Here is a 144179-nt window from a genome sequence, read left to right as displayed (position 1 = left end):
CATCCTGCAGTCTCGGAGAAGGAGGGCATCTATTGCAAGCCCAGGGACGAACTCTCTGTGGGTGGTTTTTACCCAGAGGGGGTACCCCTCCTTCAGAAGAGCCCAGAGGAACTGGCCCAGGAGCCAGTTCACACAGCCACTGGTGTCCCCGTCAGCTTTCAGGGAGAAGTGGGGAAGTGGGCAGCCGTTTTCATCAGGGTGACCACAGCCTTTCCCGGGGCCCCTGGCGGACACCCCACGCTTGCTCCTCCAACCGCCTTCCCCTCCTCTTAAAAGTTTCACACAGCTCAGACGCAGCCAGCTCCACGGGCACCTTCCTGGGACCCTGCCCACGCTGGCTCTCAGGACATCGTCTCTGGCTTGTGGGGAAAGAGAGTATTGATCCTCGCCCCTGCCACCTCTAGGTCTTGGCTCCGATGTTACCTTCTCTGGGCAGAGAGGACTGTTCGGGCCACAGACGTAGTCCCTGTCCCATAACTCCAATCCTACCCTCTTCTCTGCCTTTGTCACCTCCTCACATGCTTTGTGCATGCATGCCTTACAGTGTACTTCTGTGTTTTCTTCTTTATCTTCTGCAACCAACCCCACCCCATGCACAGGATAAGAAATGTAAGGCTCAGGAATTTGAGCTAGTGTATCCACGGCTGTACCCCTAACATCTGGGACATCCTAGATGCTCAATGAGTGTTTGTCGAATGGTGGATGAATATGAGAAATTTCTGAAACCGGAAAATAGATGTGGGAAGGTATAGTTTTTGATGCAGGCGAATCTTTCTAAAGGGCCAGAACTGGAGGTGGGAGATTAGAATGCATGGAGGGAGATAACATGGAAGTGATGGGGGGCTGGCCACTTGTCATTCAACGTTTACAGTGCACTGGTGAGTTAAGTATCATTGTTGATATTTCCTAAATGAAGAAAGGGAGTCATGGAAAGTTCACAGGCTAACACAAGGTCAGACCCAAGGTTACACAGAGAGAAGGTGGCAGACAGCTCAAGGTGTCTGACTCTTCAGCTGTGTTCTTCCCACTGTGCTGTCGTGGGTTCCCTGATTTCTGTTAGGGACAGAGCCTGGCAACCTGGCATCCTGAGCGGATTCAGTGAAACATGTACAGACCTGGATTCAGATCCCAGCTCTGCCACTCATTGGTTCAGTAGCTGTGACTCCGGGCCAGACTCTGACTCCCTGTGGGGGCCCGTTTCCCTCTGAAGAAAATGAAAAGGTAGGACCTAGCAATCTATGCTTCTACTTACTCCTCCCAAAGGCCAGGTGAGGTAGGAAAGGAATACGTATCAAAAACCCCGGAAGGAGAAATTAAAACCAGAGAGTCTACATGACTCATGTGTGGTTAAGCAACATGTCAAGTCAGTGGTCCGGAGAAAAAGCACCCGGGCAGGAGGTGTTTCAACGTATCACCATTGTCACCTCTTCTCCAAACCACATCGTTTTTTATGGCTCAGAGGAGATGTGAAGATAGTATGCTAACTTTGAGCTGTTGGAGAGGTAAAGTGTCTATTTTTAACGTGTCTGGTTTAAAACGCGTTCTGGAAGTTGACTAATACACAGGCTTAGAACTTGTGGCATGTTAGGTGAGCCCTGGGGAGGTAAGGGTTTTGCTCGGGCCATGCTGGCTGGACTTGAGGATGAATGTTGCATGTTCTGGTGACATGGGCCCCTGACATGATGCAACCCACAGACGTCTATCAAAATACAATCTACAGGAAATCTAGATTCATCTTGGGCTCTAGGCTTGTCCTTGCTCTGTCGTCACACATTGGAATGCTGTCTCTGATGATCACTTGTCTGTTTATTGGTTTGCTGGCTCAATACTGTAAGTGAAACACTTAGAATTGCTTAAATTCGTGAGAGAATGGCAAGTCTTTGCTTCACCAGGACATCCGTCCTGCAGTAGTGGCTTTGAGTGTTTGATGCACCTACTGTGTTAAGAAATATCTTTAAATAAGCAAACTTAAAGTTAGGTTTAGCGTCCCTCTATCTTCAGAGAAATGTTATTTTAGGGGGGGAAAAAATCCTTCTGTTTTCCTTGCAGCAACAACAGAATGAAATAACATCCTCCTTCTTCAGCCTATGAAATCAGCTATGAATTTTTCCCCCTTTTGGCAAGATAGTATTTTTTTTTTATCTTTGCTGGCACAGAATCACCAGACCACATAGTTTTCTATAAGTGAAAAAGCCAAGCTTGTGAAAATCGGACTCTGATCCCTCTCTGTCAAACTAGCACTTATGGAAAACCCAACATTGATGGAATTCCTTAGCTTATGTTTAGGAAACTCCGCTCCACCCCCTGCACCACCCGACAAGCGCTTCTCTCCTTTCCGTTTGGGGATTAGGTTGTAAGACGGAGGGCCATGGCCTCTGGGTTCTCCAATGCATGGCCCCTGGGGGCCAACCTGACCCAGGAAGGAAGTTGGGGCAGCCAGATGGAAAGTCAGAACTGTGTGGAGGAAGGTGTGGAGGTTACACGCCCTACAAGGTTAGAGGGGGGCTGTCCATCTCTTGGGGGGAATAAAAAACTATCTTGGACAGCAGCAGAGATGGAGGAAAAGATGGCAAGTGTTAGCAGAAGGGAGAGACAGTATGTACTTAGGGGCTCATATTTTTCACTGAGAGAAATGCCCTCCCAACCTTCTTTAGCCCCCAAAGCCCAGAGGTAGGGTTTTGCTGGCATGTTTAGTGTTTTTGAATGTATTACTTTTCCCCATAGGTTTCCGTCATGCTTTTAAAAATTGGATTCAGCATCTTTGCAAGTTATTTGTGCATGATATCTTCATATTCTTTTTCCTAGTTGCTGGTTATTTTATCTATCTATTTATCTATCTATCTACTTTTTGTTTTCCTAGCTACTAGGTCCTATGACAAATATTTATTAAGTATCTACTATGTACTAAGCACTGTAGATATATGGTATTGTGATTGGGAATGCCAAGGCATTGACATTCTAATTAGGAATAATTCTTCAATAATTCTGCCTCCAACCTTTCCCTCTGCTGCCTTTGCTTTCTAGTTACTTTATCATGGATACTTCGTGTTCATTTTCAATTTTTCATCTAAAGACAAGGTGTTAAAATATAATTTTCAAAAAGGTAAAGTCTTGACCCTTGAACAAATATAACATAACCACGGGCTCAGGACTATAACTCATTCATTCATGAGGGAAACATGTTAAAAGCAGTTCAGAGGACAATGTGAAGAACAAATACATCTGTAGGTAATGTGCACTGCTGAAAGAATTTACTAATACATAGACATGAAGTTGCCTGGCACATAGTAGGTACATTCAATACGTCTTAGCTATTTATTTGTGTAAATGTCTGTCGTACCTGGCAGTTCTTCATACACATCACTGAATTACACCCTATTCGACAGAAGTGTGCTAAGGCGAAAGGGGATGGTGAGTCACGCCTTCCCATAAACATGGAGGGACCTCAAAGAGAAGAAGACAGGCCATTCTTCAAATGATATTCGGAATGTTCACACCAATTCCTGTAGTTGCTTAGACTTGCTTTTAATGTAGGGTGAATCGAAGACCAGACTAGACAAGCGATGATGAATTTCAGTAGAACCTCCCAAGAAGGCAGCAGGTTTTTGCATGCCGCCTTCTAACGTCTCATTTCAGGCAGAGAGAGGTGGAAGTGTCTTTGTGAGTGAAGTTGAAATTGTCTCTAAGGCTTAGAACCATGAAGAGACGTTGGTACCTCAGATGCCAGGGTCGAAAAGAAGAAAGCTGTCTGGTGGCCAGGAAAGTCCCCTTTCTTCCCTAGTCTAACTATAGGGCGTGGCACTTGACCAGGTCGGTTCATTCTCTCTGCCTCAGGTAACCAAGCATACCACACTTTTTCAACTGCTCTAGGAGGTGCTTTAGGAGCTTTGCAAACATTTGACTCAAATTTTATGTTTTTACTGTTTAAAAATTGGTTATTAAAAGCAAATAGGTTGATGGATGCCAGACAGAGCATTTTTCAGAGGCTCCCCTTACTATTCCATTCTCTCTCTAGTTAGCAGAGAGCAGCATGAGAGTGGTCTCCCCAGTCAAGGTAGAGTCCTCCTGGGGAGTCCTGCCCTGGATGAGCTGTCATACACAGAAGGGGGGGCAGGAGTGCGATGAATAACCATGTGATGGTTTTCCAATACTCTGTGGACACTGTGGATTAGGCGCTGATGATTGTCCTTCCTTTCTCTTGTGAATCTTCCTAAAGGAGGGCAATAAAATAATTTAATAATTGGTCTGGAAAACCTTTCTTTTTCTTTTTTTAAAAATATATTTTATTGACTTTTTACAGAGAGGAAGGGAGAGAGATAGAAAGCCAGAAACGTCGATGAGAGAGAAACATCGGCCAGCCGCCTCTTGCACACCTCCTACCGGGGATGTGCCTGCAACCAATGTACATGCCCTTGCCCGGAATCGAACCTGGGACCTTTCAGTCCGCAGACAGACGCTCTACCACTGAGCCAAACCTGCTTCGGCAAAAACCTTTCTTTAAAAAAAAAAAGCATATGGTTTGGAATAATAGGAAAGTTCTGGAAGTGGATCCTGGTAATGGTTGTACAAAGTTGTGAATGTACTGAATGCCACAGAATTCTACACTTAATGATGAAAATGGCAACTTTTATGTGATGTATATTTTATCACAGTAAAATAATTTCAAGCAGATGTATACCCTGCTTAAAGAATTTTATATTAATTCTTAATATAACATTAATTGGACACTTCCCACGTGCTATCCTGTGTCTATGTAGATTTTGAATAAAACATTTCCTCCCATTTCTATGTATTTAAACTGTATCCTGAGATTGAAAGGTGACTTTTTAAAAATTGTTACCATATGCAGCTACTTTTATTCCCAAATTGATATTTTGTTAATGTTTACTGAGTAACCAAAACTAAATACAAAAACCCATTAGATGATGAGGCCATCAGTATTTTCCATTGGGTTCTATTTCTAAATGTTTGTATTAAACAAAAACAGCCCCTTGGAATGACATTATAATAAGGAGCTGTTTTAATTTTAACATATACAAAACAATTTATGCTAAAGATGCCATTTTAATCTGTTGTATTTTACGGTAGTGTTGAGATTCCCATTGCTTAGGGGAAAAAGCTTGAAACCACTCTACTGCATCATCTTAAAATTCTCTCTGACTTGTTTATTATAATTTTAAAATATTTAGTGTTTGAAAAAGATTTATATTCTGTGGGTTGCTTTTAGCAGCCAATGAAAACAAAATATAAGAAAAATGTGTATTTATCTTCAGAATAGGCAAATCAAAAGGATGGAATTATTCAATGCGCTTACCCCCTATCTTCAATTGGCTACATGTAAACAATCATAGACACTGGAGTTCTAATTTCTTGATGTCTGGGCAGAAGAGTTATGCTAATTTAACATTCTTTGTCTTGGGCTTGTGAAGTTATTTCTGAAAACTCTTTTGTTCTAATGTAATCCCCCTTTTCTATCTGAGTTGTACAGTCCTTTCAAAGAAAGTGCTTCATCCTTTCCAAATTATCTAGATCACGAAGGACCTCCCACCACAAATTTTCATGCAAACGCTATGTGAGTTTATCTAGGGAGACCTCATAGTTTTATGCAATTCTCAAGGGATTCTACGAGATGTAAATAATTGCCTTCACCCTTAATCCTCCTTTTCTTTTTGCTAATGTAAATTTTGCCTATGAATCATCTAAGAAGGGAATTTTGCTATGACCAGTAGGATCAGGTCACCAAGAGAAACAAATGAACATGACCATGTCTGGTGCATTTATTTCTTCTGGGATAAATTGCCAACACCATTTAAAATTCTCACACTGCGATGAGATGGCACTTGAATGTTAATTTCCAGTTTAGTATTAAATATGAGAACATGGAAAATAATCTGAGGGGGGAATAAACTGGTGAAAGAGAGTTTAGTGATACATTTCATATTCAATTCAAATAAAGTCTTAAGAAATTTAAATGATGACCTAACAAATGAGCTTGATCTATTTCATAATAGTTTAATATTATAATAGAGCCCTGGCCAGGTGGCTCAGTTGGTTGGAGCATTATCCCAATCTGCCAGGGTTGCAAGTTCTGTCCCAGGGCAGGGCACATGCAGCAATCAACCAATGAATGCATAAATAAGTGGAACAACAATTCAATTTCTCTCTCTCTCTCTCTCTCTCTCTCTCTCTCTCTCTCTCTCTCTCTCTCCCTACCCACCCCTCTAGAAATCAATCAATAAAAAAAAATTTTTTTTTTGGAAATATTATAATAGAAGGACATATTTAGTTGAGTTCAGGGAAATACTGTTCCTTTGTTTTTTAAGTGTAGACTCTTTTTTCTAAAGTTTATCTTATTATTGAAAGTATTACAGATGTCCCCTCCCCCCTCCCCCCACCTCCTCTTTCCCACTCCTGCTCCCTCCCCAGGCCTTAGAGCACTATTGTATGGATTATGCATATATGCATATAAATTTGGCTAATCTCTTCCCAGCCCCTGCCCCCTTTCCTCTGAGAATTGTCAGTCTGTTGCATGCTTCCCTGTCTCTAGACCTATTTTGTTTGTCAGTTCCTTTTGTTCATTAGATTCCACATATAAGTGAGATCATGTGATATTTGTCTTTCTCTGACTGGCTTATTTCACTTAGCATAATACTCTTACCCTTTGAGATAACATGGAGGAACCTAGACTCTTATTTTTAAATTAAAGATATGTCATAAAATTTTCTAAAGCAAAAAAGGTCATAAGTTACTGATTTTCTTTTCTTTCCTATTGAATACATTCGAATAAGCTTTTAACACAGTGATTTTTGTGGTTTTTGCACCCAGAAGATTAAGTTAGAGGTGAAGGATGTTGGACAGGTCACCTAATCTTCAAGTCCCCATTTTCTCAAGTTGAGAGTAGTTCAAAGAATCTTATCTGGTCCATGTCATCTCTATATTTTCCCTCTTTTGCTTGGGATGGGAAAGCTGTATCCCCAGAACAAGTTAAGCTTTGATGCTCCTTTAAACATGTATCTCAGTGTCCAGACTCTGGAAGGCATTTCTGCATAGCAGCTCCATCCCCAGACAAGTGTCCTAAAACTCCACACATCCACCACTGCCACGGTGGTACCCAGGCACTAGTGAGTTGGAATGGATAGCACCTGCCCCCTTCTTTCAGTTTACTATTGTTTGGTAAAAAATTACCCCCCATCCCTTGCCCAGCCAGGTGTAGCTCAGCGGTTGAGCATCAACCCAGGAACCAAGAAGTCACTGGTTCAATTCCCAGTCAGGGCATATGCCCAGGTTGCAGGCTCGATCCACAGTGGGGGTCGTACAGGAGGTAGCCAATCAATGACTCTTTCTCATTATTGATGATTCTATTTCTCTCTCCCTCTCCCTTCCTCTCTAAAATCAACGATATATATACATATATATATATATATATATATATATATGTATATATATATATATATATATAAAATTACCCCCCAACTTAGCCATTTAAACTATGAACATTTATTATCCCTACTAGAGGCCTGATGCATGAAGATTCATGCAAGAATGGGCCTTCCTTTCCCTGGCTGCAGGCACTGCATTTGCTCTAGCCTGGAGCCATCTTTCTGCCTTCCCACACTGCCCAGAGGCCTGGAGCAACTGGAGTGGTGCGGAATGCCTGCATTGTCACTATGGCGAGGACACAAGCATCTCACCCCTGGCCGCTCAGCACCTGTGTATGCAAATTAGCCCACCAGCTTTGTTGTGTTAATTTGCATACTCAGGCCTAATTGGCTGGTGGGCATCATGAAGGTACGGCCAATTTACATCTTTCTCTTTTATTAGTTTAGATGCCACTCCATGTTGCCCATCCCCAGTATAGAAACAGCAGTATCTCCACCTGTGCTGGTAAAACCCTCACAGTCATTTTTCAGTGTCTGCTCCAAGATCTCCCTGCCTTGACATTTTAGCAAATAAATATTATAGCCTGGTTCTTTCCACAGTTTGAAAAGAGAGAATAGAACGAAAGGAAAGGATAAGGGCATGATTTGGTACCAAAGATAAGCACAGTTCCCATATTTAATACATATATTGTAATGGCGCCTAAGGTCATGATTGCCATCAACTCTTGAGACCCTCACTGAAACCTCTATGTAAAAATGGCAGGTCACCAATGCAGAGTCCAGACAAGTCCTCAGTCCCATCTTCCAAATAGTTGGCTACCTTCTTAAGCCTATCTTACATAGAAGTTCTCAAGCCATCTCTGTCTGAATGTAAATTATTATGTGTTAAGGTTATCGAATGAAGAACGCATGAGGCCAAAAGGGGTAAAGAATTATGAATTTATTAGGTCTTCTGGAAATCCAGATGGCCTGAGACCCCAAATGGCATTCACACCCAGGGATGGAGAGTCAGAGATTTTAAATGACTCTGGGTGGGCTTTTTCTGGGTGGAGAATTCTCTGGGCAGGTCCCGAAGGGAAAGAGAAGGGTCTTAGCAAGTGGAATGTGGTCTTAGCAAGTGCTAAGAGAAAGGGACTTTTTATTGTGAAGTGGTCTAAGGGTCAGTTCCCAGGGGAGAGGGTGTCCATTCAATTATTGAATCAGACCTAACAGGATGTATTTGCCTGGAGTCGAGCATAGTGCCTGATGCTCTAGAGTAGTTGGCTGACTACATAAATAAAATTACCCACTGAGAGCACATTTAAGAGGTTCACCTAAAAGTCTTTTAAAATATTTTTTTTATTCTAACTTATTAATTTAAAAGACTGGCTTTAGACATCACTCTGAGAGAATGATTGCAGAACATATGCTGTAGTCTCTTGGCCAAATATGTTTTTCTATCCCACATCTGATCTCATTGCCCTTCAATATCCCATAAGTCATTGTTCTATTCACTTAGAACATCCTGTTCTATCAGACTGTGAGAACCGTAAGGGCCAGAATTTAGACTTAGTTAATCTTCTTGGATCCTGTATAGTATCTTACAAACAGCAGGTGTTCACATCAACATTATTCATTTTGTGCAATTTCCTTATCTGAAGAACTCCTTTCTTTTGTAAAATGATATCATAAACTAAAAACTATTGGATGTCATATTTTCAGGTAAAAAAAAAATAGCATGGTATAGAAGAAAGAGAGTATCAATTTTGAACAATACTATTGTTAGGTCTGTGCTAAAAAATAAATGGAGCTTTTCAGATCATTAGAAGAAGAAGAAGAAGAAGAAGAAGAAGAAGAAGAAGAAGAAGAAGAACAACAACAACAACAACAACAACAACAACAACAAAGGAAAGATGACAACAAATAGGAGAAGATGAGGAAAGGGTCTAGCCTAAATTTTGTTATTCATTTGAGCTTCTCATTTAACCTCTTTACATCTCAGTTTTTCCATCTGTAAGAAGAGGGAACTGTCACCACTTACTGGGGTGATTTCCAATGCAATGATTCTAAGATATTTGAATTTCTTTTAAGCAGAACAGCTGATAAGAGTAAGTTTTGCTACTTGTCCTTAGTAGTGTTCTCCAAGAGGATGGATAGATCACACAGATATTTTAATAGTTTTCTATTGCTATGTATCCATTACCCCCAAATTTAGGCACTTTAATCAAGAATTCACATCTAGCCAAAACCGGTTTCGCTCAGTGGTAGAGTGTCAGTTTGTGGACTGAAGGGTCCCAGGTTCGATTCCGGTCAAGGGCATGTACATTGGTTGCGGGCACATCCCCAGTAGCGGGTGTGCAAGAGGCAACTGGTCGATGTTTTTCTCTCATTGACGTTTCTAGCTCTCTATCTCTCTCCCTTTCTCTTTGTAAAATATCAATAAAATATATTTTTTTTAAAAGTAAAAAAGAATTCACATCTATTCACTTGCAGAGTTTCTGAGGGTCAGGAACTCAGGAGTGGCTTAGCCAGGTGGTTCCAGCTTGGGGTGTTTCAGGAGTTAGTAGTCACACAGTTGGCTGAGGGTGCAGTCTTCTGAAAAGTTGTTGGGGATGAAGAGTCTGCTTCCAAGATGACACACTCACATGATGAGGGCAAGAGGCTTCAGTTGTTCATCACAGGGACCTCCCTGGAGGGTGCTCGGGCAGCCTCACAACATGACAGGTGGCTTCACCTACAAAGAGTGATGGGAGAGCAAGAGCAAGAAGCCACATACTTTTCACCACCGAGTCACACACTGTCACTTCTGTCACATTCTATCCACTAGAAACAAGTTACTACGGTAAATACACCCCTCACTCTAGGGGAGAGAAATGAGGCTCCATCTCTTAAAAGCAGGAACTTAAAGAATGTGTGGACTTCTCTGTGAATTTGTCAACTTATTTTAAACCCCCTACAAATATCATGTATTGTTTAGACTAGAGTGGCTTGGCACTGCAAGACAGTGTGGACGTTGTAACAATGAGCATTTCTACAGTGACTCACCGTTCAGAAAGCATCACCCCATGTTTTCTCATTTGGTTGTCACAACAACCCAGTGGATCAACGGCATTAATGTCCCTATTTATAAATGAGACCATAGAGGTTAGGTGACTTTTATAAGCTTATTCAGCAAGGAAGTTATGTAGCTAAGGATTGAGTTCAGATTTTTCTGACACAAAGCACAAGATCTCTTCCCTGATCCAGAGATGGAAGCATTGTCAGAAACGCCTTTGCATATGGACAAATGTCAATGGCACATCTGACTGTTTTCTTCATTCATTTAAATTATTGTCCACTCTTACGTACTTCAGAAATTGTTTCAGGCGGTTTAGAAATAAAATATTTAAGAAGGAATCAGGAGAAGTAAATTCTTCTAGGCACCAGAGTTGATCAGATTACAATACTTGGCAATAAATTTGGTGCACATTTTTCTGGCAGCGAAGAAAGTGAAAAAGAGAAACGTGATAGGCTGTAGGGGTTTCGCTCTCTGACAAAAGTAACTCTACATGTTATCATTGCCTGAAACTAAATTCAAGAAGGAATTTATCACGCGGATCTGCGCTAAGATAATACCACTTGACACCACTTGACATTGTGGTCAGTATCTTTTCATCATGCATGTGTGAAAGATACTCTCATACTAGCCCTGTGAGTAGACAAGAGGACATATCTCACCTTTAACGTGGTGAATGTATTTGAGCAAGAGGCTAAGGAAAATGTGGCCCAGGCATATTGCTCTCTAATTTCTTTGCCAAATTAAGGATGAAACTTGGAGAAAAATACCTGAATGGATGGTTGTTCTGTCTGCTGGACTCTCTTTCTCTTAAATGTCAGGAGTAGAAGTGGGAGTCCTTGAATGAGCTGCTAAATCTTATTTCTTTTGTCTTAACATCTTCTAACAGGCACCTATAGAACTATAGGTTTTCTATATTGTTAATTAAATCAGGGGTTGTGGATATTGAGCAAAAAATGCTAATATACTAGTAATGTCATAGAAAAATGTAAAATTGTAAGTTGGACCATATGAACTCTGAAGCCCCTTTGGGGGCCAAAATACAACGATTCTGTGACTTTGAGGGTGAGATGCCCATGTGCATTCTTATTCCTACAGAGAGTCAGTCCTCTTGGGCCTGGGTGCGAGAAGTAATCCTGTCAAAAGCTTTGGCCAATTTTTTCCCCTGAAAGGAATTTCAGATAGATCCAAGTTCCTGTGTTAGTGACTGACTGGCACCAAATATTTATTTATACTGCATGATATAGGATCCTGGAATAGATAACTTTCGCCTGAAAAAAAAGTGAAGGCAGGTGCAAGCAGCTGTCCAGTCCTGCCATAAAGGAACTCAAGTGTAGCTCTTGTAATAATGTGCCTTTTTCCGGTAATGTGGTCCTGCCAGGATCTCTCTGGATAGCTGAAAAATACACCCTAAATACAAGCTTCTCCACCCCCCTACCCCCCCGCAGGCAGATGACCTGGTTTTCTTCTACTTAGGCATTATAGTTCTTATTGATGTTTCCATTTATTAATTAGAATCCTCCTTCCAGAATAGAATTGCCAATAAAATAAATAAAAACTAATTGCCTTTATTTCTATTTAAACTAGGAAGTAGGTAGATACAAAAGTAAATAATCTTTCATTTTAAAAGTTAAAAGTATTCTCCTTGGACACTTTCTGTGCTCTGAGAAAATAGGTGTTCACTTATAAATGTGTTATCTATAGATATTTCTATGATATCTGGGAGGAGTGAGGAGTGAGAATGAGCAGTTAGGGGTCCTTCTACTGCTCAGCCCTCCTCAAGCCCAAGTCGGCTCTTAGCACTCTCCTCTCTTCCTCGACTGTAGCCCCCAGAACTCTGCTAGCTTTCCTCTCTTGGATAACTGTCATTGCCCACCTTTTCTCCTGAGTCTGGGAGGTGGTGCCTTCAGGCTCCTAACATCTTTGTTTCCTGTAGACAGCACACAGCCTTTGTGTTAAAGAATTTTCAATGCTAATTATCACGGCAAAATGCTCGAGGAATAACAGAAATATTATACATCAGAGACATATACAGTATGTGGAAAATTTTAATTTGAGATTGACACATGATTTACATATATATTTGGTTTCATAGACTGTTTGAATAGTTTTATTTTATCTTATTTTTTAAAAAATTTTTATTATTGAGAGTATTACAGAGATCCCCTTTTTTCCCCCCATTGCCCTCTTCAACCCAGTGTCTGCCCCACCCCAAAGCCCTCACCACCCTATTATCTGTGTCCATAGGTAGTGCATAAATGCATATAAGATCTATGGTTAATCTCTTCCTGCTCTTCCCACCCCTTTCCAATTGAGATTCATCAGTATGTTCCATGTTTCCATGCCTCTATTTCTATATTATTCATCAGTTCACTTTGATATTAGATTCTTGTTTGTTTTGATTCAATTGTTGATAGATATGTATTTATTGTCATTTTATTGTTCATATTTTTTACTTCTCTCTCCTCCTCCTCCTCCTCCTCCTCCTTTTTTTTCTTTCTTTCCTTAAAGAATATGTTTCAACTTTTCATATAATATCAGTTTGGTGGTAATGAAATCCTTTAGCTTTTCCTTGTCTTTGAAGTTCTTTATATGACCTTCAATTCTAAATGATAGTTTTTTTGGGGTAGAGTAATCTTGGTTGTAGGGCCTTGCTAGTCATCACTTTGAATATTTCTTGCCCACTCCTTTCTGGCCTGCAAAATTTTTGTTGAGAAATCAGCTGGCAGTTGTATGGGTACTCCCTTGTAGGTAACTGTTTTTTTCTTGCTGCTTTTAAGATTCTCTCTTTGTCTTTAACTCTTGGCATCATTTATATTTTTAAGAGATCACTCAAGGTTGTTCTGTAGAGATAGATTGTAGGGGTTAGGGATAGAGAAGTAGGAATAAGTTAGAAAGGTCAGGCAGGTACCTAGGGAGAGGTGATGGTACCATGGACAATGATTTAATGAGGAGATGATAAAACTTATTACATGTGGGGCAGAGTTGGAGAATTGAACCAATAGGACTTGTCAATGGATTGGTGGATAGGGTTGATGAGGAAAAGAGAAGAATCAGGATGAACCATTGGGCAGCTGAGTGTTACCCTATTTATTAGGCTTCTTGTCCTTCCTACACATGATCTCTTCTGCACATTTCCTCTGGATTAACTAGCTTTGGGCTTTGGAATGAATCACTGTAAATAATTGAACATATTTAAGTAGGAAAATGATAAGATAATTTTTCTCGTCTCCCATTAGGCTTACATTTACTCCATCAGAATGACTTTGTTACATAATGCCAGGATGGCTGCTGTCCAAGAAGAGGTTGTTAGTGTGTGTGTGTGTGTGTGTGTGTGTGTGTGTGTATGCACATACAAGCGCACACACGTGCATGTGTACATGTACAGGGAAGAGGAGTGCTTTTCTCCCATTCACAATATGAATTGCTTTATGTAGTTGTCTTTTTAGAAAGCAGAGAGTTGGCTTTGATGTGATGGAGTATGGGACTGGAATACTGATGAGATGGGAGAGGAGAATGCTGATGTCAACTGTGATTGAAAAATAAAAAATGACATAAAAATATTAAATTTAAAAATAAACAAAAATTCTGATAGTGGTAGAAGAGGCAAAAGAATGTGTAGGGATTCCTAAAGCACACTTTACCCTACCTCACCCAATTCTTTTTCCCAAAGAATTGGTTCTGTGAAAAAAACAAGTCTACTAGAGGTCCCTTCTATCCCTCCTGGATTTCTCCTCAAAATGTTTCAGTTTACATTCTCTCTATAAATCACACACATGTGTGTGCACACACACCAGGGAATTGATCACAGAGCTGAGGTGGGGCTTGGAAGAGAGGCGATGGTTGTGGATCTTCAGCAGCTTGGCTCCTGTCCATCCTATCTCCTATACTTATTTGATTCGAGGATGTTTGAAGGAAAAGAAGGAGCCACCTGAGGGAGTCCCTCCCTTCACAATCTGGCCCCTCCGCTGGGTTCACATTCAGATTCTAATACTGTAGACTTACCCCAAGGGTGATGTAGAAAGAATTATAGGACCATCATAAATCACTTCACTCCTGCAATGCTCATTTGACATCAGTAATTGAGAGAACACATTATTCCCATTTAGAACTGCTGTAATAGCATCTGAATAAACGAGCCCAAGTGAGTCCATAAGTGTACAATGGAGAGAACGTATTCTCTCTGCCTCCATGGAAGATCCTTGCTTTGGATCCATCTTAAGTAGAGTTTAGAGGGATTAATGTGACTCCTTGAATTAGCAGTTTCTATAATCACCAGTAGTAGTAGTAGTAGTAGTAGTAGTAGCATAGCTTCTTGATATCATTGCTTCTGTAGAATAGAAAAGTTGCTAATATTTAGCATGGTGATTTCCCACTGTAATTTCAAGGACATAAGGCTGTAGTCATACCCCTACCCACTCCTCCTCTAACAATGTTGTTTGTTTGTTTTTCCCCCAACACTGGGTGGCTGAGAGTAGAGTTCCTAAAGCTGTGAACGGTGTCACTTTTTGGGGGCAATATTAATCAGGCTCACTCTCAGTGACTTAGTGAAGAAGGGAAATACTTAGGGCATTTATTATTATTTTATTATTTTTAAATCCTCACCTAAGGTTATTTTTCCATTGATTTTAGAGAGCATGGAAAGAGAAAGGGAAAAACAGAGAGAAACATCGATGCGAGAGAAACACATCAATTGGTTGCCTCCTGCACCAGGGCTCAGGACTGGAAGGAGCTTGCAACCCTTGACCAGAATCAAACCTGGGACCCTTTGGTCCGCAAGTCAACAGTCTGTCCATCGAGCCAAACTGTCTAAGGTAGGGGTGTCGAACTCAATCAGAGAAGGGGCCAAAATCTAAAATCCAGCCTAAATCACGGGCCGAATGGTTTACTGAACAGTCATAAACTGTCATTGTGATGGAAACGCAACGGAGTGCAGTGATGACAGCACGGTGCGGGCCACATTGCAAGGCCTGGCGGGACGGATTTGGCCCGCGGGCCTTGTGTTTGACACATGTGGTCTAGGGCCTTAGGGCATTTCTTTACTCATTTCTTCTTCACTCCACTTAAAAAATAGTTTTAAGAATGCTGCCATAAATTACCTATTCATATCTTATTCTTTACCTTAGTGTATAACACCTGATCTTTTAAACCAGTGACATTATTTTATGTTGCATTTTTTTCTAAATACAACATTTTCCTTTATGCCTAATGTAAGGTTTACATGTGCAGTTAGCTACCCATCATACTCTCTTTCTCTCTGAAGACCAGTATCAACAACAAAAGAAAGAGCTTAATGCAAAGGCCATAATTCACTGTGCACTCTGTTAACAAGCAGAGCTTCCCTTTGAAATTTCAGTCATGCTTTCAAGGTCCTGCTATTACTCAGGCAGGGACTCAAAACGATCGCTCTGTTGGATCACTCTCTTGGCAAACATGAAAACCCAATGTAAGATGTGTTCTGTGGGCAACTGTCTGCTTAATTTCTTTCCTAGACAAGTGGTTAACCCGTGTTTCATATCCTGTGTTTATAGAATTCCAGAAAGGTTATGTCATAGAAATCACTGGTGCGTGCATGCATGTGTGTGAGTGTGTGTGTGTGTACATGCACACACATGTGTGTGATTTATAGAGAGAATGTAAACTGAAACATTTTGAGGAGAAATCCATCAGTTTATGGTGACTGAGAATGTCAATGGCCTTTGCTTACATGTGTTGTCTATTGTGTTCACTGTTTTCTGTTTTATAAGCAGAGTGAAAAAATACATCCAAGTGGCAACTGGTGAAAGACCCAGAGCCTGAAACAACTGAAGTCAGACACACTGGTTATTAAGTCTATCATTAAGTCTCTTATTGTGTCCTAAAATCTAAAAGGGCTCTTTAATTAGCACCAGTTTCTAAAATAATCAAAGGGTATGGGGGGGGGGGAGAGAAAGTAGAGTTTCTTAGAAGGAAAGAGTCCTAAGGGAGCTTTTATATTTTTAATGTTGCCTTCAGAAAAAAAGTTGCTATTACACTGTTTGTCCCCAGGAGCATAACGACTTTTCGGGTGGAGTGAGGGGGCTATTTTAAATCCAGGATTTTGTTTCTGATTTTAAAATCACAATGATCACAATCCCTAAAGAAAACGGTCTTTCTAATATCCATAATACAGCTCAATGTTTGAATCCACCTAAATACCCACTGAATGCTATAGGTCATGTAGAGAACAGTCCCTGGTTCTTGGAAATGGCATGTTTTCACTTACTTTCTTCCAGACACTAATCCTTGGGGAAAAAACATACCTTCTCTATTCAATGTTTGCTATTGTGATTGAAGTGGGGCCTTTAAAAAAAAAAATGCAAAATTAAGTTTAATCCACAATTGAGTCATACATCCTGTGGTCTTGGAATTTTTAAATTTCATTCAAAACACACATTATAAACAAAGTCTCCCAGATGACCATCTAGAGAGGAATGTGGCTAAAATCCAGAAACTATTGTAATATTTGGAACTAGCATAAGCACAAACAATCAGTGTTTTTTCAAGAGGGGATTATGGGTTGCCGTTTTACAAACCCTACGGGGATTCACACGAGATGGACAGAGTTGAATTCCATCCAGTTGTGTGCCTCCAGCAGGTAGAAAGAAGAAGAAGACGTATTAAAAGGACCTCCTTTGATAACTAATATCTGTTTAATATAACCATAATTTGAGGACACATTCTGGCTTAGGAATTCTTATAAAACTCAAGTTCAAAGCCGTGTGCTTGACAAGCCTGGTCTTTAGCGCATCGGTTTGGTATTATTAACAGCTAACAGCGCAGAGTGATTTAGGGTGGGAGGGGCCTATGGAGAGGTCAACAATGGACAGCACCAAAAATGACATCACCAGGTCAGGAAAGTCCACATTGTAGAGGCAGGAAGACCAGTGTCATTATTGAAATACAAAGTAATATTCTGAAAAAGCACTTTCAAGAAGAAACTAGATCTGTAAAATGAATTTGGGTGGAAGTAAGACTAGCCGCTTTAGACGCATCTGAAATCTAGATTTCCAAGAGAAAACATAGGACAGAGAAAGCAGAATTAGGACTTCAAACCATGCACCCTGTCCTACAGCAACATCACATTCCCTCCCTTCCCCTCCCCCTTCAAAAGTGTGAAAGGACACCGAACAAGAAATGAGGCATTAAAATAAATACTTTTGTACCTCACAAGAGAAAAATTTAGGGACAGGACGAGGGAACTAAGAAGCTCCATACACACAGCAACATTTCAAAATGATTCTTCTTGGCAAAGTTTAATATTTTTATATCTTCTGTGTTTCTCTCTTTATATCTCACTTAATTTTCAGTCTGCCAAGTTCATTAACTCTCCCAAACCTGTTTAGAATAGCATCCTCATCAAGACGATTCACCCTTCATTTTATACTTATTTTTTAAATTTTATTTGAAAAAATTATTAACATTGTGTAGATCTGCAGAAACTGATGATATCTACTATTTTTCTGCCCATAAATAATTGAATCGGAGTAGATTTTATCAGTTCCGTACTGTTTCAGTTTCAGTTTTAATGTACCATTCTGAGAAATTTTTTTTGAGCGAATATAGCAACTTGGGCTGTTTTGCTCTTAATCATCATGATTTTCATCATTTCACTGGATGGAACAAAAGAAAAAGACTTTCTTCATCTAAATTGTAGTAAATTTAGTAAACATACAAACAGGAATTGGGCTATTCTGGCAACCAAGCAGCTTCTCAGAAAAGATAGTTAGGACTGCTTTTAAAATAATTTAGTATTCCCATTGCAAATATATAATTAGTTCGGATAATATGTGACCTTGCAGGCAAAATGAAGTGGGAAGTTATAAATTTTGTAACGATGCTGAAACATTTATGCAAAAACTTTTCAACATATTCTGACTCCCTTCACAGTTTTTTCTTTGTTTTGTTTTGTTTTGTTTTAATAAATCCTCTTAATGAAGAAGCAAGGTTTCTGAAGGAATAGGCATGCATGAAATTATAGGTTAACTGAGATGGAAGTAAAAAAGTGCTTGACTTGGGGGTACAAAGATGGTTGGCTTCCGATCTGGTTGGTTCACTTCTGACCTCTGTGTCCCTGAGCAAATTGCTTAAACTTTGGGAGTCTCACCTCCAACACCCATAAAATAGGGATAAACACCCAACACCCATGGGTGTGCCTGTATGTCTAGGTGGGAGGTGGGGGTTGGAAATGTGAATAACTGGTGTGAGGCTTTGCCCTTTTATAATTGGTTCTCAGAATTTGAATGCTCCTAGCTTTCCTTTCTCATGTAGATTTTACCCAAGAAAAGTAGAAATATCCAAGTCTGGACTTTTGAAAGAACTTGGTATCGACGTCCTGCTGGTCTAAAGAATAAATTTAATATTGATTGTAAAGGTCATTGCTCTCTATTTGTACAGTCACAAAAACCTTGTTAAGAGAATTACACAAAGCACCAGTACTTGGAACAGCTTAAGTACCATGAAGAGGATTTACTATTGAGAGGGCAGTGGATCTAAATAAAGTCAGCTCACATTTTTCACTCCTGTTTAAGTTTTTATCATTACTAAAAATGATCTAATTTTTTTAATCTGTGTCTCCATCCTTGAATACAGGTCCCCTGAAGGTAGTGATCCTACCTTACTTTCTCAAACCTGTCTCCCCAGGGCCTAGCACAGCGCCTGGCTCATGGTGGGCACTCAGTAAATATTCCTTTTTGTCTCGGGGGACTAGAGAGGAACAGATTCAATACCGTGAAAGTAGGAGAGGGTAAACTGAGGCATCAGGGCCCTGAATGGTTTAAGTATATGGTGTAGTAGAGGCTATCGGGAGACAACTGAGTTACCCGAGGGCAAATTTCGATGGTGATACGGAGATAGATTTAGTTTATCTGGCCTGTGCTTCCCAGCAGGGGCCTTCACTTCCTGATGGAATCGTAGTCCTTACAGCCATGAAGGTGATACTTCAACCAGGGATCTTGGGACTGAGTCAGGAGAGGAAGAAATAGTTACGTGAATACCAGGGTACCTTCAGCTCCTTTAAGGTAGAGCCTTAAAGTGACTTATCTTTAGAGCTGGAAGGTTCCTTTGGGGTTTTCTCCTTTCCCTTGGGGTGTTCTCCTTTCTTTCACATTGGAAAACAAGGATATCCCACTTCCAACTCCACCCCACCCCCCAGCGCCTGCTCTCTAGAGTGTATAGGGTGATGTCCTGATTGTTGGGGTCCTCAAAGTAACATTTGCATATCCATTAGGTAATTTCCCTTACAAGCCCCAGGTCTTTGGGTTCTTAATTCACCAATGGTAATGAAAGGATAAAGTGACTCAGCAGGTGAGCACAGGTCAGGTTAGAGGAAACGGTAGCATTCACTTTCTAGCTATTTCAGTAGCTGTATGAGCTAAGGAAAGTTACGTAATTTTTCTGGGCCATAGTTTCCTTATCTTTTAAAAGGCGAGTAGGAGTTCTGGAGGATCAAATAAAATCATGAAGTCCCTTGGATTAAGTTGGCCCTCAATAATTTCAGCTATTCCGCCGAAACCGGTTTGGCTCAGCAGCAGAGCATCGGTCTGCGGACTGAAAGGTCCCAGGTTTGATTCCGGTCAAGGGCATGTACATTGGTTGCGGGCACATCCCCGGTAGGGGGTGTGCAAGAGGCAGCTGGTCGCTGTTTCTCTGTCATCAATGTTTCTGGCTCTCTATCTCTCTCCCTTTCTCTCTGTAAAAAATCAATAAAATATATATTTTAAAAAAATAATAATAATTTCAGCTATTCCTTTATCTTAAAATAATATCAGTTCACTTACTTGGGGTAGGAACACATAATACAATATATGGATGATGTGTTATAAAACCTATATAATTACATTAATCAATGTCACCTGGAACCTATATAATTTTATTAACCAATGTCAACCCAATAAATAAAAAATATACCTACCTAAGTATATCTGGGAGATACATTTTACTTATGTATTAAAAAATATTTTTTTCAGGTTCTTAAATTATGGCTTTTCTCTAGTAGGATGGTTTGCATTTCAGAGAAAAGTTTTCTTTTCAAATCCAAACCTTTAAAAAAAAATGCTCACCTTTTCATTTGACAGTTTTCTGGTTTCTAATCTTAGGAAATCCAGAATAGCATTTGACAAAAACAATTTTATGAATTTATCTTTGACACCTGTTTCACTCTATTTTGTTTTGTGACTTCTTAATTTAAGATATATATATATATGTGTGTGTGTGTGTGTGTGTGTGTGTGTGTGTGTGTGTGTATTAAAAGGCTAATATGCAAATCGATCAAATGGCGGAACAACTGGTCACTATGACGGCTTCCAGACTGTGAGAGGGTGCAGGCTGGGCTGAGGGATTCCCGCCCCCACCCCCCCACCCCCAAAATGCTCAAATTTTGTGCACCAGGCCTCTAATATATATATAATCTCAAACTTACTATGAAACTAGTGGGTAAATAAACTATTCCCTGATTTTCTGTGGAGTTTATTACTTACTTGCTTGCACTTGAACATTTATATCAGCCTGTAACCAAAATAAGGGCTATGATCACAATGATTTTTAAAGCATCTAATTGAATGAAGTTAAATTTAACTTTTTCTGCTTTTCTTGTGACCAGCTTTATTGAAACATACTATACATACTATATAATTCATCCATTTAAAGTGTACATTCAATGGTTTTTAGTATATTCACAGAGTTGTACAATCACTACCACAATCAATTTCAAACATTTTCATCATTCACCCTTTATCAGTCACTCACAACACCCTTCAGTCCCAAACTCCCTAGCTCTAAGCAACCATTAATCTACTTTCTATAGATGTGTCTATTCTGGACATTTCATATAAACAGAATCATATAATTTGGGATTTTTTGTGACTTGCTTCTTTCACTTAACATTTTTTCAAGGTTTACCTATATTGAAGCATGTATCAGTACTTCATTTCTTTTTATGGCCTAACATCCCATTCTATAGATGTACCACATTTTTTTATCCATTCTTCAGCTAATGGATATTTGGGTTGTTTCTACTTTTTGCTATTATGATAAATGTTGCCATGAATATTCATGTAAAAGTTTTTGCATGAACATGTGTTTTCAGTTCTCTTGGGTGTATATTTAGGAGTGGGATTCCTGGGTCATATGCTAACTCTTATCTTTAACCTTTTCAGGTTACATTCCCACAAGCAATATGGAATGAGTGTTGATTTTCTACATCCTTGCTAACATTGTTATTATCTGTCTTTTTTATTATTGCTATCATACTAATTCATTGGGATTCTGCTTTGCAATTCCCACATGGCTAATGATGTTGAATATTTTTTCCCTGTACTTACTGGCCATTTGCATATCTTCTTAGAAGAAACATCTCTTTAGATTCTTTGTCCACTTTGCAATTGAGTTATTTATCTTTCTATTATTCAGTCTTAAGAATTCTTATATATTTATGTATTCTGGACCCTAGATCTTTATCAGATGTATGATTTGCAAATATCTTCTCTGATAGGGTGTCTTTTTCACTTTCTTAACAGTGTGCTTTGAAGCACAAAAGTTTGGTTTCGATGAAGTTAAACTTATCTATTTTTTTTTCTTTTGTTACTTATACTTTTGGTGTCATATCTAAGAAACCATTGCTAGTCCAAGGTCATGAAGATTTACTCCTATGTGAGAAATGCTCACCTGACCAAATTCAAATAATGGACTCGGAGACAGAAGTATGGAAAAATGAGACTTTTAATACATTCTTGAGAGCAAGTGTGCATCTGATTGTACAGGCACAAATATAGGCACACCTAGGGCAGTGAACACAGTCCCTTTATTCAGTCCTTCCTTCAGTTCCTCATTGGCTGAGTACTTTGGAGTCACCTGTTTCCTAATATGTCACCTTGGTGTTGCTGTTTCCCATTGGGCATTTTAAAAAATATATATTTTTAATAGATTTCAGAGAGGAAGGGAGAGGGATAGAGAGATAGAAACATCAATGATGACAGAGAATCATTGATTGGCTGCCTTCTGCATGCCCCCTACTGGGGATCAAGCCCGCAACCCAGGCATGTGCCCTTGGCCAGAATGGAACCTGGGACCCTTCAGTCCGCAGGCAGATGTTCTATCCACTGAGCCAAACCGGCTAGGTCCCCATTGGGCATTTAAAGAAATTGGGCAAAGGCCTTTTCTGGTTGCTTCCACCTCCCCATCTAGCTGAAGCAGGCACCTTGGAGGTTTCCATCAGAATGCTGGCCCACTCTCTGGGTTCCTTGCTCTTATATCCTCTTCCCTCCTCCCTACATTCTGCTTGCCCTGGGGAAATTCAGCAACTATTTCCATCAAAAGCCGACCACACTGGACGTGGATCACTGGGGTCCATTTCCTACACCCTATGCTTTCTTCTAAGAATTTTACAGTTTCTGTTTTTACATTTAGGTCCATGATGCAGTTTAAGGTCAACTTATATATGTTGGAAGTTCAGGCCCAACTTTACCCTTTTGCATGTGGTTATCTAGTTGTCCCAGCACTATTTCTTGAAGACTATTCCCCCACCCACACCCCCACTCAACTGTTTTAGGACTCTTGTTGAAAACCAATTGACCATAAATGTGAGGTTTATGTCTAGACTCTTAATTTTATTCCATTGATCTATATGTTTACCTTATGCCAATACCACAGTCTTGATTACTGAAGCTTTGTAGTAAATTTAAATCCTCCAACTTTGGTGTGTTTTCTTTTCATAATTGTTTTGGCTGTTCTGGTTCCATATGAATTTTAGTTTGTTAATTAAAAAAAAAATAAATGGACAGTTGGGATTTTATGGTGATTATGTTGAATCTATAGATGAATTTAAGGAAGGTTGCCATCTTAATAATAGTATTTTTCAACCCATGAATATGGAAGGGCTTTTCATTTATTTAGATCTTTCAGAATTCCTTTCAAGAATGTTTTATCATTTCCAGAGTATAAGAATTGCACTTCTGCCCTAGCCAATTTGGCTCAGTGGATAGAGTGTCTGCCTGTTGACTGAAGAGTCCTGGGTTCCATTCTAGCCAAGGGCACAAGCTGGGATTGCAGACTTGATCCCCACTAGGCAGCCAATCAATGATTCTTTGTCATCATTGATGTTTCTATCTCTTCCTCCCTCTCCCTTCCTTTCTTAAATCAATAAAGAAATATATATTTAAAAAAAAAAAAGAAATTGCACTTCTTTTGTTAAATTTATTTCCAAGTATTTTATTGGTTTTGTTATTATAATGAGATTGTTTTTATAATTTTATTTCTGAAATGCTTATTGCAAACATATATAAATACAATTGATTTTTGTACATTGACATTGTACCCTGTAACTTTGCTGAATTTGAATCTTAGCTCTCATAATTTTTAGTTTAGAGTCCTTACAATTTTCTATTTGTAAGATCATGTCACCTGCAGACAGAGATAGTTTTACATCTTCTTTTCCAGTCTGGATGCATTTTATTTCATTTTGTTGCTAAACTACCAGGTTAAAATTCAATACAATGTTGAATAGAAGTGATGCTAATTAAAATTCTTGTCTTTTTCCTGATGTTAGTTGAAAAGCAACAGTCTTTTACCTTTAAATATGATGCTAATTCTGAATTTCTCATTAACAGGTTGAGAAAATTACTTTCTATTCCTAGTTTGTTTGATGGTTGCTAGTCTTTTGTTGGAGACTTTTGTGTCTATATTTATTGGTCTGCAATTTTCTTTTATTGAGATGTCTTTGGTGAATTATTTATTAAAATAATAAACATGGCAAAAAAAAATCCGCAGGAGTATTTTTTTGTGGTTTCTCCTGCCTTGGCCACCCATCTTTAGCTACCCACTGTTACTAATTCATATATATGTAATATATAATTATAATATATATCTAATTACCAGCTATTTAAAAATAGATTTTTGCATTGTAAATAATGTATTAAAATTATAATTTGATACTCTGCATATTTGACACAAAATATTACCTATCAGGTCATAATAATAAAATAATAAAATAACTTAAATTTTTATAGCAAAAAATAAAGGACTTACTGAATATCATAACTTCCACTTTTAGAAGTATAACTTATGCAAGTCATGCTCTCTGAGCCTCATCTGTAAAAGCAGGGATAAAGTTACTTACCTGTAGCTTTGTCTGGAGGACTGACTGAATGTTTGTAGGAAGGTTTAGGATAGTGTAGAATCATTCATATTTATTGTCACTTATCAAATTATGTATTACAATATCCCTTTAAATAGAAAGCGGATCTGCTGTGTGTTAGATTGGAATACAACGTTTTGAAAACCCTCTATGCATAAAACGAAATATTTCTGTTATAATCTGTTTTTCAGAAGTTCTTAAGTTCTTCATTTTTGCCTAGGTTATGTGATTCAGTGCCTATTTTGGAATCTTGGAAAGTACCATGCAAATACAGATATAGCTGTGCTATTTAAAAATAAAATACTTAGTGTTTGCTGGTGAAGGAAAATATGATGCTATGTAGGTAAAACTATGTGATGAAAATCAGATTCACATTTCCTAAGAACATTTCTGGAGAAGTTTAGACTTGAAAAGTAGAAGCCAAATGCTTCTCTCAGATGATCGTTTATAACTCTCACTGAAGTCAGAAATAATTCTGAGGATAACATTTAAGCCAAGTGTTTGGAAAGCTCGGAGGAAAAAAAAAAGCATGCATAAATTTCCAAATTTTTCCAAAGCACTTAATGGGAGGTGATTTATAGTTGAGATCTTGAGAAATATTTTTCCACTAGTGGATATTTATAACATCTTAATATAATTTATTTCACCTTTCACAGGATGCTAGTCATGAGAGAATTTAGTTAAATAATCACTTAAGTAGCAAAAAAGTACACATAAGGACTATATAAGTTATAATAACTAACTCAGAGTCTTTAAACATTCCTTTAGAGTTTCTCAAATGCATTTTACAAGTTAAATACATCATTATGAGATTGAGATGAAACTTTTCAGACATATGTACTGTATAAAACCAAGTCTGTCCTCAATAATTGGTAATAGCTTAATTAAAAAGTATTTTTTTCCTGCAGTAATTTCACAAGGTATTTTAAATTCACATATATTGACATGACAAACAAAACTTTAAACATTGATTAAAATGAAAAAAATTATTAAAATGAGAAATATTGACATGATAGTAATATTAAAAGTTACAGGGTGCAAGTCAATTATGATATTCAAGGGGATTCTCGTTAGTCAGCTCTCTTGGACAGAGTTAAGTATTGCACAAGATGGGAATTGTTTATTCTCTCTCTCTTAGTATTTGTCAGTGCTTGAATAGAATGGTTCCAAAGTTGATCTTAATCTTTAGTCTATTTTGGACAATGGTGCTAACCACAAAGATCATCTACAAGTTGATGCTTATCATTACACTATCTGTGACACAAAATAGAACAGATGCAGACAGAAACCTTTCTGGTAGGTTTTGTTTAAAAAGTTGATAAAGGCCATCAGTGCCCAAGGTCCATAGTAACACGGGCCAGAGGAGAAAACTGTTCCATTGGTTTGCTATATAACCATAGTTAAATTTTTACAAATAAATGTGCCAACCAAAAATAAATGCAATGAACTTACTTGAAGACAATTCCATTCAATTATTTGTAAACTATCTAATTTGATCTGTACAATAAATCTCTAAGGCAAGGAGTAGTAGTCCATCAAATAGAAAATAATAGAATTAGTCCATTGGTATTCTCAAAATGATCCTAAGCAATAGGTCTTGCATTTCCTATTTGCAGATGAGGAAAAATTAGCTAGCCCAAAGTTAGTCAGCTGGGTAGTGGAGAAGGTAGGACTCAGTGGTAGAGCTAGTCTAATGTTCTTTCCTTCATACCCAAGCTATTTGTTTGTTTTTAACTATGAGTGTGCAACATTGCCTCAATCCAGAAACCCAAGCTATTACAATCTATGATACATGGCAAAGGGTAAAGTTTAGGAAATCAAAGTCTAGATATTGTCCTTTATAAACAGATCACTGGAATTTTATGATTCATATGATGTTAAGATTCATATGATGTTGTCATTTTCTGTATAGTTAGTGCTAACTGGGTTTATCTTGCTCATGCCATATAAAGAACAAGATAATATCAATCACACATGGTAACGTTTTCTTCCAGTCACATTGGCTATGAAAACTTCTGACAAATTGTTAAATTTGTACACATTCTTCTCATGAAATGTGCATTTGATTCTATTCTTGTTTCACATCACTAGAGTAAATGGCCCGTGCTTTTTATTGCTTCACCTCTTTGAACTGCTGCATATGTTAGCAAGTTAAGCAAAGCTTAACTTGGGGCTGCTCCTCACTGCCCCTTCACTCCTCAAATAATCCCAGGGCCAAAGAATTCTGTGAAAATCAAACACAATTGAGAAAAGAAAAGGATGAATATTTATTTTTCAAGTTCTCCTGAAGCCCATTCCATGAGTCATTTTCAGTGTTCTCATCATTTTTTTTGGAATCTAGAGTTAGAGCTTATTTTCCTTACAGAATTACATAGTCTGATGAAATCCTTCTTGCCACTCTTTCCATCTTTTGTACATTTTATTAACCTTAATTAACACATAGTAGAAAACAATAGGGGTACTGTTATTTAAAAAGGGGAGACATATAGATTAAAAAAAAACTTCTATGGACTGAAAGGCTCCTAATTTCTAACGTTATCATTTGGTGTTCTTAGGCACATAGCCACATCACAATCTGATCACATCTTTACATCCTCCCAGGCTCTCATTGGCCATCTTCAACATGTTTCCCAACCTTTTTGGATAAGAGAATCTCTTAGAAATTAAACAACAGTAATAATATTGACATGTTTGTAGGATATGATAAAGAAATGAATGAGCCCTAACCAGTTTGGGCTCAGTGGATAGTGTTGGCCTGTGGACTGAATGGTCCCAGGTTTGATTCTGGTCAAGGGCACATGCCTGGTTGTGGGTTTGAACCCCAGTGGGGGTTGTGCAAGAGGCAGGCAATCAATGATTTTCTCTCATCATTGATGTTTCAATCTCTCTCTCCTTCTCCCTTCCTCTTTGAAATCAATAAAAATATATATTTAAATAAGGAAATGAACACTGACCTAGATAAAATCATCACTATAGTTGACCAATTTAACATAGATTTTTTTTTTAAGTTTTAAAGACATTTTGAGATGTTTTGCAAGAATTTTCATCAGATGAATGCATTATGAATGTATTAAATAAAATGCTAAAAACGAACACTACTATAACCATTATGTTACAGGCATGTGCTTTAGACATAATAAACACTTTGAATACTCATGGCAATCCTATGAATTAGGTGCCATTATCTCCATTTTACAGGTGAGGAAACTGAGGCAATGACAGGTTAAATATCTTGTCTAAGGTCTTACAGCCTGAACCATGCAACGTGGCACTAGTGCCCATCCATGTTCTCCATCATGAAGCTGCATAGTAATATTTGGAATGTTTTAGCATGTCCCATTAAGATGAGACGGGATAACTTAATCTTAGAATGAAGGCAATGTTGAAATGTGTCACTGTGTTTTAACAAACACAGCAAAATGTGACCCCCTCCAGGGTTGTTTATCTGACGGCCACTAACTGCTTCACATACCCATTGGATATACACTCAGGGGCTCACAAACTCATTCCTAATATTTACATATTTCATTTATTGTGTCTTAAAAAATAAACCATACGTCAAAACTCCCTTTAATGTGAAACTCCTGAAGAAAGATCTCGCCTAACTTCAAAGCTTGGTTGGTGGACAATTTGCATCATAATCCCTGACCAGGCTGCTAGAAATAAACACCTGTTCTTGGGTTCAGTCCTGATTTTCTCATTTAGTTTTAGGGAGGGGGACCCTGATGATTCTGATGCCCATCCCACTAACTTTTGAGCACCACCTTACTACCAGGTCCTTCTTGAGACCCTGCTTAGGAAGCCTGCCCACCTCACTCCCCCTCCCCCCCAGCTTCTACATGCACCCCCTGGAGTTCCCCTGAATACAAGATGCTCTTTCACACCTCAGAGCCTGAACAAGCTGTTTCCTGTGCTTCTCAAGCTTCTTTCTTTTCTTATTGTCTTCCGAACTGAACTCCCACCCCATGAAGAGTCAGTTCAAAAGCCACTTCTGCAAGGTTTCCCTGGGCCCATCAGGCAAGGGTTCTGTGCTTTTTCCATGGCATCCCAATGCCATTAAACTTATTCATCTATCCTGCAATTATGGATTGTCTATGTATTCTGTTAGCCAGGAAGTCCCCTGAGTTCTCTGCATTATCCATCTTTGTAAGCCACCAAAAATCAAGACTCTAAACTTGCTGTTTGAATAGATCGTGAATTCAGTGTTTACACATGACTGGAGTGAAGTACTGACAGTTCTATAGTTCTTAAACTCTACTGAGATGTTATATCATGTTCAGAACTTCTATTAGAAAATAGTTTTCTAGCAAGTGGGAGAAAGAAAACAATTTTATTTGGTCAATTTTTTTCCTCCTTGCACACTTATTCCTTTTCTTTCCTTACCCCGTTTTTTGTTTTATATTTTGAATAGGCAATATATGGACTTGGCACAAAATTAAAAGGATCCAAGATAGCAGGCTTCGAGGCAAGTCACCACCTCACCTATGTCCTCCAACTTTTGAGTTCCTTAGAGCTAAGCAGTCGCTTTTATAGTGTCTAGTATGTCCTCCTGAGCCATTTTAGATATATATATAAGCAAATAAGGACATATTAATCCTATTTTTCACCTTGTTTTTTAGTTTGTGATCCCTTCACATAAGCACATGAAAAGCAGCCTCCGCTTATTAACAGATGCATACTAGTCAAGTCTATAAATACAGCATTAAAAAAAAAAGTATGACATCTCTTGATTGACATTTAGGTTGTTACCAGTATTTTCTTTCATCAGTGAATGCTGTGATATAAGTAATTTCACACATGTGTAAGTATCTTTGGGAGATAGATTTGTAGACATGAACTTGTAGGATTAATGAATAGTGGCAAGTTTTATCAAAATGATTTTCATAAGGATTACAACCATTTTCACTCCCACTAGCAAGACATGAAATTACCTGTCTTGTTTTTTAATACCCTGCGAATAGCATTTTCTTCTCTGATGTTCTAAAATGGAGATTAATGGAAACCCTTTGAGAAAGTGTAGACTTATCTACTGATGTAATCCAGGAGTAGTAACTTTTTTGTCAGAAAGTCAACACAAGTGGTTGCTCCATTGGCTCCTTTCTCTTCTGTGGGCAGGCTAGCACTGGAAGGTATTCATTGCTGGTCAAAGTCCAATATTGTTTTGAATCTTGGAAGGCATAGGGAGCCTTCAGAATCGTTTCCATTCCATTCAAAAGTGGAAGACATATAAGGCCTGGCCCGGTAGCTCAGTTGGTTAGAGCATCATCCCGATATGCCAATGTTTCGGATTGGATCCCTGATTAGGGCGCATACAAGAAGCAACCAATGAATGAATAAATAAGCAGAACAACGAATCAGTGTTTCTCATTTCTTTCTCTCTCTCAAATCAATTAAGAAATATTTAAAGTGGAAGACATCCCATTCATTCTACAAATGCTTACTGAGTTTGTTCTAATGCCTAACGTTTGAACCATGAAAAAAATAGGAAAAAAAATCCCTGCCCTCATTTAGACTACAGTATAATGGGAAAAGACAGAGAGTAAACACAATACAGTTATGATATATGGTATGTTAGTTTATGGTTAATGCTGTAGGAAAAATAAAGAAGGAAATAGGGGATATGAGGAATCACTTTTGTGAAGGGTGGTCAGGGAAGGCCTCACTGACCTTAAGCAAAGACCTGAAAACAGTGAAGGAATGAGCCATAAGGCATCTGAGGGAAAGAGCAAAAGGCAGGAGTTATGTTCTGGGAACAGCTAGGAAGCCTGCTGCTTAGAGCTCAGTGAGCAAGGGCCAGAGGAAGAAGAAATAAGTGAGGTCAGTGAGGTGGGGGTGGGTGGGAGTGGGGTGAGGGGTGGAGGTGGGGGAGGGTGGGGTGAGGGGAGGAGGTGGGGGTGAGAGACCAGATTGTGTAGGTCCTTGCAGTGATAGGGAACCAATGGAGAGTTCAGTCTGTTCTCAATAGAGCACTCTGAATGCTCTATTGAGAACAGACTGAGGGAAGGCGAGAATGAAAGAAGAACCAGTTAGACTTCCCATAAACTACATGAGAAATGAGATGGGTTAGACTGAGCTGGTAGCCATGAAGGTGTGGAACTGGTTGGACTGTGGGTATCTTTTGGAAGTGGAGCCAGCAGGATTTTGTTAAGAGTGCATGGTGGATGTGAGAAGAAAAGAAGGCAAGAATGACTCTAAGGTTCTTCTTGGTTTAAGTAAGTGGAAGGATGGAGTTGTCATTTACTGGGATGGGGAAAGAATGAGAGAAGAGCATGCTTTAGGCCCTACAGTTTAGGGTAAAGATGAGTTGTGATTTGATGTGTGGTTCCCATGGTTTTCCATGTTGGGGTCCTCAGATGGCCATGGTTCCAAATGAGATTAATGGCCTGGACTAGACCATGATTGAAATGCCTTCTTGGAATGAAAGAAAGTGTGCCTGTGGGCATTGTCTTCCTCCTGAGCTATCCTGTTCCGAATCAGGCTTGCACTGAGATAGGGCGTTAAATGTCCTTATATATTCTTTTCCTGTGAGACATATGTAATCCAAGGGATAGGTAATGCAGACAAACTAACAACATTGAATACCACTGAAAAAGTTGATTTCTTGCCCACTGCATAACCAGCAGATTAGTACTTACTGTCCTTGAAAAATCAAAACTGGATTCAATTCTCCATTTGTAGGACTATGATGTCACCAAGATACCAGTATACCAGTTCCTAAACAATTCAAAGCGAGGCTGGTAACAGAAACTACACCAATCTGAAATGTGCCTGATTGGAGAATTTAAGTAGGAATTCACTAGGCAGATAATCTAAAAAGAAGGGAAGCATTTAAAACAGCAATTTTCAACTGGTGTGCCGCAAGAATTTTTCAAACATGCAATACTTGAGTATTAGTTAAGTGCACTGATCTCTTTTTTTTTAAAAAAATACATTTTATTGATTTTTTACAGAGAGGAAGGGAGAGAGATAAAGAGCTAGAAACGTTGATGAGACGACCAGCTGCCTCTTGCACACCCCCTACCGGGGATGTGCCCGCAACCAAGGTACATGCCCTTGACCGGAATGGAACCCGGGACCAGTCCACAGACCAATGCTCTACCACTGAGCCAAACCGGCTTCGGCAAGTGCATTGATCTCTTTTCCCTTAGATTACCAAATAAAAAATGACAACAGCCAACACAACAATAGCTATCCAGTGTGAATGAATCCAAACTATACTTTTTTCCCCCCTCAGTTCGGCAAAAAATGCTTCAGTGTGCTGCAGAATTTTAGTAATTAGTTTGTGTGTGCCATCAGATGGAAAAGGTTAAATTTTGCTGATTTAAAACAATTGTCACTAAAGCATCTGATGAAACAATACTTAAAATGGAATGAATATCTCACCAAACTCAAAGGCGAGGGAAAGCAAAACCAATATTTTAGGTCCTATTACTGAGAGAAAAAGAAAAAGAACAGAAACTGTTTTATAGGGATCATTTAAAAAGGCTAGGAAGAGATTGGGGGGGAGGAGGCGGGGCGGTGTTGAGGGGCAGGGGTTTAAAAATTGTGTCCACGAATGGAAAGCCGAATCTATATAGGCAAAAATGTGAAAGCGCTGGGAGTTTTTTCTTTTTGTTTTCCTTACCCAAATCCCTAGACCAGCGGGTAAATCAGAAAGAAAACTAATTGCAGGAAGAGAGTGGCTAAGAGAAGCTGAACTTGTTTTAAAAGCAAGAAAAGTGGTGGCCAGACTAGGAGACTCATTGGCATGACTCAAACCCGACACCGGGGGCCATCAGTTTCCGGAGGCTGGAGGCGAGGCGTCTAACACATTTTAGGAAAGTACCAGGCTCGCGAAGGGCTACAGGAAACCTCCTCGGGGCAATCAGCCTGGGGATCCTCAAGCCCTAGAGTTTGACTTCTTACCATCCACACCAGGAGGTGCTTCTAATTTCTGGCTTCCCCTTCTTTCTTTGGGACGCTCCCCTTCCCTCCCCCCCCCCCCCCCCCACACCGCCCCCCTCCCCCCAACCACTTTTTCTTGCACGAAGTGTCAGGCGGCGTGTGTAGGCGAGACATCAAGCCCCTTCCTGGCCTCCCGCCTCCCTGCGCTCCCCGCCACGCGCCCACCCGCTCGGCCTCGGTGGCAAGCTGCTCCCTTCCCACCCCGCCCACGCCGGCCGCCCGCCCGCTCGCCCGCCCGGCCGCCGGCCGGGCACGCGCGGCACGCACAGTGAGTGCCCTGAGCTGCACTAGACAAACACCTGTCCCGCTCGGACGTCGCGAGATTTGGAGAGAAAGCATAGGCGACAGTGGGCGCGTTCTCGCGAGGCTTGCGGAATTTCCCACGGCCCGTGTTGTGTCTGAGTCGAGTAGTGGAAGGCGGTGGGAAGGAGGTGTAGCGTGAGACTGGGCTGCCCGCACTGGGCACATGCGCAGTGCCGCCCGCGCGTGCCGCGCCAGTCGTGCGGCGCGCTCAGCAGGTTTCGGGCAGCGCAGTCCAGTTCTCCGGGTTTTGGGGGCTCCCTGCGGGAGGCAGTGCTAGTTCTGGGAATCTCTAGGAATTGAAAGGGCTTGGCGAGGTGGGGAGGGGAGTAAGAAAGGGGGTGCCCCAGGTAGGGGCGGGGGAGGCAGGTTGGGGCCCTGCCCTGCTCTTTTTTGTTCATTTCCCACTCTTTTTTGTTCAGTTCCTAAGCTTGGAAGCCCTCCGCACTCCGGACGTGGTTTCCAGGCTTAGGTCGCCCGAAGTACATTTCAGGCAGCAAGCAAGGCGTCGACTATGCCAGGCCCAGCGGGGGAGGATCTGGGTGGAGTCGGTCCCTAGATGCACCTGGGAGCCTGCACGGCGGCGGGCTGCGAGAGAGAAGAGAGAGAGAGAGACACACACACACAGAGAGAGAGAGAGAGAGAGAGAGAGAGAGAGAGAGAGAGAGAGAGAGAGAGAGGGAGACAGAGAGAGAGAGAGATCCTAGGGAGGCCCACACCACTCTGGTTGGAGTGCGGGGCGGGGGAATGGTGGATCTCAAGTCCAACGCTTTTTTCTTTCTTTCTTTCTTTTCTTTCTTTTTTTTTTTTTCACCGCCAGAGAAAGCTACGCGGCTGCCTGGGGTGTGCACGCGAGGTGGACATTAGGGATGTCCTTGTTGCCAGAGGTGTTGCCCCGACCTCCTTTCATACCCTGGAAGGCGACGCAGCTCAACTGCAAAAGTTTTCAATTTGCAGAGTTTCTGGAGGGTCGAACCACATGGTACTTTTGGCTGGTTCTCCGCTAGCATGGGGGTGTGTGTGTGGGGGGGTGGTTTACATAAACGAAGGTGGTAGTTCCTGGTTTGTCACTCGCCCCGCTCCAGGCTCCTGCAGCTCCAGTCCCTAGCGCTGACACGAGCATGAAGGACGCGTCCAATGGACGTCTGAATGAATGAACAGGGCTGGGAACTCAAGAGTGAGCGGGAAGCCGCTTGGAAAACACCCATTTGAGGAGGTGTTTCCTCTAGGCCTGTGAAACGCGGCCGATTTTCCCAGGACCTTCCCCCTCGGCCCCGCCTCCTGACCCCTCCGTTCCCCGGTCTCCCCCCCCCCCCCTCGTAGTAATCCCCTCCGGTTTTCCTCCGACTCCACGTCCCGTCCCTCAGGGCGCGTCCCAAAACCCGGACAACCGGAGCGCTCCCCATGGACCGCGAGGAGGGCTCGCCCGGCGCGGAGCCGCCTGCGCATGCTCCATCGCCCGGGTAGGTTTCCAGGGAAGGCAGCGCGCAGGGTCCCCCTGACTTCGCGGGCGGCACGCGGCGCCGGGCTCTCCGCGCCGGCTGCGAGGGGAGCAGGAGCGCGGGGGCCGGCTGGAATCGAGGAGCTGAGGAAGGAAGGAGGGAAGGGGCGGGGGAGAGGGACCGGGGAAAAGGCGTCTTGGGGGGGATCTCGCGAGGGTTGGAGTTTTGGCGAGAGTTTGTGGAAGATGGCGCCTGTTGTGACAGGGTAAGTCTCGGGGAATCGGGTCGCTGGGAACCGGGAAAGTTGCGGGCGTCTTGTAGCCCGCGGCTGTCGGCGGGCTCCGAGGGTTCCGAGGCCGCGGCGCGCCGGCCGTGCGGGGGCCGCGGGGGCGGTGACGCGTGCGCGGAGCGCGGCGGCGGGTGGCGGTGCGCTCCCCGCGCTGCGCCGCGGCGGCTCGGGCTTCGGCGCGTGAGGGCAGCGGCGGCGGAGAGGCCGGCGGGTGCGGGTGTGAGTGCGGCCGGGCGCGCGGGGCCCGCGGGTGCGGGGCTCTCCGCGCGCCTCCCGCGCCCACGCCGCCACCCGTGGGCCTTCGCCTCCCAGACCCGCGCAGCTTTGTTCCTCGGGTCGGTCGCCCCGTGCCCCTCCTCGCCTGGCCCGTGCCCCCAGCCCCGGGCGCTTTGTCCTCCCCGGTTGCCCCCCTGGCTACTGTCTATCCCCCGACCCTTTGTTTCGCCGCCTCGGGCGCTTTGTCCGACCCGTCGCGCCCCGCATCCCTCTTCTCTGCCACCTCTCCCCGCGGCTGTCCGTCCTGCGGTGCCCCTTTGTTGTTTCCCTCTCTCTCTCTGATCGGCACCTCTGGGACCTGCCGCGGACCAGGCACAGCATTGCTCTTTTCCTTTTCATGTTCCTTAGGTGTTACCTTCGCTGCTTTCTGCCGGGTCCTTGGTCGCCCCAGAGGCTTTGTGTTCCCCACCCGGGGCTTTCTCCGGGTTTTGGCACCCCCGCTCCCCTCCCATCTTCGGTTGGTTTGCCCCCACTACCCGCTGTGTGTGTGTGTGTGTGTGTGTGTGTGTGTGTGTGTGGTTTGCCCCCACTACCCGCTGTGTGTGTGTGTGTGTGTGTGTGTGTGTGTGTGTGTGTGTGTGTGTCGGCCGAGCGGTCCCAGCCCGAGGCAGGGGGACTCCATCTGGTGCTTGTAGGTGCAGATACCGCCCCCGGGGTTGGTGGTGGTTGTGGGTCTGAAAGACGCACGGTGATCTACACTTACTTTCCTCCTCTCCGCACCCCTTTCTCTCTCGGGATTGCGTCCCCCGTTCCCCCAGTTTCTCTCAGGATTACGGTGACTCCAGGTTTCCTCGCTGCCTCTCTCTGGGCCTGTGGTGGTTTTGCTTGGGAACGGTAACCCTGGAAAAAGATCGGGACTTTGGTTCTGTTTCTTAAACCCCCCCCCCCCTCCCCGCCCTTCCAGGTCCTTGGTTTCTGACGTCCTAGGCCAAGGGCAGCTGGTGCAGCTTTAGCGTACCTGAGGGTATTATTGTAGGACGCTTGGAAGAGGCGCCAGGTAGAGACATATATATTTTTTTCCAGTTGATGTATGAGACTCGTCAGATGTCCACATTGGTTATTCATTTAGTACGTGAGTAGCAGTTAAGTGAATTTTGAGGTTAAAAAAAACAACAACTTGTGAATAGAGTGGAGAATTTTAGCATTTTGTAGATTCTAGGTGTGGAGTGTAGTTATTTTTACCAATAACTCCTGAGCTTTGTAAGGAAAAAAGAAAGGCATCAAACTTATGGGTTAATGTGATTATTCTACTTTTTCTTACTCGTTAGATAGTTTGCAATCATGTGCTGCTGCCCTATAGATTTATGACAACCTCTCCGCTCCATCTTTGGAGTTGAAATGAGTAAAGTACGTAAGACTGCAGTTTCTGTTTGTGGAATGCGTTGATGAAATGCAATGCAAGTACATGTAAATAATGGTCTTAATGAACTGGCTCTTCTCATGTTAAAAGAAGAGCTTTGCATTTTCAGAGTGCTTATTGTTATGGTAGCGCTAAAAGCTTGGAGTTCTGTGTGGGGTGTGGGGGGAGGGTAGTGTGATGTATTTACAATATATGGCTTGAATATTCCGGTGCTGGGAATAAGACGTAGTAGTTAGATATTTCCAGGATTTCCACCCTACTAGTTGATCACAGAAGATATATTAGCTACAAAATCATTTGGAGTGTCATTTCATTTGTAAACTCAAGTTCCACGAAAAGTACTACTAGAAGAGGATATAAAAGATGTAGTGTGAGAAAGTGGTGTAGTGGAAAGCATTTTATTTGAAGGCTGTGATTAGATCTAGTAGTTTGAATTTTAATTAGCAGAAAATCATGTTTCATGAGTGACAGGTGAGGCGTTAGTGAAAATTTGCAATCTAGGTTCCATGAATAGATTTTTGCTAATAACCAGTTGTCTCCCTTCCTAGTTCTTAGTGTATATTCATTCTTTTGAAGGTAAAATCTTGAGCACACTGTTGTTTTTCACTAGAAGTAAATGTTAAGTATTGTAATAATGGAAGGACCTGTGCATATAAGAATGATCACACCTATATCATGAAATCAACTTTTACAAATCAAGTTGTGTTTTTTGTTTCCAAAATGTGTAAGACCTGTATGTGGTGACCAAATAAAACAGTAATTTTACTAAATTATATCAAACAATAGCAATTGTAAAAATATATCACATGAACTGTTGTTGGGAGGCTTTCTTTCTGATTATTGATGATTTAAGCTTTAAATTTATTGTTCAAGCATATTGCAGATGTGTCTATCGAGGGTATTTTTTCAGGAAAAATAGGCTTACTTGCAATATTTTCAGATCTATTCTAATATATTCTTTTAGGCATTAAATTTTAAGCAGTTAGGTTTGTTAAAAAGTTATCTCTTGTCCTATACTAACATTTCTATCATTGTCTTTTAAGTGGCTAAGGGGAAAAAAAGTGGTTTGGGAGAAAAGCCACGCTTGCCAGCTGTAATTTATTAAGTCATTTTTGGCACTCGATAAGGTATTGGGGTGGGGGTGGGGGTATAGTGTGCTTGAAAGTTCTTGCAAATTATCTTAAATGTAGTATTTGGTCATTTTTAAAAATAAAATTTAAAAACCTAGAATAAGGCTTTAAAACATTTCGCATTTCACTTTGTCCTAGTACTGAATTTCATGTTATTTCAACTAGGGGGAGTATGTTCTCAGAGATTGACTAAAAGTTGTTATTTTTGGCACCAGGCTTAGTGTCTATTTCCAAGTTACTCTACTTCCCCTGGGCCAGTTTCCTAACTGTGTAGTAAAATGGGAATTGTAACAGCTTGCCACATCTGCACAGGGTGGCTGTGCTTCAGGATTTGCAGAGAGCATTCTTAGATGAAAGGTGTGGTTAGTCTAGGGATTGTTACTGTATTAAGCTGATGTGAATTGAAATAGGTCATATTTTGTGGGAAGTCAAGTAGGTTATGAACTAAGTTCTTGGTAAGTCACATTAGTGATAGTGGGATGAAAAACAACAATAACTGAAATAAGCATTACTAGAAGCCCGGTGCACAAAATTCATTCACCGGAGTGGTCCCTAGGTCTGGCTGTCAATTGAAGTGAGAGCTTCTGGGCTGGAAGGGCAGGTCCCAGCTGACCTCTGGGACCTGGGCAGCACCCAGGCCCCCATGTGTCCCCTCCACCTGACTCACAACACCCGAGTCCCCACGCAGAGCTGTGGTGAGTGTGGCCAGACTCTGTCACTGGGCCACCCAGTGGCACTGCACGGGAGCTGGGCGGGCAGCGTGTGCTCTACGGGCCAGCCTCACAGACCAGCTGCTGCATGAACCCATGGGGAGCCAGACCGACCCCTGCTGCCCTGGTGGCTGTGGCTTAGCTCACCTGAAAGAGACCATGCGGGTGTGGGGCAGGCTACTCAGGGGCGCCCGACACCTGAGCATGGGGTTTCCCTCTGGGTTGGGCTTCTGGGGTGTGCAAGTCCTGGCCTCCTGGCGGAGGGTAGCAGGGGGAGTGAGAGTGAGCTCAGCAGACACCCCAAATTCTCACCACAACCCCCATCTTGTCTTGTCACCCCTGCCCCCAGGTAGCTGGTGAGAGGTTGTAGCACATTGTTGCTGCCCGCCATGTTTCGCACTGCTCCCTGGTGGTCAGCACACGTCATAGTGAGTGTTTGAACTCCCAGTTGAATGACTGCCCAAGGGGGCAATTTGCATATTAGGCTTTTAGTATATAGGATAGTTTCACTAATAAAACAGATACTTTTTCCTCCTATAAGCTTAGAGGGAGAGGGAGAAGTAAAATAAATTACAGGTTGGTGTGTATGTAGTGTGTGTTGTGTAAGAGACCGAAGGTTTGTCGAACTCAAATGTAATAAACAGAGCAAAAGTATGGGCCGAAGCCGGTTTGGCTCAGTGGTAGAGTGTCGGTCTGCGGACTGAAGGGTCCAGGGTTCGATTCCGGTCAGGGGCATGTACATTGGTTGCGGGCACATCCCCGGTAGGGGGTGTGCAGGAGGCAGCTGGTTGATGTTTCTCTCTCATCGACGTTTCTAGCTCTCTATCTCTCTCCCTTCCTCTCTGTAAAAAAATCAATAAAATATATTTAAAAAAAAAAAGTATGGGATGTTTTTCTTCTAGTGACATGTTTTCTGCATGTGGTAATATTAAAAAAATAATATCACAAAATGTTTTCACTAGACTCTAGGCCAAGTCTGTTAACAGTAATGATTGCTTTTCAATATATATTTTTTTAGTGTCGTTTGTTCTCAAGAATATTTTCTAACAACCAGGACCATCATTTTAGACTTGACCCTTACACTTGGGATTCATTCTCTTTTTCCCTCCTCCCCTCCATATGTGTTTGTTTCTTTATATAATATATCAAAACCAGTTGCATTTTTTGTCCCAGGTAGATTATATCACATCTTAAATAGTTCCTTAAGCCAGGTTTCTGGATTCCTCTTACACTAACGCTTTACATTTAATCACTGAGAACAGATAATTTTTTCTTCTGAAAAACTGCTTGAATCTGTTTCCTTTATCCTCACTGCTATAGTTCATGCTCTTCTCACTTGGATTACTGTAGGTATTTGCAGTTTCTTCTTTTTGCTTCTAGACTCACCCTCCCTTTATCCAACCCTCCACACCGTCTTTCTTTTTTATTTTCTTTTTCCCCCACACAATCTTTCTGAAGAGCAAATCTGATCACTTCACTCCTAAGTTACAAAACCTTTCAATGGCTCCCCCTAGCAGCCTTCGTTAAGAGAGGCAGCTGAGTGGATAAGTTTATGAGGCAGAAGTTGATATGTATGCAGGAAATTTACTGATACTATAGGGAATTTAATTGCTGAAGAACCCAAAGGAATGGATATTTTTCAGCTATACGCAGTTTCATAGCCCCTGAGAACATTATAGTAAAACTTTTAGGCAAAAGTTCCTTTTGGATTGTTACAAAATACTATATTGTTGTACAAAACTGACATGCTTAAATTTCACATTTTTTAAGTGGTTGACTGTCAAGTATTTCTCAAAAGGTTTCATTATTTTTAGGTGTTTTAAGTACTTAGGGAGCACAGGTTTAAGACACTATAGATTACTTTTTGGGGTGATCCATGCCATTGAGCCAAATAATACTAAGACTCGGGTTTTGTGGACAGATTACTTTCAGATACTTTCTCCAAGCTTCAGGTTCTACCTCTATAAAATAGAGAATGATAATTTAGTTATATTTATCTGGCAGACACTTTGTGACTATCAAGTATGGTAAGCTATGTGAAGTTCTAATTGTTAAAATGATGTATAAGTTATTTGTAAGTAGTAAAGCACTCTACATAATATTGTGATTATAACAATTGGTTTCTCCTGGTAACCTTTCACAGTCTGGGCACAGGATGGACTGTTAATATGCAACCTGTGGTTTGTGGGTCATGTTTTAGGAAGGCAGCAGTGTATTTAGCGCAGAGGACCGCAGCCCTTGAAATATGTGCCTTTGCATTTTGAGCAGACATACTTGGTAAATTACTGCTTGACCACGGATGTTGTCATTGAGTCACCCCCAACTTTTTGGGGTCTGCTTCTTACTACTTTCTTCTCTGCTTGGACAGCTGTAATAACGTAGGAATGTTGAGTGTTCATCTCTCAGACACCCTACCCACAGTTCTGGATGTCCCTGTAGTCCTGGCACAACATCATGGAATCGTGTATGCCTCATTAGGCCTTCTTCTGCTCCAGGGAATGAAGTGATATCCTAATGTTGTGAAAAGAGTAATGTATTTCCTGAACATGCTACTGGGGAAAAATAGGCATTGAAGTCTCTATAGCTTGCTTTGTATAATTGGTACTAATTACCTGTCTGCATAGATATTTGTGTAGGTTTGTTATGTTGAGACAATACATGACAGCTTTTCAGTCAGATTGGTCATATTCATGGCAGTTTTGGGAATGTTTACACTGTTTTAAGTTTTATAAAAATGAGAAGACGTAGAAAACGCTGCTTCTTACCCTGTTTCCCTGAAAATAAGAGTGTCTTATATTGATTTTTTTCTCCCAAAGTTGCGCTAGGTCTTATTTTCAGGGGATGTGTTTTCTTTCCATGCGCTAGGTCTTATTTTCGGAGGATGTCTTATTTTCCGGGAAACACGGTAGGTATCCTAAGAAGACATGAGATGAAATATACTAGAAAACCAAGTTGACTCTTTTAATCCCCCTCCCAGGCTTCCTATTATATATTCAAAAGTTTTAATTTGGTTTTAAAGCTAGTTTTTTGTGTGTGCCATTTGCATTAATTAGGTTATCCTGTGTAATAATATGCAAACCGACCAAACTGCAGAATGACTGGCTGAGTGACCAGTCAGCTATGATGCGCACTGACCACCAGGGGGCAGACACTCAATGCTGGAGCGGCCACCAGCCTGCAGGACTCAGGCCAGCCTAGGTGGTGTGAGCGGCCACCCCTCCTCCTCCCCATTGCTCTGCTGGTCATCCTGCAGAGGGAGGTGACTAGCGGCAGTGGGCGGGGCCGGCAAGCTGGTGGTGCCAGACTGGCCAAGGTGGGTGCAAGCAGGGGACCCTGATCACCCCACCAGTCGCCCCTCAGCTCGGCCCTGATCACTGGCCAGGCCTAGGGATTCTACTTATGCATGATTTCATGCACCGGGCCTCTAGTATAATCTCTAATAAAAGAGAAAAATCAAATTGACTGCACTTTCTCTACACCCACAAGCCACGCCCACCAGCCAATCAGGGTGAGTGTAAATTAACCCAACCAAAAAGATAGTGGTTAATTTTTATATCCAGGTGCAGAGCGAAGACTGAAGACAGCATAGAAAGAAGCCAAGCACTGCAGAAGGGAGTGAAGCTGTGGAGAAGCAAGCAGGCAGTGCTGTGGAGAAGGGAGGGAAGCAGGTGGGACAGTGGAGACCGCAGCAGAAAGCCCTATTGCAGGAATTTTCCTGCAAGGGGCATCTAGTTTATAACAACAAAAGGGTAATATGCTAATTAGACCAAGCATCTTCCGGACGTCATTCCGGATATCCTTCCTGATGAAGCCAGGGCTAGATGGAAGCCAGCCCAGGTCCTGGGTGCCTGTGGGCAGCTGGAGGAGGGAAGCAGTCCAGATTCTGGGTGCCTGCCCACAGCCAGAGAAGGGAAGCCAGTGCTGGCAGCCGGAGGAAGGAAGGCCTACTCTTGTATGAATTTTTGTGCATTGGGCTTCTATTGTAGTTGTATATAAGAATAGTTTCTCATAAAAAGTTTATATAACCAGAAAAAATGGTTATAACTTTCTAAAACCCGGAGTTTTATTAGTGTGGTAAAGATTGTGTTATGTAACTACAATATTAATTGCTTTATAAAGCATAGAACCAATATTGTAAATTTAAAAATTCCTATATAATAAAAGCCCAGTGACTGAAACGGCAGAACGATTAGAATGACCAAAGTCTAGAATGACCACCGTCCTTTATCCCAGCTGGCTGCCCTCCAGCAAGTGGTTAGGGGCAATCAGGCAGCAGGTGAGCAGTTAGGGGCTATTCAGCAGGCCAGCAGAGTAGATAGGGATGATCAGGCAAGCAGGCGAGTGGTTGGGGGGGTGATTGGGCAGGCAAGGTGAGTGGTTAGGGGCCAGTGGTCCTGGATCCAGATTGTGAGAGGGTGAAGCCTGGGCTGAGGGGGACACCACCACCACCACCACCATCCCCCTTCACCCCCGTGCATAAATTTCATGCACTGGGCCTCTAGTTATTATTTTGGAACTAGTCTTGCTCCAGATAAAGCTCGTTTGTATAATTGAAACTAGTATTTGTTCCCTTTTTGGAAAACTTCAGAGCCATTAAGGTCTTGCCTTATTTTGCCAGCTTATATTTTTAAAAAGTTTTTATTGATTTTTCTTTTAATGAGCAAGGAAGGGAGAGAAAGAAACACTGATGTGAGAGAGAAACCTCAATTGGTTGCTTCCCAAAAGCATCCCAATTGGGGATCAAATCTGCAACCTGGGTATGTGCTCTGACCAGGAATGATTATTTTTTGGAGCAGTTTTAGGTTCACAGCAAAATTGAGGGGAAGGTACAAAGATTCCCCATAACCCTGCCCCCACACATAAATAGCCTCCTCCATTAACAACATCCCCCAACAGAGCAGTACATTTATTATAATTGATGAACTTATATTGACACACTAGAACCCTGGTGCACGAATTTGTGCACCAGTATGGTCCCATGGCCTGGCCTGCGGGATCTGGCCGAAACCGGCTCTCCAACATCCCCTGAAGGGTCCCAGGTTGTGAGAGGGCACAGGCCAAACTGAGGGACGCCACCAGTGCATGATAGGGGCCTGGGAGGGATGTGGGAGGTTGGCCAGTTGGGGAGGGACCGAGAGCTCCAGGGCATGTCCTGTCTCAGTCCCGTCTGCCAGACCCCAGCAGCAAGCTCACTTACCAGTTGGAGCGTCTGCCCCCTCTGGTGGTCAGTGCACATCATAGCAACTGGTTGACCAGTCGACTGTCTGCCCCCTGTTGGTTACTGCCTGTCATAGCGAGTGGTTGAGTAGCCTTAGCATATCATTAGCATATTACGCTTTGATTGGTTGAACTGACGACCGGACACTTAGAATATTGGGCTTTTATTATTTAGGATTATTATCTTCCAAGTCCATATTTTACATCAAGGATCACTTTTGGTGTGTATTCTTTAGGTTTGGACAAATTCTAATGTATCTACAAAAATATCTGCCATACAGAGTCCACTATGTTCTGCCTATTCATTCCTCCCTACTCCCTGACAACCACTGAACTTCTTATTGTCTTTATAGTTCCCAGAACACTTTTTCAAGTCATATAACATTTGGTTTGAGTGTGAGAAAATTTTTCATGCAAAAATCATATAGTTCTATAAAAAGCTCCTGATCTATGTAGCAAATGGAGGAAGCAAAAACATTGAGGTCCTGAGACATGAAGAAAGGGTTACAGGAAATGAGTATAACCATGTTTTAGTGGTTCTCCTTTATAATTGTCTTAATAACATTGTATTAAAGAAATAGTTGTTGATTGAGCACTTAATAAGTATAAGACACTGGTATATACTGGTCTTAATATGAAGATGGCTAAGATGGTTTGGTGAAGCTCATGATTTAGTGAAAGTACACAGACAATTACAATAGAGATTATAAGTGCTATACCAGATGTATAATGTTGGTGAGAACAGAGGTGCAAATGCTTATCTCTTAACTGGAGGAAAGTTCATAGAAAATACGGGAGTTGTTAGGAAAGGGGTAGGAAATAAAACTGGAAAAGTATTGGGATTCTTAGAAGACCTTGAGTGCTAAGCTAATGATTTGAATATCAGTCGTTCATACGGAGGGGTGGGGGGTTACGAATGTTTTTGAAGAGATGGGGCTGAATATAAACAGTGTAGTAAAACACATTGGAATTGATGGAGACCATAAGATAAATGTGACCAAGGTATGATCTTGGTAGGCCCAGGAATGGAAAAACAAAGCAGCTCGTTTGAGGCAAAATGGTGTACGAAGCTTTGGAATCAGTGCACTATCTGTAAAATAGATCTGTGGCTAATAATGTGTCACTTAATCTAAGTCTTGCCGATGTCTAAAAATTTGTAGCCCTGGCCTGTTAGCTAAGTGCTTAGAGTGTTGGCATGTGTCTCTATCACACTGATGTTCCTCTCCCCTCTCTCTCTCCCCTCCTCCTCTCACCTCTCCCTTCCTTCTCCCTTCTTTACCCCCTCCCCCTCCTCTTCACTCCCCCTTTTCCCTCTAAAGATCAATGGAAAAAGTATCTTTGGGTAAGGATTAAAATGAAACAATGTAAAAAACTGTAAAAAGTTATTTCAAGGAATTTATGTGAGGATTAAATGAGATGGGGAAATAAAATCCTAGTTCAGTTCTGAAAGTAGTAGGTCCTTCTCCTTTCCTTTTCTGGAGTGGAACCTAAAGAATAAGATAGGCTAAGGAAGAACAACTGAGCAATAGAAACCTTAGTGATGAAGTAATTAGAAATGGGAAAGTCTGAGTGAGGTGAACAGTTATAAGAGAACCTGCCTAACATTTGTTTCTCTTATCATTTTCAATAAATGCTCAATGCTTAACATTTAACATATTTCTGCAATTTACAAATGTATCTGTTGATTATCTATTTAATCTGTCATTGAGCTCCATAGGACAGGATCATTATTTTGCTTATCTTGTATAATTATGGAGCAATTGCTAATGGGTCAGAATGTTACCTGTTGGATGAATATGACTTGCATGGCTTTAATAATACTGTATATAGCACTTGCCACTAGGTGGCATTTAGTTTACTGGTAAGTGATAAGGCTTACGTACAGCAAAGATTGGTTTTTCTACGTAGGACCTCCAGGGAAACTGACCCCTAGATTGTTTGTTTTCTACCATTTCTGGACTATACTTTTTGAAGTTAAGTATGAAATATACAGCAAATAGAAAGCTTACTTAGAGTGTTAAAAAAAAAAAATGAAAAGCACAGTTGCTTTAGAATATGTCCTGTAGAAAGAAGCTGAAGGGGAGGCTTAGTGAAATTCACAAGTGACTACATTTACTATTTCTAAATGTATTTGAAGTGAAGCCTAATGGTTAAATTTTAGATAGGATTATTTGATTAAATGGATAGTGCTGAATTAGTGGGAGTTGCTGCTTCACTTATTGTAATGTTAAAAATAGCCTGGATAACTGTAGCTTGCAAAGGTTATTTCATAATTACTGGTAAACAAGCCATTCTTCATCCTGACCTTCCTCTATGATATATAGTGTGATGTATACAGGATTTAGTAGCATGTCATTCACTTAGCCTAGTTTCTTAGCTGTAACTCCTGGAAGTTGTCAGTTGGTAAGTTAAATACCTTTTAAATTACATTAGAATTTAAATTCGCATGGTAGCTTAGCTGTGCAGTTGATTTTTCATTTTATTTTTAGCTTATTTATATAATTATTTCAGGAAAGTGACTGTCTTGTAAAGTTTTTCTTAAACACTCATCTTGATTATTTTTCTGATTGGAAGAACATGTATTACAGGGCCTCAAAAGTTATTTACATATATCATGTAAAGTATGTCACTATAGTCTTCCACTAGAAAATTAACCCTTAACATTTGGGAGTATGTTCTTAAAGTGAGGTCCTTAGACCAGCAGCAATGGGACAATCTGGGTACTTGTTAGAAATGCACATCATTTCACTCCACCCCAACTTCTTATATCAGAAGCTCTGGAGGTGCAGTCCGACATTCTGTGCCACCAGGTGATTCTGATGCTTGCTGAAGTTGGCAAATCACGGGAGAACTTCCCTTTAAGGGTGACCCCTGTACTTGTGCACTAGATCTTATCTCTTCTCAGCTACTCTGGGAACATTGGACTAGCCAGCTAGCTTTCCTCCTCTTTGCTTTCAATTTTTACCTTTGTACTGAAGCATTCTTGACAGTATATAAAAATGCTGCTATTTCTCCTCTGGACTCCATACTCCCCTCATGACCTATTTCTCTTTTTCCCTTTGCAATAAATTTCCTGTGAAGAGTTCTGTTTCTAATTATTCACACTCCATTCTCCCTGAGCCTACTTCAGCCAGGTTTAGTCTCTACTACCCGAACAAAACTCTCAAGTTTACTAATTAGCTTCACACAGGTGAATGTAGTGGTAAGTTTTTTTCAGATGTTATCTGACTTGACTTAATTAGCAGCATTTGAAATCTTAGTTAATCCCCCTTTTGTCCAAACATTATTTTCACTTTTTTTCTAGGACCCTACACTTCCTGGTTTTCCACCTCACTGGCACCTTTTCTTGGCCGCCTTTCTATTGCTTCCTCATCTTATCACATTTATCTTGCTTTTTAAAAAGTATTTTTTTTAATCGATTTCAGAGAGGAAGAGAGAGAGTGAGATAGAAACATCAATGATGAGAGAATTATTGATCGGCTGCCTCCTGCACACCCCCTACTGGGAATCTAGCCCACAACACGAACATGTGCCCTGGACCAGAATTGAATCCAGGACCTTTCAATCCACTGAGCCAAACCAGCCAGGACTATCCTTTTTTAAATTTTATTATTAAATATATATTTTTGCTGATTTCAAAGAGGAAGGAAGAGGGAGAGAAATATAGAAACATCAATGATGAAAGAATCATTGATTGGCTGCCTCCTGCACACTCCCCACTGGGGATCGTGCCTGCAACCCGGGCATATGCGCTTGACCGGAATCGAACCTGGGACCCTTTAGTTCACAGGCCGACCCTCTGTCCACCAAGCCAAACCGGTTAGGGCTGTCCTTCTTTTTAATCTCATATTCCGTGCTCCTTCCTTATTTTATTTTTCTCACTTGTAAGTATCAACTTTTAACAATGTCTTATTTGCCTTTTTATTTTGTCTTTCCCCCACTTTAGAACATAGTGCATGGTACAACGTAGGTACTTAGTATTTGTTGAATAGATGAATGAATGAATGAATGAAGTGTTCTTAAACAACATCACTTTAAAAAAAACTTTTTTTTCTGCTTTAAAGAAAATATTTTAATCCTCACCCAAGGATTATGTGTCAGAGATTATTGATTTTAGAAAGAGAGGAAGGGAGGGAGAGAGAAAGGGAGGGAGAGGAAAAAGAGAGAGAGAGAAACATCAATATGAGAAACATTAATCGGTTGCCTCCTGTACGTGCTCCCCCAAGGGAGCAAACTCAAAACCTAGGTATGTGCCCTGACTGGGAACTAATAAACCCGGACGATGCTCCAGCCAACTGAGCCACCTGGCCGGGGCAGCACCGTCACTTTTTCAAAGCTGTGTTATTTTCTCACTGATTTGAAAATCTACTTTTACTGCTATATGTTATACTTAGAAAGCTTTGTGAGCCCTCTGGTATTAATACAGCTATATCTAGTGTGTTTTATATATAACCTGTTAACTGAAGCTGGTGTTCAGTAGCCTTGAAGTCTGTGGTTGGATTTAGCATTTGCCATGTCTGGTCAGGAAGATAGTGTTGTTTTCTTACAGAAACTTAATCAGCTTCACCTGTTAGTTGGTGGGAGCATTGGAATTCAAAATCATGTCTCTGGATTCCAATTCGATTGCCATGAACATCTAGCGACTGTGTAATCTAGTATGTAATATTGCTACTGGGCAATCCTGCTCTTTCCCTCACAAGCACCCCTCCCCCAGTTAGGTGGTTAACCCTTAGCCATCCATCCACACATGCTTGGCTGTACGACTATGTGCCTCATTCCAGGTAGAATATAGACCTGAAGCAGGAGGAGAAAAGGTTGAAAAGGAAAAAGTTCTATTTGGGGTTTGTCTCTGCATTTTATTATACAACCTTGGAAGAGAGGTTGTAGAAAGAACACAGGCTGGCGGTCATGATACAGATTTCGATCACTAATTTGGCGATATCTCTGATTTATCTTTTCAATGTGAATGATACCTCTTTGATATATGCCTTAAGTTAAACATGATATTATTATGTGTGCCAAAGAGCTTAGAAAATAATTATTGCGCCACGTAAATGAAAGGTATTACTATTCAGAATCACTCGAGTCTCACGTTTCTGGTGTTCCAGATACATTCATTCTTTCTACTGTACAGAAGTAATTTTAATTTTGTTTTATGTTAAAGTGTTGCTTAAATGTCATTTTAGAGTTTTTGCTGTGAAATTTTGTTTTTCTGACTAAGGCAGCAGCTGTGTATATGGCTTAAAAACTGATGAGCATCTACAATGCTGAGCTTTTTGGAGCAATGAAAGGCTGCTTACAAATGGTAACCACAGTTGCAGTGAATTCTATGTTTGTTATTTGTGAATCCCTAAAGGTGATTGTGTTTTGATGGGGGGTGAGTTAGGATAGTATAAACTGAGAGAGTTTAATATTCTGATAATCTTTGGAACAGTCATTCTGCTACTTTGAAAGAATTTGGAATATTTTGCTTTATTGTTTTAATGATTCTTTCTTTAAACGTATTTGTGTATGTGTAAAGGTAAATTGAAATTTTAAGATGTTATGGACATGGTTTCTGTCATCAAATTTTTTGCTCTCAGCATCTACTGTTTGTGCTTGCATTTGCTAGTGATGTCTTAATAGCTACTGTTTAAAAGCTATAAATATTGGGTTGTTTGGAACTAAATATTTTCTATTTAGTGTGATTAGCTCATGTATATAGTTTTAAGCATAGTGCATATACCCATTTTTATTTCAGAAGTATCAATGTTGTTGAGTAGATCCAAATAGTTAACTTAAATTATTAGTAGTTTTACTCTGAGATAGTCAAGACCATCCTGAAATTGAGCTATAAGAAATGAGGGAGCTGTGGTATGTCCTATCAAAAACATCTAGATTCTAGAAGATAAATTTCTTCAAAGAATTCTAGAAAATATTTATTTTTTTAAAAAGGAGTGGTGGCAGATTAGAACAATTGTTGAAACAAATAAAGATCCCTAACCCAAAAATACCCACCATTGTGTATGTGGCATTATGATCAGTATTTCCTAAGGTTATAGAGTATATATTTGCAGATCTCTGAACTATTTATGTATTTAAGTTATCATAATAGATTTACTTTATCTAAAAAGGCAGTGCTTAACATACTTTCTGATAATAAATTGTTGAACATTAAAGATATTAAAAAACTATGGATTAAATATGCTATTAAAATTAACTTTCTTGTTCAGTTTGTCTCATTCTTTGTTCTTCCTTGTGGTTGAAAGAATTTAAACTTTTAAAATAGTAGAAACAAATGAACTTTTATAGTCACATCTGTTCTCTTATTTTATGGGACATATTTTCAGGAGGATTTTATGCACATTAAAAATAACAATTTTTGTGAATTAACTATTATCCACAGTCACTTTTAGATATAAAAGCATTCCTAGTGAATTACTTCTGATTCATAACCAAATTTTAGCAAAGCAGATGTAGACTACCAATGGAATAATTAGCTGAAAAATATTAAAGGGTTGGAGAGCCCTTTGTGTAACATTTAACATTAATTTCTTGGCCAATTTATGTGAGTAATTAAAGTTTTGAGGCAGTTAAATTTCTTCTCTTGGGATTTCATAGTTGTCACTGATAATAATCACTAGGGAAGTAGAAATATTATTTCCATCAAACAGATGGCTTTCCTAACAATGCCTACCGAGGTTCGCATTTATGTTGGATGATTTCCTGATCACACCGACTTGGTATATATTTGAAAAATCACACTTGGTAATAGAATATGATGTAGATATTAAAATGGCGTAGTGAACTTCACAATTTCTAAAAGTTGGAAGTGTAATGTACAGTTCCTGCACTCTTGGGGAAGGTAGTCTGTTTTTGTGAGAGAAATTGCCCAATAGTGGATACCAATGCTTTGGCTGTCCTCTCCAGGACTCCTTAGCTATCTCTTCTACTTTTCGACTTTCATTAGCCCTGACCTCAGTGTGCTGTTTTCGTTTTTGCTTTAGTCAGATGGCCAGTCTAACCAGTGCTTTGAGGAATTGGCAGGTATTTGTTAGGATAAAAGGTAGGTTTCTGTTGTGTATGAGGAATATTTGTAAAGAATACAGTGTGGAAGGCCTGCAGTTACAAAATTAACATTTTTTCAGCTTTAATGTGGAGATTTTACTTGTTTTACATGGGTTATCTTTCACTTTTCAAATGTTTTTTCTTTTTTCTTTTCCTGTTGAAGATATAAAAACATGCACACACACATATTGGCAATACACATGTATATTTATGCTCCTGAAACTTAAAAAATACTTAATAGTCAAATATTAAGATTCTAAAATCTTTGTATTTGTAGGCTATATTTATCCCAAAGCAAGAAATGTCTGAAATCATTTCTTAAGGAGATTGTGAAGAAACTCAGTGACATTTTGGAGATAAGGGCAAACAGGTTGCATTTTGGAAAAGTAACGGGGCTTTATTTCCTTCATACTGTCACTGGTTGGGTCAAGTTTTAAGAGTGAATAGAGCCATGGTAAATATATCTTGACTTAGAGCTGTTAAAAATTATGAAGAAGGAAAAAAATTCTGGTGTTTCACACATGTTGGGGTGGGAACGTTGGTGTCATTTGTGGAGATGAGATGCCACTGAGATAAATGGCATAATAGTGGAGTATTGAGTTGGTGTTGGTGAGATGTTTCTGGTTTTGAGTGTAGAGTTGATGCCCTCGTGAGAGGATTAGATGATAATATCCAGTGTCCAATTGTATATACATTATATCTGTGGCTCCTGGAGTTCAGGGGGGAGAGAGAGAGAGAGAGAGAGAGAGAGAGAGAGAGAGAGAGGAGAGGGAGAGGGAGAGGGAGGGGGGAGGGGGAGGGGGAGGGGAGAGGGGGAGAGGGGGAGAGGGGGAGAGGGGGAGAGAGATATCAAGGTTGGAAATAATACTCAAAGACTTCTAGATGGTAATTAAAACCTCCAGAGTGGGCAAAATATCGTGGGGAGAGTTGGAGTTAGGTAGACTGACACTGGTGAGCATCAACATTTAAGAAATGGTTAAGAGTTGTAGAAACTAGTAAAATAAAAGGAATAACAAAAGAGGTGGGACAAAAACCTAGATGGTGTGGTGTTACAAAAATGAAGAGAGGACTTTCTACAATAGAAGGAGGTAAACGCTCAGATATGTCAGGTGCTGCCAAGAGGACAAATGAGATAAACCCAAAAGCTCACCAGATGTAGGACTTCAGAGACCTTGGCAGAAACAATTTCAGTGAACGGGTGAGAGCTATAATGTAGTTGGTCATGGGCTGAGGAAGTTGAGACAATGCTTTCACAAGTAACTGCCCTGAATTTGGGGATGAAGCCTGAGGTGCTGCCATGCTGCTTTTTAAGGTGGAATAGGCTTCTTTAGATGCTTCTTGGAAAGGAAATGAAACTGAAATGGAAACTCCCATTGTTGCCTTATCTATAATGTTGTGTAGCTTCTCCTGTACTAATGGAAGTCTGCATGAAAAGGGCTTTGTTGGAGAGGGGGATACACATTCGCCAATGCTGTGACTGAGGACTTCCATGAATTTGATGTAACTTTTCACAATGACTGTCTTATTTGGAGAGGTGATACTTCTACTCTGATTCTTTTGAAAAATTTGCTTGGGGTCTATTGATTAACTGAGGTGGTGGATTTAATTGACTTCTGTGAAGCCAAAGAAGGTTACCTGTGTTTGGGGTCTTTATCCATATACTGCCAGAGCCATGTAACACATGCAGCAGTTTGTTCTTGGTTTGTACTATATCATAGACTCGACTTGTAATTGTTCACACACATCAATAGAGAGTTAACATGTACCCCAGTTATGTGATTATTTATTAATAAATTATAATGAAGTACTTTATTAATATACACATTGGAATATGTACAGAAATTTGAAATGGTAAAAAACATTGTGATAAAAGTGAGGTAAAGTTTTAAAGATACTTTTAATAGAATAGAAATAGAATACTTTTTATATTCACAAGTATTTTTTTAGTGAGAACAGTGTGTTTTATTTTTATTATTAGTATTTGATATACTTTTATTGATTTCAGAGAGGAAGGGAAAGGGGGAGAGAGAGAGAAACATTAGTGATAAGAGAGAATCTTTGATCCTTGCCTCCTGCATGCCCACACCCCAGGATGTCACCTTACCAGGAATCAAACTCTGACCTCCTGGTTCATAGGTTGATGCTCAACCACAAACCAAGCTAGCTGGGCAGAGAGCAGTGTACTAGGATTTTAAATATCACTGTTACTTTAAAAATTGTGATAAAGTATACAGAATACACTTCACTGTTTTTTAAAATCTTAGTTAAGACTTTGTAATGAAGACATTCAAAGAGCTATTTCCAAGTTCATCCTATTTCTATACAAATCAAGTGGTTTTCATGGCTGAAAAGCCATTGTTTAAATGCCAGGCTTATCTTAAGTGTTTTTAATTTTACAAAAATAACTGTGAGGTAACATACTATAGGAAGTTGCCTGTCTTCACAGGAAAAATAATAAAATTTTGGACATTATAAGAAAAATGAGCCGAAACCGGTTTGGCTCAGTGGTAGAGCGTCGGTCTGCGGACTGGAGGGTCCCGGGTTCGATTCCGGTCAAGGGCATGTACCTTGGTTGCGGGCACATCCCCGGTGGGGGGTGTGCAAGAGGCGGCTGGTCTATGTTGCTCTCTTATCAACGTTTCTAGCTCTCTCTCTCTCTCCCTTCCTCTCTGTAAAAAATCAATAAAATATATTCAAGAAAAGAAAAGAAAAACGAATAACTTGTCAAGTTTCACAATCTTTTTAAGTGCTTTACCACGAGATAAAGAGCAAATGTTTGTTCATTACGAGAGATTTTTGTGGTAACTCCTTATCTTACAAAGATATATTGTTTTATAAAATTATCCATAACACCTGGTGATACTTTGTGCCATTCTGTGATCATTTTCTTTGCTTGGTAATGAAAGATGAAATGAATGAATTTCTTGTGTGATAGATCTCCATAAGCTTTTGACAGAAATCTTGTGTTATTTTGGTTAAAACAGATAATGCTCTCATGGATTTTATTTTTGTTAAAGAAGTCAAAGAATGCTTTCTCCTGAAAAGAGCCTTGTTTTTTGTGCAGTGCTCCAGCCCTTGCCCATAGCAGAATGTCTATCATGTAGAAGGCACTCAGTAAATACTAAGCTGTAGAATTAACTTATAGTTGACAGTGTTTTCCTGTATATGTTTTCTTAGAAGTTTTCCCATTTCATTAACAAGCCAGATGATATATATCTAACTGTGGCATATTAGATGATATATACCTAACTGTGGCATATTAGGAAACCATCTATACTGTTATCAACTTTATGGTAAGTTTCCTACAATCTGTACTTTCTCCAAACAGTTCTTCCTTCCCACCCCATGATCTTCAACGTTTTCTGTACATATTTATGCAGTAACTTATTTACTGACAGAAAAATACATCTTGGTTTATGTCCATGCTATTCCCCAAGCCGCTATTAAGCTCTTTCTGCAATGACTGGAAGAACCAGTCTGTCCTCAAGCTATGTGGCTTCTTATCTTACACTATTCTATAAGAAACTGCTAAAGAGGCATCTAAACACACTTAGTTAAATTCAGTGAAAATCTTCACTGAATTGAAATCATGACTTTAAACTTTGGCAGAGATAAGAAACTCAATACATACTGAGATGTGACAGGTGTTTTAGGTAGTACGTTTAAAAAATATCTTAATAGTTGTGGTTACTTTCCATTGTCACTTATTAATATTTTGAGGCAAAATGTACATGGAGGGTGAGGTTATTGTTGATAGTAGATATAAATCTATATTTTAAAAAGTTACCTTGGTTATTTCTATCTTTTTTTGCTATCTTGATATAGCCATGTTTGATTAGTTAATCATTATTTTTACTTGATAAAGAAGGAATACTAGGAGGAAGAGGTAAACCCCACTGCCATTACTTATTAGTGTGCTTGAATTTATTAGTATTTTCTCCAAAATCTGTTTTGTGTGAAAATCATCTTAAGGCCTTCAGGTCATTAACTGGGTAATTTATGGTAATGCTGAAACAAATCAGCCAATGAGAGCACCCTTTGCAACCCTTTCACAACGTGGAACATCTCCTCTTCCCTCAAGTTGGAATCATCTTACAAACTGAAACCTAGTGATGTATTCTGATTTGTGATGCCCACTAGAATATATACACATGGTCAAAACACACACACACACACACACACCTACCTGCAGGTGTATAGAACAGTGTTTCTCAAACTTCTCTATTAATATTCTAAAAACTTTGTATTTGTAGGCTATATTTATCCCATAGCAAGAAATGTTTGAAGTCATTTCTTAAGGAGATTATGAAGAAACTCAGTGACATTTTGCACCACCCTCCTTTTTGTCTCTGAATTTGACTGCTCTAGGCACCTCATATAACTGAAGTTACACTGTATTCTTTTGTGACTGGTTTTATTTCCCTTAGCATGATGTCTTCAAGGTTCATTGATGATATATTTCTAATGTGTCAGAATTTTATTTCTTTTGAAGGCAGAATAGCATTTCATTGTATGTATATACCACATTTTTAAAATCCATCTATTTGCTGATGAACACAGGATACTTTTTTTGGGGGGGGTCTTGTTTGTTTGTATTTAGTTATTGGAGGGTGAATACAGTTAAATTGAGTTTGTAAAATTGTTTAGAACACTGTACTCTTGTATAAATCTGTTTGTTACTACAAGGTTGATTATAGATCTTACTTTGTACACCTAAAAAATATCATGGCTGAAACTGGTTTGGGTCAGTGACTAGAGCATCGGCCTGGGGATTTAAGGGTCCCAGGTTCAATTCCAGTCAAGGGCGTGTACCTTGGTTGCGGGCACATCCCCAGTAGGGAGTGTGCAGGAGGCAGCTGATCGATGTTTCTCTTTCACCGATGTTTCTGACTCTATTCCTCTCCCTTCCTCTCTATAAAAAAATCAATAAAAAAAATATGAATAACCAAAATGTTTATTCTATTTGTGGTAGGATAAGCAAAGTATTATCTTAGTATTACCATAATGGTTAAAGGTATTGTATAAAATTAACTGGATTTAGGAGACCTGGAGTTCTTAATTAATCATTGGATTATTGTGAGTGTTACATAATTTGTACAAAATTATGTATACTTTGAAATGCCCAACACAAAGGTGTTCTAGTCTGCTCGACTGGAGAATTGTTTGGAAAGGATTTTAATTATTAGTTAGATGAAATAAAACAGCCCCTGTATCTGATGAAATAAGTTAAGTGATAGGGGTATCATTAAATAGGGATGATTGAGTTGCCATCACGTAGGTATTAACTGTTAATTGTTAATAATTATTGTTAATAATCCAACATCTTGATTATTTTGTGGTAGTAATTTTATAATTTAAGGTAAAATGAAAATAGCTAGGTGAAATTAAGTATATTAGGGCAGTTCCTTTCTCATTACACTCTAGAAAATACAAATTTACTTTCCAAGTTCTCTGCAGTCCATTTCTGTAGACCCACAGCCTGAAATTGTGATTTCTATTAACACATTTAACACAGTTCCATATCAGGAAAATGTGTTCTGTTTTGGATCTCATTAACATAAAATTTTCCTTCATGTTCCTTTCTTATTAAAACATACACCCACACAAATTACTACTTATCAAGCTTTCATAACAGTTGGCAGTGGAAAATTAAAAAGCATGAAGAGAATATAAAATATAAATGGAGAATGTAATAAAAAGCAACAGATCAAAAGAATTTCCTAGAGACTCTTAAAATAGTTCTTTTAGGATGGCTAAATGATAGTTCTTTAGTTTAATTAATTTCTTTCAACCTCATCGTAAAAGATAAGCTACTAAAAGGTAGTTGTTATTTAAATGAGTTGCTTAGCATGTGGAAAGCACTTCATGAATGTTGTCTGTTAAATTTATTATTTCTAAGTTACAGATTTAAAACAGGCATTTTGGCTGGAGAGTATCAAATAACAGGTTACTCTTCTTAGCTGAAATTGCCTTGATTGTTTTACCTCTACAGTGTTCAAATATGGACTGTCTCCCTTAAATAAGTCTGTTTAATTAGAAATTGTCTTAATATTTTTACCATATTATCTTTTAATACTCTCAAGTACATATGACAGAGGATGCATAATTAAAGTACTAATATTATTAAATTACTTGTTTAATACTAGTACTTTTACATGATCAGTTCTTTAAAAAATCCAGTGGTAAGCAATAACTGACCAATTTTACTTATCACATCTCCCTATTCTTGGCAGAAAATTCTGACAAACTATTAGATTATCTAAGTATATTCAGTTATTATGTCCAAACCAAATTACTTTTTTTAAATCTGAAGTAATTTCCCCATCTCAGACTTCATGGTTTGGGTTGCTTAGACTAGAAACCTTGGAGTAACCATTGCTTTCTTCCTTTTTTTCTTCAACTTCACGATCCAGTATGTTAGCAGATCATGTTGGTTTTGTCTTTAATATATGCTCACAGTTTCATCACTACTGATACTTGCACTGCTTCCACCGTGGTGTAAGACACTGTCATCATTAACCTGCATAGTTACACAAGATTGCTCTTCCCTTATGCCTTACCGTCTTTCTTCACTCAGCAGCCAGACTCATGCTGATCTTCCTTGCCTTAGCTCTTAATCTTCCTTGACTCAAAATTTGGAGTAAAATGCTCAAGACCTTCATGATCTTAAGAGCATATGTGTGCATACTCACATAGTGAAAATTAGGATATACATTTTAAGAAAAGAGCTTCCCAGTTGGGAGTCCCTTAAGGTAAAATTAGTTGAATAATTCATCTTCCAGAATTGCTAGATTACAAGTGTCTTTTAGTTGATCCTGAGTTCAGTCTTTTAAGTATAGGTGCTTAACATCCCCTTGTCCCCAGAGTTTAATTGGAAAGGAATTACAGTTTTACTGTTGAGATGGGAATTAGAATAGTTTATGATTCTTGGAAAGATTCTTTGAAAATTCTTCAAAACCAGGTTTACCTTTATATTTGAAATTCTTATTATGGCAAAAACTAGTTTCGAGTTGAAGTTCTTAGCATATGTCATTTTTCATACTTAAGACTGTTTCCAGGTACTTGGTTGACAAAACTTGTTTAAAATTCAAGTGTTTATAGTAGAATACACTGCTTAAATTATAGCTTTTATTGTAATTTGGACTGCCTTGTCAACTCAGTTTCAGTATTTTTCTTCTCAAAATTTTTTTACGTATAATAAGTCTATGAGATTTATGTAAAAACACCAACTTGGCTAAGTATATAGTATGTTCGTTGTAGGCACTGAAAATATTAAAAATGTTTGTTTTTACCCCTAGTCTCATCTATTTATTTTTTCTCCTTTATTTTTATGGTATAGTATAGTATATTTTATTATTTATATTGTTCTTTTCAATATTATCACGTGGTGCTAAATTTTATTTGAAACACTGCTCCTGAAATAGCATGTGTAGAGATCTTAAGCACCACGGTTTGTTCTGAGAAATGTACAAAGTCCAGTATGGAGAGAACATCTGTTGTATCTTTATTGGTAGGAGGAGACCAGAAGCTGGATCAGAAAAGACCCTATGAGAATGCAGTTGTCCAGTTAAACCAAACCTAGTGACTTATATTCTTTCTATCATACTTCCTTTTTAATTTTGTTTCATCCCTTATCAAAACTTAATTACTTAGGATGTAAGTCTACCTAGATGTATTTTAAAAGCTGGAAAATTTTAATATCGCTTTTTAACTTATTTGGACATTAATGTTTGTAAAATGAGTTATATAGAAGAGCTATGTTGTTATTAAGGTATTTTTAAATGGCCAGTTAATTTTCTTTTTCTTTTTTTTTTAATATATATTTTTTATTGATTTTTTTCAGAGAGGAAGAGAGAGGGATAGAGAGCTAGAAATCTAATCGATGAGAGAGAATCATCGACCAGCTGCCTCCTGCACACCCTCCACTGGGGATGTGCCCGCAACCAAGGTACATGCCCTTGACCAGGCATGTACCTTGGTTGCGGGTATAATTAATTGTATAATTAATTTTATACAATACCTTGACCTGGGACCCTTCCGTCCACAGGCCGACGCTCTATCCACTGAGCCAAACCAGTTTTGGCTAGCCAGTTAATTTTCTTACTGTAACAGTTTTGAACCCTTAAATATAATTCTGCAATATTTTGTTTCAGAAATTTTAAAAAATGTTTTTTTTTTAATTTATCTAAGATGTTAAAATACATTAGTATGCTACATCAGTTAGTTTTGGAATGCAATATGAGTACATGGTTTCCATTCAAATCTTGAAGTTGCTTAGGAGTTTCCTGTCTTTTTTTTTTTTTTTTTTTTTTTTTTTAGTGCTTTTGATTATTCTTTTAGTTTCATCAAGTCTTAAAACATATAGAGAACTGATCTTTTTATTTATTTATTTATTGTTTTTAAAATATATATATATTTTATTGATTTTTTACAGAGAGGAAGGGAGAGGGATAGAGAGTTAGAACCATCGATGAGAGAAAATCATCCATTAGCTGCATCTTGCACACCCCCTACTGGGGATGTGCCCGCAACCAAGGTACATGCCCTTGACCAGAATTGAACCCGGGACCTTTCAGTCCACAGGCTGGCGCTCTAGTCACTGAGCCAAACCGGTTTCGGCCCTGATTTTTTTTATTTTATTTGTCCTTTTTATTACTGATAACTGACTAGCCACTCCTCTATCACCTCCAATGACTTACCTTCCCATGAGATTGATGCTGGTAGCAGTCTATGGAACAAGGCCAAGTTGGAAATAAGGCAGTACTGTGAATTGCAAATCAAGTTTAAAAGATCTTCAAGTCCATAATTTAATGAAAAGATTTCATTTGTAGGAATCAAATGAAGTTTCTGATTTCAGTGATTAAATATGTTTGAACCTTCTTACTGGCTTTAGTAAATATATATGTAGTCTCTTGCTAAACTATAGCTAAAAACCTGTTTATATGCATTGGCTGGGTTTTGAGTAAGAAGCATTTATCAAATTATTGCTATATCATTCAGGTTGAAAAATAAACTTATGTGCTGGACTTTTTTTTTTTTTTTTAATTGCTTTAGTAAGGTAGGATGGCATAGCAACATGAGAATGGGTTTTAGAGTTGGACATGTGAGATATTTGTCCCACCACTTTGAGTCTATGATATTTGATGTTGAGCAAATCACTTTAATCTCTCTGAATGAGCCTCGGTAAAAGGAGTCAACTTGTCAGTCTTTTGAATAGTAGATCTGGGTGAAATAAAGTAACATCAAGTGCTAAGCGTGGTACTTACTTGGAATGTTGTCAACAAATGTTAGCACCAGTACCACCCTCTTCTCCCAACAGTGCTCTACAGCAATATTATAGCAGAAAAGTGCTGTAATTCTAGCTAGAAGATGTAGATTTTGAGTCCAAATTCTATTCTCTTATTGCACATATTCTTGGATCCAGTCACTTGACTAGAGAACATCAGTTTTCTCCTTTGTAGAGTGGGATTCTGGAAATAAAACGTGGTATTAGGTCTAGTAATAATTAATGTCGTTTTCTAATACTTTTTAAAATCGAATTTATTTAAACAATACAACAAAATTTAATCAACAATATAGTTGCCGTTGTTTTCTACTACTTGTGCCCAACGCTCAGGAAGCATTTTAATCCCTCTGTTGTAAAATTCTTGTGATTTTGATGCAAAAAATTCGGTCAATGCATTTTTGAGGCATTCTTCATTATTAAATTTTTTTCCAAGAAGAAAGTTTTGCAAAGAACGAAACAAATGGTAATCAGAAGGGGCAATATCAGGAGAATATGCAGGTTGAGGGAGAACTTCCCATTCCAACTGGCGCAGTTTTTCAGCAGTGATTCTTGCAGTATGCGGTCGTGTGTTATCGTGGTGAAGAATTACGCCCTTCCGATTAATCAGCGCGGGTTCTTTTTCTCTTAAAGCTTGGGCTAACCTTTCCAATTGGGCACTATACACTGCACTTGTAATGGTTTGGTTAGATGGTAAAAGTTCATAATGAAGAATTCCTTTAAAATTCCACCAAACACACAACATCACTTTTTTTGTATGCAAGTCAGGTTTTGGCGTGGGCTGCGGAGCCTCATTTTTGTCCAACCATTGAGGCCGCCTTTTCAAATTAACATACAGCACCCATTGTTCATCTCCAGTAACAATTTGCTCTAAAAACGGCAAACGGTTTTGACGAGAAAGGAGCGAACTGCAAATTGTGACTCTTTGATTACGGTTGTTGTCGGTCAACTCATGAGGAACCCATTTTCCAAACTTTTGGACTTTGCCAAGTGCACGCAATTGATTGGAAATTGTTTTTTGTGAACAATTTAAAGTTGTCGCAAGCTCTTGTTGGGTAATTTGAGGATTTTGCACCAAAAGAGCTTGAAGAGCTTCTTGATCAAAATTGGACACCCGGCCTCGACCACTCTTGTCATCTAACGAAAATCTCCCTCGCGAAATTTCTCAAACCAACGCTGGCATTTTCTGGCGCTAACTGCATCTTGACCAAGAGCACTACAGATGTTTTTTGCAGCCTCACTTGCTTTTCTTCCTAATTGGAACTCGTAAAGCATGCAGTGCCGAATACTATGCTCTTTATCCGCCATGTTCTTAGCCCTAGTTTTGCAACAAAAACCAAACACAAACTTTTTCAAGCAAAACTTGTTAATTTCACTTCACACGTTCTGTAGATACCACGTGTTTGAAGGTTATGTCAATACAAGTCAACGCCAAGCAAGATTTTAAACGAATGTTTAAAAACGACGTTAATTATTACTTGACCCGATAATAAGTACATCAGATCTAGGCTTTCATTCTTTACTAGAGGCCTGGGAAACAAAATTTGTGCACGAGGGTGGGGGGTGGGGGGAGCCCTCAGCCCGACCTGCCTCCTCTCCAGTCCAGGAGCCATTAGGGAATGTCCTACTGACGGCCACTCCCTGTGGTTCTCTGTTCTCTGCGGGGCCTGGCTGCTTCACTGCTGGTGACATAGCTGCCACGCCCTGCTGTCCACTCTCAGGCGGGGCTGAAGGACTGGGGGACTCCAGCGGGGCTGAGAGGACTTGGCTCCGCCATCTTGTGGCTATGGGCACCACCATCTTTGTGACGGTGTGAGAGTCAATTTGCATATCCCCTCTTTATTAGGATTATCTAATGTGCTGTGCCAGCACAGCCAAAGGTTCAGCGAGCCTGAGAAAAGGTGGTGAAGGATTGAAGAAAAATGGACAAGAGAATAGAGCTGGGTTTGGTGCCTGGCTAAGGCCACAAAGAAGGATCCAGAGGGTAAGCTGAGCCTTTATTTTATAGCCAGAGGTAAACAAGGTAGTGGTCACCATAGTTACTATGTTCTTGTGAGTTTTACTTGTTTTGGTAGCACTTGCTGCACCTCCCACAGCTCATTAGCTACCCTATAGGGTCTAGGGGGCATCATAAGGTCAAGCTTAATTATGCTAAAGAGGGTTGTGCCCTCTAAGCTGGGACTTGTTTGTGGCTTTGCCAATAGGTCAGTCTGAGGCTTAACTGCTCCCTATAACTGCTCCCTACAATCTAACATATTTATATGCTGCTGTATTTCCCACTGGTTAACGTTATTCTTATTTGAAGCTGCACTTCAGGAACATTAACCTGATGGATATGTTTAGGATGCATTGATTTGGAGGCACAGAATATAGGGGGCAATGTGGATGTCCTTCCAGGAAGTTGTATACTTAATACAGAGCCATTAAGTGGTTTAAAGCTGTAGTGGGAACTCAGGCCGTTGCACTAATGTGGTAAAATGATAAGTTAAAAAGATGGCTGTGGCTGCAGTGATTTCATTGGGTGGGGGCCTTTGTTTCTGTTCATTAGTTTCTTCTCACCTGCTCTTGTAGAATTCTTACCCATGTGCAGTTCTGTCACCATTATCAGCTTTCTGAAGAGTGACCTACATTTTGTAACCTGATTTCTCACAATTTACAATAGTCCTAAATCTCGGGAACATGTAATTTTTCTGACAGTGAAGTTGAAAGGTTTTCATCACTTGAATCTACCCTTACAAACATCAAATTGGTTTCACTTTCTCTTGAGTACACACTTTTTAGCTCTAGCTGGGTCTTTGTATTCTTCTATTCTTGCTTATTAACCTTTACATGAGCTGTTCCACAAACCCAGGGTGTGACAATTTCTCCATGCTTTCTTATTTCTTGGAAGCTCTTTTATAGTTTGCTTTTATTAAAAATTTTCGGATCAGTCATCCTAAAGTAATTTTAATTGTTTTATAACTTGAATATGTGGGGGTGACTCATAATTCGTTAGTTTTATATAGCTTGAGTATTCTTTCTTTCTTGTAACTATAAAGTACCAAACTTGAAGCAAATGTAGGTTTAAAGTGTGATACAAACACTTCTTACTGTATCATTTTAATAATGAAATGTTTTTATATAAGAAAGTTGGGTGGGGTGAGAGGAACCTGCCAAGATAATCACAGAGCAGCAGTAAAGCTTGATAGTTAGCCACCTATCTATTCACTTATATGTATGCTCTTCAAAGAAGTTAACTTTGGAAACGGGAGGGAGCTCTCTTTAAGTTAATGACTTCCATGTAATTAAAGTGATTCAGTAATATTAACACTAGAAGGGGCATTGTTTGTAGGAACCCCTGTTGTGTCAGCGAATTCCTTTTATACAGGTGTATGTGTGATTTCCAGCTCTCATTCTACACAAAAGAGAATAGTTGGTTAATTAGGGGTGGACCTGGCAACTACCTGTCTTAGGTTATTTTTCGTTCCTTGAGAAGAAAATTGAAGAATCAATTGGGTCAGAATTTTGGGGGGTTTTGGAAGACCTAAACGAAGCAAGAGCTTTTACTCTGACTGCTGGCATGTACTCGTCATTCATATAGGGTTCACATGAAAAATGACAGTGTTACATAATCATAGTGGCAGCTTTGTTTTTCTTAGTCATGGCAGCAGTTAACACAGTGTACTAGTGGCTTAACATACCAACATTTAAGTCCTTATTTTTTGTTTTTGTTTTTAAGTCATTGAAATTATGAGACTATCATTCAAATGGAAGCATTATAGTTCTTCGGAACCATTATGATCACAAAAGGAAAAGAGAATGATTCAGATACACTGGCTGAGGTGTTTTGAGGTGCATCGAAGTGTCCCAAGCTGTGACTTACCTTAACATGTTCTTGAAGTACCATGGCGTGGATTAAAAGGTATGCTTTAGAAATCTCCCAGTGACCCCAAGGTTGTGGATAGAATGAACGTTCAAGATTCTGTATTTAATTATCTTGTATTTTCAGATATGTTAATATTAGATTGCAGATGTGGTTATGGATTTATGGCAGTAGTATTTTTGTTAGGAAAAAGCTATTTATCACAAGCTTGATGAGTTAATTTTTTTCTTTTTGATATGGTTAGAGAAGATAGTAGTGTAGATATATCCCCCGAATTTTAATAGTAATGAGTTGTAATTTTAACCAAATAGTTTAGGGATTATTCATGTGTCAGTCTGTAATTATCCTTCTGGTGTGTGTCAAACTAGTTTCTCTGCTGTGCTGTTAGTTCATGGTAGGTAGTCTGAACAGGAAGTAGTTGGGGTATTAATTTTACTAAACAAAATAATTCTTACTTGGACCATTTATAGTTTGTGCTTGCTTTGTCTTACAAAGAATTTTTTACTGAGAGGAAAATGAATAATTATTAACAGTGGTATTGTATGTATACAGTTAATCATTCATGTGTTTGTGGTATGTAGTCCTGTTATTTGTGGTTGCTAGTAGTGGTAATTCCAGGTTTTGTATTACCCACTTAAACATTAAAAATCTTTTAGGTTTTTATGTTCATAACATTTTGAGTGAGGTAGGCAAAACCATTTCTTTATTATTTAAAATCTTGGAAACCTCCAATTTTGTACTATGTGCTTGCTATTAAGTGATTTCTTAAGGATGGTAGAAGTGAATCAACCCAGGCAGAATGCTGAATTCATTGTTACATTGGGTTCAGAATTATTTATCTTTTAGGTAATGAAGGAAAATATGTTGGGAAGATAGAGGTTTAAATCATGAATAGATAAAATTGAATAGAATACACTGGTGCAGTCTGTTATCTTTATTAGTTAGAACTAGATTATCTTATGTTAAGGTCCTTTTGACATCTCAGCAGTTAAATTCTTAAAAGAATTTAGTTATCAAACCTAAGATAAAACTACTTTATATTAAATTCTAGTCTATAGTGAGTGTTGGCCATCATTCATTTGAACCAGGTATTTTATGTCTGATGGCACACAATAGTATCTACTGTCCAAAAAGATCTCTTCTGACATAACTATGGTGTTTGATACATTGTTCACAAAATATATGTCTCTGTAATATTTTCTAATTCAACTTCAAACATCTCTTTCTGGGTTAGTTTTTGATTATTTGATAGTTTTGTTTTAACTCCACAAAGGATTCTTGATGCACAGCTAGAGTAGGGAGCTGCTATCTTTTTGGAAGAGTTTATAACTTAGTGGTGAAGAGCTTAGGTTCGCTCTGGGGCCAACTGACCCTTTTCAGGTGGAACATTTACTTTGTTACTTTGGGACATGTTTCCATTGACTCCTTCCTTCCTTTCTTTTTTCTTTTTTCTTTTTTCTTTTTTTTTTTTTTTGAGAGAGAGAGAGAGAGAGAGGAAAAAAAAAAATTGATTGATTGCCAGCCAGGAATGGAACCTGCCCTGACTGAAAAATTAACCTGCAACCTTTTTGGTTTATGGGACCATGCTGCAATCAACTGAGCCACCCAGCCAGGGGCTGCTATTACTATATATTTTTAAGCCTCATCTGAGGATATGTTTATTGATTATTATTATTTTTTAGAGAGAGAGGAAGGAAGAGAGAAACATCGATGTGAGAAAGTTCAGTCAGTTGCCTCCCTGTGGGCTCCAACCAGGCAACTAACCTGCAATTTAAGAATGTGCCCTGACCAGGAATCAAACCTGCAACTTTGGTAGTGTACTGGATGATGCTCCGATCAACTGACCCATACTTTGTTATTTTGACAGGCTGTAAGAATGATCTGAGCAAAAAAAATATAAATTAATTTATACTTTTAAAATATTACAAGTACATAATTATATAATTTATATATTGAATTTTATGTATATAAATTACATACACTTAGTGCAGGGTTGTGTATGTAGGAAGCCAGTTATTAACAGTGATGATGATTAAATGCTAGAACAGGAATCTTACACTTTATTCTGTGATCTTCCTAGAATTAAATAAACAATCACTATTCAACTGATGTTTTCAGTTCTTTGGGTGTTTTCTCATCAGTGAAAGAAGATGGTTGTTTTGTGCATCTTCTAAAGCTGTATTTTTCAAAACATAGGTTGTAGCCCATTCATTAGTGAGTCAAGAAATCGATTTAGTGGGTTATAACCAGCAATAAGACATATCTATAATAATAGAAGTGTAATATGCTAATTATACTGGACAGCTGAACGACCTTCTGGATGGCATTCTGGACTAAGCTGCAGCAGCGGGGAGTGAGGCAGAGGCAGTTAGGGGCAATCAGGCAGGCAGGCAGGCATTAATCAAAGCTGTTTTATAAAATAGAGTGATACATATGTTTTAAGATTGTGTCTAAAATACAGTTTTCTTCCTCAATAGAAAACAGACTAAAGATTTCTGGTAAATTGTTTCATAACAATGGAAATTCTACATTAGCTTTCTACACTTGGGAGCTGAAAATAGAAGAAATCTTTGCCAGAATAAAAGGCTAAAGATAATAAGCATAATTCATTTTTCTCTGCAAGTTCTTGAAATCAAGTCAAATATACATAGTTTCTGCTCTGAACTGGGTATGACATACCAAACTTAGAAATCATGTTTTGAAGTTATAAGAGAGAAAGTAGTAACTCCCAACCAGTGAATTCACTACCATGCTGATGAGTGCTTGTCTTCAGGCATATGTTGCTACTTTTGTTGGAAGCAGAAAACAGGAGTCTAGGGATTCAGAGAAGGAGAGAGTTGAAGTCCTTTTTTCTATTATTATACTTTGTCTCCCCAAATCCCCTCATCCCCACCCGACCTAGTCTACTCCAGAGTATCCAATTCTTCTTACTCATATCGGTAGCATTGCTTGGCTTTTCATCATCGTTTCAGCCCGGTTTCTTCCCGGCTTCATCATTTTCTACCTCATACTGTTTCTCCTGCTGCGAGTGCCGGGTTTCCTGCTGTCACTTTGTGGCAGATGTTTCTTCAAAACTGGGTCCATATTCTTTGGTTATCACCATGCACAATGTACAATCTTCTTCTTTGTTGAAATTCCTGTGGAAAAACTAAGCTGTATAAGTATATATTAAACAAGGGTGACTTGGAGCAGGTAGACTAAACTGGAGCCAATTTTCAAATCTCCCCACCTCCCTTCCCCTCAGTTATACAAATTTTGTCTTGTTGACTCCTGTAGACAAGTTCAGGGGGTTAACCCGGGACGAGCTGCCCCTACCCATCGCTCCCTTGGCTGCAAGTCTCCTGGGGTCCCTTAAAAGTTTAGGAGATGCACACCTGAGAGGGAAGAAGAGGGGGGAGGGAAAGGTGCAGGCATGCTACTGGGACTCCAAGAAGTCTTTTGTTTCAGTTCTCATTCGCTGGCCATTGTAATTTAGAGCATCGAGGGGTTTTTCTTATAATTTGCCCCTTTTCATTTAGATTTTTCGAAGAAAACATCCCTGTAGATGTTTGTATGATTTTAATTATGGTTAAATGGCCCTTTTATGTTCAGGGTATTGTCCCATGTTGCTTTCAAGGTTTATTCCTAGGCCATCGTGTCCCATGGAGGAGGGAAGTCCAAGGATTACAGCTAGGCGATGAGAGATATTTTAGTGTTATCAGCCACTGAGGATTTCCATTTCTTTGAAGAGTAACTTTTTCTGTAAAGGTATAACTGGCTAGTTCAGTCTGTTGAGCAAACAATATTAGCTGAGACTTGATTTATGGATCTATATAATTGAAGGAAGCAACAGGTATTGCAATAAAAAGAAAAGGCAAAGTATTAAGCCAGCTTGTAATAGTTATCTAAATAATGAGGTTATCCCTATTGGCAACCAACTAAAAGGTTACTGGAAGCAGGTAGGCATCTAAAGAAGAGGTATTTTCTATGGAAACAAATAAAGCTAATGGTTCACTTACATTATCAATGCTGTTTCTGCATCTGTAAGGCTGTCATTTGAAATTCCTGGGTGGAAGGCATGAAGCTTCTAATGCTGGAGTGATGGCTGGCAGTGACCATCCAATTCTGCTTTGCACTTGGGATGTCTCGGTGAGGTCATCAGGTGTGCCGGCTTACCTAGCACCAGTTATTGAGGTGGTTTAAGCATGAACTGTTACGGTGATTTCTCTGACATTTATATCAAGTCATTTAGCTGCGCTTTAATTCCAAACCAGAGGACTTTAGAAAAATGGAATATTAGTTTGGAGGGTTGTAGCCAAATACTTGAGAAAATTAAAAGAATTCAGAATGTAGTCCAGTTTACAGGTGAAAAAGAAAACTTTAAAGACAGTTAACTAGAATCTAATATCCACATATATGCATTATAGTTACTATTGAAATGCAGTTTCCTCTAAAATCATAATTTTTATCAAATATTGCTAAATTAAAACTATTGCATGAGTCTACTAGTAGTTTCAATAAATCTGACCTGATTATTTGTATAAATGTAACAAGAATAATAATTGATCATATAGGCTCTTTTAAATCTTCTCAAACATTACCATTCTATTCGCCTTGGTAATAAAGCCAGTTTTTAATTGTGTCCTCTTATAAAGATAACAAATACTGAATTTTATAAATAATCATATTGCCATAAAAATAATAGTCATTAAGAGTTTCCTCTCGAGGAATCAAGTGGGCAGAAAAATATAAACGACAAAGGTATAATTTACCAAGTTGCTCTAGGTCATTAAGTAACAAGATTAGCAATGTTTCTAATAAAAAGAGCATAAAATTAATTATCCTCAGTCATTCAGTCCCATAATTAATCCATCTTTATATTGATCATTTGCCAGTATTTAATGTATCCAGTTATTTAGAGTTCTATAAATCTTCATCCAGTTTAAGGGTATGAGCTGAAATTTTATTCTCAGAAATCTTTGTTTTAGGTTGTCAGAATCTTCTCCATTGATCTTCTTGAAGGTGAAACATATATGTAAAAACATCAGAGTAAAACAATGACTGTAAATGACAAATGTACTTAAAATGGCATGTTATAGATCTGATTATATAATGCAGTGACCAAGAAAATCGTTTTTCTCTAATATAACATTTTGAGATAATTAGAATTAAAAATGAAAAAATATATAAAATACACAAATTATTCTTTATTTGACAGAGTTTTCATATAATTTTAGTATATCAAGTTGGTCTGCTTAGCTTAACTTTTCTGTTTTTTAAAGCAAGCATATCTTAGAGATATTCCAGGAGCCATTCTAACAACTCAAGACTAATTCCAGGTTAAGAAAGTCTCCTTTTAAGAGCCCTGAGAAGTTTAAAGCAATATTAATTATCTATTTACTCAAAATGACAATAAGAGATAATTAAAAATACAGATTACCTATTGTTAGTAAAACCTTAGTTCTTATTTATAAGACAGTTGTTTTCTTGAGTCAATCAACTACCTTATTAAAACAATATAAGACAATATCTTGTTTTATTTTATTTTTTATTGATTTTAGAGAGAGTGGAAGGGAGATGGGGAGAGAGAGAGAAACATCAATCTGCTATCTCTCATATGCTCCCCAACCGGGGATCGAACCTGCAACCTGGTTATGTGCCCTGAACGGGAATCAAACCCTCGACTCTTCGGTGCACGGGATGACACTCCAACCAACTGAGCCACACCAGCCAGGGTAAAACACAACTATTTTAATAAAACATCGAATCTTTGCTTTCTAAGTAGAAAACTTTTTTGTAATATCTCATCTGGAGCAAAATGATAAATACAGGGGAAAAAAAATGTCTTTTTTACCCAGTGAAAAAGAACAAATCTTTTGTATCAGTTTACTTTTGATATTTAAATTTGCTTATTTAAATGAAATCTAATCTTATTCAGCTTTACCTTATATAAAATTTCCCTTTTTTAAGATTTCTCTTTATAAACCTTCTAAAACTTTCCTTGTCCAATTTACAGTGCTCTTCCTGCTCATTCAGAAATAACTATCTTAGGACAAATAAGTCTCAAAATATATCCATACCTTGGGCCCAAGAAGCTAGCTTCACAAATATTTTCTCTTGTCAGTTTAAATTTAGAAGGTAGAAAAGATTCTGAGCAATTCTAACATGTCGTTTTTAGCCCATTTAGACAAAAAGAAATGCGCACAAATCTACCTTGTTTATTTTAAAAGCTCTTTAGTGTTTTAGGGGAGTGACTGGAAGTTTTGGAGAGGTGTTTTTTTTTTCTATGTGTATTTTAAAAAATATATTTTATTAATTTTTACAGAGATGAAGGAAGAGGGATAGAGAGCTACTGTAGAAATGTTGATGAGAAAGAAACATCCACCAGCTGCCTCCTGCAACCCGCCCCCCCCCCCCCCCCCCAACTCCCACCGGGGATGTGCCCACAGCCAAGGTACATGCCCTTGACCGGAATTGAACCCGGGACCCTTCAGTCCACAGGCCGAAGCTCTATCCACTGAGCCAAACTGGTCTTGGCTATGTGTATTTTTTAAAAAAAAATTGATTTCAGAGAGGAAGGGCGGTTGGCAGGGGAGAAAGAAAAAAGGAGCAACATTACTGATGAGAAAGAATCATTGATAGGTTGCCTCCTGCATACCCCACACTGGGGATCAAGCCCACAATCAAACTGTCACCTCCTAGTTCATAGGTAGACATTCAACCACTGAGCCAAGTCAGCTAGGCTGGAGTTTTGACTCCTGCCATTTAAAATGCTTTCAACCATTGCCTGGGGAAATTGTTTTCAGGTCTGTAGGCTGCTGTTTTTTGAGTGCTCCTCTCCAGTAAATGTGTGACTACTCTTTTAAGCATGGAAAAGTCCATTCTCACAATTTCCATATCTAAGCCTAAATAGCTTTGGTGGAGTTGTGGTTGGGAGAACCAGTAATTACATGCAATGGACATCAGATGCCATTCTGAGCTCAGTGATCTCAGACAAAGATAAACTACAAAGGTAGTTAAGGGCTTCCCCTTAAGCCCACCAGTCTGAGGAAGGAAGAAGGTTCTTTCCATCACATTCTGATGTGAACGGGGGACCCACCCCAAAGGGACACTGAGGGAATAATCCCTCATCACATTCTGGGTGCCACTTCCAGACACTTTCCTGAGGGAATACACTTTCCAATAAAAGCGTGTGCTTCTGTCACAAGATGTAGGTTTGCTCAATGCAGGGTATCAGGGGTAGAAAGAAAAAGGAGCACATCTGGGGTCCAATGAGCATCAAGGGGTTTGGTGGATGTCACCTGGTGAGTCTGGACAGCAGCGTTGCTACTTTTTCAAAGCGTGGCCCTTTGGGTGCCAAAATGTTAAACTAAAAATCTTTAATTTCCATAGCTGAAAGACTTTTTTTTTTTTGTAAGTAAAGTTTTATTGAGCAAAAAATGCTAGCTAAAAGACTAGTTTCGGGGTATGGAGTTTCAGCCACCAGGAGCACAGCCCACTGGTGTGGCTCAGTGGTTGAGTGTTGGACCAGTGAACCAGAAGGTCACGCTTTGATTCCTGATCAGGGCATATACTGGGATTGCTGGCTCTCTCCCCAATGTGGGGCATGCAGGAGGCTGCCGGTCATTGGTTCCCTCTCATCATTGATATTTCTCTCTCCCCCTCTCCCTTCTTCTCTGAAGTCATTCAAAATATATTTAAAAACAACAACAACCAGTAGCATGGCCAGGTAGAAAAAATTGTATGTTTGCCATACCTGAGTTTTGCAGGGGTTTTTTTTATATGTCATGTAGTGAGGAGGGAGGAGAAGGTGGTTGCCTGAAAGAATTTACATGAACTATAGGCAAAAAGGGGTGGGGAGAAAGTGAAGCAGGGTTTATGGAAGAAGAAATGGCTGCTTTTGTAGATTGGCTGGGGGTAGCAGTGCAGAAAGCCCACATGTAAACAAAGCCGGGGGAGGGCAGAGATAATCTTCCAAAGATAGCCACCTGTAAAGTAACCCAGAATTCCAACAGGCAAGAATAAGGGAAGTCCTTTGTTAAAGAGTTCTAGCTCTTTCACTTTCCAGCCACTATAAGTTAGAATATTGCAGAATTTTTTCTTATCACCCATCAGTTTTAGACTCAACAAAACTAAATGAAGGAATATAACCTTCTAAGGGCTCCTTTTCAGGTATATTGTTTGTAGCTCCATTTAGATCTTGATACCAGTTCTTCATAGATTTTGTTAGAAACTGGATTATCGCTTTTTTGACATGTCAACATATCTCATTAACAAACATTGCTACTATTGAGCTAGTAACAACAGTAACCTATGGCATTGTGGCTTTGCAAGGCATTTTGCATTAGAACACGTAAACTAAGGTTTAAACCTGAAGGGAATTTTTATGAGTTTATTTGAGCCAAACTGACATTGCTTAGAAACAAAATTTCAACAAATTGAGAAAATGCTCTAGATAATGGCAGTTTTGTATTTTATTTTATACATTATAATCAAAGGAGAGGGTGTAAGGGGGTTCAAAGCAGTTTGCTGTCAGATTTTGTACCATCAGGATCTCCTGGGAGGCCAGCTGCTGGGGTTGGTGGTTGTTTTTTGTGTGTGTATGTGGTGTGTTTTTTTTTTGGTCCTAGCAATTCATGAAGGCAGTGTGACAGGTTAATGGCTCAGATACATGTTGGCAGGAAGCCATCCTTTAAGCTTTCAATTGTGGTTAAGACCACTTCTTCAGAGTGGTTTTTGGCTTTACCACAAATGTAAGTTTGATTATTATAATATGACATGTGATAACAGAAAGTTAAATTACAATTCAAAAGAAGTGTATTGTTTTGGGTATTAACACTCAAGCAGAATGCCATTCATTTCCTTATTCATGTAATGGTGTTATTAGAAACGTTTTAGAAAGCTTTTCCCCATTCTGAACGTACGAATATTGATTATTTTATTATTTTTGCATATTGCATATTCTCATTTTTAACTCAGTGTCCTATGTTACATATTTTAAAATGATAATTGTTATTTTTAATATTTTGCCTTTAGGGACATGCTTCTTTGAAACAGCTTAACTCCTTACAAACCTGAATCATAGCTTTTCCTATATGTTATAGACCTTATTTAGGCTATATCATCCATAAGTGTTATGATCTGTAGTATTTAAAAGGAAAATAAAGGGCAGATGCCCTGCTGAATTAAAATAGTTTAGAATACCAAGCTGTGTATTAAAGGTTTGGCTATTTAACAAATTAGCCACACATGGTTTGATGTAGGTTGGGCTGGTACTGTGTTTGTATAACTTCTACCAACAGAAAAATGAAGACTGCCAAACCTCTTTGTTAAACTGAAGCTGTCTGTGTAGATTCTTGGTCCTTTTTAACTCCAAAAAAATGTACTTTGGAGAAAATGATTGATAGTGTAAACACTAAGGTCATGAAACTTTTATTGTTCCCACTGCAATTGTAACTTATTCCCCTTGTTCACGGGAAATGCAGGAATAATTGTCAAATTTATGACACACATATGCAGTCGCACATATGTCTATGGTATATACTTAGATGTGTTCAGTAGCCAAGGTGTGGCTCCCAAAGCAGATATTTCATGAATTTTATGTATTTACAGCTTTAGAAAACTTCTCACTTTTTAGTAATCAAAGAAAAAATTATCCTTTTTCCTTAGAAAATTTAATCAGAAGCTGAAGTTGTTAGGAGGATAATGAACTGCAATTTCTTTTCAGGTTTTCTGTTGACCTCTCACCTAAGCAAACTACATCTATATTATAGAAAGTTTTAGGATCAATTAGTGCATTTTATAATTCTCCCATAAAAATTTATTCTCTGGGCACTCTCTTCACATGCCATTAAATTCTATTTCAATGTACACAGTATGGAAAATCATGAACATTATACTCTAGTTACATTTTGAACTAAATTCACCGTTTTATGAACTTGAGTAAGGTAGTGGCTAAGCTGATTTCCTCATCTGAACATAGAGAATAATGGCACCTACCTTGTGACTTTGATATGTGTATGAAGTGAGATATGCCTGCATGGTATGTAGCCCGAGGATGGCCATCATGTGCTGCTACTGCAGTGTATTTGATACTGATAGGGGCCATGTTTGTTAATTGCTGCTATGTGTTCCAAGGGTCTAGTACAGTGCCTAACACAATAGGCACTTAAATGTGTGTTGAATGGTTAATGAAAGTAGAAAGGAACCAGAATCTCAGAAAACAATCACACTATTCTCTCCTCCCTATTCATCTCAGTTTTAGTGAGATAGGCAAAGGAAGCCAGTTTTCAAATTAACAACCGGAACATTCTAATCCTAGTACATATTCAGTATTTATCTGTGACATTGCATAATTAGTGATTTTAAAAAAATGTATATTCTTGTGATAGATGATTTGCCAAATGGGGGACTTTAGTGTATCTAATTACTTGCCTACTAAATAGGAGAGAAGATGGTTGGAACATCTTACCTAAAATTTGGATGGAAAGGAAAGAGGACCAATTTCATCAGAACATACATCCTCATTAGCTCAATATTTAAGTTTTCTTAATAGGAAACACATATATCCTGCAATGGTGTAATTGAGGATGAGAAGTTACTGTCTTGTAAAATTTTGATGTTAAAATTGAATTTGAAGACAATAAGGAATAGAGTCCAGGAAAGAACCTTTTCTCAACCAGGAAATAACTTATTTCCAAAATCAGCCATTCATTCCAAAGACTTTGTTTTATTTTTTAATGTGTTTTATTGATTATTTTTTACAAAGAGGAAGGGAGGGGGACAGAGAGTTAGACATCCATGAGAGAGAAACATCGATCCATCAGCTGCCTCTTGCCCACCCCCTTCTGAGGATGCGCCCACAACCAAGGTACATGGCCCTTGACTGGAATCGAACCTGGGACCCTTGAGTCTGCAGGCCAACGCTCTATCCACTGAGCGAAACCAGTTAGGGCCATTCCAAAAACTTTAAACAACATGTATAAGAAATAGATTTCTAAATTAAGTAATATGCCTGCAGAAGAGCAGATTACACAAATCATAAATGTACAATAAAGCAATATTCACAGAGTGAATGTGCATGTATAATCACCACACAGATGGAGACTTAAGAATTGACAGCTCCCCAGAAGCCCTTCTTGTGGCCCCTCCTAGTCTCTATACCTCCATCTCAAAGGTAACCTGTAATCTGTCAAACACAGTAGTTTAGTTTTGCTTCTTGCTTTTGTTTTCATGTAAACAGAATTATGCATTTTTGTACTAGAGTCTGGCTTCTTTGGCTAGTACTCATCATCGCATGTGTAGTGATAGTTGGTTCACTTTCATTGCTGAATAGCACTCTGTTGGCTGCTGCTTCTGAAGTTTTATCTAATCCTTGACTGTAGTCATTGTGTTGTTTCTAGTTTTGGGTTATATCTGATGATGCTATGAACATTCTTATACATTTTTTTAGTACCCATCTGTACAGATTTGGTGACATAGCATTTTACTACTTTTGAGCTTTATCAGCAATAATATGCTCAACTCAGGTAGTTTGCGGGGGTCTGCTACAGGCTAAAAGTCTTATATGCCATTCTCTGTTTTTATTTTAAGCCACCTGTATTCTAGAGTTGGTGTATTAATGGCTTTCAGTCAATGACCAAAGAATGCAATTGCATTTTGCTATTTACCTAAGCCAGACTTAATTAGTAAAGAATAAAACATCCATAGAAGTATATAATACATTCTAGAACAAAATGGGATTTTTGCTGCTGTTTATCATTATCACTAATCTATACTATTAAAAGGATAATATGCTAATTAGAGCAGACATCTTCCGGATGAAAGCCGCGGCGGCAGCGGCTGCAAAGGGCACAGGCTCAGACAGGCAGTAGCAGCAGCAGTGGGGTAATGGGGTCGGCTCCTTCACTGATCCGCCAGGTTGCCTCCTGCAGAGGGAGGCCAGATTGCAGCTTAGGGGGAGGAGAGGGGGGCAAGGCAGAGGCGGATAGGAGCAATCAGGCCAGCAGGGGAGTAAGTTAGGGGTGCTCAGGCCTGCAGGCAGAGGCAGTTAGGGGTGATCAGGAAGGCAGGCAGGCACAGGCAGTTAGGGACGATCAGGGAGGCAGGCAGGCCAGCAATTAGGAGCCAGCTGTCCCAGATTGCGAAAGGGATGTCCAACTGCCAGTTTTGGCCCACAGGGATTGGGTCTAAACCACAATTGGGCATCCCTTGAGGGGTCCCAGATTGGAGAGGGTGCAGACTGGTCTGAGAGATGACCCTCATCCCCCGGGCACGAATTTCACACACCAGGCCTGTAGTTATCATTAATAAGTGTGTGAAGGATATGCATGTTGTTTTATATATGCACTTGGAAGGGGATGGAATGTAGGTCTTATTTCTTCACTCAAAAATTAATGCTACTGCTGAAACCGGTTTGGCTCAGTGGATAGAGCATCAGCCTGCAGACTAAAAGGTCCCAGGTTCGATTCCGGTCAAGGGCATGTACCTTGGTTGCAGGCGCATCCCCAGTAGGGGAGGTGTGCAAGAGGCAGCTGATCTATGATTCTCTCATCGATGTTTCTAACTCTCTATCCCTCTTTCTTCCTCTCTGTAAAAATAAATCAATAAAATGTAAAAAAAAAAAAAAAAATTAATGCTACTAACTGGATAGCTTTTTTTTATATATTGTAAAAAGCACTAGAGGTCTGGTGCACAATATTTGTGCATGGTGGCAGTGGATCCTCAGCCCGGCCTGTCTCCTCTCACAGTCTGGGAACCCTTGGGAGATGTCTGCTGATGGTTTAGGCTCCTGCCACTGCACTCACCACAGCTCACACTGACCACCAGGGGGCAGCTCCTGCATTGAGCCCCTGTCCCCTAGTGGTCAGTGCACATCACAGTGACCGGCCGTTAGGTCGATTTGCATATTATTATATTGGATGACTGGGAGGTGCTGTGTAACCAGCAATTTATTCCTGGTTATACACATGGATTTTTAATTGTTTTGTTAATACAGATTTATTTTTGTTAATACAGTACTTTATTTTTGCACAGTCACAAATTGTCTCCCTAAATAATACATTTCAAGAATTGAAATGGTTAAGAATTCAAAGCTATGCACATCTTGAATTATAATAGGCAGTGTTTTCTAAAAAGATTGCACAAATTTAAACTCCCAACAGTATATGAGTTTATTTTAACCACATGTACACCAACACTGGGTATTAGAAGCCTTTAAACCTACAGCAAGCAATTCTTAAAACTATGCCAATAAGCTAGCTGCAGAGTATCTTATGTCATACCTTCCACTGATGTTTTTTTTTTTTTTTGGAGGTGGGTAGGTTTGTCACCACCAGGTTTTGTGGCAAGCAGGGTTAGGCCAACAACGTGATCAGGAGATTAGTGCTTCTCTGAGTATGGCCTTTTATTTTGATACTAGATGCGAAATTAGTGCATGGAGGGGGCGAGCCTGCATCCTCTCCAATCTGGGACCCTTAGAGGGATGTCCAGCTGCTTGTTTAGGCCCAATCGGCTAGTGTTTCCAAAAATGAGGACATTTTCTGTTTTTTTAAGCGGGCAGTTGGACATCCCTCTCACAATCCAGGACTGCTGGCTCCAACTGCTCGCCTGCCTGCCTTCCTGATTGCCCCAACCGCTTCTTCCTGCCAGCCTGATCACCCCCTAACCATTCCTCTGCCAGCCTGATTGATGACTAACTGCTCTTCTGCCAGCCTGTTTGCCCCCAACTTCTCTCCTCTGCCAGCCTGGTCACCCCTAACTGCCCATCCCTGCAGGCTTGATCGTCCGCAACTGCCCTCCCTTGCAAGCCTGGTCCCTCCCCTGCTGGCCTGATCACCCACAACTGCCCTCTCTTGCAGGCCTGGTCCCTCCCAACTGTCTTCCCCTGCTGGCCATCTTGTGATGGCCATCTTGTGTCCACATAGGGTAAGATCTTTGTCCACATGGGGGCAGCCATCTAGTGTGTTGGAGTGATGGTCAATCTGCATATTACTCTTTTATTAGATAGGATAGAGGCCTGGTGCATGGGTGGGGGCCAGCAGGTTTGCCCTGAAAGGTGTCCTGGATCAAGGTGGAGGTTCCCTTGGGTTGTGGGGTGGCCTGGGTGAGGGGCCTGTGGTGGTTTGCAGGCCGGCCACGCCCCCCTCCCCCTTCGAAGTGGAAGCCCTGGTATCTGGGATTTATTTATCTTCTACAATTGAAACTTTGTTGCCTGGAGCAGAGCCAATCTTTCTGCTCTCTCTGTGTTGGCAGGGGATTTAGTTATCTTTTATAATGGTAATTGAAACTTTGTAGCCTTAAGAGATTGCCTGGGTGTGCAGAAAGCTTGATTTCCTCCATTGCCGAGAAACCCTAGCCTCCCTCCTGCTGTCTCCACAGCTGTAGCAATCTTGGTTGGTTTAATTTGCATACTTGCTTTTGATTGGCTGGTGGTTGTGACTTGTGGGTGTAGTGGAGTGATGGTTAATTTGAATGTCACTCTTTTATTAGATAGGATAATTTCAATTTATAGAAAAATTGAAAGTGTGTTACAAAGAAGTTCACCCAGATACCACAAGTGTTAATATTTATTTTTACCACATTTGCTCTTTCCTTCTGTATTCTCTTTCTCTTTACCTGAAACATTTGAAGGGAAGAAGTAGATATCATGCCCTAAGGACTAAAGCTAGTGCTTCTAAAGATAAGGACATTTTCTGCATTTAAAAAAATATGTTTTTATTTTATGGAGGAAGGGAGAGGGAGAGAAACATCAGTGAGAAGAATCATTGACAGCTGCCTCCTGCATGCCCCTACTGGGGGTGTATGCCCCAACCCCAAGCATGTGCCCTCACTGGGAATCAACCATGACCTCCTGGTTCATGAGTAAGCGCTCAATCACTGAGCTACACTGGCCTGGCAGGACATTCTCTTAATAATCTGTACAGTTATCAAAACCAGAAAATCAAATTGATAAAATCCAGTTCTCTAATATGGTTTAATTCAGATTTTGTCAGTTGTCTAAGTAATGTTCTTTATAGTAGAAATAAATTCTAGATAATATGTTGTATTCAGTAATCATGGTCCATCAGTCTCTTTTAATCCGGGCCAGTTCCTTGTTTTTTGTTTTTATTTTATTTTTTTGTTCCCCTTTCATAACTTTGATCCTTTTAAAGTATAGTTATTTTGTTCCACAATTTAGGTTTATGTTCTTCATGCTTAGATTCAGGCTCTGCATGTTGGGGCCTGTAATATCATAGAAGTGACACTTTGCTCCTCTTGATGCATCACAATAGGAGGCATTTGATGTCAGTTTGTCCCAGTCAGTCTCTTGATACATGAAACTGAAGTAGTTTGCTCATTGTTTCATTGCCATTGCTGAAGCCATCCGTAGGTTTTAAGGCGTATGATTTTCATATAAGATCTTTATGTGTGATGTTAATGGAAGTCATTGTTCTCACAACTTAGTTGTGCCATCTGGATGATGAGGCTGGTGGCTACTGCAGCTTTAACACGGGGACAATCCCTTTTCAGGTATGGATTTTTGGAAAGGTACCCTTTATCTGGTAATAATATTGGAGATACCCCAAAAGCCAGATACTGAGAATGGCTAGAGGTGATGGTCTCTGTCATCCTGCTATTTATATCTTTCCATTCTTTCTGCTTCTTTACAAACTGTTGGTAGTTTGTTATAAAGTTAAGTTTTGTTTTTGTTTTTTTATTGAAAAATAAAAAGGTAGAATAAATGAACTTTAAAAATTAAGGAAACAGTGCTTTTCAAATGTTCTACTCAGTATAGGAGAAAGAAGGGGAGCATGTTACTCTACCTGATGGGGCCATAGAATATTTGTTCTGTTTATGAAACATTACATACACATGATAGTCCAGGACAATACATCATGCTCTGATCACCTTTGTTCCAGTAGCCAAGAACCATTGATTACACCTGGAAATTTTAAGCAGTATTGCTATTTAATGTGGTTCTTAGGGTAAGAATAGGTTCAAAACTAGTCATTGAAGCACAACAAAGGCTGACTTCTTGCTCAAAGTTGTGTGACTTAGTAGGCTGTTTTCTATTTCCTTTCTGTAAATACCGCATCAATGTTTTTGCCTTAATTTAATCTAAATTCTTCATTAAACCAAAGATTGATGAAATACAGAAAAATAGAGGAAATTACTTTTAGTTTCACAGTCGAAGGGCAGATGAATTTCACACATGACTTGAGGTTGTTTTTCCAGCCACCTCAATATGTTTTTAAAATAGAAGGTCTAATGTTATGGGTTTTTACTTTGTTTTGTAACAGATATACGCCCCTGCCTTGGTTTTTGACTTGGTTTTCTCATGTGAAATATCTATTAGCTAGAAAAGGTGTTGAGATGGTGAAGTTTTGATAGCTTTTATCTTGTTTGTTTTCAATACATTTGTGGTCATATACTTCCTTAACAGATTGGTAAATACAGAAGCAAATATATGTTATGGGCGAAAACAATATTGCATCTCCATGGTGAACAAAAAAGGAAGTGTGTAATATATGTGAAATGTTTATATAGGTTTTTTATTTGAAAAATCTAATGGATTGGAAGAAATGTGAGAACCTCAATACTGTTTACATGATATTTAATGATTAAGGAAAACTTTTAAAGAATCTGTATACTTCCAGGAATATGAAAATAGATTTAACTATGTAATTAACATTTTCCACAGCTCTTCTTACTTAGAATACAAAAATATTGTTATTTTAAAAGGGGAAAGTTAGTGAAGTTAAAGTAAAATGAATTTACTAGCTTAAAGTTATATATATGACAATATATTTTGGATAATGTAAATTTTCTTGAGCCATAGGATTATATGAACATTATTGGGTAATTATGGCACATGGATTTTTGTGTTTCATTTGCCAGTACTATCCTGAAAAGTACAGAACAGACCAAGAAGAATTGACATGGGCATAACCAATATTATGTAAGCTGTCACTTATCACTTAAAAAAAAAAAAACAACAACAGGCTAGAATAATATTTTTTTTCCTTTAAATACGTAACAGGAATGATTGTTACATGTAATTAAAATTACATTTCAGTAGTATGCATAAAATTTGAAAAATCTACTCATGCAAATGAGATAATGACAACCTCTAATATCAAAAAGATTAATTGGATAACAGTGATAATTTGTTATAGTGAGGAAGTAAGTCACTATTTCATGGGATTAAAGTATCCCTAGGGTACTTAATATTTAATTTTTTATTTGTTTGTTTTTTGCAATGTTAAATACACCATACACCTATTATGAAAAGATCTTATGTAAGAGTGGTCTAAACTTGTTTGGTCATACTTATTTCTGGTTCAAAAAGAGGATTGGTAGGCACACAATTATTGGAGATGCTTTATTATATACTGAAGAAACAACACAATCTTATTAATATTCATAAGATTCCTAGCCTGAGGATGATACTTGGAGAGTGGTGCATCATGTTGAAATGCTGTCCTAGCTCAGCAGGTGAACGCTTGTCTTTCCTTGTTCATGTTTCCTATGGGGGCAAGAGTGATGTTGCACAAGTATGCTTATGTAATCGTTGACTTCATGTAATGGGTATTTCAAAGACGACCATTGTTAACATTAATTTGTTAATTTTTAAAGCATTTCAGAGTAGCAGGAAAGTTTATACTTAAACCAAAATATAGTAAACTAGGCATGTAATAAACCTGTGTGAGATCCCAAAGATGTTTGATAGTTGGAGTAATTAGTAGGGCAGTGGCATCACTGAAACGTTTTATCTCATTTGTTAACTGTCTCTAAAATTTTTTAGCATTTTAACCAGTTAGGTAGATTCTGGCTGCACCCCACTTTGTTTATCTTTATAAAGTTAAATTTGCTCTTAAAATATATAAGCAAAGAAGTGTTTTAAAGATAATTATAATTTCCCTGGGTTTTTTAAAATACTAGAGGCCTGGTGCACGAATTCCTGTAGGATCAGGCTGAAACTGGCTCTCCGACATCCCCCGAGGGGTCCCAAACTGCAAAGGGGTGCAGGCCAGGCCGAGTGACCCCACTGATGCACAATCGAGACCGGGAGGGATGTGGGAGGTTGGTCAGCCAGGGAGGGAATAAAGGAGGGGTCCAGGACATGTCCAGCTAAGTCCTGATTGCTCAGTCCTGATTGGCCGGACCACAGCAGCAAGCTAACCTAATCAGAGTGTCTGCCCCCTGGTGGTGGTGGTCAGTGCATGTCATAGAGACTGGTTAACTGTTTGCCCCCTGCTGGTCAGTGCATGTAATAGTGAGTGGTTGAGCGGCCTTAGCATATCATATCATTAGCTTATTATACTTTGTTTGATTGCATGGACGACCAGACACAGCATATTGGGTTTTTATCATATAGGATTCTCTATCAAACCTAGTGAGGCATTTTTACTTTAATTATATGCTGTAATGCTACATTTAATCAGTTTTAAAGGTTAAAAGAATATATTTTCTTGAAAAAAGAGTTAGTAGATTTTTGCCTTTCATTCCACAACTGCAAATCATGGGTTAATCAACAGTTCAGTGTTCTGAAACCTGTGGTCTTCAACATCTTTGCTGATGCTATTACTAAAACATATTCTTTTGGTTTGGTTTTTTGTTTTTATTTTAAAAATTGAATATCTTATCAGATAAAATCAAAGAGAATAATAAGTAATTCTTCTTACAGAAATGTGGGTTATTTGCTCACTTTTTAGTGCTATTTCAATTAAAATCACTTTCTAATATTTCAGGGTTAATAAAAATACCAAAATATTCATAGTCACAGACACCCATTGTTTATAAATTATGAGGTCATAAACAATATCATATAGTATTATTCAACAAAATGAACTGCATGGGTTTCTAAAACTTATCATCAAACTTAATAACTTCATTTAACATCACAAATATAGAGGAATCTTAAGTCAAATGGGGTGGGTGCAGGGTGCCAATCAGGGGTCAGCGCGTCCTGGGGAGGGGCCATGGGTGGTTGACCAACTGGCCCTGCCCCTGATCGGGGTGGGGTGGGGGCTAGCGAGGAGGATGGGCTGCAGGAGATTGGCCAGCCAGCTCTGCCCCCTATTGGGGTAGGTGCCATTGGGAGCATGGCCGGCCAGGGGGAAGGGCTGCAGGAGGTTGGCCAGCCAGCCTCGTTCCCTATTGGGGTGGGGGTGTGCAAACAATGGCAGGCCAGCTGAATGGAAGGGGCTGCAGGCCTATCGTGGTGGTCGGGCTGATTGGAGGCGCGGCTGGCTGGGGGGCGAAGGGGTAGGAGGGGGGGGTTGGCAGCAGGCGCCATAATTGATCGGGGTGGGAGAGTCTGATCAGGGGCAGGCCGGCAGCAGGGAGGGGCTGCAAAGGTTGGTCACCGGCCCCACCTGATCAGGCCAGTTCCCTGGCCACAGTGGGTGTCATAGCAACCGGTTGTTAGGTTGTTATGCATCTGCCTACACACACACACACACACACACACTCACTCACTCACTCACTCACTCACTCACTCACTCCAGAGGCCTGTTGCATGATATTTGTGCAGGAATAGGCCTTCCTTCCCCTGGCTTCACTCCCAGCCACCAGGGAGCCTGCACGTCCCCTCTCCTGGCCTGCCCCCTCTCACAGTCCAGGAGCCCTCAGGAGCGGGAGACAACCTGGCAATTGGGACGGCGATGCCCCATCATACCTCTACTGTTGCCACTGCTGGCAGCTCAAGCCTTGGCTGGCCCTGGTTACCTGAGCCTTGGGCGACCCTGGGTGGCTGGGCAGCTGCCATCAAGGCTTGCCTGTGCCTCGGGCTGGCCCTGGGTGGTTGGGGGGCGGAGGGAACTAGGGGACTCCAGAGGCAGGTGTGCATGGGCCCGGCCTTGCTGTGCACCTGCCCACCCCAGTGGAGCTCTGGGGACTGGACACTGCCATCTTGTGGTTGTGGGCACCTCTATCTCTGAGGGTGGGGCAGTCCATTAACATATCCCCTCCTTATTGGCTGTGGGCGCTGCCATCTTTGCGGGTAGGGCAGTCAATTAGAATATTCACTCCTTATTGGCTGTGGGTTCTGCCATTTTTGCAATGGTGTGAGGGTCAATTGGCATAGTACTTCTTTATTAGATAGGATGACTAAAGAGAAGAGTGTATTAAAAATGTATAGCTCAGTGTCGGTTCGTGATAAACACTTGTGACCTCTACATTACCTCTTGGGCTGTGAGGATTCTTCTGGGTGCTGTAGATGGTGTGAGACAAGGACTTTGGTTAGTGGTTTTTTTTGCAAAGTATCTCTGAAAGGTACCTGAAATCCTCATCTAATCAGTGTGCTACATGCTCAGGGGCCTACTTCGAGTGCTGTGTCTGTTTAGGAATCATTTTTGTATTTTGCTATTTCTGGATATAGATGTTTACTAGAGGATTTCTCTTTTCACTGGTCAGTAGGATTGAAGTGTTTGTTATGAAGGAGATTTCATGTTTCCTAAAATGCTTATGGAGTGTGTCATATAGCCTGTTGAACTCTTTTCTTTCTTTTTCCCCCAGAAAATTTGGTGAGCGGCCTCCACCTAAACGACTCACTAGGTAAGCATTATATTGGTGAGCCTTTCAATAAAACATTTCATACAAGAGTTAGATCCTGTCATTTTCAAAACTATATTAGGTGCTTTTGAAATGAAGTTATTGATATATTGGTATCTAGATTATAAGCTTAGTCCCATCTTCTCTATCCCGCATCCCCTTGTCCCCCATAAAAATAACAGAATAAGTGGATATGTTTCGAAGGGGAAATTACGCCTTTGAATAATTAATCTTGAGTATCATATAGTTAATATTACAAGGGCTACAGTGTAAAAAATAGTTTTCTCTATGCATTTAGCCAGTCACAATTTGTTGATTTTACATGGGACTTGAAAGGTACTTAATATATCCTTTTAGAAAAGAATTATACAAAAAACACAAGGTTTTACCAATTTTAATTTTTCTGAAAATATACTGTGTTCCAATGATAAATTAATTTTATAATATTTTAATTACAAATGTTAAATTTAAAAGTATTAATCTTGAAAATTATTTTAAAAATTTCTAACAGTCAGTGGTAGTAAAATAAAAAGTAAAACATTCAGTTTTACAGTTTTAGTCCTAGAGCTAATGCTAACCCTGCATTGTTAGTATCTTTCAAGAAAATTATAAGCACAAATAAACATATGCCTGTATTTTTCTTCTTTTTAAAGCCTGATATTATACTTGACCATTGTTCTATATATATATCTTCTACTTCATTCTCTATATTGTCTTCACTCTGCTTTTGTTTAATTTTTACATTAATGGCCATTTGGATAATTTCCACATTTTTGCTATTACTTAAAAGCTGTTGTACTCAAAGAATGATGGAAACATGCCAGAAAGATTCCAAGGGAGCCAGCTTCAAGAGGCTTCCTTTTAGCCAAATCATGGGCACTTTGATCATCAAAATAAATTATAGGAATGGATTAAAATGACATAATAAAATGACAGTTCAGAAGACTACACTGAGTTAAAAAATGATTCAATAAATGAAGCAGAGGAGATAGTTTTTCCTTATAGAAGAAATTTACCTAATGTAGAAGGAATGAGGGAGCTAGGAAATCACACTTTGGCAACCACTACAATAATTGTCTCAGGCAAAAAATCATCAATGAATGCTTAAACTATTGGTTTAAAATCTGATGAGAAACAAAATATTTACATAGTCTCTAAGTGTATCCTCGCAAAGTATGTATTATTTATAAAGCAAAAAATATTAATGTCAATGAAGAAACCTGGCAGATACCACCTTAATGAAGTCACCTAATAAATACTAATAGTAGGACAAATAAATGTTATGTGCATACTGAGAAGGACATAATATTACCTTTGTGCTATTCTTGCAGAAATGTGTAAATGTCTAAATGTAAGCATAAGGAAACATCAAACATGCAAATGAGGGGCATTCTATAAAATAAATGGCATTTACTCTTCAAATTTTTCAAGAGCATAAGAAACAAAGACTGAAGAATACCTCATTACAGAAAACCAACAAGACATGACAACTAAATTCAACTAAATCCTCAGCCAAGAAAAATTTTTTCTTTTGATCTAAAGCTAGAGTTGGCAAACATTTTCTGTTAATGGGCCAGATAACAAACATGTTAGACTTTTTGAGCCACATCGAGTCCTTTGTGACATCTCACCCCTGTTCTTATATCCCCAAATAAACCATAGAAAACATATAAATGAATGGCATGTCTGTTCCAGCTCAACTAGATTTGAGAAACTGGAACCATCCTGATTTAGCCTGAGGGCAGTAGATTCTCAACACTGCCCCCTCCAATCTCCCCCCAATAAAAGACATTAATAGGACAATGGCGACGTGAATAAAATCTATAGTTAGAAATATTGTGTCCATGGCATGGCATTGTGATTGTATAAAACATTGCCTTTATTTGAAGAAATAATTACTAAAGTATTTTGGGTAAAGGGGTGACATGTCTACCATGTGCTCTTGAATGGTTTTAAAACTTAGTATACAAACATGGTAAAATGTTTTGGAGTTTGGGGGAAAGGGGACTAGGAATTCTTTGTACTACTTTTAAAACTTCTCTGTAATTCGAAATTACTTCAACATTAAAAACTTTCAAAAAGGCATTACATAAGTACTCCACATGAAGTGGTCTAGGAAAATATAATTTGTCTCACTAGTTCATGTGAATATATTTTCAGGTACATGTCTTGAAGAAATACTAAGTGGAATTGCTGAATTCACATGTACAGATAATTTAAAAATTGATAAATATTTTTATTGCATTACCAGCATCAGTAGGTTGCAGTGACTCCTAACAATAAAATGTATTTTGATGGATAAATTAGTTACTTAATTGGGTACCTTGTAAAAATAGTAATCAATACTATGATAATGAACATGAGGAAAAATTCATTTCCTTAAATACGTAAAATAATAGAGTTAGGTCCCAACTACTTTATCATGATTTTCCATTTACTCTTTAAGCAATTTTCCATATCTGGAAAATTTTAGTAGCCTTTAGAACTTCTACTTCTGGCCAAGATGGAGTAACTGGGACTGGAATTACTCTCCAGCCTGAAATAACTAAAAACCTGGACAAAATTTATGAAACAGTGGTTTTCAAGACAAATATCCAGCAGTCAGAAAGGTAAAATTTATCGAATCTTCGTAGTCAGTCAAAACGTATCAGTCATACAAAGAGCAAGGAAAATATGATCCATAATGAGAAAAAACAGTCAAAACCAATCTAGAAATGACACAGATAATAGAATTAGAGACTTTAACAGTTATATTTGTCTTCTAATATGTTCAAGATACTTAGATCAGGAGTTTACACAGTTTTTCTTAAAAGAGACAGATGGCCAGTAATTTAGTTTTATGTGGCCCATACAGCCTCTCTTATAACTACTCAACTGTGTTGTAGCATAAAAGGAGACATGGAAAATGTGTAAAATAGTCATTGTGTCTGTATATTGAAGTACAATTTTTTTATTTCTACAACTGGCAGTGGGTCAGATTTGGCCCAAGGCTTGAACTGCGCATCTCTGAGCTAGAGGAGGAGTTGAATGAGTTAAATAGAGGACAGAAGATAAAAAAGGGGAGATCCAAATCAAATTTTTAGAGACAAGAACCACAGTGCTAAAGATAAAAAGATACAATTCCTGGGATTAATTGCAGATATGCACTGCTGATGAAGAGATTGGTGAACTTGAAAACAGCAATGGAAACTATCCAAAATGAAAAAAAGTCTGAACAAAAAGATCCTTAGTGAGCTGTGGTTTATGTTCAAGTGGATAAAATACAGGTAGAGTTGTTGAAGGGGGAAGGGTATGGTTAAAATATGTGAAAAAATAATGGCTGAAATTTTTCTAAATTTGATAAATTATAAAACCATAGTTTCAAGAAACTCACTGAGCCCCAAGCACAAACTGCTGAAGCACATCATAATCAAGTTGCTTAATTATGACAGTGATAAAGAGAAAATTTTAAAAGCAATAGAGATAGAAGATAAATTATCTATGGAGAAACAAAGAGAAAGATTATGGGAATTTTTAATCTGAAATTTTGCTAGATAGAAAGAAGACAGTGGAGCAAGACAGTTTTCCCAAAGAAGGAAATATAGCAACCCAGTATTCTGTACCCAGCATAGGTAAAATTAAGACTTTTTTAGACATAAGAACTGAAAAATAATTCATCACAAACAGGTATGAGCTGCAAGAAATGTTAAAGAAATCCTCTAAGCAGGACAATCTGATTATTTACAAATTACTACTGTCAAAAATGAGAAAGATGACATCACTGCAAATTCTACAAATATTTAAAGAATAATAAGCAAACATGAATAACTTTCTGAAAGTAAATTAAGCTTTTGAAGAAACATACAAATTCCTTGAAACTAGCAAACTACTAAAGCTTATAAAAAGAAATTTATAGCCTGAATAGCCCTATAGTTAAAGAAATTGAATTTGTAGTTATATGTCTTCCCACAAAGAAAACTACAGGCTCAGGTGATCTCACTGTTGAATTTTACCAGACATTTAAGAAATTAATTATACCAGTTCTCTACATACTATTCGAGAAAATTGGAGATCAGAACATACTTTCCAATTCATTCTGTAAGGACAGTATTGCCATAGTACTAAAAGCAAAGACATTACAAGAAAATAAAACTATAGACTAGTATTCCTTATGAACATAAAAGCAGTTTGCAAAATGAATCCAACCCTATGTAGAAGGGACAATATATTATGACCTAAGTGAGATCTTTTCACATGTATCACTTTTCAAGTTTCATATTAGGGACTGGACATGTGTGCCTTTGCCTGGCTTTTGTTGTTTGTTCTCATTCCACCCTGAACTCTGTAGTTAGTCACCTGACTTAAAGCAACACTCAAATCTCTTACCATCACTATCCTTCCCAGGCAGCACCTTTTGTCTAGTACCCAACAGGTTTGAGAATATGCTCTCTCTGTTCCCACCTTTGGGAGTGTTCATGGGAATTTGCACCATCATTTATGGATTTCAACATCAGCTGGAACTTTGATATGAACATTCAGTCGTTTTACCTTCCATAGTCAGCTTCTTTCTCCTTTTGTTTTCAATCTGGGAGATTTCGTTCACTTATGTGGCTTCATTTGCAAATGATATACCAGTGAAACCCACTTTTGCAGTCCAGACCCCTCTCTGGAAGTACAGGTATTTCCAACAACCTGTTCAGTACTTCTAGCATGGAGGTATGGGGCACTTCAGCGTTGACATGTCAGCTTATTAATATACTAGAGGCCCTGTGCACGAAATTCGTGCAAAGGGCTTGGCCTTCACAGCCCCAATTTGATTAGGAAGGACATCTGGACAGTCTTTCAGCTTTCCGGTCTAATTAGCATATTACGCTTTTATTATTCTAGATATTCACTTCTCCCCAAACAAAATATACAAAGGGTTGTTAAGTCTTTTTTATCTTCTCTACTACCTCCTTGTGCTTCTTTCTTAGTGTATGGGCCTTTTTTCAAGTGTGTTGTATCTCTGTTCTCTAATCTTTTCTCTATTACACCACTAGAATTAACTAAGAAGGAAAATTGTTTAAAAATCCCCAAGATCATTTAATTGCCTTTTGTGTAGATTGAAAAATCCAAGTTCCACTCATGGTGTTTTCTACAACGGGGTATTAATAAAAAAGTAAATGATCTTTTCTCAATTTTCAGAGAGATGTTTGTTTTTGTGTATTTTTAAAAACAATTTAAGTATTCCTGTAGATATTTTAAACATTTTTATTAACTGCTACTATTTTGATTCTCATCTATCAGAGTGATATTTGAATTAGCTTAAACTTTCATACTGAGTATTTAAGTTACAAATGTCAAATCTCATGGAATTTGGCAGGGCTTTGGCAATTTGACTCCCAACTTGTCAGCTTTATTCAAGGCCATGGCTTATGTTAGTATCTTAACAAGAGAATTTGAGATTCTAATTTCTGACTCTCACTTTTTAGTTCTCAGCTTGACTATCTCGCTGTACCCAAATGTGCAGGGTTGGTTGTGACTTTTTCCATACTACTCCCAGACCCTGGATGCCTTACTTGTTCTGTCTACTCCTGTTACTTCAGAGATTACCTCTTCTAAGAAGTTTTCCTAGCATGTAGTCCTTTATCACCCATCCCTTCTTTACAGAGACATTACCCTACTGTTCATACCTCTCTTTGGATCATGTATTCCATTACAATTTGTTTTCTGAGCTGTTTTCTTCACTGAACTTTTAAAGGATAGGGATTAATTCTCAATATATTGGACCATTGTAACCTGCCCTGTCTTGCAGCTAACAGGTTTTCAGGCAGTAAACATAAATGCTGTCTTCTACAATAGATTATCTCCTTTAATCCCCTCAACCACTTTGTGTTAGATTAGCAATATCATGTTATAATCGGATAGGAAACTGAGTCTGGATGAAGTTAAATGATTTGTCCCAGCTGCATAGTTTCTCTAGAATTCCCCACTTTTGTACTACTGTAGTGTAGCTATCTTAATACATTTGTCTTTTATTTATAATATAAGTAAAACATCATTTGACTTATTAAAACTGTTTCCTGATTATTGTCTTTGAAACAACTTTGCTTTACTTTTGTATTGTGGGTAAATCTCCAGAATTGTGATTCTGCTGATTAATAGTTATAAATTTGATTTGTGTAAACCTAGTGTTCTTCATACTGCTTAGCAAAATTATTGAATGTATAAATATATTTAACACATGGAACTTTTTAAATAATGTATACATAATAAATATTGTAGATAGTTGGACTGCTTTGTACTTGAAAGAATTAACTTTCCCCCCGAAAATTTATTTAGTAACTGTGTTTGTATGTAAATGAGATATCCCTTTCTGAATCTTTATGTAAGGCTTGTTATTTTAAGAACATATAATAACAACTTTGGATGACCTATCGAATTGTTATGGCTTTGTATTCAGTGAAAAACACTCATTCTAATAAGTAGATCATTAAATACAAAGTATTACATGTCATTAATTTTATGAACAATTTAAAGCCAAATTTAGCACTGTTCGTAGAGATTCTGGAAGATGTCATTGTGGTTTAGCTCAGTTACACCCTAAATTTCAAGAATGAAAGACAGTTTCTTCTTTAAAAGAAAAAAGTATAGAATTGAAGATGAGCAGTATTAATTACCCCTATTGTATAATATTCTTTAAATTTAAAGTGTTTGTTTGCCTTAATGTTTTTGTATTTAGATTTGCTTGTTTAAAATATACTCACAAGTATTTTTCACATTACAAAGCTTAGTAATATTTTAAACCTTACCCCTGTAATAGTAATATTTGTCTTTTATTTTAGGGAAGCAATGCGGAATTATTTAAAAGAGCGAGGGGATCAAACAGTACTTATTCTTCACGCAAAAGTTGCACAGAAGTCATATGGAAATGAAAAAAGGTAAGAGTATTATTTTCTGGTGGGTAGTTCATTGTAGCTGTCACATGAATTTGCAAATGATGTGTTAATATGCAAGAATGGTTTCTCTTGGGTTATTTGCAAGTACAAAATGAAAAATAGGGGAGTTGTCTCTATTGAAGGAGAAACAAAGTGAATTGTGGCAGATTTAGTAGAGATCATCTGGTTGAATCCCTGATAATTACAAACTGTAATCTGTAATTTTTCTTTTGCGCATCATGATGCTCTATAAGTATTTCTGGAATATATTAGCGTGTTCAAAAAACTAGCTTTCCTTTTGGTGTAAATAAAATGTATTTTTATTGATTTCTGAGAGAAAGGGAGAGGGAGAGATAGAAACATCAATGATGTGAGAGAATACTGATCGGCTCATGTGCTCCACTGGAATTGAGCCTGCAACCCGGGCATGTGCCCTTTCAGAATCAAACCTGGGACCCTCCAGTCCACAGGCCGATGCTCTATCCACTGAGCCAAAACTGTAGGGGCCAAAATGATCTTTATGTTTAGTACTAGTCACAGTATTTTATAAATTTCAGTATTTTTTATGTATAATTGTGGACTTCGGTTGTTTGTATTTTTACTTTCTTTCTAGAAATTTCTTAATAGTTTTTCTAGTCTTTGTCTTTCAGGTAGTATTTTTCTATTAAGCATTTCATGGACAGAAGGCTTGCTTATGGGGGAAAATGAAAGATCTTTTGAATTGGCTAGAAAGATATGACACTAAAGTGGGAAAAGGAATGAAAACTCAGGTTTGGATGTTGGGTTGAAAGGAATGGATGGAATTATAGATAAAAGAAAATCTTAGCATATATATAATAAGTGAATGTAAGAATATAATTAAATTAATTTACATGCTGGAAGGAAATTAAGGAGTCTCTTCCTTAAAGTTCTCTAAATCTGGGCTAAAATTATCAATAATTGATAATTTTGTCTTCAAAGAGGATGAACAAGTGAAAAAAGTAGTACTTAGGACTCATACTGCCAAGTGTTGTGGTTTATCACCTTTCAAGCTTGCTAAATTTCTGATTATTTTATCTTTCTTTACTAGTAGAACTAATCATCTGATTTATAGTTAAATATTGGAAAAATTTGGTATCTGCAGTTTGGGACATAGAGACCAAATCAAGATAGTGGCTCCTTATTTTATGAAGTTGATACTCAAAATTCAGAGAGAGAGAATTGAAATTCAGAAAGTGTGTGTGGGTGCCCGCGAGTACTTTTTGGGTTTGGTTCATCTGCTTTTTTTTCTTTTTAGTTTTGGTGTGATTTTTCCTAAGCAAAACCTAGGAAGGCAATACCTTCATTATTTGAGATGAGTCTCAAATTAGGCCAGTCTTGCACCTCACAGTGAATCTCAGGAAGAAACAGTTTCTAGACATTGTTTTGGAATTGCATTTACAAGTGTTTTAAAATTTTAATTCTCAGAATAATCTTATAAATAGGTATATTATAATCCTCATTCTGTGAGTGAGTAAACTAGAAATCAAATACCAAGTTCAATTTGGAAAGCCATGTAGCCAGGATTATTACTCCTGGTTCTATAATAACACATGTCTTATTCTTTTTGTTGCCCTAATTTCCATAGTCTTCCATTTTGTGTTTGAGTGTTGGTTATTTCCAACAGGGCTTGAGGATGAGGTTAAGATGCCTAAAGAACACACATTTTTCTAAATAAACTTAACTTTGCCTAGGATTATTCCTTTTGCCATCAACTGAGTGAGGCTGGGCTAGATCTAATAGAAATATGATTAGACATACTTATTGTATGGGTGCCAATTCAGGCAGTGCTGCTTTCCTTTCTTCGGATTTTTGAAGGTGCATTTTAGTACAATTAGATTCATTCAGTAACTCATTTATTCTTTATTTCTGTTGACCAGGTTCTATGCAAAATGGTCTTTTGTGGGAATTTTACAATTGTGATGTCATTTAATGCTATGAAGGATAACAGGCCTAGTGGCAATAACAGAAGAGTAGAGCTACTCAAAAAATTACATCTAAGTCCAGATAACATCCCTGTTAATTACTCACTGTTAAAAGTATATAAGTAAGATGCTGAAGTGGCTTATCAAGTTAAAATCTTGATTTAAGGGTTATTTATTTCTATTGTGGTTGCCTTTATTTCCTGTTATTTGAATACTAGAGGCCCAGTGCAAGAAATTCATGCATGGCGTTGAGGTGGGGGTGTCCCTCAGCCCAGCCTGCACCCTCTCCAATCTCGGACCCCTCAAGGGATGTTAAACTGCTCGTTTAGCATCCCCTGGGATCGGGTCTAAATGGGCAGTCAGACATCCCTCTCACAGTCCAGGATTACTGGCTTCGCCTGCCTACCTTCCTGATTGCCCCTAACCGCTTCTTCCTGCCAGCCTGATCACACCCTAACCACTCCCCTGCCAGCCTGATTGATGCCTAACTGCTTGCTGCCAGCCTATTTGCCCCCAACTTCCCTCCTCTGCCAGCCTGGCCACCCCTAACTGTCCTCCCCTACAGGGTTGATCACCCCCAACTGCCCTCCCTTGCAGGCCTGGTGCCTCCCAACTGCCCTCCCCTGCTGGCCATCTTGTGTCCACATGGGGGCAGCCAGCTTGTGTGTGGGAGTGATAGTCAATCTGCATATTACTCTTTTATTAGATAGAGGATAGAGGCCTGGTGCATGGGTGGAGCCAGCTGGTTTGCCCTGAAGGATGTCCTGGATCAGGGTGGGGGTTTCCTTGGGCTGTGGGGTGGCTGGGTGAGGGGCCTTTGGTGGTTTGCAGTCCAGCCACGCCTCCTGGCGACCCAAGCAGAGGCCCTGGTATCTGGAATTTATTTACCTTCTACAATTGAAACTTTGTAGCCTGGAGCGGAGCCAAGCCCTCTGATCACTCCAGCTACAGCCATTTCTGTTTGGTTTTATGTATCTTCTACAATTGAAACTTTGTAGCCTTCACCAGAGGCCTGGGCCAGCCAGTGCAGATATAAAACTTTGCTTTCTCCTTTGCCTGGGGCAACCCTAGCCTGCTCTTTTCAGTTCCATGGCTGCCACCATTTTTCTTGAGATTTATCTTCTATAATTGAAACTTTGTATCCTTGAGTGGAGGCCTAGACTGGCTAGGGCAGGCGGAAAGCTTGGCTTCCATTGCCAGGGAAACCCAAGCCTCTCAACTGCTCTCTGTGGCTGCAATCATCTTGGCTGGGGTTAATTTGCATACTCTCTCTGATTGGCTGGTGGGCATGGTTTGAGCAGAGTGCTGGTTAATTTGCATATTATCCTCTTATTAGGTAGGATGACCTGGTTAATCTAAAACACCACTCAAAGGAAAGCTTGAAGAGTCTAAGCTTCTAGCCTACAAAGAATGAGGGAAAAACCAAAGAGGCTAATAGAAAATAGCCTCTATCCTTTAATAGAGGCTATTTTCTATTAAAGAAATGGGGATGCCATTTGACATTAACATTCCTTCAACCTAGAGCAGTGATCGGCAAACCTCAGCTCACGAGCCGCTCTTTTGACTAATGAGTTTGCCAACCACTGGGATAGGTGATTAATCACAAGGAACAACAACAGCCTGTAATTTTTGAAATCGGGAGTCTAGGATCAGTGGTTGGCAAACTCATTAGTCCATAGAGCAGCACTCGCGAGCCGCAGTTTGCCAACCACTGACCTAGAGTAACTACTTTCCTATATTTTTACGTTTGTATTAACATTTCTCGAGTGGACATGTATTAGTTTTGTTTTTGTTTTTGTTTTTTAAAAATATATATATTTTATTGATTTTGTACAGAGAGGAAGGGAGAGAGATAGAGAGTCAGAAACATTGATGAGAGAGAGTCATCGATCAGCTGCCTCTTGCACACCCCCTACTGGGGATATGCCCGCAACCAAGGTACATGCCCTTGACTGGAATCGAACCCGGGTCCTTCAGTCTCCAAGCCAACGCTCTATTGAGCCAAATCAGTTTCGGCTGTATTAGTTTTTATAATAAAGGTGGAAACCTCTTAAAATTACCTTTTTTTTTTTTTTTTTAAGTGTTAGTAGTAAGAAAACATTCATGCGGTCCAGCCTTCCTGGAAGAGGTCTGGTCTCTTACTCATTGAGAAGAGTGCACAGTGGGAAGCAGATATGCCTTCTTGCTTGTTGATCTAGATTTGGGATTTCCTGAAAAGCTGCTGAGGCATAAAGGGTGAAGGTATCCTGGGAACTTGACCACAGTCTTCTTAACATATAAAATAACTCCAGTGAATGAGGCTTGAAAAGTTTGGTCAGGAAATTTTATCATACAGTTATAAATTGTTCAGACTAACTTTTGTGCCTGATAATAAAATTTGTTTGCTTAGCACATATGGTATCCCATTTATGTTAGTAGTTAGTTTTACCTTTTCATGGAAGAAAGATCTTTGCATGATGAAAAATAAACTTTTAAAGATTATTTTGTGTAGAGGCTATTTTCTATTAAAGAAATGGGGATGCCATTTGACATTAACATTCCTTCAACTTTGTCAAGGAACCTACTTAAGCAGTAGTGAAGGTGATGGTGATGTTGTTGAGGCAATAGTGAAAATCCTGAGCAATTTAGATAGAGTATGTTTCTGAAGTCATACTGAGAATGTGTTAATTGAGATGACTGTGGCTGCAGACAGTTCCAGGTGTTTTTTTGTTGCTTTTGAATAGTCATCAAAGGGTAATGATTCTGCAAAGTGATCAGATAATGTAAATTATGTGCTTGGATTTCATTTAACTTATTTTAAATATTGGGCTGAATAAAAATGCTTGTTTGAATCTGTAAGGTATTTTTCAGATCTTATTTCAGGATATGAGAGAAAAGTTGTTGAATCATTGGATTGAACTAGGAAATGAGTAAAATCATAAATGTGCTTATATCGCCACCAAGTGGCATAAAAAAGCATTGTTTGACTTATGTGCTTAGAGCTACTGGGAAAGATTAGAAAATAAAAGGCACATTGTTTCATAGGATATCCTTTCACAGCAGCTGTTAAACTCTGTTAGCTGGCCTCCTGGTAGTCAAACTTTTTACTCACTGAGTTTTTGGTACACATTAACAATCGATTCAAAATTTAAAAACCTATTTTACACCTCATTAGAAAGGTGTATTCTAATTGTTAATTAAGGATGCTCCCCCCCCATCTTTTTTTGTACATAAACTTACCTTCTGTTTTATTATTTTACTACTGAAATCTGTAGAAATAAAAGTTTGGTTCATTAGCTGTTTTTAGGAGGTAGTAATATTAGGATGTTTTAAAGATTTTTTTTAAATTATTCATTATCACATTTCAGAAATAATCTGTTTCAATTATATTGGATTTGTTACAACTATCACAATTTTTGGGGATAGTTGTAAAGTTGATTAAAAAAACAAGGCTAGCTCAAAGGCAGTTGAAGAGTTCTTTTTTGTTTGTTTACTACATGATTGAAAAAGCACTTTCACTAAAGAACCTTGTTTGGGTGATAAAGAATGTCTTGCCTCCTGTCACATTTTTTAGTTTCATGCCATTTTATTATAGGACTTTTCAGAGAACCAGTACTACCCAGTCTTTGACAGGTTTTACCCTCTTTATATTTTTCAGATGGGAATATAAGTACTTTTTATGAAAACTTAATGAGATTTGACTACTATATTAGGTATGCTATAGTGAAGCACAGCACTTTGAATTTTATAGCTGGTATACCAGTAAGTCTTAACATTAACGTTCAGTAAAATATTAATAGGAGACAAGTTTCCAAAATTGATATTCCTGAGAGTATGTCTCCCGACCCGCGGGACAACAACAGGGGCACGCAGGAACCACCTAAGAGAATGAAACAAACAAGGAACGCGAAAGAATGAAGGCAAGACAAGGTTCTGATCAAGCCTCAATTTTATTCTCTGAAATGGCTGTATTTATACAGCAGAGACAAAGGGGGGCAGGGCCGCCCATGCAGAGGGGTCCCTGGCAGTGTCCATGGGGGAGGATCAGGAAGGGGAAGTTGCAAAGATGTTAACATTCCAAGGTGCAACATTCCTGGGCTGGGCTATCTAGGGGGGGAGGATCAGGAAGGGGGAGAGGCAGGAAGACAGGAAGATGCTAAGCCCCAGGTTAATCTTACCTTCTGGCCAAGCCCTCAGGGCACCGCATAACTTCTGCTAGAAGGAACTTAAGTCTATTTCCTTAAGACTGAGTTGCTCGTCTCAACTCTGCTGGCTCCCAGCTAGTATGTATGCCAGCTCGGTGTTTGAGTCTGTGCCATGGTAATCATTGGGCAGCTCTCAGCATTAGAGACCAGAGCGATCCCTGATGTGGACCTTAGTTGAGCCAACTCCAGAACTAGCCCAGCTAATTCAGGAATCCCTCTGACCTTGGAGTGACCTGGAGCTGAGCCCACTGCCTCTCCTGGGACCTCGGTGCCCACAGTGTGAAAGTGTGCAGTCAGGAAAGCTGCTCCGAAGGATTAGATGAATATGAGGAAACTCCAGAGGCTTCCCTCCTTACTCAGCTTGACCCCTAAGGGCCTATTTGGTCTACTTACCCATTATCTCTGCTTCATCTATTCTCTACTCCAGCTACTTGGCTGTAGGTTGTGACTCAAAGTCACCTTCCTACAGAAGCTTTCCCCCAGCCATGGGTCTTCAACATTTTAACTACCCCCTTTCTTGCTTTTTGTTTTCTCTCTCTCTCTCTCTCTCTCAGTACTTATTGCCAGATAATAGACTATATTCATTATTTTACTCATTTTTTTTTAAATTGTTTGCCTCTCATATTACAATGAGAGTTGCATTGGGACAGAAAGTTTTGTCCTTTTTTTTTAAAAAAAAAAAAACTACTATTTTGAAGCACCTGGTACAGAAAAGGGATATAATAAATAATTTGGTGAATTAACATTATTAAATACACCCAGCTCATTTATTATATAATATGTAGATTACCTCTAAGTAGTCTTTAAAAGATGAGGAAAAAGAAGGTGCCACCAATATGTATGTATAGATATATATATTTATTGATTGATTTCAGAGAGGAAGGGAGAGGGAGAGAGAGATAGGAACATCAATGATGTGAGCAAACCATTGATTGGCTGCCTCCTGCATGCCCCCCACTGGAGATTGAGCCCACAACCCAGGCATGTGCCCTTGATCAGAATTGAACCTGGGACCCTTCTATCCACTGAGACAAACCAGCTAGGACTCCATCATATATTTTTATTCAATCAGTATTGTAGTAGGTGTTGGGAGAGGAGCAAACAAGAACGTGATATTACTACCGGTAGGAAGGCCTGAGCGCCAAATCCAGTCTGCGGCGTCTGTGTATGCATGCACAAAAGTATGCAGGTATAGTTGTTTTTTTTAAGTCTGCATATTGTTGGCTTACAAAGCATCATTTAGTGTCCAAGTTTTAAAATTTGATTTCAGGCATCTATTGAACAATTGAAGGATATGACCAACTCTAGGGCCACATACCTGCAGTTCAGCAGTGTGATTGGTATATACTCACAGGCTTGCCATTCCCTACTATCTTGTCATCGGAGCCATACACTTTAGCTAATTTTAATTGTATTTAAGCTCTTGTTTTTCTTAAGGAAAAATTCCCTTTACTCATAACTGTACAAAAAGTGGGAATTACCATGAGGGCTAAGTAGTTCATGAAAGAAGGGAGGGATCCTTCTTCTTTGGGTAATTAAAGTATATTTTTACTTATTGTACACCTATTTCATCATTTACATTACTTACTTGACTACAGTTTGAGTTTTGGGCCCCTTGATAATCATGGCATAAATGTTTTAATGTACAAGTCAGCATGTGTAATTGAGCAAAGGCAAATTATAACCTACACTAGAGGCCTGCTGCATGAATTTGTGCATGGGTGGGGTCTAGCCAGCCCACCCTGATAGGGGGCTGTTAGGATTGGGGGAGGGTCTGCGGGCAGTTGCCAGCCTGGCCCCATCCCATGGTCGAACTCCTGGTTGAACTCCTAGTCAAGGGGGCAATTTGCATATTAGCCTTTTATTTTATAGGATAAGGACTAGGTTGATGATCTGAACTATGTAAAAGATGGGGTCTGAAATAGGCTTTGAAATAGATATTTTTTAATTGCTAAAGAGAAGATTATAAGTATGTAATTCTAGGTGGGAAGGATTTGTGAGGACAGGTTTTTGGCAAATAGTGAAACTAAGGTATTGGTAGTCTGAGAGTTAAAAAGACACAGTGTATTATTCTTTCACTGTCCACATGCACCAGGTGTTGTGGGCATAAGATATATAAGGCATAATAATTCAGTGATCATCCACTTTGCTTTTAATTCTACTAGTTTTATTGCTATTTTGAAAGTCTACTTTGGCCATTGTTCTAATTCTATTTTCTAGGTTAATTATATAATATAGTTAGGTGTAATATCAATAGCAGTACTGTCACTAATTAATACTACTTCATTTTGAGACCTATTTAGTAATTGTAGATTCTGTGGTGTGGTGTATTGTGTTTTGTATTATGTTAGAGTACATTAGATTTGCTGAACTTTAATAGTTCAGAACTCTGAACTGTGTGCATCACTCCACACAGGTGAGCCTTCCAAATGTAGTCTTACATTTGTGGAAGTTTAGCTTTTAGTATCCTCATGTGACTATTTGCATTATTAAGGGCTTCATTAGGAGCTAACTTAGTGCAGTTCAATATGATTTTTATATTCTTATTAGAGTCCCGATGCACAAAATTCGTGCAAGAGTAGGCCTTCCTTCCCCTGGCTGCTGGCACCAGCTTCCCTCCAGCACCCAGGACCCGGGCTTCCCTCGCAGAGGGAGGCCCTGCCCACCTGCTGCAGCCCAGGCCGGTGGCCTGGGCCTCCCTCTGCAGGGCGATCATGGGGTGATGCTGGCTCCCGACTAATCACATCGCATCGCATCCGCCTTGGATGGCCTGGCACCGTGGGTGTTATAGCATGGTCCCAGTTGGTCATCCGGATGGTTGTCCAGGTGGTCATTCTGCTGTTCGGCTGTTCGGTTGATTTGCATCTTATGCTTTTATTATATAGGATATATATAATGTTCAAACAAGGAAATGCATTTTTAAAATCTGATTGCATTGTTTTTGTTTGAATTGTTTCAGGTTTTTTTGCCCGCCTCCTTGTGTGTATCTTATGGGCAGTGGATGGAAGAAAAAAAAAGAACAAATGGAACGGGATGGTTGTTCTGAACAAGAATCTCAACCATGTGCATTTATTGGAATAGGAAACAGTGACCAAGAGATGCAGCAGCTGAACTTGGAAGGAAAGGTAACCTAAAGCTGTTGATTCTTCATAAAGGCACCATGGTACCAGAATCTAGTAATGTCCTTATTAGTTTTTGTGGTAGTGATTCTCATCCCCCCTTCTTTATTGTATACCTGGTTCATCATTTACATTACATTACTTATTTGGCTACTATTTGAGTTTTCAGGCCCCTTGATAAGACATGGCATAAATGTTTTAAAGTATGTACAAGTCGGCTGTTGGTAACAATTTTTTTAAAACGCAAACCAGAACCAGAAACAAACTTCTCAAATGGCTGTGGGCTAGTCATGATTCATGGAACTCAAGCTGTTGACATGTAATGGTGGCACTCAGCTAGCAGCTTTCGCGTGCTGTGAATCAGGTATCCATTGGAAGTAATAAGTTTAGGAGTCTAATCACTGATCTGACAGGGACATGGTGCTCAAATGATAAATGCATAGTTCAGTAATATTTTATTCTGCTCTCTGAATCTTAGTCTTATGCTAGAAGCAAAGCTATACAGATAAATTCTTAGAAGCATTAACTTGGGTTATAAAGATCATAATGTTTTTCCTCACCTTTGTGTGGAGCAGAACTATACTATAGGCAAGCACAGCCATGATTAGCTTTAGTCAGATTTTTATAAAATTAAATTTTTAGGGAATGAAGCTTATGTATTAGTTTTACTAATTGTATATTATATATTGAAAAAGCAGTCATTTCAATCTGTACCTTTGGTATTCAAAAATAATTCTTTATGACTTAGCATTTAACATTTGTTTTCCCTTGATATTAAAATTTAAAAAATGGTTAGTTTTGATCTTAGTGACCACATAAGTGTTTTTTAAAATGATGCATATAAAGGTAGTTTTTCATTTAATATATTTTTATTGAGTGCCTTAGTTGGCCTTAGGAAGGGTTGGAGGACAGCATTGAGTATGGTGAGCAAGGGATTTGTACTCTCATTTAATTTTAGACCTTTTATAGAGAATGAGCAATAAGAAGCCTCAGTATCAGCCTATATCAAATTTGAGTCTTTTTATGTCATTTGTATCTTCATAATTTTTATCAGCAAGATTTGTCAACTATGTATTTCAAGTTAGATTTATGATAAAACTTATTACAATAAAGGTTGCTTTATCTTAAAATAGAGCAGTATAAAGTATTTCTAAGTTATGACCCTTGAGACAAAATTAAGGATGTAAGTGGTGGATTTATCTAATAGGCCTAAATGTCTTACCTATTTTTCTCATATAGAAAGTCTCAAGAGTTCTGTGTCTCAAGTTTTATCTTAACATTTGGTAGATTTGACAGGTAGATATTGAGGAGCTAGGGATTCTAGAGACCACAATGTATATAATCATGTTAATTATTGCTTGCTTTAACCAATTTCAGCTTCCAGCAATTTTAAGTAATGCCAACCAAACAGCATTTCCACTCACCTTTCCCAGCATCGTAGCTTAGTATATCTTGCTACAACTTCTACCATTACATTCTTTCCCTAAGCCTTAGAAATTCACAGAATAGGAAAATAATACATGAGAGCACAAGCATTAATAGCATTTAAAAAAACTTACTAGCTGAAACCGGTTTGGCTTAGTGGTAGAGTGTCGGTCTGTGGACTGAAAGGTCCCAGGTTCGATTCCAGTCAAGGGCATGTACATTGGTTGCGGGCACATCCCCAGTAGGGGGTGTGCAAGAGGCAGCTGATCGATGATTCTCTCTCTTCGATATTTCTAGCTCTCTAGCTCTCTCCCTTCCTGTCTGTAAAAAATCAATAAAATATATTTTAAAAAAACCTAATAAGGTAGCACAATGCCTATATGCTGAAATTATGCGTTAATATTTAGTTTGAATGGAAAATGCTATTAGAGAAGTCTATATAAAGCAAGATTTATCAAGTCAGTAGAAGGTATTCTAGGCAGAAAGAAGGACATAATCATGTGCTTGGGCATGAAGGCATGAGAACGTGGTATGTTTGGGCCCAGGTAGGCCAAGATGGCCTGAGCAGTGGGATGCTGAACTTCACAAAGAGGCACTTTGCTCCTGACTTAAATCGCCACAGTGCTTTTGCAGCATTAGACCAGTAGTTCTTTTTCATTTCAGGGTAGATGTTTGAGTCGTTTTTGAGTTAAACTGTTTATTATTTATAGAAAGCTTAATATGTAACATTTTATAGAATCTTGGTAGCTAATTTAGCCTTTTGGTATGATGAAACATTAATTTCAGTTTTTATTTACTCATAATACTTTTTGAGTCAGTGACTTCTCCCCTTTTCTCTTTTGGAATTTAACTAGTTTGTTGTCATTGGCCTTATATATATTTTTATAATAATAGTTCTAATAAAATTATCTCAGGTATGAGTGTGTGTGTGTGTGTGTGTGTGTGTGTTCAACCTGTTTACTTTAGTAATTAGGGATGTATTTCCTTTCTTTCCAAGGAGATATATGTGTGGTTGCCTTTTCCAAACCAAATAAAGCCCTTTGTGTGTAGGTTCAACCTTCTCTACTCCTTTTTGCCTTTCCTGTTTGCCAGTCTATCTTATCATTTTTGGTAGGTTTCATTATTTTCTCTTTTCTGATATTGATCATATCCTTGTTAACACTCTTTTCTCATATTGATCATATCCCTTAATATTTGAACTCAGATTTTTCCATTACAATGTCATTACCTTCATTTAGATACAAATTTCATTTTTGTTCCCTGTGCCTGTCTGCTTTAGTATATTGATACCCATATTCCTAGGCTTTGTCTTATATTTGCAGAATAATTCCATAGGTTAGGTTTAATTTGACCATTCATGCTTTTTGAAATATTTATACATGGCTCCTGCCACAACATCTTTGAATGCTTAGCGATCCTTGGGTGAAAGGATCAGTGTGAATGCAAATACTATTGTTCTTATTTATTTTGTACTACCGTGTTTCCCCAAAAATAAGACCTAGCGCATGGAAAGATAAGACATCCCCTGAAAATAAGACCTAGCGCAACTTTGGGAGAAAAAAATTAATGTAAGAAACTGTCTTATTTTTGGGTAAACAGGGTAGCATGATTAGCTTAGTCTTAATTTTGTCGTCTGCAGAACAAAGTCTCTCAAAGCTTTTACCATACTTTCGGATTTATAAAAACTTAATTGAGTGTAAAATATTCAAGGTGGCGTCTAAATTTTTAAATAGAACTTTGCTATTAGAAAATAAAATAAATTATGGCATTATTTTGTTCTGCTACTAAAATTGCCTGTGAGTAAAATTTAAAGTTTAAAAACCTAGAACACATTCACTTATTTTTTAAATGAATGACATTTGCTCTGCTTTTAAAAAGAAATACACAGCAGAGGTAGTCATAGAAATGTGCTTAGCCTAATTTTAAAGTAGAGCATTGATTTTTTTAAAGTATATAATTCATATATTTTAAATACTTTAGCTTTGTTTATCATTTTACCTAGTTTGGAAAAGGAAAGTAATTTAGTCCCTTCCCTAATTCACAGAGATTGGGGGAATAGGAGAGATCTTAGAATTCTCATATATGTTTGAAAAAGTAGCTTTTTCAGGAATTATCGCTGTTTTGCAAATGCTGTAACTCTTAAATACTATATTTTAAATTACCAGAATATATTTTCTGATAGACTGACATAATGTCTTGCTGTATTTAGTTGTTCTAGTACCTTTAAATTCAGTTCTTTTGATGATACAATATGAATTATCCCATTAGGCAAACTTAACATTTTAAGAATAGTCCTTTAAATAAAATCTACTCATAGCCCTTTCTGGCGTAAGATATTTTGTCGGTATCCAGTTAGTACTGACCGTGTTTTATCAGGATTATATTATAGGTGGTTACTCTGCTGTTCACATTGTATGCACTACCTTGGGAAGGACCACCACTAAATTTTTTTACATAACTTGATTGGATTTTGATGGCCTTATTTCTATGTTTTCTTTATAGAAAAACAGTCTAGATTTCTTTTAGCTATGAAATTGTATTTTTAAAAATTACCACTAATAATGATAATAATGTGATATAGATGTAGAGTTATATAAAACAAGAAAAGACTAGTGTTTACAATTCTTTTAGAGGGGGTAAAATAGTTCACAATGTTAGTATTTTATAGATTTGATAAGAAAGACGGTACTTTGTCATCAGAGATTAATTTCAGTAATTTTATAGTTGGTTTTATTCAGCTTTATTGAAATTACTGCATTTAAGCCTGATCAAACCTAGCCATGACCATACAGAGTTGTAGGTCCATAACCAACAAGGTTTTGGTGCTATTAAAACTTTCCTTTTCTTTCACAGAACTATTGCACAGCCAAAACATTGTACATATCTGATTCGGACAAGAGAAAGCATTTCATGTTGTCTGTAAAGATGTTCTATGGCAACAGTGATGACATTGGTGTATTCCTCAGCAAGCGGATAAAAGTCATCTCCAAACCTTCCAAAAAGAAGCAGTCATTGAAAAATGCTGACTGTATGTATATACTTAAATTTTCTTTTGTCCCCAACTCCCACCATGAATTAAGATAAATTTAACTTTTTTTAATTAAAAATTGCTTTTCGATAGCCAGTTCATTCTTTGCTAATATTTTTGCATTTTTAAAAATTACCACTAATACTGACCTGAAGTTGTCACATTCGTTAATTATTGCTGCTTTATTGTCTTTTTCCTTTTTTTGAAAATGAACTAGAGTTGTTTCATCACTGCTCCCCAGAGACATTTAGAAAATAGGAGTTTTCCCCCCTTTTGCTCTCACAATGACTGCAGCGAGTGATGTTAGCATTGGTGTCTTGGGCCAAGAGAGTCCCCATTCCACAAAGTTGATTTACCAGCAAGGTCAGATGGGCCTTGCAGGGCCATCCTGAGAACCTACACAACATTTTTCACAGGGTTCTCTGCCAGAGACTGCTATCTCATCAGCAGAGCTTTAGATTCTCAGAAATAAGTGCTGTCTGTTTGCATTAAACATTTCAACTCCTATGCCCATTTTTCTTATTGTAACTTCTTCTTATGAAAACTTTCAAACTTAGAAAGGGACAAAGTAGCATAAGGTGACCACCCACCTGGCCTCGGCAGTTTTTATCAGTTGTTTCAATATCTCCATCACCACCAGCACCTCCTTCTCCAATTGCTGTAATATTTAAGTGTAAATCGTGAATGTCCTATCCTTTCAGCTACCATTTCTTCAATAGTGACTAACAGATAATTTATTTTTAAACGTTGTTAGGTCTAACAGAGTTGACAGTTCTTTGATGTAAAAGCCAAGCTATGTGTAGATTTAATCACATTCCTCATATGGTTTTACAATTGTGTTTTTGTTGTTTTATAACAATTGACTAAACTGGATCCTAACAAAGATCATGCATTTTAATGTATAAGTTTCTTCTCTCCTTTTCCAACCTTTTAATTCTTCCTTATCGTTTATTTGTTAAGAAACAGGTCATTTTTCCTATGGGATGTCCACATTGCGGATCTGGTTGATTACATATTTCTCTATCTCATATTTTCCATAAGTTGGTGGTTAGACCTCAAGACTTTTATTTTAGATTTATCTGGTCCTATGTATGTTCATTCCTATGGAATCAAAAGTCATATAATATCTGATCATCCCACTTCTTGTCATGTTAAGATTGATTATAGTAAATTGAGCTATTGTTAGCCCAGCCCGTCCATTACAAAGTTCTGAGCAGTCTTTAATCTGATGGCTTTAATAGTATTCGTTGATGCTGCTGCTTAAATCAAAGAATTCATCAAGGACTGCAAAATGGTGACTTTTCTAATTCTTTTATTCATCATTTCTGCATTTGCTAGCTCTTTGCTTCAAATGTAGTCAGTAGAGGAAAGACACTATAAATGCTTAGTTACTAATTTGCAGACTAAAGATAATATTCTTTGAAGGTGATCATTAAGTTTTAGGATTTTTGTTTTGTTTGCTTGCTTTATTTTGTTTTGTTTTATTTTTATTATGAACTTATAGGTTTTTATATAATAGTGAGTGGTTTTTTAGTCCACTTAGTAATTATTATTATTATTTATTTTATGGAATATTTCAAACATACTAGACAGAGTTGCATAATGAAATGAAACCTTCTGTGTTCTGACTTTAACAGTGATTTTAACTTCTCTTCATTCTACACCCCACTCTACCCTCATTTTAGTTTGGTGCAAATCCCAGGCATTATATAATATCATCTATAAATATTTCCGTGTGTCTCTGAAGGATGAAGTTTCTTTTTTTGTTGTTGTTGTTGTTGTTTTTAATATAATCACCATGACATGATCACATGAAAATAAACATGTAATAAAAAGAAATAATTTCATCAAACACCTACTCAGTATTGAAATAGTCTAAAATATCATTATTTAGCTCTTTATTTGAATCAAAATTTAAATAAGGTCCACCACATGTTACAGTATATATTGTGTTGACATGTCCTTGAGTATTTTTAATCTAGATTCCCTCTTCATTTCTCCTCTCTCACTCTCTCCTTGTAATTTATTTATTCAAGAGACTGAGTCATTTGGCCATGAGAATTTTCCACAGAGTAGATTTTGCTAATTTCATTTCCTTTGTGTAGTTTAATGTATTTTCTGTAAATTTGTGGTGGTAAAGAGAAATTGCCTGACACTAGTTAAAGGTGGTAAAGACAGATTTTATTCAGTACTGTTGCAATAGGGAAAAGAGACGTCAGTGTACAATTGAGCTCAAGTCTTCATAGAAAGACAACTGGGGATTTATAGTCAAAGAGCAGAGTAAGGGGTGGGGAGGGCCAGTGGATGGAACATTACTAGGAGCAGATATCAGAGGTAGAGGGATTTTTGACAAACCAGTCTAACAGAATGCTTGCTAAGGGCAGGCCCAGGGTATCAGATGGAAAGCTTGGGGACTGGGGAGGAACTTGATCAGATAACTAGAGTAGGAGGATGGCTTAGCAAGATTCTTACATTAACTGGGCCAGTGGTAGGGCCCCTGGAAGAGGCTTGGGAGAGCCTGTCTAAAGTTTGTTCAAGGAGAGTTTAGAAGCTTGCTCAGATTTAAGTATGTTGTTCTTTGGCTCTTTTTTGGTTTTGGAGGGCAAGGCTCACTTCATAGTGGTAAAGAGTTCTTGGATCAGGATATAATGTTATGTATTCAGGCTATTTCTAATATTAAAAATAACAGGATTTTATTTAACCTCTTCAACTTGGAATTTCTACTGACAAAGTTTATTGATGGCAGAGAACATTTTACTTTCAGAATATTTCCTTGCTTACATAGATGTGGCTATTTGTGTGTGTGTGTGTGTGTGTGTGTGTGTGTGTGTTTAAATTCATGCATTGCTGTATACTTTAAGTCAGTGGTCGGCAAACTCATTAGTCAACAGAGTGACAAACTGCTTTAAGATATTTAGAAGAAATCAGAATCTCTAATAATCACAATATCTAGAGGCAAATGCTATCCACTTGGTAACCCTCCTTCTAGACCCTCCCTATGAGTATTTTCCACAGGATTGGGTATGAGCACACATGTGCAGTCACATAAATGTATATTTACCTAATGTGCGTTTGATGCATACCAAGTGTTTTATAGTCTGCTTTTCCATTCAGTGATATCCCAGGAAGATGAATTTTTTTGTTCCTTTTTTTCTTTTTCTTTTAATCTTTATTGTTGAAAGTATTACAAGGGTCCTCTTTCGCCTCCCTCACCCCCATTAACCTCTTCCAGCCCACTCCCATCCTTCCCCCACCCCGGCCCTTACCACCCATTGCTGTGTCCACGGGTTATGCATATATGCTTACAAGTTCCTTGGTTGATCTCTTCCCACCCACCCTCCCCTGCCTTCCCTCTGAGGTTCAACAGTCTGTTCATTCTTCAATGACTCTGGGTCTATTTTTGATCATCAGTTTATTTGGTTTGTTACAAATATTTTCTTATCAGTGCATTTAGATACAGGGTATTTAAATGGGTAATAGACATTATAATTTATTTCATCAGTTTTCACTGTTAGACATTTATTATTTAAATAATTTCCCTTTAATAAATAGCACTGTATAATTTTCATTTAAAAATGATTTTTATGGGCATATTTTATATCTTCAGCTTGACTCTTTTTTGGGGGGTTATTATCTGTATTCTTTGGAGGGTTAAAATTTGTTAAAAGAATCTGTTAAATTATAATACTAATTTAATATAATGTAAATATCCTATATATATTAAAAAAAAAAAAAGCTAATATGCAAATTGTCCCCTCCACCAGGAGTTCTCCTGGGAGTTCAACCAGAGGGTGGGCCGCCCTGCGGCCCTCTCTAGTTAAATTATAAAGAACAACCATAACTTGCCAGGTACCAATCCCTTCTTTCTCCCTCTCACCTTCAGTCACCTAAACAGGAGCTATTTTTTTCTCTGCAGTATGCATCGCCTCAGGAACCAAGGTGGCTCTGTTTAATCGACTTCGATCCCAGACCGTTAGTACCAGATATTTGCATGTAGAAGGAGGTAATTTCCATGCCAGTTCTCAGCAGTGGGGAGCATTTTACATTCATCTCTGTGAGTATAAAAATGTGCATTTGATGTTTCTGGTGTGAAGCTTATAAATTCTTTTTGATAAGAAAATGTGCGAGTATATTAAATTTTGTTATCTTCTAAGCAGATTAATGAATTCTGAAAGATAACAGTTTGATCTCTGTTTCACTCCACCAGTGGATGATGATGAGTCCGAAGGAGAAGAATTCACAGTTCGGGATGGCTACATCCATTATGGACAAACAGTCAAACTTGTGTGTTCCGTTACTGGAATGGCACTCCCAAGATTGGTATGGCTCCACTTTTGCTTTTGTAATATGTATAGTAAAAATTAAGGAAACATAAACACAACAACATTCAATCTCATGCTCTTTAATTTAAAAAGAGATATCAATAAGCACTTATATTTATAATTGGCATTTTTACCCCACTTTATGTTTAAAATGCTTTAAGGCAATTAGCTGGTTTTTATAAATGTATTATTAATGACTTCCTGCTGAACTATTTCTAATAAGTTTTGGTGGCATTTTTTTCCTTTTTGGTTGTATATCCGAACATGTTCAATAGAGGGCACTATAAAATTACATTGTGATTTATTTTCTTAATGCAGACACGCTACTCATTTTTTATGGTACTGCTGCATCCCACATAGGACCAAGTTTTCAGAAACATAGAAGTTCTTATATCTTTAGAAGTACAAATTAATTTTTACCAATTTACTCTTCCACAAGAAGAAAAATTTATTAAAAAGGAAATAAAATTGGGAGAAAGGCATATAGGTTAGGGATTTTTGTTCACTAGGGAGATCATGAAATAGTAAAAAACTGCTTTTCTTACCAAAACAAAATCAAAGGCTCCTAGTATACCCTGCCACATGCTCACTCTCTTTTTCTGAAACAGAAAGCAAAATGGAATGGTGAGAGGGGAGGAACGAGGATATGTAGTCAAGGAAGTTTTCTTTATTTTTGATTTCAGATGAAAATAGTTCTAAATGTTTGTATACTGTTAGAAGTGACCTTCATAATCATCAAACCCTTAGTGATTGATTGCCTTCTGTGTGACCAGTGCCTCTAAGGTGTGATAGGATTATTTTTCAGCTATCCATGTGTTTTGTGGAATATTCGGGTTATAATCTTGTAGCGCGTAATGGAAAGAGTTCAGGCTGGGCAAGCAGCCAGTCCTGGAATCATATTCTGGTCCTTCAGCTACTAAGCAGGTGATTTTGAGGAACTTACCTGACCTTCTGAATCCATTTCTAATCTGCAAAATGATAACTATTTTAAGTACTTAAAATATATACGGTATATATGTATACATACATATATATATATACACACACACACACACACACACACACACACACACACACACACATATATATATATATATATATATATATATATATATATATATATATATCAGATCATGGACTACACTGACTACCAAACCAGTGTAGCCTTTAGAGATAGTTTTTTCCTTTCATGTTGGATTATCTGTCATTTACTTTTACTTTTTTAAAATTTGTCACTGTATTTTATTGGAAAGGTCATCTGAACTTGCTACTCAAAATATAGACAAAAAGGATTAGCATCAGCTAGGAGTTTGTTAAAAATGCAGAATCTGTGGCCCACACACAAGATCTGCGGGCTCAGAACTAGGGCCCTCGGTGACTTATCTGCACATTGAGGTGTAAAAGCACTGATCTAGAAATCGGCTTTACGTGCTCGTCGAAGTGGGGACAGGTCCCACCATCTAGCATGCTTGTGATCTAAAGGTATTTTCTATACCTGGCCTACTGTTTATAAATGTTTGTGTGAGTAGGTGCATGACAAGTAAGGGATGTATAGCTTATTTCTATAGGTATCAAAAGCATACCTACTGAAAACTCTCCATGTGTGATAACCTTTTCTTGTTTAATTGTTGATACGCAGATAATCAGAAAAGTTGACAAGCAGACCGCATTACTGGACGCAGATGATCCTGTGTCACAGCTCCACAAATGTGCATTTTACCTTAAGGATACAGAAAGAATGTACTTGTGCCTTTCTCAAGAAAGAATAATCCAGTTTCAGGTAGGTTTCTAAGTCACTGGTGAAACCTAAAATGTATGTTAGGCCAATAGCATACAGAAACAGGAAGCTCTTGCTTAATGTTTGTTGTATCCGAACACATGAAGCTGTGTTCAGATGTTTTCTCAAGTCCAAGGGTCCTCAGCCCACACGGTCTTCCGACATGTGGTCACCCTGCCTCAGGGAAGAACTTGAAACTTGTGCACACGTTCTCTGAGAAACAGTAACATCTAGCTCTGAGGGACAAAAGGCCTCTTGGGCCATCCAAAAGTAGATTTCAGGTTTTCAGTTAATTCACCCTGAAGTTGTGTGCACACACTGTATATGGAGGGGGCGGGTTCATCATTTCTCGTCAGATTAATTTTGGGGTCTTTCAGGATAGTATGATGACATGTTTCAAAAGCTACTTTTTAACTACATTTACTCAGAAGGCTTTCCTGAGGACATTTATGACATGGCATCTTACTTAATAGGAGAGTTATACTTTCATGGGAAACTAGTTTGTTAACATCTGGAGACCTGTTCCAGAGGTATGACCACACAGCCGTTTCCTCGGCCCAGCACCGATGGACTGGTCCAGGTGTTTTAAGGTAGGGGTGGGGGCTAATGATTCACATCTTGGTTGCTTCTTAAAGTACACAGGTTTCTAGCAGAGAGGATTCTAGTCTCTCTTTCTTAGGGAGCCCTAAGAGGTTTTTCTTTTTTCTTTTTTTTAATCCTCACCTGGGGGACGATGTGTTTTCATTGATTTCTGGAAAGAGAGAGAACATTGATTGGTTGCCTCTGTTCTTGCCCCACTAGGGATTGAACCCATACCCTTTTGGTGAATGGGATGGCACTCCAATTGGCCACCCAACGAAGTCAGGATCCCTAAAGAGTTTTAAACAGCTATTTGTATCATAGATACTCACCTTTTATTTTAAAAAATTATACAGGTACTGATATACTCAGAAATGCTTATTCTGAAAGGTAGTACCAGTTATTTAGTATTAGTCACTGAAATATTTCATGTTATAATAAAAACTTATGTGTTAGGTTTTTATGTTAATACTAAAGACCCAGTGCATGAAATTTGTGCACTCTGGGGTGTGGGGTAGGGGTGTCCCTCAGCCTGGCCTGCACCCTCCTGCAGTCCAGGAGCCTTTGGAGGATGTCTGACTGATGGCCATCAGTTGGACACCCTGAGTGTTACCTTGAGGCCTGAGAGGCTCCTGCCATCACTGCTGTGCTCACCAGGGCTTCTGGCTGAGCAGCATTTCACCAGAGCAGCTCCTACTTGAACGTCTGCCCCCTGGTGGTCAGTGCATGTCATAGCAACCAGTCATTCCACCATTTGGTCAATTTGCATATTAGTCTTTTATTATATAGGATTTTGTTTGTGTTTATGTAGGGTTTGGCAAAGCACCATGTTTATGAAGTTTATACATTTTCCATTCTAACTCTAGTCTACAAATGTTACTTATTGAAATTGTCTTATATTGCAATACATATAAAAATTTCTAAACTTTCTTCATAAGGCCACTCCATGCCCAAAAGAACCAAATAAAGAGATGATAAATGATGGAGCTTCCTGGACAATCATTAGTACAGATAAGGCAGAGTATACCTTTTACGAGGGAATGGGCCCTGTCCTCGCCCCTGTCACACCTGTGCCTGTCGTAGAGAGTCTTCAGGTGAGATCACCTCCTTGTAACTTCTCTCAGCTATGACTTAGCATAATTTTATTTCACAATAATTGAGTTTTTCCAAATATTGTGATTTGAGTATTTTGTTATATGTTACTGGTAATAGAAAAAACAAAAATAAGAGCCTAATTTTATGCAAAAAGAATTTAAATTTAAAACTAACTTGTATGTTAACCTTGATTTTTTTTAGTTTACTTTGTCTTTATAATCATGTGATTTAAAAGAAGCATTTTAATCACCCATATTTTGCAAATGATATCTGTGCACTGTAATGTGTGGAAAATGTTCTCAGTGCTGTTCTGGTTTTCTGTGAATTGCAGCTGAACGGTGGAGGGGACGTCGCAATGCTTGAACTCACAGGACAGAATTTCACTCCCAATTTACGGGTGTGGTTTGGGGATGTAGAAGCAGAAACGATGTACAGGTACTTGTAAAACTTTTTATATCGTCCACAGTTGGAGGTGGGTGGGTATCTGAGACTCTTTCCTGATACTGATTGCTAGCAACCCAACTTGAAGTTTCAGTTCTAAAAATTGCCTTGTGTTTATGTTTCCTCCTCAGGTGTGGAGAGAGTATGCTCTGTGTTGTCCCAGACATTTCTGCATTCCGAGAAGGTTGGAGATGGGTCCGGCAGCCAGTCCAGGTTCCAGTAACTTTGGTCCGAAATGATGGAATCATTTATTCCACCAGCCTTACCTTTACCTACACACCAGAACCAGGGCCTCGGCCACACTGCAGTGCAGCGGGAGCAATCCTTCGAGCCAATTCAAGCCAAGTGCCCCCTAATGAATCAAACACAAACAGCGAGGGAAGTTACACAAACGTCAGCACAAATTCAACCAATGTCACATCATCTACAGCAACAGTGGTGTCCTAACTACCGTCTTGTTGCTGAGACTTAAACTGACTCCAGTGCAGCAAAAGGTTGACAGAAAGAGAGAGAGAGAGAAAAGTGAACAATCTTTTGTGGTTTCTTGGGAAAACTTTTCATACCAGGTGATACTATTCAAAAACCCCATGAGCCGCAAGTGCTGATTGGAAGTGCAGAAGCCACAGTAAAACAAAAAAACAACATCAACACGTACAAACTATTGGAAACTCAGTTTTTGTTTTTTTTTCAGCTGTTATTTTTGGTTGGTTTTTGGTTGGTTTTGTTTAAATGGGCAAGAAATAGACACGTGGCTGGAATAAACGTTAAACTAGAAGACACAAATCTAACATAGTTTTTATGGACCAAGGACCTTGTATAAGCTTTAGTAAAGGTACATGTTCACCATACCTTTTTATATCACCGCCTAGAGCACACCTTGTTACCAAGCAGGTGCTCCTCTCCCTGCCCCTCGGAGCTTCTGCTCGTCAGTACGCACAGGCTCCAAGCCTGACATGCTTGCTGAGTCTCACTGTCATACTCCCAGGTTTTTTTTTGGTCTACGGCCGGAACTGTTCTTTCTTTGTTTTGTTTTTTAAAGCTGAAGTCTTAGGACTTTTTATGAGTTTGAAATTCTTTTAATTTCAGCAAGTCAAATCTTGTAAAGGCCTGATTTTTTTTTTTTTAAAGATTATATGAAGTCTGTGCAAAAGCTTTAAGAAATGCCTCTGCCTTGCCTGCAATACATGCAATGTACATGAACTAGTCTCTATTCTCAGACATGTGGCAATTATTTCCATGTTTTCTTTTTTAAAAAAAAATGTATTTATAGTGGTGATCCAAGCGGTTCTAACATTTACATGGGATTAAGTGTGGCCATTTAGTCATGAGTGAGTTAATGGCGCAGGACATGTGATATTTGAAGTGTTCTCTCCCCCTCCCCTATGCAAACATGTGTCTCCATGTTTCAGGATTTGTTCAGGTTTCCCCCACCTGACCTTGTACATAACTTGTATTATGTGTAAGTTAAACTTTTTATTTTGAACTTGTAATGTTCCCAGTGATTTCATTCAGTAGGGTGTTTTCTGCCTTTTTGACATATAACAACAACAAAAAAATCATAGAAATATTTGCTACCAGGTGGTAGATGGTGCCCTTATTGTATAATGAGGAAAATCTCAGCAAAAGCATGTTTTTATTTACTTTTTATGTTTTTGGTAGCCTAGTCCACGATGTCATTGTAAAATCTTAAAACAAGATGCTCTTATTAGTTGGTGAACTAAAGTAGTTGGAAGACAAGTACTTTAGAAACACATAGTTGTGAGATTATAAAAATGCAAATGTAACTTATCTTACCATTTCTCTCTCTGCCTTTTTTAAAAATCTTTCCCAGTACTGAGCATCTCCATAGATGTCTCCTACTCAGAAAACATTTCTTTGCCCTTCAGTTAAGATTTGAGTGCATCCAGGGTTGTGTTGGCCTTGCACGCCAAGCTACCCCGTTCCTCACATTGCTTCTGTTTCTGCACTTTGGTTGTGCCTTTGTTCCGTCCTAGAGATAGTGGCAGACTCGCTGGGCTACACTTAGTACAGGAACCACGTGTGTGATGTCCGAGGACACAGTCTAGTAATACAATCATCCTTGTTAGAGTAAAAACTACCTCTAGATTGTGGTAAGCTTTTTACTGTCCCATAAAACAGGAGCCAAAGCACCTTGTGATCGAAAACTGTACATTCGTCATTTCCATACAGAACAGCGTCTCTCTGGTGTCCTGGGCTATTTTCAATGACATTGTTAGTAGCGTTTTTTGTTGTTGTTTTTTTTAGCTTTGCTATCTTCTCTCATTTTGCTCAGACTGTGTCATTGTAAATAGGATTCCTAACATCTTTTCATGACTTTTCCCTTAGTTTCAAGGGAGAAGCCATTTATTTGTAAAACACATTAGCGGTAAAATCAGAGTTACTGGTTTTCTCTTTCTGCAAGCCTTTGTAATTAATTACCCATTGGACAACAGGTAGCCTTCTCTCCAAACTGCTCCAGTCACTAGCTTCTCTCTCGGTGAGCCGATCCCGCCTCACTCCTTAACTCTGTCAGTGATTAAGGGCAGAATTCAGTGTGGCCTTATCTTTCTTTGTTTTGACTGTTTACTGGCTTTTTCTTGCCTTTTTCCGACTAGTATTTATTCTTCTGTCTGTTGTCATGCCAGCAGCCTTTGCACAGTGCTTTTGTTCAGATTGCAGATGTTTTCAGTTCTGCTTTTATTTTAATGGCTCACAAGTTTTCTCCACTTCCCAGGTGTGGTGTTTAGTTGTAAAATTACATTAAATTAATTGATAACAGATGAGACACTTTTGAAGCTTTCTTGCCCAGCTTTGCAGCTCAAAATAATCCTGCAAGTTTATGACTTTATTAAAAGTGAACTTTTGCATATCTATTATTTAAATATATCTTATTTTGGCTCTTTGTTTCTTTTAATAAGACAATTGAAATATTAGGCTGTAAACTCTTTTCCTATTTTTTTTTTTTAATAAATCCAAAAATGTACTTATAGGCATTTATTTCCCCTGCTATTTTCTGGTCATTCTGCGAACCACAAACTGAAGAGTGAAATGGTTTGTCTGTTGTAGCTCCTGTTAAAGGAGTTCTTTTGTCAGCTGCTTTAAAAAAAAAAAAAAAATCTGTTTTGTGGATTTGTAAATCATTTGAGTGTATAATTTATAGGAACCTTGTCCTCTCTTTATAGTAAAAGGTACCCGAGGGCCCCCACCCCCACCCCATTGGTGGCATTAGAGATGCTGGTTATTTTCTGTGATGAAGACCTTCTTAAAATGGTAACTGCTTCAGCTAAAGGATAGTACATTTGAGTTGTTGTTTTTTTAATACTGTTTTAGAAGTGTATCTTTTACTCTCATGATTCTATGCAGTTTCTAAAAATGTGCATAGTAGCTGAGTCTGTGATCCAATATTTTTTTTATTAGTTCCATTGAATTGATCACACAGATTTGGAAGGCAAGTGACGGGCTTTAAAAGTAGAATGCCCTTTGTATTTTGAATGACTTCAGAGTTGAACACTAGAGTAATATTTAACCTGCTGCTGACTTTTCTTAAACTGTGGCAATGGAAGGCATCTTCACATATATATTAGTGACCTGTTTGTCACTCTTGCTGCACAGACTTATTTGTGATCATAACTGGTTAGTTTTTGTTTATTTTTCTAATGAAACTGGTACCGTCTGTGCCCTCACAGAATATTCCCCATGCATTTTTTGAAAACTTAACTAGTCATGTTTAACCAGATAATCCATGGGGGGAGGGAGGTTCCTTTTTGAAACAAAATGCTATTCAATTATTAACCAAGTTACTTACTTTTGATTTTGAAAGCAGCTGTTTCTGATGAGTACTGAACAAATGTGTGTAATTTTCTGTGCCAGACTTTGACTTTGTTTCAAGCACTGTAATGTGGGTTGGATGGTTAGAAACAATAATATATTAGGGTTTCTATTTAACCCTTTCAGGACTGAACTGTGTCCCCTTTTATTAATTTTCCCTGTGTTGTGATAAATGTTTGCCAGCATTCAGTACTGTGTTGGTCCAAATGTAGGTTTATATGCTCATTTTTAGCTTATTTCTTGTACCTTGCAGCATGCTCTACACATTCAGTCCTTAAGGGGTTTATTTTACAAACTGTGCGCCTGTAAGGTTTGTTAGCAATAAGATAGAAAATTGAGCAAGTTTATACCATAATTTTGTAGAAAAAAGAATCTACTCAGTTCCATATTTCATCCATGAGAAACCTGCAATATGGGCAGTTTCAAGGAATTAATAAAAAGGAAATGTAAACCATTGTAAAAGTCTTCTGTTGAATGGGCCTGATGCATGCTTTATCGTCTTGGTGTCAGTATACTTCATAAAGATGACATTAAATCCCATATTCCAGTTTGCACATGTACACTCTGACCATCACCTGAGTGGGAGCTACAATGCTGCTGCTGCTGCGCTGAGAGACAGCTCCTTTCCTCCCTTGTGAATGGGGACATGGGATTTCAGCGGGCTTCTCTCCCAATTCAGTAACATTTCCAGCTAATCCCAACAAAAATGGAGAATGTCACTTAGTAACCTTTCCAGTATAAGGTTGTCATTTGGCCTGATACTAAAGAGCATACAATGGTTTGTGCTTTTTGCTGGGGCCTCCTAGAGAGAATGACAGTGCTTGCTTTTGTTTAATAGGGAAACTGTAAAAGGGGGAAATTTTGTATTTTTTAAATCATAGTTTATTTCTTATTTGACTTCCCCCCCAAAGGAAAAAAAAAACAAAACTATTAAATAAAGTTACCAGGATTTTGCTAAAGACATCTTGCTCTAAAAATAGTAATTGCTAAGTAAATAAGGAGCAATGTAGTTGGAATTTGTATTGTAAGGCTAAAATTGATAGTGATTCGTTTAGAGGAGAATAATAAGCTTGTACCCCTTTCTGTGAAGAGCACACGGTCACTTTCTAAGAGGTCTTATGGAAGGTCCTGTGTGTGTGTGTGTTGGGGGCTGGGGGAGGTCATCGACCCCCTGGATGGTTGTCAGTGATAGGGCTGGACAGGGCTCTAGTGAAGAGTGGTCAGAAGGCAGTCGTCTCTGAAACACACACACACACACACACACAAAAAACAAACAAACAAAAAACCATGAAAACTAGAAAGGTACACTAAGTATAATAGAAACCCTAAAAACAGTTTAGTACTAGAAAGCCCTGAGGGAGACAAGTTAATGTGTATAAAGTACAAATGAGGTGATTCCTCTTGACTTACTGTAAGTTAGATTCTAAAGCTTAATGGCCCGGAGACAGAGCTATATGCCATGGGCCCTGTCAGGGCCTGTAAGACAACAGCCACACACCTAGTGCTTTGTGCTGAGGACGAGGTGGTTTGTGTGCCTGGCACACACATGTTTAATAGTTTAGTTAAAGGTGTTAATGCGCACGTGGAGAAATCATGGCTCATCTTGGTCTAGAGAAAAGGGACACAAATACTCTCTAATACAGAAAAGGGACAGGCTTTAACTACAAGGAACATTCATACTAAACAAGTAGGTTATTTTATAACTTGGGATTTATAGGACTTTTTTTTTTGGCGGGGGGGGGGGGGGGGGGAGGTGGACTTTAAATGTGCTAAAGATAATTTAAAGGTGTGTGAAGTTGAGATATACGTCCAGCCCTCTAGCATGATGACTGTAGTCCCTGCTGACTTTAATCTTATGTTACCTTGAAAGTGTCCAGATGCCAGGTGTTTGGATTTTTTAAATTATGTCTTTAGTGCCCTGACCTTTTGGATTATGTTCTTAATCTGCCTCGTCAGACCTTCCGTATCTAAATTACACAACTCTACCTAGAATTATCCTGGATACTTCTGAGCCTTGTCCGTCTTCCAGGTGAAGATAATGAATCTTATCTCTTACTCTCAAAGCCAAGTCTAACGAGCTACGTTTCTGGACTTCACATGCTGGCTTTAGGGAAACCAGATCTCAGAGACCAGAGTATGAAGAAATGACCCCACCTGTGACGATGCTTAGGTTGATTTCTCATCTGATTCTGCAGCTCTCCACTAGTCATTTGTAGAGGGGGAGAGGAGGGAAACCGCTCTTCCTAGTAAAAAACCAGCCACCATCCAGTATGCCTGAACTTCTCACATTTTCCCTTGTGAAAACAAGGGGTAAGGGGACCAGGAGCTAGTTTCAGACTCACCTTAACAAGATTACCCTTTGTACAGGAAATTCAATGTCAGTGATTATTTTCATACTGAATCGGTGTGTTTTGTCATTGCCGAGCTAAAAATAAGGGATTGGCAGATCAGAACTGACAAGGACAGACCTAAACACATTTTTCTGTCAGTGACTCCTTCAAAACGTGCATTTAAACCCTGAGCACTTACACCTCCAGCACCGCAGGCCAAGCCTCCGATGGTCTTGGATTATTACAGAAGCTTTGTATCTGCTCCTCCAGCTTCCTCCCTGCCCTCACAGAGCCTGTCCTCAACAGCACCCCATTGGTTCTTTGCAGATGTGTCCCTCTGCTGCTGAAAGCCTTCAGGGACCCCATCTGCCTCTGGGTAAAATTCAAAGTCCTCATCTTCCCCCACTCCCAGTCCACTGTGCTCCACTGCTTCCTTGTCTTGCCTGGATTTCACCAACAGGCTCTCACCGCAGGGCCTTGGCATTGGCAGTTCCCAGTACCTGAGACAGTCTTATCATTTGGCCCCAAGATCCATGCTGCCCTCGTTTCCTGCCGGTTGCCATCCCTAAACACCTCGTGCAACATTGTGCTCCTGCTCCCATCACTCTGTCCCCTCCACCTGCCTTTTTTTTGTTTGTTTTTTTGTTTTTTGTTACAGCACTTACTGCCACCTGACATTTTGTGTGTTTACTTGTCTGTCTGTTTATTTCTCCTCCAACCAGCTTGAAAGCTCACTGTCCCCAGACTCTAGCAAGGAGCCTGGCACATAGTAGGTACTCAATAAATACTTGCCAAATGGATGACTTAAGTGCTTTCTGGTCACACCCTGGCCTCCCAGATCCCTGCCTTTATTCAGAAGCTGATAAAGAGTGGGACGCCAGTGATGAGCCTCTGGAAGACACAGGAACTGTGCAAGACCAGAGAGGCAATACAGAGACAAGAAGATAAACATCGGGAGTGAGGGATTCTTGGCAGCCAAGAACATGGGATTGTAAACAACCAATTTGGTGTTTTTTGTCAATGAGGTTTTCTGTTACTAGGTAAGGCAAAGTGGGCAGGACTGTCGTCCACTCACTGGGGGATAGTTTGTTAGGATATTAGCTAATTTGCAGTTAATATGGGGGATAGGGTTTGTAAATATTTTCAGAGAAGGTAGGCCCCACAGCCTTTTGTACAATTCAGAATTTTCTTATATACCTAATGGTACTGAGTCTGTGTTCCATGTGCCAGACATTCAGCGAAGTGTTTATTCTCATCTTGAATCCTCACCAATATAAAGAGAAAGATGCTAGACACGGGCACAGTGCACAGACAGTAAATAGGAAAGCCATGAGGTGAACTTTTTTACACAGGATTTTTATTTTTATGAATTTCAGAGAGTAAGGGAGAGGGAGAGAAAGAGAGAAATATCAATGATGAAAGGGAATCATTGGTCAGCTGCCACCGGGGACTGAGCCTACAACCTGGGCATGTGCCCTTGACCGGAATTGAACCTGGGACTCTTCAGTCCTCAGGCCGACGCTCTATCCACTGAGCCAAATCAGCTAGGGCTACACAGGATATTTTAAATTTGTGGGACACACAGTGACATCTGTCAAACACTATGTAAATGACTATTACTAAGTTGTTTTTACAGAATTAATAAACAGAACACTTGGATATTTCCTTTGGCCCAGGGAAGGCATGAAAAAATAAGATGTTCAAGGTGCTGAGAGTCAAGAAAGTTTGGGAACCTCTGCCCTTGGGATTAAGAACTGATTTCTTTGGGTTAACCCAGTATTTGCTACTCAGTTAAATCAGGACCTCCAACATTTTTAAAGGTTTTTATTTTATTTTTTTTAAGCAAAGTAATGCAACCATGAGGTTAAAGAAAATCATAGAGCACTAAAAAGCATAAATGCAAATTGCACTACCTTTCCTCATCTCTTTCCACTTCCCCAGAGTTAGCTACATTCAACTCAATTCTCTCTTCTGGAAGTTGCCTCGATTTCTAGTATGTGTATACTCTGTTTCTTGACTTACCAATATTCTCTGCCAACTTCTTGCTATGGTAGATGAGGATTTCGCTTGTCTGTACCTTTATGCCCATTTCTGTCTTCCTTTCCTCCAAATATAATTATGATACAATTTTCATTTAAACCATTGCTCGGTGTTTAAACAGCATTCCTCACCTGTAAAAGGCCAGTGGTTGTATCTTCCCCGCTGAGGTTGTTGAGAAAAAAATGCAGTTGAATGTGTAAGGAGGTTGGCATACAGCAGGTGACTACTACTGGATTTGGAATTCTCTAGTAAGAAAGGTAAATGCTCCCTGTCCCAGCCGCCCAGAAACTGTCATCGCAAATTGAGCTTCACAAAATGTAAGAGGTGCCGGGGGTAGCGGAGAATATAAAGGCTGAGCTGGGAGGAGATAGGCAGAGTTCTCTCTGCCACAGAAGCGGGCCTTCTTAAGGAAAGCTGTGTGAGGACTTGGAATTTCTGCAAAACCCAGAGGCATGTCGGTCTAGAGGTGGCTAGAGAGGGGCTTCTGAATGGAGGGACTGAGCCTGGGAGGGGAGGGGAACCTCGAGTAGACTAGAGGCACAGCAGTGGCAGGCTTAATGCTGGCAACAGGGCCTGAAGGTCGAGTGCATATAACTCAGAACCTCGAGCCAGTGCCGGACCAGACCGGGAGGTGGAGACTGAGTCAGGCTCCCTGGCCAGCAGAGAGAGCCTGCTCTCCTACAGGGTAGGAGGCTGCCTTCCCTGGGGAATGGGTGAGGTCACCAGCCAGCCACTCCTCTGCACAACCTCTGGGAGTTGAAGGTGTCCTGGTCAGGTGAGATAAGCGGTGTTTGAGGGTCACACAGGTGTGCAGGATCCCACAGACGCTAACAGAATACAGAGCCTAGCATCATGGTGTTCCCATGGCGGGCAAGGTCAAGCAGAAGCAAATAATGAAAAAAAATAAGAAGTGTTCAAAAGCAAATGTTGATATTAAACGGAAGACTCCTTTGAACCAGCAGGAGGACATGTACAGCCAAACAGGCCAGGCTCAGCTCGGCTCCTGTCCTGGGGCAGTGGGGGGAGGATGGGGTGTCTGTGGGGAGTGGCAGTATGGATTGCTTATTTCTTTTCTGAGATAACCAAATTACAGGTTGATTATAAAATTACATCTCAGCAGGTCTCCCACCAGCCTGTCTGGGCCAGGAGGGCTGTGACCCTGGAGTGGACTGGCAGGCCTGCCCCCAGCACACCCATCTCTCTGAGGCTTCCCTGGGCCACCATGGGCTCCTGAGCCAGGGCCTGTGACAGAGAGAAACTGCCCCGTCCGAGCCCGGAGCCCAGCGCACAGGGAAGTCAGGCCCCAGGAAAGGAGATTCAGTCCCCATTCCCTGCCCAGGCACTTCCTCTCTAAAAGTCCGTTTATAGAAAAGTCCTGGACTCTCAAAGTGCAGGGTGTGGGGGAGGGACAGGGCCACAGGGCAGAGCAACATGGAGTGAGAGCTGGGAGGTCCCAGGCCCAGCCCCTCTGAGATGAACAGGGAGGGACGGGCCACTTCCGTTTTTTGAAGCATCTGGTATGTCACCAAGTAAAGCAACGGCCTGATCCCACTCCCATAAGAATGAAAACATTGGTCTGGGCGAAGTCCTGCGGGTGCTTCAAGCAGCGGTATTTGTAATTTCCCAAACCAGAAACAACCCAAATGTTCGTCAGCCAAGAGATGGGAGTCTATCCATATGTCTCTTCCTCTGCCTGAATGCCTTTCCCCTCAACACACCTTGCTAGGAGCTCATTCTGCTGAGCTCGGTCCTAATATCACTTCTTCGGGGAGCTGTTCCCGGTCACTCTCACCCCACTGCCATCCCTCTCTTGGCTCCCTGTCCCTTTGTGTGTGATTATTTGCTTAATGCATGGTCCCCAGAGAGTCTCAGCTTCATAGAGTGAGCAGGTGTCTTATGGCACAAGGGTAATGGGAGGAGGAGGGTCTTTGTCCCTCTCTCTTCAAACCCCGAGAACCTGAAAGAGTGATGAGCACTTGGTCATTGCTCAAATACGTCATTGAAATGATGGATAAGGCAGTTAGTGTGTGAGTGAGTGAGTGAGTGAATGGATGAATGAGTGAATGCTGTGTGTATCACTCTCACTCCTGGAGGTCCAGCTCAGACCCCAGCACAGAACTTACTTAGAGGAGAAGCATCATTCCGCAGAGCTGCTCATTTCAAGCTTGGGAAATGCCCATCTGGTGCCCTGCAGACACCATGGCCAGGGGAGGGACTAGCTCCGGACCAATGGCTTTCTCATTCTTCTCCTCCTGCCCCTCTTCTTCCTCCCCCGCCCCGCAGGCCCTCACTCTGTCGGCAGGTGCCCGCCTAGATCTGCAGTCTACAGCATGTGTATGTGGGAGCTGGTACAGCATGTGGGAGCTGGCAGGCCCTGCCCACAATTGGGAGGTGGCATAGATGTGGTCTCTGAGGAAGGTTTCCCAGAAGAGCAGATGTGGGAATGCCATCAAGATCACCCAGAGCTGAAACCGGTTTGGCTCAGTGGATAGAGCATTGGCCTAAGGACTGAAAGGTCCCAGTTTCGATTCTGGTCAAGGACATGTACCTTGGTTGTGGGCACATCCCCAGTAGGGGATATTCAAGAGGCAGCTGACTGGTGATTCTCTCTCATCAGTGTTTCTAATTCTCTATCCTTCTCTCTTCCTCTCTGTTAAAAATCAATAACATATATATATATATATATATATATATATATATATATATATATAATCACCCAGAAAAGCCATTTCCAGAATTACTGGCCAGGGTGAAAATCTAAGGTGGAAGAAAGAGAGAATTCTCTCTGAGAGGGGAGGAGAGAATATTTCTTCTAATCACGCTCACTTCCTCATTTCCCCCTAAAAATAAACATGGCAGCTCCAGCCTTCGAGGATACAGAAGTAGCAGAAAGTACTTTCTGGAAATCCAGTTACGTGCAGTGTGCAGACATTCAGTGCACGGGGGTGAAACCAGTATGCCATTTGGTCAATTGACATAGTTATGAAACACCTACTATGTGTCAGGGTTCTGCTTGGCACTGGTGTCAGCTGTCCCTTTTCTGGAAAGCCCTTTTCTGGGCTTTCTCTGCAGTTTTGACATATGCTGTACGTATGCGTGTGACGTATGCGTGTGGACTTTTTTTTTTTTTAAGGTGTGGACTTAAAATGGATGCCTGGGTCTGCTTCCTGGCTCTGCCATTTGGGGGCTGGGCAAGTTGCTTAACCTCTCTGTGTCTCTTCACCTGTAACGTGGGGACCATTGGGTTATCACCAGGATTGCATACCGTAGATACTTGTAAGATGCTAGAGTGGTACCAGGAGAAGGGAGCCCTCCACGCTGCTGTTACTATTCTTACTGTCGCTCTGACTCTGACAGTACTGAGGGGCCGTTTGTGTCTTCCCCTCAACATCCGTTCCCTTTTCTCCCCAATGGCAAAACAGATCCTGGTAGGAGGCATTCCCCCGCCCTCTCTGCTCAACCTCGTGCTCAGTGTGAGAAACATTTCAGGACTTTGAGGCAGAGCATCTGACCCAGATATAGGCCAATCAAAACGCTGCATTTTTCCACCTCCGGAGACTGGCTCGGGCTTGGAAACGTGAGGCAAGCTGGTCCAACCAGAGTGATTCCCGGGAACCTGGCCAGGGCCCACGTGGCCTTCTCCTCGCTGATCGTGTGAACCTGGGAGGCTGGGTGGGGGTAGCATTGCTGCCGGCTCTTCCCGGAGAAGGAAACAAACACAGGGAAAGTCTGGGTGGATGTGGGAGTTCTGGGTTCACCAGGGGAACCCCAGGTCCATTGGCTGAAAAGCCAGATCAGGTTCCCAGTTCTTCCATGACCAGGTCAAGAACGTTTCTTCTGGCTTAACCCGGAAATGGTCTTCTCCTTGCAGCAGGATTCTAAGGAACACATCGCCTATCGATGTGACACCTGTTCCCTGAGTGCCTGCTGCCCGCCAGGACCTGTGCTGGGTGCCAGGAGATGAGAGTGGAGACAGGCAAGGCCGCTGATCTCAGGAACCTTGAGTTCTAGGAGAAGACAGAGAGTCCAGGCACTGTCTCAGGACATTTGGGAAGGAAAACCGAGGGGCTCTGTCTGTTTACCCTCTGGATGCCCAGAACCACACCCTCTTCATCTGTGCTGCCTTGTTCTCACCCACTCAAGGATGTGAGGGTCCCCATTTCCTCATGACAATGACCCATGGGTCTGCACAAAGCCCTCAGGCTCTACAGATGGGCTGGTAATTAGGACACATGAGTTTGAGTTGAGAGGCATTTAAAATGATACACTAAGTTCCCCCATAGTCCTACAAGAGAAAACACACACACTCCCCTGGGACCCACAGAGACACACTCTAGGTCCTTGTTTTGCTTACAAACGATTCTCTTCTACAAATCTTTCTAACAGGAAGGAAAAGCCACCCCATAGGCTTAGTTAAAATAGAAGTATATGGAAGTAAAGGTGATGTTCAACATTGGCCAGTAGATGGCAGCATGTTCAAACTTGCCATCTACTGGCCAGCAGAAAGTCAGCCCAGCACAGGTAGGGCTCCAGGCAAACAGCTCTGGATAAAAACACGCCCTGTAGGTGGCCTCCTCCTCCTCTTGATGAGCATCTCCGTGCTTCATGTCATTTATTAAGAAATAGGAAATGGACACCCACTTGGTGCCCAGTGGGCCTGTCATGGCGGACAGAGTCTCCGCCCTTACGAAGGTTTGTGTTAGTGTGATTGCTTTGTCATCATCCCAATACAAATGGTCTCTAAGTGACGTTTCAAAGCAGGTGCATTGAGGTGCAAGGCAAGGTGGCCCAGTTCTATGCGAGGCATTCTCATGTCAGCTTGCCCAGCAACCCCGAGCGAGCATATTCACCAAGAATGCAAAGTGGTCCACACCTTACTAACGTGAGTTCCGCACCGAGAAGAAAACTTTGTTTCTGGAAGGGCTGATTATATCTTAGAAATGAAAACAACATCTTATGACACCTGGGCTTAGCGTTGCTTAATAAGCTGTGAACATAAACAGACCTGGGACCGACTGGATATGCTAATAAGAACCTGTCCTCTCTCTTGGACTTCTGTCTTCAGGCTTTGTTTGATGGCTGATGGTTCAGAGTGGAGGCTGCCTTCCACAGTCGGTCAGAACTCTGTGTCCTCGGGTGCAGTGGGTGAGGCCGGAGGCCTGTCAGAGAGAAGGCACCTCTCCCTGGAGCTGTGACACTGTTCAGCCAGCCAGCCAGGCTTGTTCTCCTGTTGTGCGTGATACTCCTGGACCCTGCAAGCTCAGCAGACTGGTCCAGCATGGACATCGAGTTAGGGGGTCAATTCTGTTAGGAGTGGAAGGTGTCTGAGCCATGGCAGCCACGTTAGCAGCAATGGTCCAAGACCCAGGCAGCAAGGTAGTGGGTTGGGGTCCATGTAGCTGGAACAACATAACATAGTTGGTACTCTGGCCTAGAGCAGGCTCACCTTATCTCAATTTTCTCTTTAATGATAAGAATCACCTGGGAGGGAGGGTATGCTTATTAAATAACCAGGACCTCCTACAGACATTCTGGCTCAGTAGAGTGGAACCTGCATGTCTATATTTCTAACAAGCTCCCATGGAAGATGGATGGGCTAGCCCCGTGGTCAGCAAACTGTGGCTCTCGAACCACATATGGCTCTTTGGCCCCTTGAATGTGGCTTTTCCACAAAATACCCTCATGCTGCTATTGCTGTTCTTACCATCTCCCTGACTCTGATGACGGTACAGAGGGACCATTTGTGTCTTCCTCTCAACATCCGTTCTCTTTTCTCCTCGATAGCATAACGTATCTTGACAGGAGGCATTCCCCTCCCTCTCTGCTCAACCTCATGGCCTGGGCAAGTCTATTTTGAAGAAGTGACATTAGAAGAAGTTTAAGTTTAAAAATTTTGGCTCTCCAAAGAAATCTCAATTGTACTGTTGATATTTGGCTCTGTTGACTGATGAGTTTGCCGACCACTGGGCTAGTCCTTAGCCTGCACTTTGAGTAACAGAGCTCAGAGTCCCTTTACATTCTAGATTCTACATGGAACGACTGTGGTTTGAATGTGGCAGGGGAAGAAAGTTAGACATCACCATTGCTGTAGGACTCATTCTACGGTGACCTTATTTTTTGCAACAAGGCATCTCACTGCAGCCTTTCAACATGCCATCCTGTGATTGTTTTCCTATCCCCGCTGCCTATCCCAGGAAATGACCAAGGGGCAGAGAGCTCAGTCACTTGTTCGGGGATGAACAATGAACATCAGGGTTGGGGATTCAAACCACCATCAGACTGATCCAGGACATATTAACTACTTAACTAATTCGTTATCCAAAAAAAAAAAAAAAAAAATGATTGAACATTATCTATGAATTCGGGACTATGAGGCATTAGGACATAAGGTAAGCAAAGCACGTGGGATGCTGGCCCTCCTGGAGCTTGCATTTCAGCAGGAAAGGTGACATTTCAATGAGAAGCAACACCACCGAGTGAACACAGATCCCAAAGCTGGCACTTCTCTCTGTGCCTGCTGCTGCCCTTCTGGTCCACACCTCCCTCCGTTATCTCTTGAGTAGAGAATCACAGTGATCTTCTTGTCCCCTTGTCTGGGACACTCATTCCCAGACCCTCATGTGATTGATCCTTTCTTATTACGTCACTTACTGATTACTTCAGCTCCAATGTGACCTGCTCCATGAGGCAATCAATACTTTGCATATCAGATAAGAGTATGAATGATGTTCTATATTTAATAAACACCTAGGCCTGCCTTCCAGCTCCTCTCCCTACCAGCTGTGTGATACAGGGAAAGTTACTTTACTCCTCTGTGCCTCAGTTTCCTTATCTGTATAAGGGTGATAGCCCCATGGGATTGCTGTAAGGATTAAATGAGGAAATACACATGAAGCAGGATAAGCAGCATGGAAGCTTCTGCTCCTGTTATTCTCTGGCCACCCTACTTCGCTGGGATGCACCCCCTTTTATTCACATGTATCACATTATCCCCATTTTATTTTCTTCTAAGTCCTGGTACCAAATCACTCATGTGTTTACTTGTATGTTGTCTGTCTCTCTACCTCCAGAATCTAACCAGGGCACCTGGGCATTATCCGTCTCCCATGTGCCCCCAGGTCCTGAAGTGGATTCTCAATATCTTTATTAAGGGAAGGAGTGAATAACCTGAAGTCCGGGTTCTATGGGAGGACACAGTGGTGTTCTCTAGCCCTGGCCAGGCCATAAGGAATGGCTGCCTTCTATGGACAATGATTTTGACCCAACTATGGATTCTACCCCAACCCGAAAGCCACAGCCCCTGCCATTAAGAATAGATGATGGAAAGAAAAAGCTGGGCTTTGCCGGCCTCTGTTGACCTCTTCCTTGGGTAAAATGAGGTTCTCAGAAAATCTTCAGAAGCTGTAAGCCCAGAAATCAAAACTTGAAGAACATCTAGTTATTGAAGGTTAGAGCCAACAGCCTGTCTTGGATCCTATTGGTCCGTGTCATACCTTTGACATTGCATTTAAACATGGGTTTTTATATTTAATAAACAAAAGGGCCCTGAGAGATTCTCTGGAGCCTTCTGCTAACATGAATCATCCTTCTCAACACACGCTGCTATTTGGACTGGGGATCTGGCCAAACTGTAGGGAGGGGTGGGGAGGCGGGGAAGTCCTCATACACCCAGCGGGACTTGCCAACCCATTCTTCAACTTTTCCAGAGCAAGTGATAGAATGACACAGAGGCATGGCTTTGCTGAGCCCTTCTTCCATAGTCAGTCAGAATTTTGAGTTTTCCAGAAAAATCATCTATATGTTGGGGTCTGCCTCACCTGAGACTGCTAGGAATATGAAATCAGGGGACCCAAGAATGATGCCCCAAGTCAGTACTTGCCTTTCCCACTTGCTGATTCCTGAAAGCAATGTCTGTCTTTATGCAAAGACACAAGTGACTTAAAAAGCACATATATTTGGGAGGGAAAAGTTGGTAATTAAAATTCAGTCTAAGAGGTAAGAGGCTGACCTCAGACCTTATATTTTTTTAAAATATATTTTATTGATTTTTTTTTTTTTTACAGAGAGGAAGGGAGAGGGATAAAGAGTTAGAAACATTGATGAGAGAGAAACATCAATCAGCTGTTTGGTACATGCCCTTGACCCAAATGGAACCTGGGACTTTTCAGTCCGCAAGCCAATGCTCTATCCAATGAGCCAAATGGGTTTTGGCAAGACCTCAGACCTTTTAGGTTGAAAGATTTTGAAAGGGATACAGAAGGTAAAGATGGGAGACAGAGAGAGGTAACAGGAAATGAAGAAAAGGGCAGTGCATCAGTCAGCTGTCACTACAATAATGCTGTGTAACAAATCATACAAAAACTCCATGACATGTCTGAAGCATTTATTTCCTGCTCAAGTATCTGTTGGTCAGCTTGGGTTCAGCTGCTCTGTGCTCGGCTCTTGGTTCTAAGTGGCGGGTAAAGTCCCCGATCTGCTCCACGTGTTTCTCAATCACATCAGGACCAACTGAGGAGTGAATGGAAACATTTAATGTCTCTTCAGTCCCAGGCTCAACACTTTCTCTCCCACCACCACCCCCATTTTTCTAAATCTAAATCCTTTTGGCCAAAGATGTCACGCAATCAATCCCAATATCTCTGGGCAGGGAAGTCCACACCTACCATGGAGAGCTGCTGGTGTCAAGAGGAACAGTAATTGTTGCTGAACAGTAATTTAATCTCCCACAGGCAGCCTGGGTGTGGAAGGCCACCTTTACCAACCTCACATTGAACTAATCCCTCTCCGTTTGATTGGGTCCCCACAGGATGAGGACAATGAAGCTCAAACAGGGAGCAGAGTCTATAGTCCTATTCTCCTCTCAGGCATCATCGTTCTAGTCTATGAAGGACTTTCCATCATTCACCCCAAATGTCAGGGCTCCAGGCTCCACCCACTTTACTTCTTTTTTTTTTTTTTTAAATATATTTTATTGATTTTGTACAGAGGGAAGGGAGAGAGATAGAGAGTTAGAAACATCGATGAGAGTCATCGATCAGCTGCCTCTTGCACACCCCCTACTGGGGATATGCCCGCAACCAAGGTACATGCCCTTGACCGGAATCGAACCCGGGACCCTTCAGTCCCCAAGCGGACGCTCTACCCATTGAGCCAAACCGGTCCCGGCCCCACTTTACTTCTTTAGGTCAAAATGGATCAGATTCCACGACCCTCGCTGAACCTTTATATTCTTGGTTCAGATACTGGGGGGTGGGGGTGGGATAGGGGCAGCACCACCCTCTCCAATAAAAACCCAGCCACTTCCAGTATACCAGAATTTCTCACAATTCCCCTTGTTTTGTAAAGGGGACCAGGACCTGGGGTTTCAGACTCGCCTTGATGAGATTATCTTTCACACAGGAAATCCGATATCTGGTTATTTTCATAGATAATCAGCGCATTTTTGTCTTTGCGGAGCTAGAAATAAGAAATTGACAGATCAGAACTGACAAGGGCAGCCCTAAACACATTTTCCTGTGTGCTGTGCAGCGCACATGCGCAGAGCCTCTCACCTTTGGCTTTGAGCTTGCAATTTGCTGGCAGCTCAGCAGCACCCACCGCGGTAAACAAAGGAGTGGGAACGCCAAGGGCTGTGGAACAGCAGCATTTTTTTTCTTCCCCTGGTGGTGCTGGCTTCGGAGAGCAGTGGGCAAGAGCGGAGTACCTGCTGTCCGTCTCAGACTCAGGGCCCGTTCCCATTATGAAAAAATATCACCCAGGGAAACCTGCCTCTGGGGGCCTGAGGGGCCAGGCTCACTCCCCGACCTCCCCCTCTTCCAGAGCAGCTGTGCACAGCTGTCTGCATTCACTCCTGCACCGCATGGCTGAGAAAGGCGGGTGGGGGCCACCTTACTGATGATTTATCAATAAGCCATCAGGGTATGCTGAAACCGGGTTGGCTCAGTGGATAGAGAGTCGGCCTGCGGACTGAAATGCAGTGGGCTGTTTCTCTGTTCTCCGTGTCCATCACAGAAAACGACAGGTTCCTGAGTGGAGGAGCTGGGGATTAAGAAATTAGAGAAAGAAGAAAGAGACATGGAGGCAGAAATAGATTCATCAAGCTGGGTGCTAGGTGGGCACCATCTCTCTGATGGAGAGGCAGCAAAGTGACCCCCCAAGCCACACAGGTTTATTTATTGGGTCAAAGGAGCTTATTTGCATTCTTAACTAGGCTCTAGCATTACTGGATTTACATATCTAGACCTGCCTCTGCTGACACCTGCACAAAGGTAGTCTGCCAGTGCCTCGGGCTCGGCTAACAATTTAAAGACATGTCCATGTGCCTTCTCAGGCGGCCCTCTACACTGAAAGGTCCCAGGTTTGATTCCGGTCAAGGGCATGTACCTTGGTTGCAGGTACATCGCCAGTAGGGGGTGTGCAGGAGGCAGCTGATTGATATTTCTCTCTTATCGATGTTCTAACTCTCGATCCCTCGATCCCTCTCTCTTCCTCTCTGTAAAAGATCAATAAAATATATGTTTTTTAAAAAGTCATCAAGGTAGTGAAGGAGCCTCAGAATGAGGAATTATAGCCTTGCCTTTCCAGTTTTGTGGGCAGTGAAGCCCTGGTGAGTCCATTTTCAAGGATGAGGGGAGGGGCTAGGGGAATGATATAACTGTCCCGGATCCATCTCTATCTGGGCTTTGGCTCAGTGACTTGGGGGCTGGTATGTGTCATGGGCACCTACCTGGGGCAGGCTCTGGGGAGGACCGTGGAGAAGGTCAAGGGCACTGGGCCTGCCCTCCGGTGCTTTGGGCCTAAGACTGGAGACAGAGCAGCACCTGAGCGAGGTTCACAAATGCAAAGCACTGAGGTCAGGAGGTGGTGGGTGCACGTGTGTTGCAAGCCAATGGGTGGAGCATCTCATGTACGCGCTTCTCTCTTCAGAAGCAACAGTAAGGATTCCAACAGAGGCTCATTGGTGAGCAATGTGAGCAGGCATCTTTGAGCGCCCTTGATGTGGTAAGTGCTGTTTAAAAGGATGACCTCCTTTGTTGTCTGTGCTTCCCTCCGAGGGGGCGCTGCCCTCCTCCCCTCGTTTCTCAGACGAGAGTTCTAAGGCGCAGAGAGGTTGTTCTCTTGCCCAGGGGCTCACAGCTAGCAAGGCGAAGGATCCAGAATGTGGCCTCATAGTCTTGCTTGCAAAGCTGTATGACACTGGGCCATCTTTTTGCTCGCTCCCACAGGAGCGCCTTCCAAATTAGCCAGGACCTGCTAAGGCAGCCAGCATGGCTCTCCCTGGGAATGCCTTGAGCCCGTCATTGATTCCCTAATGTCTGTGGGAACTCTTTTCCCTGCCCTGCACCACGTAGTTCCTTGTTCAGTCCCACCTGTGCCTCACCGTCAGGGGCTGTGGTAAGATCTGTTGCCCCACAAACCCTTCTAAAGTACAGAGAGCTTCAGAGCAGAGATTCTGTGAGGGCATCCCCACGAGCCACCTGTGAACAGACCTCCTGGGGGGTGAGGGTTGGGGATTAACCGTGCACAGCCCTGAGCCCCACACGAGGCCCTCAGGACGAGGCCCAGGAACATGAATTTGCATTCAAGTCTTCCCACATCCTCCTGCAAACTCCTACTTGGAAACAAGGTTTTGCTTCCGTTTTCTTTTTACCAGGGCGGGGAAAGTTCCTCTATTTTACCTGTGCTCTCCAAGGGCAGGGTGGAGTGGTATCTGGGAGCGTTGGATGGCAAATGTCAGTCCTTGCGTCCATGTGAGTGTGACCTGAGACCGCCCGTTCCTTCTTAGACCCTGGTGTGGGCTCCTCTATCGCTGGAGGCTGGCCTCCCCACGTGCTCACACTTCCCGTGTACCAATGCAGGTGACTTGTTCCATGGCTGGTCGCACTTCTTGCGCCAAATACAGAGAATTTGCCAGAACATTTCAGGCATGAGGCCCCTGCTCGATTCCCCACAGGAGACTCAGTTCCCTTTTGGGGAGATTCCTTGGCGAGTCCAGTTCCTGAGCCTTACGGCCCTGTCTCTGTTCTGAAGGGGCCAATGATACATGCTCTGCCCTCATGACGTGGCCCTGGCAGGTCTCTCAATCTCTTTGAGTCTCGGCTGTACAGGGAGGGTAACAAAACCCACCTCAAGGAGCCAGAGGGATGGGGCAGAGTGTGTTCTGACGTGAGCTGAGGACCTGAGGGGTCAGCATTGAGGACCTGAGGGGTCAGCTGAGAGACACGAGTGACCACCTCATGGACATGGTTATTTGTGCCATTTCCCGGAGAGCTGTGACATCAGGAGACTGAAGTTTCTATGGTATTGTTATGGGTTGAATTGTGTCCCCCCAAAATTCATAGGTGAATCCATAACCCCCTTGCACCCCAGAATTTGACCTTACTAGTATTTGGAGACGGGGTTGCTGCAGATGTAAGTAGTTCAAAAGAGGTCGACAGGGTGGGCCGTGCCCAGTATGGCTAGTGTCTTTGTAAAAAGGGGAAATTTGGACCCAGAGATGCAAACACGGGCAGAAGGCCATGCGACAATGATCGCAGAGATGGGGTGATGAATCTACAAGCCAAGCAATGCCAAGGTTTATCCCACACCGCCAGGATGCAGGGGAGGTCTGGGCAGATCCTCCCTCCTGCCCGCAAGAGGAACCAGCCCTGCCCCACTGTGATGTTGGACGTCCAGCTTCCAGCCTGTAGGAGAATCCATTTCTGTTGTTGAAGCCTCTGAGTCTGTGGTGCTTTGTTACAGAGGAACACAGCCACTGTTCTAAAGGGCCAGAGTCCCTCCCAGGGATCTGTCAGAGCAGCGGTGGCTGAGAAGGGGCAGAAACCTCCCCAGCCACCATGCGTGCTCTCACTTGCCCATCTCCTTTATTTGCTCCCTGACTGATTGGTTCCTTATCGCAGCTGCTGCTCTGGGCTGGTGGGGTGAAGCTAGAGACAGAGGGAAAGATAGAGGCAGCTGGGGGGAGGGGGATAGGAGCAGGTGGGAGCACTGATCTTGTGGTCTGAGTGTTCTAGATAGCGCCATGGGCCGGGCGGTTCTGAGGCTCTGTCAGTGGCCCCTGAGCCCTGCATCCTTCAGGGACGGAAGGGCGGGGGGAAGGGAGGGGGAAGGCGCAGGGGGAGAGCACAGGCTAGGGCCGCATAACAAACTACCACAGACTAGGGGCTTAAACAGCAAACGTATCTCCCACAGCCTAAGGCTGCAGATCCGGTGCCGGCAGGGTTGCTTTCATCCGAGGCCTCTCCATGGCTTGCTGGTACCACGTTCTTGCTGCCTCCTCACATGGCTGTCTCTCTGTGGCCCGTTTCCTCTTCTTAGGAGGTTAAGCCAGGTTGGATTAGGCCATTGTAATGGCCTGTTTTTAACTTAATCATCTTTAAAATATACATATATATATATATATATTTCAAAGAGAGAGGGAGAGGGAGAGAGAGACAGAAACATCAATGATTAGAATCATTGATTGGTTGCCTTCTGCACACCCCACAGTGGGGATCGAGCCCACAACCTGGGCATATGTATTCCCTGACCAGGAATTGAACCTTGACCTCCTGGTTCATAGGTCAATGCTCAACTAAGGAATCACACCAGCTGGGCTTAGTCAGTCACCTTTTTAAAGGACCTATCTCCAAATAGGCACATTCTGAGGGACTGGGGGTTTAGGACTTGAACATGAATTTTTTTGGGGGGACACAATTTGTGACACATGCTGGACCTCCTGCCCCAGGATCTGCTCACAGCCAGATGCTGAAGCCCATGGGGAAGGTTCATGCATTCCTCCAGACAGGACCTCCCCCAGGCCACGGACTCCTTTTCCTCCACACAGCGAATGAGAGTTGTATAGACGAGTCGTGTAAACAGAGGCGCTGGCTGCACCAGATCTCACAAAGGCACTGCGGTTGTTGCTGATAGGCTGAGCCTCGGTCATGACATCAGTGGGAAGAGGCCTTCTGCAAGCTTCCCTCAGGGCGAAGGGGTCCGGTGGTGGGAGCTGGGACAGACCTCTGGTGAGGGTGGTTTATCCCCCTAGGGGAGACTGCAATCTAGGAAATCACCGCCCTTTAAGGCAGGGGTGGAGCCCAGCTGGGACTTTATTCTTTCGCTGGAAAGGTTGGTTGTAGGAGCCCTGCCATGACTGCTTGGACAAGCCAGTCTGGAAAAGACTGCCTCTCAGGATGGGGCAGGAGACAACCCCCGACTCCGGCTGGCCCTCCCCGGGCCGGTGCATGCCAGCAGGAACCCACACAGGGAGGAGGGTCTGGTAGGCTGCGCCTAAATGATGCATGAGGAAGCTTGCCACTGAGAGCCTGATGGAAAGTGATCTGCTCCCTCCTCAAAGCTGAGGGCACGGCAAGTGGAAGGGAAGTCCTGACTGGTGAGGCCACACTTAATTGAAGGTTCTGGCTAGTCCTGATGGAAAACAGGCGGATGTTGCCGGCTCTAGACTCACAGTTGGTTGGCCCTAATGGAGCTAAGTGCGTGGCTTCTGAACTGTGTTCTGTAGAACACACGGGATTCCACGGAGATGTCAAGACACTGCCTCAGAGTCCCATCCCTCAACTCGAACAACTAGACTATTATCTCTTTCCTCTTTGGGGCATCCATGCAGAACTGCTTGGGGCATGGCGGGGGGCAGAGGATGGGCAGAAAAATAAGGTTTCTCTGTGTTAAAATGTGAAAACCACTAAACTAACCCAAATACTCGATTTTATGGGTGAGGGATGCATTCAGGGCACATGTTTTGAAAACCCTCATGCGGCATGGTTTGGGGACTATTTGTTATTGAATGCAACAAACCTGATCGATAAACCCAGAAGCCCTGAGCAGACTTTCTACATTGCACTGTGTCTTTGTCCCTTTGGGCTGCTGTCACAGAAATGCCACAGGCTGGGTGGATTAAACAGCAAATACTCATTTCTCACAGTTCTGGAGGCAAAGCAGTCCAAGGTCAGGTGCCGACAGATTTGGTGTCTGGTCAGAACCTGCTTCCCAGTTCGTCATAGATGGCCTCACCTGCGTCCTCCCATGTCAGAGGGGGTGAGGGAGTTCGGGGTTTCTTCGTTAAGGGCACTAGTCCCATTCATAAAGGCTTTGCTCTCAGAACCCAATCACCCTCCAAAGACCACACCTTCAACCATCACATTGGGGGTTAGATTTCAACATATGGATTTTGAGAGGACACCAACACTCTGTCTATGATAGGGGTGGGGAACCTTTTTCCTGCCAAGGCCATTTGGATATGCATAACATCATTCTTGGGCCATACAAAATCATCCACTTAAGAATTAGCCTGCTATATTTGGACAGACATTTAATTAACTCACCCCTAATGCCTTGGCAGGGCCAGACCAAATTATTTTCCCACCATCCCCTGCCCCAGTCTATAGCAACTGACTGGAACCCGGGGTGTGTTAGAGTTGGCTTTTATTGGCTTGCAAGAGCCAATTGTTAAATTTTCAGGAGATTGATAATAAACACTCAAGATACACCACTTCCTATTTTTGTTACTATATAGAGCTATTTATGTTCTTGATGTGATTTGTGCTCATGGTATCAGCTGGTGGAATTACTGTAAATTGGTGTTCTAACCATGCATCTCTTCCAAGCTCCACATTCAGAAATGTCTCACTGGTAACTTGAAATTGGCCGTGGAGTGATTACACCATGGAAATCAGAAAACTTCTACAAATTAAGGCTTTTAAAAGAAACTGGAGGGCACATTGTTGAACATCATTGGCTGGAATGGGACACAAACTTATCCCTAAACAAAAACTAACAAAAGAGAACAAGATTGCCATGTCTAGCACAGATTCACTATGATTTATTCCTCAGATCTAGAGACCCCTCCCCCAGCCCTGCTTCCTAAACATAATACCTTCAAGGCCTGTATATAATGCAAATTATAAAAAGTAGGACAGGGCTGGGGTGGGGTAGTAGGGCAACTTTTGTTGGAAATTTACAAAGGGAGTGTTATATGAGTTCAGGGAAGGGAGAAGTCCTTTCCAGTGAAGGATTTGGGAGGTTTTATGGAGATGATGACATGTGAGCTGAGCCAGGAAGAAAGAAGAGAGTTTATCAGGAAGAGCTAGGGAGCACACCCCAAGCTGAGGGAGGCAGGTGTGCAAGGAAGTGCTTGGAGAGCAGCAACTCCTTCTGGTCTGAAAGGAAGAGGACTTGGACCAAAAAGTGCTGGGGTTCTTGTCTCAGCATTACAAAGAGGTTCAGCAATCTGGAGAAAGGAACTGTGCGTAGATTCAATAAGGAGTCCAAAGACGAAAGATAGTTTTGAAAGGCATTGGGGGTTAGAGGAACTTCAGCTAAAGGAACTAAAGACTACCCCTTAACTCAGGACCCAGTGCTTTTTTTTTTTTTTATTGTAATATATTTTATTGATTTTTCACAGAGAGGAAGAGAGAGGGATAGAGAGTTAGTAACATTGATGAGAGAGAATCATCGATCAGCTGCCTCTTACACACCCCCTACTGGGGATGTGCCCGCAACTAAGGTACATGCCCTTGCCCAGAATTGAACCTGGGACCCTTCAGTCCGCAGGCTGACGCTCTATCCACTGAGCCAAACCGGTCCCGGCCAGGACCCAGTGCTTTTTATTAACACAAATTGTCCTAAGGCAAGGTGGAGATAATACACTTCAAATAGTAGGGTTTCAAAGAGTAGGGTTTACAGAAGCATTGTCAGGTTGGGGAATAGCCTATAGCTGTTCAGGTTTTTGGCCAACAGGAGGCAATAACATGCAGATTAAGATGCCCTGAGCTGTCAGGCAGTTAACAAATATCCTATTCAGGTTTGGGGGAGATGCTTTTAAGCTGTTCCAATAGGTAAACTAGATATGTGGCTCAGCCCCCAAGCTTCACCAACTTTTCGATGAAACTCTTGTAATTATGATATGCTGGAACTGGCTTCCGGCAAACAAGGAAGGAAGGTTGAGTCCCAGTTGCTGGAGATTTTGATGCCAAGCTAAGGAAGTGGGGCTTTTAGGCAATAGGGAGCCACTAAGCATTCCTAGGCAGGGGTGAGATGACCAGGGCCTAATATCAGTGAGACCAATCTGACATCAGACTGAGGGGTGAACTGAGGTGAGAGGGAATTGGGGGTTTCCAGAGCAGCTTCTTTGAGTTTCTAGGTGATAAGTAACAAAAATAATTCTGATTAGCATGTTCTCAATAAAACTCGAAAAGACCAGCCAGACGAGGTTAATGACTGTAACCGGTGTCATAGACATTGTTTATGAGGGCTGCGTTCCTTAAGTACTAAATGTCTGCCAGAGTCTGTTTGCATGTGACACATTCATTCGAGGATGTAGGACAGTTAGGGAATAGCTTTCCCTTTCTCCTACCTCTGTCTGCAATCTCTGTCTGTCAGATTATACCTGTCCCTGCCCAGAGCCAGAGCTTCCTCATCTGGCCATTAGAACACCTTCATCTTCGGTGTTCAACATGATAGAAACCAAACCTTTTGTTTTCCATCCAGTTTGAAGCTTCTTTTTTATTCTCTTAATCAGATAGGTCCCAGTCAAGACAGCTATGGTAGAGAGGAAGCACCCTCCCATCCCCCCCCCCTTCTCTCTCTCCTCCTTCTCTCTCTTTCTCTCCCTTTCTCCCCCTCCCTCCTTTCCTCCCTCCCTCCCTCCCTTGGTGTCCTCTTGCAGGAGGGTTAGTTGTGAAAGGACAAAAGTGATGCCTGTGGTTCTTCTTTACTGGTCAATGCCCTTTGTCATGGCGGATGTGCAAATGCTGGCTCTTCCCCTTGGGGGCACTTTTGTAGCTTTTCGTAGCCCTCGCCCTCCCATGCGCACGTATTGTGCGTGGGCCCCAGAGTGCATGATTTCCTCATGCAGGTGATGCTTTCTCCGGTCACCTGTCCACGGGCACAAACTGAGTCTGGAAAAGTCCCCTTTAATATCTTTTAAAACATCACTGAAAATATAATGTTATTTCATATTGTTTACTATCATTTGGTTTTCACAAAACCCCTAAGAGATGAATGCTGAGTTGAGGACTAAGACTGGGGGGCTGAGTGATAGCCGCTAGCCCCCAGCTGGTGAGCATTGGGTCTGGGATATGAACCCAGGTCGTTCTGATTCCAAAGTCTGCGTTCCCTGCAACTGCCTGGCACCACTCTTTAAAAGATGAGCCAGACTTTATGCCTGAGAATCTGAGCGGGGGAGGGGAGGGTGAGGGTACCACAAGCAGGCAGAGAGAATCAGGAGAAGCGACTTGGGATATGACAATAGCTCCGTTTCAGATATGACAGGTTTAGGGGTTTGGGGAATTCTAGTGGTGGCCTGCAGGTAACAACAATCTGCAGAGCAGACTTCCAGGGGAGGGGGACTTGGTAAAAAAGTACTGCTGCATGGCAGACCAGGGGTTTCAGTCCTCAGGCTGATGGATAAGTTGGCCTGTGTCTGCCTCCCCCATGGTGCTTCCAGAGAAACTAGATCTACATTAACAAGGCTGACAATTTGCCTGAGAGGTGGAAGCTTGTTGACTGATAGTATCTCTTGGCTTCCCAGGGAGGTGGCAAAGGGCTTGTTATCTTCCTTCTAAAAATAAACACAGGGATGGAAGCAGGGAGGGCCCACGTGCAGGGAGCCAGCTGTGAAATCCTCCAGATCCAAGGAGCTCAGGGTGGGGGAGGAGGAAGGCGGGAACACAGATGGGTATCTCTTCCTTGGGGTCCTTGTAGCATAGGGGTGAGGAGCTGTGAAGCACCTTAGGAAGGAAAATCGCCAGCCATTGATTCCTTAGACTGTTCAGTGTCACCTAATCCCCAGGGCAGCCTGCTGGCAATTAGAATGGGGCTCCATCCTGTCCCTGTCATCCCCTCACTCCCTAATCATGGACATGTATCAGCTCCCCTGAGCCTTAATTTCCTTACTTGTGAGATGTGGAACATGATGCGTCATGTTGAGAATTAAATCAGAAACTATAATGAGTAGGCATTCATTCATTCCTCTAGGAGTGATTGCTGCCACCAGCAACGTGCACACTGCACAAAGCAGGTTTTAGTAACGATTTCACCCTTGCACCCAGACCAAGTTCATTGTGGGAGTGAGTTTCATGCCCACATTTCCACAGGCATGCAGCCGGTGTTCCAGAAACTCACCTCCCGGAAGCTGCTCTGGGTGGTGGTGACCGAGCGGCTGAGAGCCATCAGTTTCCTCCGTGGGCCTCTCCTTTCTTGCCCTGACAGCCTTCCCTTGGGCTGTCCTGGAAGTCAAGTCCTCAGAGATGGTTACTGGTATGTAACCTTGGGCATCAGGGGGCTTCTCTGATTGCGAAGTTGATGGGATGCCATGGATTCAGGGAAGCTGTGGGATAATCTAGGAACATAGCAAATCCTGACCCACTGATCACTCAGAGATGAAGCAACAACCCCTCAACTGCACAAGGAAACAGACACCGGACAGGGTGTGTGACTTGCCTCGAGTCACAAAAGGTAGTGTGGCAAGGCTAAGGTTTGGACACAGAGTGCTGGGCTTTCTGGCTAGAGTGCATCCTCTTCCTCCTCAGAGGCGGCATTTGTGGGCAGTAAAGGGGGTCATGGTGTCTCCATGCTGTCCTCAAAAAAAAAAAAAAAAAAAAAAAAATAAGGCAGCCAAAACCGGTTTGGCTCAGTGGATAGAGCGTCAGCCTGTGGACTGAAGGATCCCGGGTTCGATTCTGGTCAAGGGCGTGTACCTTGGTTGCAGGCACATCCCCAGTAGGAGGTGAAAAAGAGGCAGCTGGTCGATGATTCTCTCTCATCGATGTTTCTAGCTCTCTATCCCTCTTCCTTCCTCTCTGTAAAAAAAAAAAAAAAAAAAAAAAAAAAAGGAAAAAGGCAAGGAGGAGCAAAGCAAGAGATACCGCAGGCTAGTGGTTCCCACTTCCTATTCCCCTTTTAATTGTGTTAAAAGCACATAATATAAAAATGTACCATCTTACACAAATAATTTACACTTATTTTTAAGTGTACAGTTCAGTCGTGTTAAGTATCTCCACATTGTTGTACAAGAGAAGTTTTTCATCTGGCAGCACTGAAAGGCTATACGGTACTCACTCAATACTACCCCCTCTCCCCCCCCCCCCCCCCCCCACCTCCTCTGACCTAAGGAACCACCTTTCTGCTCTGTTTAGATGATTTTGATGACTTCGGATATTTCAACTGAGTGGAATCTACAGTATTTGTCCTTTTCCCCAACACTTTCTTATCTGTGTCTTACACTGTTAACACCCTCCCATTAGAAACATCTCCAGTTACAGCCGAATCTTGGGTGGGGATACACGCGGAGCTGGGAAAAGCCCTCTAGAAATTCTGGTGCTATTCCTCCATCCCAAGAATGTGCCCTCCTTGCTGAGAATCACCACCGTGGACGGAAAGAGAGCCCCCCCAAAATCACAGGCGGCAGAGTGGAATCAGGCACAAGATTTATTGAGCACCCAGTACTATTTGTGCAGAGTACCGGGCAAAACACTGAAGGAAACACAGTGGAGGTTTAGCAGCTACCGTCACTGGCCTCATGAATATTACGTTTTAACCGAATGGAGGAGGCACTTGCTAAGCACACACAAACCTGTGTAACTAACCACACAGATGCACTAGCTGTGCACTCATCACTACACGTTTACATGAGAGATCACCGCAGTAACTAGGGCGAGGAAGCCACTGGGACACATGGTTTAACAAGATCAAAGACACATTCAAGTTGTAACTTACCACTCTGTGGATGAGTGGGAGCTACCAGAAGACACTAGAAAATACCAGCAACTGGTGAGTCTATTGACTCTACTGGTTATTGTACTTCAAATTCCAATTGACAATCCACTTGGCATGAAATAAAGGCAGTTGACACAACAAAATACTAGCACAGATTTATGTGGGGTTTTTTTTGTGTGTGTGTGTGTGTTTATTTTATTTTAAGAGCCCTAGCTGTTTTGCTCAGTGGTTAGAGCATCGCCCAGCAGACTGAAGGGTCTCAGGCTCGATTCCAGTCATGGGCATGTACCTCTGTTGAAGGCCAGGTCCCCGGCCCTCAGGTGCATGTGGGAGGTAACCCATTAATTTGCTAAACATCGATGTATATCTCTCTGTCTCTCCCCTCCCATTCTCTCTAAAAAGTCAATGGGAAAAATATCCTCAGGTGAGGATTAACAAAAAATAAATAAATTTAACAGTAAAATCAGTCTGTTGATACTACCATTCCCAAAGGTCAGGCACAGGTTCTGAAAGTTAATAGTCGTCTTCTTCTTCTTCTTCTTCTTCTTCTTCTTCTTCTTCTTTTTAAAAAAAAGCTTTTACTATGTGAAAGACCTTCCAAGAAATTTAGTGAAGAGAGCTATTTTATTGGCCTATATCTGGGAACTCTTGTTTATATCTTTATGTGAGTCAAAACTTACTTGATAGGAATGTGTTTAGTGCATGGGACATGGGTACTCTCACCAAAAAGTATTTTATCTGTAATTAGAATTTAATCAGACATCTTGTATTTTTAGTTGCTAAACATAGCAACCTATTTTTAGGTTACTACACCGCAGTACATTCCAGAGGTTCCCAAGAATGGGGGCCTCACTTATTTTCATTTATATGCTAACACTGTCAGAGGGGAAGGCTTCTTCTAGTAGAAAAATTGTAGCTTTTGTCGGATTTACTCAAATATTACAGACATTTGCAATTTCTTTCTCCTTTTATCATTACCATGTTAGCAGTTGAATCTTTACTTTGAAATCTTTGAGATGACTGGTCATGAATATTAACATTATATTGCAGTTTGAGGAAAAGAAAAAAAAAACCAACATCTGACTTGAAAAGTCTCCTATAATAAATAATTATGTCCTCAAACTTCTTGTCCCTTAGTATGTGACTATCCTCTCACCCCCCAAAAAATGGTGACACTCCTATCTTCTTAAATTAGACAATGTCCCTACCCCCATTCATTATCCCTTCTTGCCATTCTCCTTTTTTTCTCTCTTCCACAGTGATTTTTTTTTTTCAATAATCGAAACCATTGGCCCTTATGTGCTATGAAGTAACATGTCAGGCCCCATGAAAAGAAGAAAAAGGAAAAAAGGAAAAAAAGCTCACTTCTTAAATGCATGGAACCATGGAAGCTATAGCTTGCTTTGTCTTTTGTTTTGTTTTGTTTTACCTACGCTAGCATGTAAACTTGTTTTAGTTAAAAATGCCTGTGTTAATTTATTTAAGAAGACAGGACAATGTTGCTCCCACCCCCCAAAAGACAGAAGTACTAGTAGGCTGGATTGACACAGTCTATTCAAGAAAGGCATTTCTGGTTATCTAAATGTAGAGCTCACATCTTTATCTTTTGAGATTTGTAAATTGGAGGCGAGAGATTTCAACACTGATGTTGCAAAGACGTCATGATCACATGAAACTCCAACAGAAATGGAAAACTATAACACTGCTGAATTCCAGCCTCCACATACTTTTTTTTTAAAACACACCAAAGAATATACTTATATGTAAAGAACACATATATTCAGTTTACACATGTACGTAAAATCAATACAATTATTAGCCGATGGGTAGATTGCACTTAACGGCATAGACAGCTTCGACGTTCAAAAGCTCTTTTGTTAACTGAGTCCAAGGATGCCAGTTTCTATTCTGGGCCCGACTACACGTGTTTCCACGACGGGCCAGGTACACTGACCGACTGTATAATTCCCCTTTGTAACCTGGAGGTCTTTCTGGAACAGAGGAAGTGCCAGATGAGTAAGAAACATTAATTTGAGGCAAAGGAGCCACGGGGCTTTATGTCGCCGTATGAAAGTGGAGCGAAGCAATAGACAGCGTTAACGTGGGAAAAAATGCCTTCTGGCACTTACTCTTCCTTGTTGTAGGGTGCCGTTTGATCCACCGGCTTGGCCTGGTGTCTTCTGTCCGTTTGGGAAATAGGAATTCCAAACTCCATCTTGGGGACAGTGTCCTGTGCTGCTCTGATGATGGCACACGCTCACGTTGCTGCGGGCCCTGGACGGACCTCCAGAAGGTAAAGCCAAGCTGCTCTCTTCCTACAGAAAACAGCAGGGGAGGGACTGCTCCCTCTTCCCCTCGGTGGTCACCATGAGGGGTTGACTAGAGAATACACATGAGAAATGGACTCCCCAGGGCAAAACAGCCGCCCGGACTCCGCATCAGCAGAAACAGAGTCCAGAAGTGTGTCGCCAGGAGGGAGAGCCCACCCTCGATGGCCTAGAACCTTCTAAAGCTCAGGAGG

The 144179-nt window shown here is 40.4% G+C and overlaps 2 protein-coding genes across 6 annotated transcripts in view; one reads left to right on the top strand and one right to left on the bottom strand.

Annotated features, from left to right (window-relative positions):
• Window positions 1-34161: 34161 nt before the first annotated feature.
• Window positions 34162-117029, top strand: RBPJ (recombination signal binding protein for immunoglobulin kappa J region). Of its 5 annotated transcripts, XM_036419069.2 has the most exons (12): window positions 34361-34513; window positions 63279-63461; window positions 83901-83939; window positions 90740-90835; window positions 99919-100084; window positions 104357-104531; window positions 108448-108585; window positions 108739-108851; window positions 110493-110633; window positions 112148-112303; window positions 112636-112739; window positions 112877-117029. In XM_036419069.2, the coding sequence occupies exons 2-12, from the start codon at window positions 63445-63447 to the stop codon at window positions 113190-113192; spliced, it is 1461 nt and encodes a 486-aa protein (XP_036274962.1). In that variant the 5' UTR covers window positions 34361-34513; window positions 63279-63444; the 3' UTR covers window positions 113193-117029. The 5 variants fall into 5 exon arrangements, with proteins under 5 accessions (XP_036274944.1, XP_036274962.1, XP_036274953.1 ...); XM_036419051.2 differs by lacking the exons at window positions 34361-34513; window positions 63279-63461 and adding an exon at window positions 34162-34269; XM_036419060.2 differs by lacking the exon at window positions 63279-63461 and having other exon boundaries at window positions 34386-34513.
• Window positions 117030-144112: 27083 nt separating this feature from the next.
• CCKAR (cholecystokinin A receptor) overlaps window positions 144113-144179 on the bottom strand; it is an 8960-nt gene continuing 8893 nt past the window's right edge. Inside the window, exon 5 of the mRNA XM_036419041.2 lies at window positions 144113-144179. This exon is cut by the window's right edge and continues 815 nt beyond it. The gene's annotated coding sequence lies outside the window, so the exon portion shown is untranslated.

Source organism: Pipistrellus kuhlii, unplaced genomic scaffold, assembly GCF_014108245.1.
Source record: "Pipistrellus kuhlii isolate mPipKuh1 unplaced genomic scaffold, mPipKuh1.p scaffold_m20_p_1, whole genome shotgun sequence".
Lineage (NCBI taxonomy): Eukaryota > Metazoa > Chordata > Mammalia > Chiroptera > Vespertilionidae > Pipistrellus > Pipistrellus kuhlii.
The sequence above is the reverse complement of the archived record's forward strand: the minus strand, read 5'-3'. Positions and strand labels throughout refer to the sequence as shown.

What these genes read in the sequence shown, in the direction of transcription:
- RBPJ (XM_036419051.2), top strand. Translation starts at nt 34,211, where the DNA reads ATGGACCGCGAGGAGGGCTCGCCCGGCGCGGAGCCGCCTGCGCATGCT. An exon ending in GCGCATGCTCCATCGCCCGG is followed by an intron (nt 34,270 to 83,900) that starts GTAGGTTTCCAG and finishes TTTTTCCCCCAG; the next exon opens with AAAATTTGGTGAGCGGCCTC. An exon ending in GAATGGCACTCCCAAGATTG is followed by an intron (nt 108,852 to 110,492) that starts GTATGGCTCCAC and finishes GTTGATACGCAG; the next exon opens with ATAATCAGAAAAGTTGACAA.